At 37.7% G+C, this 144,179-nt stretch overlaps 1 protein-coding gene across 4 annotated transcripts; it reads right to left on the bottom strand.

The window, feature by feature from the left end:
* Window positions 1–3,628: 3,628 nt before the first annotated feature.
* NAA35 (N-alpha-acetyltransferase 35, NatC auxiliary subunit) lies at window positions 3,629–97,514 on the bottom strand. 4 transcript variants are annotated; one of them, XM_004440803.3, is made up of 23 exons: window positions 97,430–97,514; window positions 96,444–96,572; window positions 84,369–84,402; window positions 80,309–80,423; window positions 79,351–79,425; window positions 77,257–77,424; window positions 61,484–61,550; window positions 61,360–61,403; window positions 60,088–60,138; window positions 59,355–59,438; window positions 58,362–58,476; window positions 36,891–37,069; window positions 30,023–30,082; window positions 26,388–26,494; window positions 15,684–15,750; window positions 14,449–14,547; window positions 13,664–13,842; window positions 10,565–10,701; window positions 9,649–9,716; window positions 8,757–8,897; window positions 7,993–8,115; window positions 4,934–5,014; window positions 3,629–4,028 (listed from the first exon to the last, which is right to left on the bottom strand). In XM_004440803.3, the coding sequence occupies exons 2-23, from the start codon at window positions 96,565–96,567 to the stop codon at window positions 3,969–3,971; spliced, it is 2,178 nt and encodes a 725-aa protein (XP_004440860.1). In that variant the 5' UTR covers window positions 96,568–96,572; window positions 97,430–97,514; the 3' UTR covers window positions 3,629–3,968. The 4 variants fall into 4 exon arrangements, with proteins under 4 accessions (XP_004440860.1, XP_014651075.1, XP_087300444.1 ...); XM_014795589.2 differs by lacking the exon at window positions 97,430–97,514 and adding an exon at window positions 97,300–97,423; XM_087444318.1 differs by lacking the exon at window positions 97,430–97,514 and adding an exon at window positions 96,989–97,423.
* Window positions 97,515–144,179: the final 46,665 nt, after the last annotated feature.

The following is a 144,179-nucleotide window of genomic DNA, read 5'->3' on the forward strand; positions in this document are numbered from 1 at the left end:
CTGTGTCATTGACCAGAGAACAGTGACTCTGTTATGATCATATCAGCTCCTCCAAGAACAGGCCGGGGCAAATATGAACGTGGGCAAGTCACTTCTTCACAGCCAAGTTGACTGCATTACTTCACCCTGCTCGCTACCCCTCAGCTTGCTTTCCCGCTTCTGCCTCACCTCTGCAGGAAAGGGCCTTCACTCTTGTTGCCAGCAATCTTTATGTGCCAAATCCAATGGGCCCATTTTGGTCCTTATCTTACTGGCTTCTTAGCTGTATGTGGCCCTGCATTCTGTTAATTTTCCTGCTAAGTCTCCTTCACAGGCTTTGTCCAGTGCCCCGAGGCATAGCCAGAAAGGAACTTTCCTCCCTGGCATCCTTTGACCAATAATTAATGTCTTTCTTTCTTAGCTAGAAGAGTCAGTCTTGTGAACACAAAACAGTGAAACAGAAATTTGCCAAAGGGTGGCATGGCATGGTTTTTAGGCGCTCACTTCTCTCAGCCTGTCTCATCTCCTATCTGCTGCCTCCCCATTCCCTGGCTCACTCTTAGAACTTGGCTATCCCAACTCTGTTCCTAGGGACCTATCTCAGTCCCATCTACATGCTCCCTGAGCAACTGCAACCTCCAGACAAGGCTTGAATCTACATCTCTGCCGACACATCTCCACCCAAGAATGCACCTTTCAGCTCCAGACCAAACAACTACCTGCTGTCCTCACCAGGATGTCCCAAAAACATCTCAACGTCTAAAGCAATCTTTATCCCCAAACGTACTCTATTTTGCTTACATAAGCAAATGGCACCATATCCATCTAGTTGCCAAAGCCATAAAACCTATGAATAATCACCCTTGATTCCCACACAAACTCGCACTCATTTACCAAGTCTTGTACCTTGTACATCTTTTGATTCCATCCACCTTCTCCACTCCCTCCGCCACTACCTTAATTAAGACCACCATGTTCTCTCACCTAACCAGATTCCCTGCCTCCAGTCCTGCCCCCTTTTGAACCAGTCTTCTTGGGCAAGCATATCTGATTTGACCCGTCATTTCCCTGCATCAGACCTTTCAGTAGTATCCACCAATAAATATCAGACTCAAGTCCAAATTCATTAATTGGCTTCCCAGTTCTGGAGGCTTGGCCTTCCCTTATCGCCCAATCTTCTCTCTCCAATCCCTTGTCCTGCTCTACACTTTGGTCAGACTGCCACCATCTCACCTCCAGGCCTGTGTACATCCTGTTTCCCTGTCTAGGACCCCTTTACCAGCTAATACCTCTTTATTAGCCTTTGGGGCTCCAAGAGATGCTGACTTTCTCCATAAATCTTGGTGTGTGATGTGATTCTCCTATACGGCATACTCCATTTTCCTCAGTGCATTATAAATACCTGCTTGCTTTTCTGCATTAGTCATAAGGTTATAAACTCTACGAGGAGAGAGGTCTTATATCCCCCATCATCATTTTTTAGTACCTTGAATGATAAGAGTTCTAAAAAATGGTAAAGTTCTTAAAAAGGCAACTTTCTACTTTTCTGATTAGAAACCTGCAGTTAAAAAAAATATTAAAGCAACTTAAAACACACACAATTCTGTCATTAACATACACTAACAAATCTTTTACTTTTAGGTTGATAATGGGTTAACTTAGGAACACTCTTTGCTCTTAGGAAGACCTAGGCCCAAAAAACAGCCTAGATGCTCTATAATTAGGCAGAACCCTTGCTCAGTCACTTTCATTTACACTAGCTGACCCCATTAGACCTACCTGTTAAAAACACCACAGCATGGGCTGGCCCTGTGGCTTAGCGGTTAAGTGCGTGCGCTCCGCTGCTGGTGGCCCGGGTTCGGATCCTGGGCGCGCACGGATGCACCGCTTCTCCGGCCATGCTGAGGCCGCGTCCCACATACAGCAACTAGAAGGATGTGCAACTATGACATACAACTATCTACTGGGGCTTTGGGGGGGGGAGGGGAAGGAGGATTGGCAATAGATGTTAGCTCAGAGCCAGTCTTCCTTGGCAAAAAGAGGAGGATTAGCATGGATGTTAGCTCAGGGCTGATCTTTCTCACAAAAAAAAAAAAAAAAAAAAACACCAGAGCACCCTCTTAACTGACAGTGCACCATCAATGATCCATCTTCTTCTTCCAACTTGCCTCAGGCTCTCGGTTGGCCAAATCTTGCTGCTCTGTTATCCTCTTTGCTTTTTCTTTTGATTCTTTCTTTCTTCTATTGCCTATTTCCCATCATTTCTTTGCCTTTTTTGTTTAAAGCTTTCAGAAATTACTAGCCAGAAACAGTGTTTTCCTTCTCAATTAACCAAATAAATACCAAAAGGTATATTTTTATTTCTTCATAGCTTAAGTTTCTATTGTACAGACTACTATTTTTTTTTTTTTTTTAAAGACTTCTGGGTTCTGAAATTTCAGGATGCCTAATGGCTGTTTCTGGATGACACAGGTTACCACTCTTGGCAGAGAGAGCCAGTCTACTTCATTCGCTGAGAAGAGAGGAGTCAGGAAAGTTCTTACTCTAAAATCGGCTCTGCTATAGCAGGCAAGAGTCAGGTTAAGTGCTTTTAAATTTCAGAATTCAAGTCTCAGTACTACTTTTGCAAGAGAGGTGTCAAATCAGAGTTAAGATATTTGAAGCTCAGAACTCTTTTTACCACAGACCAAATATAAAACTGTTGCTAGTCTTGGGGTAAACCAAAAGCCAATTTAAGCCAGTCTCATTCTTCTCATGGTATTGCCCCCTACAGAGGACAAAAGGGAAGGCCTCTAGAGACTTGACAGCTGCCATGGCACCATGAGATAAAAGAGCAGAGCAGAGACAGGAAGAGGAATGAGCAGCAAAGGAAGGGAGGAGCCTCTGGCACTGGGTACTTGTACGTACAGGTGGACTTATGTCAATTTCCAAAGCCAGAGTACACTCGGAAAGACCCCGTTTGAAAACGTTTCACGGGTTACACTGAATCTGAAGTTGTAAACAAAAAGGAGTATGCCATGTTTAAACCTAGCCCTAAAAATTAACACACATTCTTACCTTTTGAATAATGTCACTAGCAAACATGATGTGTAATCTTTTAAAAGTGCCAAAAGTAACAAAGGATGTTTTATAAAACATCTACACTCTTAAAGGTATATAATTTAAGATATCATAACACATAAAATCACAATCCCCATGTAATTTAGTCTCCCTATATAGTTTAGAGGTCCCCCCAAAAATCTCTTTTAATTGTATTTTGCCAAAATCCCATACAAGTGGTTTTTTTTTTTTTTTTTTGGTGAGGAAGATTGGCCCTGAGCTAACATCTGTTGCCAATCTTCCTCTTTTTGCTTGAGGAAGATCACCACCGAGCTAACATCATCTGTCACCAATCTTCCTCTATTTTGGATGTGGGATGCCGCCACAGCATGGCTTGATGAGCAGTATGTAGGTCCACGCCCAGGATCCGAACCAGTGAACCCCAGGCTGCGAAGCAGAGCATGTGAACTTAACCACTACACCACCCGGCCAGTCCCCATACAAGTGTTTAATAAGGATAATTCGTGTCTGAACTACTCAAATGGTAAGAGTCAACACCTTCAGTTCTTAACATGTATCAAGAAAGTGCTATTGTTTTTCATCACCAGTATGCATTTTTTTGTCAAGAAATTTATTAACCTTTACAAACACTATTTTCACTCAATCATTCATAAAAAATGATTTATGATTAAATCTGTAATAAAACCATATAACGTTCATCAATGCATTCAATAAGACCAGTTTCACCCATGGAACATAATAAACCACTTTAAAACAGCAGTTTTCATTCACGTCATATAAGGCTGTCAAATTAAAAGTATTCCTTATAATGGGTTGTTATCCAAGAAATCCATTTCACTTCATGTTATGTGGTAAGACTGATGGATGGATCCTCTAAGAGTAGACTGAAAGTAGATTCTCCCCCTTTACGGTCACTTTTTCAGTCTCTCTCAAACAAGTTTCACAACAGGAAAATATCTGTGAGCAGAGAAATCAAATTCGGGAGGAATCTGTAAAAAAAAAACCAGAAAGTCAATTAATGTATCTAAAAATATTCAGATAGTGAACAAAAGCCTATTTTAATTTCAGTTTCTCGAGTTTTTGGAGATAAGGCAGCAAAAAAGCAATTGGTTTAATGACAAAAAAGTTTAAGTTAGGAACTAAGCTGGAGGGAAAACAAATGATCAGCTTATCTCTGAGTTCATGAAGGCCATTAGGAAAACATGCTGACTAGCTGTTTTCTATCTTCAGAGAATAGTTAACAAAGGAAAATGGACTTAAATTCAGGAGATTTGTTGGTTCCAGGATCACTGATAGTACCAAGCAATGAAATGAAAGGCACTGGTAAAGCAGAGCAGGAGATAAGGAAGATAGGTAACAGAAAAGCAATGGGAGTAAACAAAGAGAGGTATGTATAATGGGCAAATGCCACCAAAAATGCCTCATCAGTTGGCCTCTTACACAATGCAGAACTTCTGGACTGAATGTTGATATAGCACTGATGATATACCAACATTACCAAGGGAGCTTACAGAATCTTCCATCTCCTGAACCATTAAAAAAAAGTCTTTAGTCATTGAAGCATTCACTTTTCTAAAGGCAGATGCCTTTTTAAATACCTCTCCCATAAATTTGTACACATTTTCTTTTTTACCCGAAGTTATTCAATAATTTACACAGGGGGAGGGAGGAGAATGGAAGGGTAGACTTTAGAAATTTTAAGTCAACAAAATCTGTAAGTTTCAAGGGAAAATGGCAAGCTCTAGTTAATTCATTTTCTGCAACAGAACCTCTTTTAGGATGATTTTTATGAATGTTTTAACTTCTTTTGTAATAATATTTATGTATTTTATTGGGGAAAATAAGAAGTTTTATAACAATTTAAGACCATTTATTTTCCCCACAATATACTTACCTTAGATTCCTTTTTGTGTCCTCCTGCCAATAACTTCATAACCACAAAGTTGGGTTTGGCAACCTTTAAAATTCTATTGACCTAAACAATGAGAGCAACATTAAGCTATTAAAACATAAAATTCAGTCAAAACGTCTCTATATTATAGATACTAATAAGAACTTTGCATAAGTGTTGACATTTTATTAAATAAAGGCGATTTAAAAATAAAAACGTGAACAAACATCCTACTTCTTTTAGTAACAGAACTCTACTTCAGCCAACTCTGAAAACCTGAAGGGCTAACGTGTCGTGCCTTCATGAAGACAAAGGAGCACGAGGCTGCAGAGGCCTGTAAAAGCAGCACAGTAGCGAGTTCGGGGCATGGACTCTGGAGTTAGGCTGTCTGTTCTCAAGTTCCAGCTTTGCCACTCACTAGTGTGAAACTTCTGGAAGTTCTCTAACCTCTCTGTTCCTCGGTTTCTTCATCTGTAAAAATGGGGATAATAAGTTTACCTATCCCACAAAGATTTGTTGTGAGGATTAAACAAGTTAATCCTTGTTAACTTGGAGGTAGGTAGTAAGGCAGGTAGTAAGTGTCCTTTAAACGTGTGTTGTTATCTCTGACTACCACTTGTCTAAAAGGCTTCACTTGAACACATGAAGAACAATGGAATGGAATACTGCATTTCTTTTAAGAAGGAGTAATGGGCAACCTGCAAGTTCGCATTGCCTTCTTACTGACCTCTCTCTAGAAACGCACGTCCAAGTTCACGACCTGCTCCTCCTCAGCTCCAGATCACCCATCCACCTGCTTAGATGACAGCTCTATTTTGGCATCCAATAGGCACGTCCAAAACTGAGCTCTTGACCTCCCCACCTGCAGTGTTCCCCACATGACTCAATCCATTCAGGTGCTCAGGCCAAAAACCCAGAAGTCATCCTTGACTCCTCTTTTCTCTCACCCCACATCCAATCCATCAATCAATCCTGTTGGCTTGACCTTAAAACACATGGAGAGTGCAAGCACTTCTGCTCGCCTCCATCTCTCACCTGGTTACTGCTACGGCTACTAACTGGCCCCCGGCTTCCACCCTTGGCCCCAGCACAGTATGAAAACAGAACAGTGGCCAGAAAGATCCTGTAGAACCTAAATGAGATCTGGTCATTCCTCTACTCAAAACCCTCCAAGATGCTCACCCTCTTGTTCACACCATGCCAGCCCACCAGTCAGTCCTTGGCTGTTCTTCAAATACTCCACACACACCCCTGCCTTGGCGCCTTCACACATGTGGATCTTTCTCCATCCTGGGATGGCCACATGACTTGCTTCTTCACTTTTTTTTTTTTTTGTGAGGACGATCGGCCCTGAGCTAACATCCGCCAATCCTCCTCTTTTTGCTGAGGAAGACTGGCCCTGGGCTAACATCCATGCCCACCTTCCTCCACTTTATATGGGACGCCACCACAGCATGGCTTGACAAGCAGTGCGTCGGTGCGCGCCCAGGATACCAACTGGCGAACCCCAGGCCACCGCAGCGGAATGTGCGCACTTAACTGCTTGCGCCACCGGGCCAGCCCCCACTTCTTCACTCTCTTCCAGGATTTGCTCAAAGCCCACTTTATTTAAAAATGCCTAATCGCTTCCACCTGTCTACCTCCTGTAGCATTTGCTATCCCCATTCCTAGCTTGATTTTTCTTCATAGTACTTATGATCCTCTACTACCGTATTATTTATTTACTTACTTACTGTCTGCAATACATCACCCTCCCCCGCCCCCAGGAGGGCCCGGATTTTTTTTCCCCACTGCTAGAACCTACCACAGTGCTGGGGGCATAGTAGGCACTCAACAAATATTTGTTGAATAAATGAATGAAGTCCACTAAAAGAAATATGCCATTTATTACAGATATCTTCCTCTAATTTTTACACTTGTGTTCTTTTATTTTCATTTGTTACATGATTATAATGGTAAAAAGATAGTCTATCTCCTATTCCTGTTCCCCAAGGCACTCAGCTCCCCTCCCAAGAAGCAAACACTGTTGTTAATTCTTATATATCTTTCCAGAGACGTTTTAATACTCACCTCCTTTGATTGAAATGGCAGCAGACTATACACACCGTTTATCTAGCTTTTTAAACCTCTTATATCTTGAAGAACATTCCATTACAGTACATAAAGAACTTCCTTGTCCTTTTTAAGGCTTGATAGTATTCCATTGTATGTAGTATCGTAATTCAACAGTCCCCTGTTGATGGATACTAAAGTTTCTTCATTTTTTGCTATTAGAAATCCTGCTGCAATGAATACTCTTGTATATTCATCACTTTCCTCACTTCCACATGTGCACATGTAAGATAAATCCTAAGAGGCAGAGTTGCTGGGCCTAAGCATTTGTGATTTTTGACAAATTTTGCTCAACTACTCTTCCATGGAGGTTGTACCAAGAGATACTCCCCAAAAAGGTCTGTTACAGGTAACTCTCATTTACAAAATAAATGCATTTCAATATAATTAGGTATATAGCAAATTATGAAAATAACAAAAGCCTGAAACAATATTTTGCAAGTTCTAAGCTATGCAGAATGATATCTCAAAATAAAGTCTTCAAAAGACAATAGTCTTAAGTGGAATAAGGTGGTTTTTACTTCCTGCAGTAACTGACCAGTCTTTTTTTCAGATTTAAGATTTATATAATTATATTTTAATCTAGTAAACTATAGGTTAAAATAAAAAAATTTAAATGTTAACATTTCCAAACTGTGGCCCAAACTAGATCTTATTTCTGTTCTTCCTACTCACTTTATGGTTCTAAGTCTTAATTCCTCTTTGCATTGATTTCCGAATTTACACAAAGGAAGTATTTATGTCACCTCTTTCATCAAATAATTTTAAGTCTGACAAAGTTAAGTTAACAAAGCCATTTGAAATCTTTGGCAGAAACATGACAGGCTGCATTTATTAATATTATTTTCATTTCATTTTAGTTCATTTTTATAATGAAACTATTATCCAATAGTAAGATATGTACTTCCTGCCAAGTTTTTCCTCTAGAAATACTGTGACTGCGGTCTTACCTCATGGTCTGGGTTTGGGATATTTTCCAGTATCATTTTTGCCTGCTGAAAGTGCTTACTAGCTGCCACATACAGTTCAGGAGACTGAGGAGGAGGGCTGTATTTATTGAGGTCAGACATTTCCTAAAAAGGGTTCGGAAATACTATTATTCAAAACATGTTTAACATGAAAAAACTCTACCTTTTTTTTTTTTTTTTAAGATTTTTTATTTATTCATTCAGTTTTTTTCCCCCCAAAGCCCCAGTAGATAGTTGCATGTCATAGGTTCACATCCTTCTGGTTGCTGTACGTGGGACTCGGCCTCACGTTGGACGGAGAAGCGGTGCCTCGGGGCACCCCCGGGATCCGAACCCGGGCCGCCAGCATCAGAGCGCGCGCACTTAACCGCTAAGCCACGGAGCCGGCCCAAAACTCTACCTTTTTAATTAAAGAATTCTACACTGACTATCCATCCACATATAGACACTGAAGCAAACAATCAGCATTATGTCCCTATTTTTTCCTATGTAATATTCAATTCTCAACCTTCATATGCTACCTCATATTATTCTGATACTTAAATAACTGATAATGTGATGAATGCATCCCAAAAAAACCAAATAATTTTCACATTATTTAAAATTGCCATTTTATCACCTTGTCCCTCTGGTCCAGTGAGTTTGATTTGACTGTCTATTTTAACAAAATGGCTAGGTGCAAACAGCACATCTCTCAGAAGGTCTAAGACTAACTATTTTACAATGACTTTCAAGAGCAGGTTCACCTTGAACTGTAGATAGTGCACTGGCGGTGGTGTCATTACACTGTTGAATGGAGCAAATCTGTGCTCATATCGAACTTGTTCACTATCAAGCTCAAACTTGGGTTTTCGTACTTTGCCATCCATGTCAAATGCTACCATGGTCTACAGGAAAAAGAGAATGAGAAAAAAGATATGTCAATATGAAAAAGTGAACATCCTCATTAATATAGAATAGAAAGCAATTAGCTATCTACACATAGCTAATACAAAGCTCAGAAATTAGAAATAGGAAAACTGGCTTTAGTATCCATTTTTATGTTATATGCCATCATTTATACAAAAAAATTTCAAGTTCTAGTGTTTACCATATTACTATGGTAATTTGGTGAATTTAAATTTAATTTCCCAGGGAAATTATACTACATGCACATTATTCTTCCATGCCTCATGCTTTTACAATAGCCTTGAAACCTTCAAGTAAAAGCTTTTGAAGAAACAAGTAGCATATAATTTTTATAAGAAAAGTATAGGTACTGTTTTTCAAACAGAAGTCCATGTTCTGTTTTATGTATTTTAATGTAGGCTACCTAAAGTCATTTCTTGAATTGCCATGTACAACTTAAGAGTTAGTACTATATGGGCCGGCCCCGTGGCTTAGCAGTTAAGTGCGCATGCTCCGCTGCTGGCAGCCCGGGTTCGGATCTCGGGCGCGCACCGACACACTGCTTCTCTGGCCATGCTGAGGCCGTGTCCCACATACAGCAACTAGAAGGATGTGCAACTATGACGTACAGCTATCTACTGGGGCTTTGGGGGAAAAAATAAATAAATAAATAAAATTAAAAAAAAAAAAAAAAATATATATATAATGGTAATGCAGCTAAAAAATAGAACTTCATTTTCAACAACTTACTTTAAACATTCCAGCACACATGTTCTGATATGCCTGGCTCATTGTGATCTCTCGGCTCAATGGACGAACTGTAATTAGGAAGAAAATCACTCATACTCTTTTCCCCTCCTCTTGAATTATTGCAGGAGAAAATCCAATTTAAAAGAGTCTTTCACCTTGTTTACTAAATTAAAATTTCAAATAGTTTGTTCCTACAGGCTAAATTTTAAGGCCAAAATCTACAAATAATAAAATATAAATGAAAAGATAAACAATAATTATTTTCCAAAATAGCTAATACCATAAAATTTTAGTATTAAGTATTTTAACTTCTGAATTCGCCATACAGCGACAACTTCTTATATAGGAAACCCAAACAGTCATCTAATGACCCACCCAAACTTTTGAGATCCTACGGAAATACAAAGTAATATTTTATAACAATAGCATATCTGTACTTTTCCATAAGGGATTAATAGGGCAGTCCCTTGGAAACATTTCTTTCTCCTCATGGTCCTTGGGTGGTGTGCCAAGGTGCTCTGTGAGCATCCTTCTGTGCAGACTATAAGCACAACTCCAGATCTACTTCCCTCCTGAGCTGTCAGCCTTCAGTCAAAAGATCATCAAAGGTCTCCTGCTGTCTTGTTCCTTAACCTATCTTGCTCCATGTAGCTACTTCTTGTCCTAAGGTCCTCCGACACATGGAATAGCAAAGAAGAAAAAAAGAAAAGCAAGAAAAGGAACCAAAAAGGCTCATATCACTAATATTGAGATTCAGTTTCTACCTTATACTTTCTAAAGAGAAGATGGGGGATAATTAAAATATGACTAATTCATCCATTACAATGCACAGGTAGCTCTCCATCTACTTATTTGTAGAAATTAAGGTGCACTACAGTGTTATTTATTGCTTAAGTTTAAAAATAATCCACAACACCTTTCTTCTTTTTCTTTGTTTTTTTACTGCTACGGCCTTTCTGCTGTTCTTCCATTATCCTTTCCTCCGCCATTTGAGAGCCATCGGCACGACTTAATGTCGACATCAACCATGCATAAAGGAATTCAGAGAGATACCTTAAAGGAAACAAAATGCTGGTTAATGGTAGATGTCTAAATGAGATGGCCTGATCAACACATGTATTGGTACTAATAAAGACATATTTTTTATAATGTTTTAGAATTTTATTTTTTAAAATAAGATTATCTAATTAGATAGTTAATAGAGTAGATCTTACAAGAAATGAGCATTACAAATGATTAACTTTCCATTTCTTGTTGCCATACAATATTGAAAATTTTTTATTTCCTATACTGATACGCATTTTACAACTTTTCAAAAGATTTCTTGATAATTATATTTTTATATATATATATATGTGTAAATCAAATGAATGCCCCTTAAATTGTTTTTACTATATCAGGACACACTTCACCTAAAACCTCTTAAGTAAATATTTTATTTTCCTATTAATGGCAAAAGAAAGTAAATACATACAGAAAAAATTTTTAAAATATATGCATTATACAAAATGATTCTAAAAAATTAACAACATGCAGGCTTGTAAATACTTGTGTTTATTCAATAAATGAAATGTGAAACAGATTATTCCACTGGATACTAATTTTTCAGAATTTTAAACTAAACAACACTACATTCTCCTAAGAAAAGCAGTTCAAATCTAGGATATGAATATATATACTTTATGATATAATCCATAATAAATAAAATTAAGGACCACTAGTACAATAGGTGAAAATCAAAGATTTATAAGAAATTTTATTGTGATCAAGTTTGAGTGTATAATGCCTATTTCCAAAATTTTCCAAAAAGTTGTAAGGCAGGTTACAACATTAAAACACATAAAAAGAAGAACATTTTACAGCAAAACAAAACAAAAACTAATGAAAAGATACACCTGGAATGACTTAGGTACTATATTTTAAAGCTAAACTGAGCACTATGCTTCCTGGCAGCAAAGGCAAACTGGGAAATATATTTTTATTTGATTTAAAAAAGCATATAATTTCCTATAAAGAGAAAATAATTCCCGACAATGAATTTAAGAAAAATATTTATTATAGTATCCTTTTATGGAATACAAATGAATTTCTTTTCCCTATCACACTACAAAATCTGAGGGTCTGTAATCCAAACTCAATGAGAGGATTTCTATAGGGAACTAATGCTTCCTTCTTCCTTTTGACTATCTAACCCAAGGACAGATAAGTAAAGGGGATAGCTGGCAGGACTCAGGTCTTTCCTCTCAAATATCAGATATCTCAATGAGCTTTTAAGTGCTTTATCAAAATCAAAACACAATTATACCTAAGGAAAGTTAAGAGTGCTGATATTCTATACAAGTGGTTCTCAATTGTGATCCCTGGACCAGCAACAGTATCACCAGGGAACTGAGTTAGAAATGCAAACGACTAGGTCCTCCCCTAGAGCTACTAAACCAGGAATTCGAGGGACAGAGCCTAGCAAGTTGTATATTAATACGCTTTCCAAGTGATTATGATGTATGCTAAAGTTTAAGAATCATTGTTCTCTACTGTTGATTTTAAAAGGGTCCACATGCTTTAGGGATCATATTCATGAACAACAACAATTATCTTGTGAAAATGTAGGAGCCCAATCAGTAATTTTGAAACTAAAAAGCAGTTAAAACTAGCATGAAAGTAGATCACTAGGGTACTTATAAATGGAACTAAAATCTCTTTCATTAACAAGAAAAGAAATTACTCTGCTCAGGTATGCAGCAGTCTTTTCTAATTCTAATTTCTAAATTTCTAATGGATCATTTACCTGAATATCATTATTTGCCAATTCTTTGCGCCAAAAAGCATATAAAAATTGTATTTTGAGAAATCAAGAGCACAAAAGCTTCCAATTAGCGGCCTCACACCACAAAAGAAAGAACTTGAGCATGTTCCCCTATAAAATGCCTGGTTTGAGTAGGAATGTCTGTTATGATAATAACATAATATAATAATAAAATGTATCCCAAGTAGCTATAACAACACCGTTGCTAAGAGTGATTTGTTATCTATATAAATGTTGGAGAATATATCAAATAATATTATTCTCATATTATTATAGTTGATGCTCAAATACAATTTTCATAGCCAAGAGTTATCTGTTAAGTGCAGCCATGATAACAAAACCATGTCAACAGCGTGGAAGAGAATTACTTTCCTTCCTTCATAGCAGTGACTCTAGGGAATATACACTATCTTAATTACTAAGTTCAATTATTTAAATATGAGTTAAAAAAATGAAATATATTAAGATCTAATATAATATACAAAACTTAGTTGTTTGTGATGGGCAATAATGGTCATTACTACTTATATACCACCATGCTTTGCCAGACTAAGAAAAAGATTCAAGATAACTGAATTCATTAGCTCTAATTTTCTTAGTTTATTTTCTATCTGTGACAGCTTTTCCATGCCTAAAATATTCTCAAGCATCCCCTTAACTAGGTTTATCTCATCTCCAAGTGAAAGTGAAGAAGTACTCTGCTAAGGATCATCTCTTATCAACTCCTTCAAAACTCCTGAGACAAATCCTCAGGGCGATAGTTTACAACAGATAAGCTCCCAATGATAATCTTAGCCATGATTTCTTCTCAGAAGAAAGATCTGGTTCAAATTTTGAACCTTAATTCAGTTAAGTACATTCCACAGCTAGTGCCTAGTGTCACAGAATTCAGGGCAAAATGTGTGTTAATTTTTCTCCCTAGAAACAGATAAAAGCTCTTCAAGTAATCCATTTACTTTGGAGCCACTTTTATTGGTAATTTTTAAACAAATATTCAAATGGCTGGAAAAAATATATTTGTACAGTGTCATGTCACTTAAAGATGTTCAAGATGATCTCACTCTAATTTTCAATAGATATTTTTCAATTGTCCCACAACTAAAGTTAAAATACACTAAACGAAAAAGTACCCTGAAATCATACTCTACAGATGCTCTCTCAGATCCTATCTACCCCACCCGCCACCAATTTTCACTCAAATTGTTCTCTTACCAATATATGTAATAGTACTCGTGCATGCTGTAGAGTTCCAATTCAAAGCCACTTAGAAGATACTGTATCATAATGCGAAGGTTATGGTAAAGGACCCAGGTACCTAAACAGGCCAAATGTTGCCTTTGGGGTTCCTGTTTCAACAGCATAGTGTGAAGAGCTGCATCAACCTTCTCTGCCTATCACAATAAAATGTCATAACATTAACTTTCTTTATAAGGTAATGAGAATTATAAAAAAGTAAACAGCTAAAAACAGCATAAAAGCAGAAAATATAAATCTCATCACCTACAGAATTCATACTTTTACACGCATTTTTGGTTAGGTTTACATTCAAACTTCTCATTTCACAATGGATAACATTTACCTGAACACTCCCTAATCTAAAAAGACATCCATTTTGTAGGCTGAAAATACAAATAATCGACTTCAGGTCTTTAGTTATATTATCAATACTGCTGCTGCTCACAAATTACTTTAAGATTACTATATTTTTATTATAATGTGAACCTGCTATAAAACTATGGTTCTACATATATTTTATAATTTATCCTGGTTATCAAAGAAATAATTTAAGATATTCCTCAGGTTGGATTATTGCTCTGTTTCTTTTTATAAACCCTTTCTTTGGTATATGTAATTGTTACATTTTAAGTGAAAAGGCAATTCACCACACTGAAAAATGAAATAGTCAAAATACGGTTCCAAAGAACTGGTTTTACAAATCTGGTCAAGTTACACGAATTGCTTAATTTTATAAGGGAGGGCAACTTGTTGGCTCTTACCTCATCTTGCAAGGTAGCAAATTCTTCAAGAATATGACCAAGCTTGTCTCTCTGTCGAGCCCTGTTATGTCCATGGATCTGAATAAGACTACAGAATGGCTGCAATACACATACAATTTGTCAACCGTCAACATGAAATATCCTGATACTAAAGAAAATTAACATTCCAAGTTTTCAAAATCTGGTTTAAGGGGAAAAAAAACTGCTGTGTATATAAGAATCATGTCTACATATACTCTTTTACATAGGTATTTCTTTTCAAGAAACTCAACACTAGAATTTATCAATAGCTAGAGGAAAGTGGCTGATTATGAAACTGGTTTCCATATGGCAAAAACATCATCCTTCAATCTTTAGATATCTTCCCACAATTTCAAAAGGGCAGTTTCTTTTCTGCTTATTTCAAGCCAAAAGCCAATGTTTATGGCTGACATTTCTGTTCTGCTTTAAACATACCAGAATGCCTAATAATTATAAGGCTTGAGTAATGGCTAATACCTATAAACGCTGACTGAGGTTCTTCTATTCCTACTCTATTTATACAGTATTCTCATAGAAAATATGATAACATTTCACTAATCAGACAATAGACATGAATGGTAGGATGGTGTGATTTAAGAAGTATGAATTTTAAGATTCTTTAGGGATAATACTGTTTTACATTTCTATACTTTGACAGATATTATCTCATTTGATGAATAACTAGCCTGTAAGAGGTATAAGGGTGGTATTAACATTTCACTTTTTAAAGATTGGGAAGATTACAGAAAAGTAAAGTGACCTGCCCGGTAATGATAAAATGCTAGTGATAAAAATACTTGTGTTTTGAAAAAAGTTTGTGATCTCATCTAAATCAATAATTTTAATTTTACTACAATCCTGTTCATTAAGGTAGTACAAAGTTATTCCCTGGAGCTGTTACATGCATTCTTTGTTTATAAGGTCAAAAATAGGTCAAGTTTTCGTGTCCATTTACAAAACACGTGACAGCTGCTGTTTTCCCAGATGGGGCTCATAACTTATCCTGTTTATGTGGTCCCTGAAGGCTAGAGTAAGAGGGCATCAAAAGGTGCCTCAGTGTCTAACAACCTGCCAGGAGACTATAGGTTATGAAGCTCTCCACTTGAGTCTAAGATATGTTAGATGAAAAAATAGCAGAAATAAATGCTACTGAAGGAATTACACCCTGCAATTTTTAAAGTATCCATCGCAATGATCCAAACTGTAGTCCTTACCCGAACACAGTGAGTAACAAAGGAGTCAATACAGTCCTTAGCCTGGTGATTATTATACAGGCAGCATCTGTAAGAAAATATTCACGTTATTAAAATCAAACTATTTGGCCTAGAAAAAGAAGCAGTGATTACTGTAGGTGCTACCAACACACAGGGAAGGTGGAAAAAAAGAGAAAATGGAACCAAATACATTACTAAGTTGAAGACTGCTAGCATTAGATTAAGAAATATTTCACTATTACTATGTTTTCACACAATAAATGTGCAATATTTCCAATTCCTTTAGTTCTCTATGTGGCCCATCAGAGTTGGACCCATTAAGATCAAATTAACAAGAAGGAAAATTCCAAAGTTGCACTTTTTCCTTACCTTACTCCAATGTCATTTATTTTCCTATAACTGATACCCTCATGGACTGTGCTCATAATAGTAATTACAGAGATAATGCTATAGAGAATCCCAATTTTTTCAAGATGTATCTACCTTCCCAACCACTGGCCAAAATCATCACCGATACATCCCTCTGGCACCTCATTTTCTATCCTCACAAACTGGTTTCCCTGTGGTGTTCCTTATCTCAGTTAATAGCATTACATCTTGAGTAAAGCCTTCCTAAGCAATCTGGGAGGATCTGCTACCTACTTGTCCCTGGAGGAAATGCAAGGGCTGAATAGACGGGAAGATTTTTTTTTCCCCCTATCCTTGAGGTAGGAGGACAGTAGCCTTTGCACCTAAGGAGATGGGAAGAAGCCAAGACTTCCTCCTGGTGCACTGATAGGAGCTGACATCTTGCTACTCCTAAGTGTTTGCCATAACTGAGCAATATGACCAGAGCCTCAAAGATAAACAGAGCCATGATCATGCAACAGAAAATGACAGTGCACGCAGCAGCCAGGAGGAAAAAAAATGCAGAACACCTAGAACAAATGGTGGTGAAAAAGAAGTGCTGGAAGGTTCATTACAACTTTAACTCCAAAGTGAGAAAATTACTTGAGGTGACTAAAATAAAGCACTAAAAAAAACAAAAGACTTTCTGGATCTGAAAATTACAACTTCAAGTTTAAAAATTCAGTAGATGAAAAATGCTCACTAGCAGCCTTGAAGATCAACAGGAAGAACTTTCTTACAACACAGCAAAAATAACAAAAAGATAAATGCCGGTGCCGGCCCAGTGGCGGAAGCGGTTAAGTACACGCACTCCGCTGCGGCAGCCCAGGGTTCGCCCGTTCGGATCCTGGGCACGCACCGATGCGCTGCTTGGCAAGCCATGCTGTGGCGGCGTCCCATATAAAGTGGAGGAAGATGGGCACGGATGTTAGCTCAGGGCCAGTCTTCCTCAGCAAAAAAAAAAAAAAGAGGAGGATTGGCAGATGTTAGCACAGGGCTGATCTCACAAAAAAAAAAAAGATAAATGCCATGAGGAATATGGAGAAGAGAGCAAGAAAACATAGCATGTGAGGAGCTCAAAAAAAAAAAAAAAAAGATGAAAGTGAGGAAATTAATTAAAAATAATAATATAGGGAAAATGATCTGATTGGAAGACTTCAGGCTGTAATGACCAAGTTCCACATAGGACTAGGTGAAAATGACACATGAACATTCTGGTAAAACTCTCAAATTCCTAAAATAAAGAGAAACTCTACAATCCTTCAGGAGAAAGTGTCAAATCACTTACAAAGGAAAAAAAAAGAATCAGATCAGCATCAGATTTCTTATCTGTTAACACTGGAACTTTAAAAACAGTGGAATAGTATCTACAGGTTACCATGCAATGAACTTTGCTATACACACAGTCAATTCTCAGTATTCGTGATAGTTCTCTTCCATAAAGTTGCCATGGACACTGAAGAGAGAACACTGAAACTGCTGCTGAGGTAAAATACAGGGTTAGGTTCCTGCCAGCCTCTGGTCACACCATTTTCATCAACTGATCAATACATAACCTCATTTTATGGGTATTTCTGTTTACAGACACCATATATAATGTATACTGTTGATTCATTAGCATTCAACTCATGCCCAAGCAAAGCTTACCTAACACACATACTCTTTCTGTGCTAGGGAACACTTCTTATGCTAACACTAGACACTGCATCACTACACGCAGAGGCCATTTTAAACAAAATCACCAACAAAAACCACAAAAACGTGGCATCTAGAAAGAGTTGTTTAGTGTACAGGACTGAAAAACAAGAAGGCAGAGAGTTGCCTTGTTTGATCTCAGTGTTGGGCAACTCACATTTTTTGAGGCTTTGCACATGTCCATGAAGACGGCAAGAGAGGAGCAAGTGATTTAGGGTTACAAGTATATTTTAGCGAGTAGGCAAATTTGCAAATACAGAATCCACAAATAATGAGGATCCACTGCTGTTAAATCTAAATGGATAATAATAAGAGTGACAATGTGTAATCTAAGTGTTAAAGGAAGACTGTTAAATAGAAAAGGCAAAATGTAAATTAAGAGGATGTAGACACTATTTCACATACACCAGACTGTCAAAAATTAAAAAGTCTGATAATGCCAAAGCCTAGACTATGGATAAAGTGGAATCCTTATACACTGTTAGCTGGCATACAAATTGGTTCAAATTTTGGAAAGCAATTTGGCAAAACTATTAAAGTTGAAGAGCACATGCCCTATGATCAGCAATGAATTCTATTCCTAAGTACATAGCCTATGTGCACAAGGAGACATAATTCAAAGATGTTCACTACAGAACTGATTTGAACAGCAATAAATTAGAAACAATTTAAATGTCCAATTGTAGAAAAATGGCAAAATAAACTACAGTGTATTCAAAGGGTGGATTTTAATGAATAAAATAAGTTTGCATGGATCAACTTGGTCAATTTCAAAATCCTAACGGTTGAATGAAAACGTTGCAAAAGGATGTATACTGTGTGACAATATTTATGTGAAGTTTAAAAACATAAACTGATGGATTGTTTATAGACACACATATTTGGGTAAAGTATACAAGCATTCGTAAGAGTGATATACATAAACTACAATGTAGTGGTCACCTCTAGGACGATATTAAGAGAAAGGATGGGCGGGGGAGGAGGATGTGAAATTGCAGTCAGTAGTTCTTAAAATGTGGCCTAAATTCTCCTGGTGGTGGTGGGAGGGTGTTCTTGAGATGCTTTCAGGGAAGAACACAAGGCCAAAACTATTTTCATAATAATATTAAGATGTTATTTGCCTTTTGCACTCATTCTCTCACAAGTGTACAGTGGGCATTTCCAGAGGCTATGTGGCATGTAATATTACAACAGACTGAAAGCAGAAGCAGGTTAAAGTAATCCAGCTGTTGTCTATTAAGACAGACATGAAAGAGATTTGCAAAAATGTAAAACCATGCCACTTTGCTCACTAATTTTTCTTTAAAACATACAGTTATTTTCCATAAAAATGTTATGCTAACATGTAACGGGTTTACTGTTATTTTTTAAAGAACTAATAAATGTTTTTTTTTTCTTTTGGTGAGGAAGATTAGCCCTGAGCTAACATCCGATGCCAATCCTCCTCTTTTTGCTGAGGAAGATTGGCCCTGGGCTAACATCCATGCCCAACTTCCTCTACTTTATATGGGATGCCGCCACAGCATGGCTTCACAAGCACTGCGTCAATGCGTGCTGGGATCCAAACCTGCAAACCCCGGGCCGCCGAAGTGGAACACGGACTTAACCACTGCGCCACCGGGCCAGCCCCCTAAAAGTATTGTTTTAATTTCCAGAAATAGAAGGTAACAAGACATATGACCCATATAACAAAAGCTCTTTCGGTTCTTAATATCTTTTAAGAACATAAAGGGGTGCTAAGACAAAAAACCTTGACAACTGCTGCTTTAGGTATATCTCTAATAACTTAATTCATTATAATTAGTTGCTTCTTGATCCCTAAGCTCAGCCCTACTCTGGGACCTGTCAGTTGCTGCTGACTGCCAGGAAGCTCCAACCCCTGATTTTGCATGGCTCACTCTCTCAGTTCACTCACATGTGTCACCTCTTCCAAGAGTCCTTCCATAACTATCACACCTTATAAGAACCATTGATCCCTTTATCTTACTTTATCTTTCTATATAGTACGTATCATGACCTCACATTACGTATTTGTCTACTGTTTAGTCTCTCCCACTAGAAGAAAAGCTCCTTGTCAGCAGGTGTGTCCTTCTTTTCTCTAGAACTCAGAAAGGTGCCTGGCAATAGCAGGTACTAATTTATTATATTTATTAAGTAAGGGAATTAACAAAATTTATTAATTCATATTAATATATATTCAGTATTTATAAAATTTTATCAATTCCCTTATCAGTAAGGGAATTCATAAAAATGAAATTAATAAAAATGTTGCTTAAAATGGATAATTTCATAAAAATGAAATTAATAAAAATGTTGCTTAAAATGGATAATGGTACAGGTGTCTGTCAGTTTATACATCTGAATATACTTAAACATATTTAATCAAAAAATTTTTAAATAATTTTAATTGTGTCTATCTGCAGACAACATATTATATAGAGAAAACCCTAAAGATTCCACCAAAAAACTGTGAGAACTAATAAACAAATTCAGTAACGACATGATATTATATAGAGAAAACCCTAAAGATTCCACCAAAAAACTGTGAGAACTAATAAACAAATTCAGTAAAGTTGCAGGATACAAAATCAACAGACAAAAATCCGTTGTGTTTCTATATACTAACAATGAATTATCAGAAAGAGAAATTAAGAAAACAATCCTATTTACAACAGCATCAAAAAGAATAAAATACCTAGGAATAAATTTAACTGAGGTGAAGGATCTGTACACTGAAAACTATAAGACATTGATGAAACAAACTGAAGATGACAAAAATAAATGGAAAGATATTCCCCATGCTCATGGACTGGAAGAATTAATATGTTTAAAATGTCCATACTACCCAAAGCATCTACAGATTCAAGGCAACCCTTATCAAAATTCAAATAGCATTTTTCACAGAAATAGAAAAAACAATCCTAAAATTTATAGGGAACCACAAAAGACCTCGAATAGCCAAAGCAATCTTGAGAAAGAAGAACAAAGCTAGAGGTGTCACACTTCCTGATTTCAAACTATACTACAAAACTATAGTAATCAAAACAATATGGTATTGGCATAAAAACAGACACACATATCAATGGAACAGAAGAGAGAGCCCAGATATAAACTCATGCATATATGGTCATTTAATTTTCACCAAGGAAGCCAAAAAAATACAATGGGGAAAGGACAGTCTCTTCAAGAACGGTGCTGGAAAAACTGGACAGCCATATGTAAAAGAATGAAACTGGACTCGTATCTTACACCACACAAAAATCAATTCAAAATGGATTAAAGACTTGAATGTAAGACCTGAAACTGTATAACTCCTAGAAGAAAACACAGGGGGTGAGCTCCATGACACCAGCGTCGGCAATGATTTTTTGGACTTAACAACAAAAGCGAAGGCAACAAAAGTGAAAATAAGTAAGACTACATTAAACTAAAAAGCTTCTGCTCAGCAAAAGAAACCATCAATAAAATGAAAAGACAACCTATGGAATGGGAGAAAATATTTGCAAACCACATATCTGATAAGGGGTTAACCAGAGAAGAGCCAAGAAAATGCTGAACAAGGATGGCGCAGGAGGACATGTCTTAACAGATATGAAAACTTAAGACAGGGCCGGCCCCGTGGCTTAGCAGTTAAGTGCACGAGCTCCGCTGCTGGCGGCCCGGGTTCGGATCCCAGGTGTGCACCGACACACTGCTTCTCCGGCCATGCTGAGGCAGCGTCCCACATACAGCAACTAGAAGGAAGTGCAGCTATGACATACAACTATCTACTGGGGCTTTGGGGGAAAAAATAAATAAAATTAAAAAAAAAAAAAAAAAGCTTTAAACAAAACAAACAAAAAAAAAACTTAAGACAAAGCCATAACAATAGAAAAAAATACATATATTATCATTGGAACTGAAATCAATCCCAATACATAAGGAATTTTTAAGTAAAATGAAAATGGCCCTTTAATCCATTGGGAAATGAAGCTATAAGTGGTGATCACTCAACTAGCTATCTACCTAGAATGAAATCAAGCTGAATTTCTATCTTCATACCATTTACAGGAAAAGAAATCAGAAGGATTAAAATCTTAAACATACAGAATAAAACCATAAAAATCTTTGGAAGAAGATTTAGGTGACTAAAGGCACAACCTAGGGGCTGGAGAAAATTATTTACCTCAAACAAGAAAACTAAAAGTTATACAGGAAAAAAAAAAGAGCAAAAACTATTATATAGAAAGCAAAAATTTTAATGTGGCATAAGAAAGATTAAGGAAAAAATATCTGCAATGCCTATCACAGATAAAGGATTAATCTCTCACAATATACAAATTCTTTTTTTTTTAAATGTTATCTTATTTTATTTATTTTTTTCTTTCCTTCTTTTTTGTGAGGAAGATCAGCCCTGAGCTAACATCCACGCTAATTCTCTTCTTTTTTTGCTGAGGAAGATCGGCTCTGAGCTAACATCTATTGCCAATCCTCCTCCTTTTTGTTTTTTCCCCCAAAGCCCCAGTGGATAGTTGTTATGTCATAGTTGCACATCCTTCTAGTTGCTGTATGTGGGACGCGGCCTCAGCATGGCCAGAGAAGCGGTGCGTCGGTGCGCGCCCGGGATCCGAACCTGGGCCACCAGTAGCGGAGCACATGCACTTAACCTCTAAGCCACGCGGCCAGCCCTACAAATTCTTACAAAGTTTTCAAAAAAAAGTAAATCACTTAATAAAAGTCAATGGGCAAAGGATATAAATAAGCAATTCATAAAAAATTCTAAATGTCCAATAAATATTGTATTAAGTGCTCAAATTAAAATAACAATGAGCTATCACTCCCCATTCAACACACTGGAAAAAATTAAAAAGAATGATAACACCTACTGCTGGTCAGGGTGCAGGGAAAGCGTACTCTTGTATATTGTGAGTAGAAATATAAATTGTTACAATCTTTTAGAATGCAATCTGGTAATATCTATTAAAATTAAAACTAGACATGCCCCTCCATCTAGTAACCCCACTCTGTAGAATACACTCATATTATGAAATACAGTCATGTACCACATAATGACATTTCAGTCAATGACAGACCGCATATATGACAGTGGTCCCATAAGACTAGAACCATATAGCCTAGGCGTGTAGTAGGCTCTACCATCTAGGTTTGTTTAAGTACCATAGGGGAGGAAGAAATTTTCCTCTACCCTTCTATGTTCTTCTGGCTGGTCTAAGAATTAAATTGACATGAGACAGATTAACAGGGAAAAAACAAAGGTTTAATAACATGTATACATGGAAGAAACCTGAATGACTCACCAAAATGGCCAAAGCCCTCACCTTAAATACCATCCTCAGCTAAAGACAAAAGAAGTGCTGGGGGTAGAGAGAGTCAGGGACGTTAAAGGGAAGGAAGACAATTCACAGGTAGGTGAAAAGCAGCAAACTGTTTGGAAAATAAGTGTTTGGCCACACAGAAACAGAAGAACACAGAGGGGAGCCCAACAAACACGCTTTTCTAGGTTCCTCTTTACCACCTAGTTCATGCTATGCTAAGGAGATTGCTATTTCCTGAGATGGGTTTTCTTTATCTGAATTCTTTTAGGTAGTTAAGGGGGAGGTAACAAGAAAAACTTTATGAGTCTTCGTTTCTTAAAAAATAATCAGCCAAAAATAACTCTCATGTTAAAGAGACACATTTTGGGGTGGTAAATTTTGTTCCTCTTCAGTACACTCTATGATGTTTGCACAACAACAAGATCGCCTAACAACCCATTTCTCAGAATGTATCCCTGTCATTAAGTGACGCATGACTGTATTTGGCAGCCATTAAAAAGAACTAATTAGATCTACATCAGGTAATTTGAGACACAAAGTCATGATGCATCTCGGAATGGAAAAAGGATAAAGAATTTTTTAAATAAAAACAAATTTTTTAATTTAAAAGCAATCCACAAAAAATAATTAAACGTTCATAAAACAGCCTGTTTAATGTGATCCCATTTATATAAAGTCATATATCTTATCTTTATACACAAAGATATCTATGGTGATTGTCATCAAAATGTAGTTATCTCAAAGGTAAGATTTCAGAGGATTTTTACTATCTTTCACATTATTTCTGCATTGTTTAAATTTTCAAGTGTGACCATGTATTATTTATATAATCAGCTTCTGGGTTTTTTTTGTTTTTGTTTTTGTTTTTTGTGAGGAGGATCAGCCCTGAGCTAACATCCATTGCCAATCCTCTTTTTGCTGAGGAAGACTGGCCCTGGGCTAACATCAGTGCCCATCTTCCTCTACTTTATATGGGATGCTGCCACAGCATGGCTTGACAAGCTGTGCATCGGTGTGTGCCGGGAAACCAAACCTGCGAACCCCAGGCCGCTGAAGCGGAGTGCGCGCACTTAACCACTAAGCCACCAGGCCAGCCACTGGGTTTTTTTTTCTTTTTTAAAGCAACTTAGTTACGTTCTTTTCCCTTTCCTTCCCCTATTGAATCAGTTGTCACTTCCTATTAATTTTACCACTGAAATGTTTCCATTTTATATTCCCAGCATTTAATCCTTCCTCATCTCTCTCACCTGTACTACTGAATCAGCCTAGCTAAACACTTGCCTCCGTTATCACTACCAGTTGGCTTCCTATTAAAAAACACACACTCTACTATGCCAACTCCCTCCTCAAAACTTGAGCAGCTCCTCACTGACCATAAAATAAAGACCAAACTACCAAAGCATTCAAGAATCTCGAGTCTCATTCTCAAACTTTTTTTTTTGGTGAGGAAGATTGGCCCTGAGCTAACATCCATTGTCAATCTTCCTCTTTTTCTGCTTGAGGAAGACTGTCCCTGAGCTAACATCTGTGCCAGTCTTTCTCTATTTTGTATGTGGGATGCCACCACAGCATGGGTTGACGAGCAGTGTGTAGGTCCGTGCTTGGGATCCGAACCTGCAAACCCTGGACCGCCAAAGCAGAGCAAGCGAACTTAACCACTATGCCACCAGACCAGCCCCTATCTCTAACTATTTTAACCATCCTGCTCTCATTTGTTTATTCATTCATTTAACAAAGATTTATTGTGTGCCAGACACCATTCTAGCACCTACAATACATCAGTGAAAAAAGAGCCAAGACTGCCTGCCCCAACCTTGTGGAGTTTCTATCCTAATGTGGGAGAGGGGGGAGAAATAGGAAATAAATACAGTGAAGATTATATAGTATACATAGACATAAACATAATGAAGAAGTAAATTATACTATATGTAAGAAGATAATTGTTACGGGAGAGAGAAATGGCATGCTGGCTGGTAGGGGGTCAGTGGAGGTGGGGGGAAGGTTTACACTTTTTAAATAGACTGATCATGGTAGCCCTCATTGAGGTGACATTGAACAGACTTGAAGGTGGTGAGGGGGTCAGCCCTGGGGATTTTTGAGGAAAATGCCCTCCACCCCACCCCAGTGTAAAGGCCATAGGGTGAGAGAGAGCCTGTATGTTCCAGGAATAGCAAAGAGGCCACTGTGGCTGAACCAAGGTGAGAGGAGAGCAGTAAGAGATGAGGTCAGAGAGGCACCAGGATGGCAGTCTAGACCAGAGCATATGGGGCTTCGTAGGCTCAATTATAAGGACTTTGGCTTTTACCGTGAATGAAAAAGGAAATGCAACCAACACCGAGGATGCCTGGGAATTTACATCCTCCCGCGAGCAGTCCTTAACTGACAGATGCGTGGTTAAATTGTGAAGCTCCCTTGTCCCTGACTAGGACAACTCTGAGGTATAACCCACACTCACTCCAGAGCTCCCCGACAGGACCAAACCAGAGTAACTTTCCATGGAGCACACCTCTGCATGGCTTTCTCCTTTCCATGTCCCACCTGCCCACAACCCTGCTGGTTTTTCCTAGGAACACTTTCTAAATTACATTTACACGAATCTTTGTCTCAGGGTTTGCTTCTGGAGAACTCAATCTAAGAGAGGAAGCTACCACAGAGGTTTATGTGAGATCTGGCATGATTTATTCAACAAATTGAATGCTGAACCACTAACTGTTCTGAAAATATATAATTTCATACGCCCATGTCTTCACATGCTAGTATCTTTCCTAAGAAATAACGACTCCTTTCTTCCATCTCCATTGGAAAAGCTGTACTTATTTTCCAAAATGCAGACTCAAACGATGTTACTTTCTGCATAAAATCCTTTCCAGTCTCTTATGGCAGCATGTTTTCAGGGCAGTGACTCTACCAGAACAAATTGAAGGATCAATTGTCTGCATTTTCTATTTCTATTTAGACTCAGATCATTGAGAAGAGACTTTATCTTGTTTTTTATAATTATTTCCCAAAGTGTCTATCTAACACAGTGCTTTGGACATAGTAACGGTCAATACAACTTACTGAATTTCTGATAACTCCTTGTAACTTTTCATTCTCATACGGGACCTAATGTTAACCTCACAAAAACCTCAATTTAAATCTAAACAATATGTGGCAGAAGTCAACTAATTTTAATATGATTGAGTTTTTTGTTTTTTACATGGAGACTTGATTCCAACAGTTTTTATGCCTTGGCTATAAAGAAGGAGCACAGAGAATCTGGGCATTTAAGAAACACACACACTATAAAATGTCTTACGATACTTACTTTGGGGAGAGCACCGGAGGACTGACAAAAGACCGAAGTGCATCTTTCACCATGTCTTGCATGAGATGGGTTCCAAAGACCTTTTTGTTATCCACCAGGAAAGTGGTCTTAAAACAAATGTTATATATTAGTAATGTTATCACGATCTTGATCTACTGTACATATAGTTGTCATTACTGTGACGTAAGCATACTTCTTACAAATACCACAGAATACAAAAGAGATTAAAAAACTAAAAGTTGGAAAATTTTTATAAATCACTGCCTCCACAACAGGTACTATTTATTAACCCCTATTTAAGGTGTATTCTGATGCAGGAGAATAAAATACGTGTAGAAAAAAATCTCTCAAGTCAAGAGTAGTAATATGAAGTGACCAAATATGTCAAATGAGCTAATATATAATGAAAGCGCTTCACAAATTATGAAATATTAAATGGCTATAACTACTAAGCTAGTCAATAATCTTTACTTCTAATGAACACTTTAGAATACATACAATCTTTCTGAAATTTGAAAAAATTATATTTAAAAGAATACATTATTTAATAATAATTTACATTTAATTTTCTCCCCTTAACAACCTCAGTGTATTTTAATATTTACTATACTATACTTTACTTGATTCCTAACACATTTGGATTGTTTCCAGTTTTGGGTGAACATAAACCAAACAGCTATAAACATCTGCATACAAGTTTCCAAGAGGCCATCAGATTCTACTTCTCTTAGGTAAACATGCAGGAGCGGGATCTGTGTATTTATTTTTATAAGAATCTGCCAAATTGTTTTCTGAAGTGGCTGTAGCACTTCACGTTTCCTTCTATCAGTAATGCATCCTACCACCACTTGGTATTGTCAGTTTTTCTTTCTTTCTTAAAATATTCTGAAAGGTGGACAGTTACATTTCATTGTGGTTTTAATTTGCATTTCCCTAACACTAATGATGTTGAATATCATTCCATATTGAAGTGTTCAAATTTTTTGCCCATTTAAAAAACTGAGTTTTCTGTTTTGTTATATTTATAGAATTCTTTATATGTTCTAGATACAAGTCCTTTGTCAGACATGATTTGCAAATACTTTCTCCCACTCTGTTGTCTCCTTTCCTTTTCCTAACAGTGTCTTCCACAGAATTAATTTTAAATTTATCAATTTATCACTTTTTTATGGATTGTACTTTTGATGTCATACCTAAGAATTCTCTGCCTTCTCCAAAGTCACAAAGATTTTCTCCTATCCTTCCTTCTAAAAGTTGTATAGTCTCACATTTTATATTTAGGTCTATAATGCATTCTGAGTCATATGCATTGCATATGCCTCTCCAACTGTTCTTGCACCATTTGTTGAAAAGACTACCTTTTCTCCATTGATTTGCCTTTGTGCTTTGTCAAAAATTAATTGACCGTATTAAATATTGATCAGTTAATTGACCACATTAGTCAATTAATAAAGGACTATATAATACACTACTATATAATAAAGGGCTAATTAAAGAACAGAACTTTCTGGACTTTCCTCTTGGTTCCACTGATCCATGTGTCCATCATTTTGCCTAATACTACACCTGTCTTGAAGTCAGGTAGTGTGAGTTTCCCAATTCTGTTTGTTGTTTTTCAAAATTGCTTTTGCTGTTCTAATTCCTTCGTGTTTCCATATAAATTTTAGAATCAGCTTGTTGACATCTATAAAAATTCCTACTACGATTTTGAGTGAGACTGCTTTGAATCTGTAGATCTATTTTGGGGAGAAGTGACATCTTAAAAGTACCAATTCTTCCAATCCACGAACAAGGTATATTTCTTCATTTATTAGGTCTTCTTTGATTTCTTTCATCAGCACTTCATAGTTTTTCAGCACACAGGTCCTATAAACAGGTGTTAGGTTTATAGATTTCACATTTTGATACTATCGTAAATAGTACTGTTTTTAAAATTTTGATTTCCCATTGTTCGTTGCCAAGTATATAGAAATACAATTGCTTTTTGACCTCATATCCTATGATCTTGTTAAGCTCACCCATCAGGTCTAGGAACTTCTTTGTAGATCTCTTGGCACTCTACACAGAAAATCATGTTCTCTGTAAACAGACAATACTTCTTCCTTTCTCAACTGTATGCCTTTTCCTTCTTTTTCCTGCCTTTTTTCACTGGCTAAGATTTCTAGTACTATGTTGAATAAGAGTGGAGTAATGAGAGTGGACATCCTTGCTTTCTTCCCAATCTTAGGAAGAAAGGATTTAATCTTCATCTTTAAGTATGATGTTAGCTGTAGGTTTTTTGTACATGCCTTTTATCAGGTTAAGGAAGTTCTCTTCTATTCCTAGGTTTGCTGACAGTTTTCTTTTTTTTAATCATGAATGGTTGCTGAATTTTGTCAAATGCTTTTCCTGAATCTATTGAGACTTTAGATTGTATAATGAATTAAAATGACTGATTTTCAAATGTTGAACCAGCCTTGCATTCCTGGGATAAAACCCACTTGGTCATGATTTTTTTTTTTCTTTTAAATATATTGCTGGGTTCAATCTGAAAATACTTTAAGATTTTTGTACCTATGTTCACAAGGAATATTGGTCTATAGTTTCTACGCTTGTAATGTCTGTTTGTCTTTGGTACTGAGGTAATGCTGGCCTCATGTGACAAGTGTTCTTGCCTATTCTATTTTCTGGAAGAGACTGGAGAATTGGCCTGGAGTGTTCTTTGTTGGAAAGTTTTTAACTAGGAATTCAATTTCGTTAATAGACAGGATTTTTCAAGTTATCTACTTCTTCTTTAGTGAGTTTTGGTAGAGTCCTTCATGGACTTGGTCTATTTCATCTAAGTTTTTGAGTTTATGGACACAGAGCTATTTATAATATTCCCATATAATCCTTTTAATGTGTGTAGGGTCTGTAGTGAAATTCGCTCTTTCATTCCTGATACTATTCATCTGTATCTTCTCTCTTTCTTTTTCTATCTGGTTAGAAGTTCATTAACTTTATTGATATTTTCAAAGAACCAGCCTTTGGTTACACTGATTTTCTCTATTCTTTATCTGTTCCCTATTTTACTGATTTCTGCTTTTATCTTTATTTCCTTCCTTCTGCATGCTTTGAGTTTAATTTGCTCTTCTTTTTCTGCTTTTTTAAAGTAGAAGCTTAAATTACTAATTTCAGATCTTTTTTTTTCATTTGAACATTTAATGTTCATATGAATGTTTAATGAACATAAATTTCCCTCTAAGCACTGCTTTAATTGTATCCCACAGATTCTGATATGTTATATTTTCATTTTCATTCTAATTTAAGACTTCCTCTTTGATCCATGGGTTCTTCAGTGTGTGTTTATTTCCAAATATTTGGAGAATTTTCCAGATATCTTTCTGTTACTGATTACATTTAATTCTGAAATAGTCAAGAGCATATTTTCTATGATTTCAATTGTTTTAAAACTATTAAGGCTTGTTTTATGTCCCAGGATATGACCTTGATGAATGTCTAACATTCTAAGTCAATACTTCTATCAAAAAATATAACACTAACTGTGGAATATCCTTTAATAGCATCTACCTTTTGTTCCATCAATCAATAAAACAATGTCAACACACATATAATTTGATATTTAAAGAAGTATTCTGATACTAAGTAGAACTTACTTGTAACAGAGATCTTGAAAGAACACAAGGTGACTGTTCACTGAATTCACAGAAAAAATCCTGATACACAGAGAAAAAGTAATGTCATTAATACATTAAATAAAAGCTGAAGATGTTTGTATATAGAGTGTAATTTTTGCTAGACCTTCTGGAAATGATATACTACCAGAGTTAAAATATGAAAAATAGCTGAAGATCATTTCTACAGGAATTGTCTAACTGTATCAATGGGACAATGGATAATTTTAGAGCCTAATTTGTTTATAACGAACTGACCAATAATAGTATTGTGTAGATACCAATATTAAATTTGTACACCATGAAAATATATCAATAATAATTTATAACTAATGGCAGAGGTTTACTTCCCACTTCACAGAAATAAATATTAAGTAACCAGGCCAATTAAATTCATATTACTGACTATTACTGACTCTACACAAACATCAAAAGATACACTTAGAAAACTACATATGGATTTATACACAAATAGAAAAAAAAGATAAGAAAATACACTGAAATGTTAATATCTATAGATTATAGGACAGTTATTTATCATCATATTTTTCTGCATTTTCCAAATTTTATAGTTAACTAAAAATGTATGTATTTTAACATTTGGATTTGGGTTTGTAAATTATAGACAGACATCTGGGCTTGTGAACATCTATGCCGTTGCTGTAGGCTGGCAGTCAGAGAATAAAAGACATAGAACCCATAAGCTTCCTCTTATGGATGACTATCACTGTGGAAAATAATCCTAGACAATTACAGGCAGCACTTTTTCCCACTGAGCCCTCTACTGTAGCCTAAGGACTGATCCCCCCTGCCCCCCACCTTAGCACAGTATTCATCAATGACTTTGAGCTGGTATTCAAGATGAACCTTTCTGCCAACGAACTCCATTCAAGGAAGGCAATATTACTCCTAGGCTTGGAAAGTTACTGCTCTTTTTATTATGTAACATCCCTAAAATGAGAAGGGTGAAAGTGGGAGAGGGGAAGACAAAGGGAAGGAGAGTGGGAGTAAAATGAAGTGGTGGGAAAATCAAGGGGTGAGGGAGATAAAAAGGGGAGGAAAAACTTTTTCAAGGGCTATTAAAATATGCTCAATTAAGTATCATCTATTTATTTATTTATTTTTTTTACTTGAGGAAGATTCGCCCTGAGCTAACATCTGTGCCAACCTTCCTCTATTTTGTATGTGGGACGCTTCCACAGCATGGCTGACGAGTGGAGTAGGTGCAAACCTGGGCTGCCGAAGCAGAGTGCGCAGAACTTGAACCACTCGGCCACAAGACCAGCCCCAAGTCTCACGTATTTTTTAAAAAACGGTTTTCTTTACTCCTTGAGCTGTTATCCCTTCTGGTTATCATCTCATGACTCTTGACTCTTCTTCATCATTTTGAATAGCCATGTACCATGTTTTAAATTCTCTCCTCTCCTAAAGGAGACAAACCTTGTACTTTTCAGTTACATTTACTATCTTTATGATCACTCATTCTAGCTCCTTTATTGGCTCTTTTTTATCCCAAATTATAAGTATGGATAGCCTGTCTGCTTTTCTTTCTATACTTACTCCCCAGACTCGTGATTCTCAATTTAAATGCGTGTTCTGCCAAAATCTAACAAGTTTCTCTAGTCAATTCATTATCTTCTTTCACAATTAACTTTTACACCTTGCACACCCTCCTCAAAGCGAATACTCTCCAGAGAGACGTCCTCCCATTCCACATTACAAAGAAAATAAAAGTCATCTATCTAACAGGAAATCCCTCAACTTTAGCCTCTAATCCCCTAACTGGACCCACATCTGTACCAGACCCTTTCCTTGTTTACTTTAATAATGGAAGTCCTTCACTTGTCCTAAAGACTCCATTCCTTCCGGCTTTCTCAGGAACATTACACACTGTCAATTATCCATCCTTTGCTCTCCTATATATTACACGTTCTCCCTCTCTACTAGATTTGAACATTTACATTTACATTTAAACAGTCAAGTTTTTCCCATCTTTAAGAAGAAAAAACTGTCACATGATCCCACATTTCCCTCTCAACTGTGCCCTCTGAGCCAAACTTTCTAAAGGAGTTGGCTGGCACTACTGTCTCTACTTACTCAACTCCCACTGTTTTCAACACACACTGGCCTAGCTCTTTGCTCTAATCACCACTGTCCCCTGTCACTAAATCCAATGGACATTTGTATTGGACCTTATTCATCTCTTTCACTTGACCTCTCAGCAGCATCTGACATGACTTCCTTCTTGAAAAACCTTTTAAATTGACTTTCATGAGTTTCTTCCTCTTTGGCAACTTCTCAGTCTGTTCTGTAGATTCAAAGTTTAATTCTAGACTACCTTCTTTTCTTAATCTATATACTTTTTTCCTTATAATCTTATCCATATCACACTTCAATTACCAACTGTGCTGTAATAATCCCAAAATTCTAACTCTAGCACAGACCTCTAAACTCTACCAAAACCTATTCGATATCTCTACTTAAATATTTCAAACATACCCGAACAACTCTACCCTACTTCATTAAGACCCTCATTTGCCTCCAAAGGTCCCCTTTGAGAATTTCCCCATTTCAAGGAACAGCACCAAATTTGCATCTAGATTTGCAGGTCAGAAACCTGGAGACCTTCCTGAGAGCTATCTCATACCCCACATTTAATTTATTACCAATATCCAATCAATTTTAGCTCACACATAGCTCTAATTCTAACGACCTTACCTCACCATCTCCCTGACATCCTTTAAGTCCAAGTTACCATCCTTTCTCCCTTGGGCTACAGTAACGATTTCTTAATTTGTTTCCCTGTGGTTACTCTGTTCCCTTTCAATCTTTTCTCTACAATGCAGCCACATCTTTGCAAATTCTTAATCCATTTATGTCACCCCTCCACTCATACTAATCTTGCATAAAACTCTAATGGTTTTCCTTTGCTCTATGATAAAGGCCAAAATCCTTAACGTGACTTAAATGACCTTGTTGAACTGCCTATCTCTCTAGCCTTACCAAATCCCCCATCCCCATCATGGCAAGCTCCACTCTGTTCCTTTTCTTTTAGTATCTCAAATGTATTATGTTCTTTCCCATCACGTGGAGTAGCACAGCTTCCTTCAGCTGGAACTGCCCTCTACTGTCCCAATGAATGTCTACCTAACCTTCAGATCTAGGCTTTACCTTCATTTCCTTAAGAAAGCCTTCTTTGATCATCAAAGTTAATTCCTTCAATATATATGTTCCAGTTCCTTTCCTTCCTTCACTTACTTTGGTTTGTAATTCTACAATCATTTCTACGAGTATTTGAAAATTTTCTGTCTCACACTACATTGTAAGCCCCATGACAATATGGATAATACGCTTTTGCTCATCATATACTGGTCTAGCACAAAGAAAGTACTCAATGATGTTGGCTGAATGGATGAACATACGTATCCTCACCCTCACAGTTCATTTGTACTCCTTGTCTTATTGCTAATACACATCCCTAACAGAATATATTCTATTAAGTCCATTATTTACCTCATCTAAACTAGGTATCTTCCTAATTACTCCATAGCTGTCAAAAGTATCATCTTATGGGTTCCTAATCTACGACTTTCCCTTAACTAATTTCTCTACCTTCCTCCCTTACCACTATGGTTTCTTCTCTATATGCAAAATATCAAAAACTTTGAAAATGCAGAAAAACGCAAAGAATAAACTATCATCCAGCACTCCATTTTATTTGTTATCCCAATCTTTTTTAAAACTGAATTTGGCTCTGTCTCTGACAATCTTTTCTGTGTGCAACAATGTATAAATGGATATTTTTATTTTTTTTCCCCAAAGCCCCAGTAGATAGTTGTATGTCATAGTTACACATCCTTCTAGTTGCTGTGTGTGGGACGCGGCCTCAGCATGGCCGGAGAAGCAGTGCATCGGTGCGCGCCCAGGATCCAAACCCGGGCCGCCAGCAGCAGAGCGCGCACACTTAACCGCTAAGTCATGGGGCCAGCCCTAAATGCTAAGTCATGGGGCCAGCCCTAAATGGATATTTTTAAACCTAACGACATTCATAAACATTTCCCCATGTCAATATTTTTCTATAACATGCTCATTAATGGCTGTATGACAGATATTCTAATCATATCATAGAATGGATGTCACCACTGGGTATTTAAATAGTTTCTAGTTTTTTTTTTTTGTGAGGAAGACCAGCCCTGAGCTAACAACTGATGCCAATCCTCTTTTTGCTGAGGAAAACTGGCCCTGGGCTAACACCCGTGCCCATCTTCCTCTACTTTATATGGGACACCGCCACAGCACGGCTTGACAAGCAGTGTATCGGTGCATGCCCAGGATCCAAACCTGCGAACCCCAGGCCGCCGAAGCGGAGCACTTGCACTTAAGTGCTATGCCACCAGGCTGGCCCCAACAGTTTCTAGTTTTTTAGGATGACAAAGGAGGATGCAACAAACACCTTTTAGTGCCTCTTTGCACATCTGAGATTATTTTTTCTTACACTAAATCTCTAGAAGGGAAGTTGCCAGGTCAAAGCATACACAATTTTAAGACTTTTGAGAGAGACAGCCATTGGAGTACAGGAAAATGACTATTTCCCTTTATCAACATTAAATATCACTCTACTTTTCAATCTAGTTATTATAAATTGCATTTCTTTAATTACTAGTAAGGTTAAGTCTTTTTCATGTTTACTTCTTTTAAATGTGTGCTCGTGTCCTCTCCCAATTTTTCATTGGGATGCTTATGTTTATCTGATTGATATGTAAGCACTCTCTATAATCTGACACTTTGTCCTAATAGTAAGAGGTTTCTTAAGCAGATTCACCAGACTATTTGGTCTCTTATCCTCCCCCTAATTTTAATCTTTTCCTCTATTCTTGGACTCTGTCACACTACTCAACTATTACCACCTATTCCTCCATCCCAAGTCTTCCAGGGATCCAGACTCGTCTCCTACTTTGCCCTCTTCATGTCCAGTGCCAGCAGTCCAGGGCTGTGGCTGCCCCAGCACCCCTCTATTATGGTGTGTCATTATGCATTTACTCTCCTGACAAGGCAATCCATAATCTTCTGCCAGAATATCAAATTCCAACTGTTGCATTATACTTTCTTATTCCAATTTACAATGATCTTCTCCTTTTCTAAAATCCTATCAATCTGGTGAACATAAAACATATCAATGTAATAATTAAAGATCAGAAAAGCAGATGTAGCAGAAGAGTAAGAAAATCTCTATTCAAAATCCAGACATGCCAATAACCAATCATCTAATTTAGTTACGAGCCCTCTAAAACTTAGTTTGTTTAGCTGTACAATAAATTGCAAAATGAATTGGTTTTTGTCTATCATCTTTTCTACCTTTATAATTCTGTGACTCTTATGACAGAATAAGGCATACTGCTAAAAGAAAGCAAACACAAAAGGAGGTAATAAAGGCATAATTAGTGAAAGTTTCACTAAGGAATGAAGACTTAAGTTAGGCTTTAATGACAAAGAATTAGCAGAAAGGAAAATAAAGTTAGTACAAGAAAGAGCATTAAAAAAAGCGCAAATCTTTATTGACCATCAACTACATCCCAGAGGCTACTGTTAAATTCTAGGACTATAAACTAGATAATTTGTTACCTCAAGGAACGCAGGTAAAGAAGCAACCTGGAACTAGCAAGGAAGACTTCAGAGGAAATGACTTGGGGCTAGGAATTATGTACCTCAGCATACAGGGGGAACAACAATCAAATGTATATCTATGCATAGTCATGCAAAATAAATTAGTGTACGTATGTCTAAATAACAACAGTATTATTTTGCATATCTTCTATCTTCCTACTAATCTTATATGTCACTATAACCTCATCAATTAAGAAACATCCATCTCTGAATGTTTTAATATTCCCAACATAAACCTTGTTTTTCTATATTTTAACCCATAAAAAAGATTAATCCAAAATATGTTAGCTTAAAAATGTACATACTCTTTTACCCAGCAACTTCATTGTTTAGGACTTTATCTTAAGGGGGAAGGAAGTACAGGATATTAAGATTTACCTACAAAGATGTTCATCTTAGTATTGTTTGTAACGGTAAAACACTGAAAATGACCTAAACGTAATTCAATATTAATAGACTGGAAAAAACTGTGGTATATGCGTACAATAAAATACCACGTAGCCATTAAAATAATGTAGAAATATGTGTACAGTCATGCGCCACATAACGATGCTTTAGTCAACGATGGACCACATATACGAGAGTGGTCCTGTAAGATCAGTTCCATATAGCCTAGGTGTGTAGCAGGCTATACCATCTAGGTTTGTGTAAGTACACTCTATGATGTTCGCACAAAGACTAAATCTCCTAACAACACATTTCTCAGAATGTATCCCCATCATTAAGCAACGCATGACTGCATTTGTTGACATGAAAAAAAAGATGTTCATGATGTAGAAATTAATGATTAAAAAAAGCAGATTACCAAACACCATGATCCAATTTTTCTAAGAAAAAATATTTATACATATGCACATATATATGTATGCATATGTACACACACATACGCATTCATATAAAAGGTTCTGAAGACAGAATCCAGGGTTCAAACTCTTCATTTGTAAAACTTGGGTGAATTATCTAACCTCTCTAAACTTTAGTTTCTTAATCTCTAAGATGGATAGTATAAAATTCTTACGAGGATTAAACATAAAAAAGAAATATATATACACCACTTAATCCTCCAGCTATCACAGAAAATAAGTAAGCAGTATTATTTATGCTTGGGACAGTCAGTCTCTAAAAAGTGATAACTTATTCTGTTGTTAAATCAAAGTTATATTCCAGAATAGAGATTTGTACTTACCAGAATACAATGTAAATTTGTTAAATTGACCACCTCACAGACAGTTTTTATTCTATCTATTAATCTTGCAAAATAGTTGACCATTTCTTCCCTTTTAATTATTTTTGCATATCGAGGGAAGGTGGGTGGAAGTAGTCTCTGGTTAACAAGGGGCTCAAAACCCATCATAATCGGATGATCTAAAAAAAAAAAAAGATTTTCAATATTTCTCTGAATTTTAAACCTCAAATACTACTAAACATAAAGATAAAAAGGCCAGTTTCAAAAGCATCTCCCAACACAATTCTAATCACAATGTTCTCTAAATGTATTTTATAATTTACAATTAATGTATCTATACATACGCATTTTTTAAAAAGAGAGAAGCAGATTTAATAACCTAAAATTGTACTTCCTACCCACATGGTGGTAGCAGAGGTGATGAAGAGAGATTTCTACCTCAGAATTAACTCCAAGCCAAGAATGTGATAAACAGGGTTAATATATTTCCTAGGGGGAAAAAAGGCATTAACTACTGCATTAACTATGAGATTGTAAAGAAAGGTAAAAAGGGAACATAAATGTAGGTTTGTCTTCCCTTCAATTATTGAACCATAGAATCAATTCAAACTTAGCCACATAATAATGCAAAAACATCAAGAGGAGAACTGTGCCCACCCAACTCCCAGGAGTCCAGACCGCATTTGGAACTGAGACATAATAACAGAAATTCACAATGAAAATAACATTACAAGAAACCCAAAGGTGAGTCCTTCTTTCCCCTTCTCTGTCCCCTGGTGCTCTCACTTTTCACACTAGTGCAAAGTTCCAAACTAAGTCTTTCTCAACTTGAAATCTAAAATGAGGAAGTATATCGCTGAAGCAAGAAGTGACTAAGAATTTTGGATTCCAAGTTCTCTTGCTGGAGTCAAACAGGCTGCAAATCAAGAATAAATAAAAATAGTTTCAAATGTCACTGAAAGTTAAAATTAAAGCTGAGCAGACATCATTAAGAATTACAAGCAAGACTGATACTTAACCAAATTACAACAATGCTCCTGAGACATACTCCATAATTGTTCCTAAGCATCATGCAAATAAAGATGTTATGTTCCCCAGGGTTTTTGGCCGTCTTGTCTTCTCCATACTGAAGTTCTCCCTCTTCAAAGTTAACTTATTTTTATATAAATTCCAATTTAGCTGATGATGTCCAGACTAAAATCCTTAGCCCACAATCTTTCTTCTGAGTTTCAAACCTATGATTTCTAACTACATAACAGACATTTCTACCTTGGTGTCCCACACCATCTCAAAAAGTGCATGTCCCCAAACTACCTTTGTCTTGCCCCAAACACTGCTTCTCCTATGTTCCCTTTCTCAGTAAAATGACAAACTGTCCTTACTATTGCTTAAGCCAGAAACTTCGGTGTCTCTTCTCACCTCTTCATCTGCTTCATTTAATTAGTCTATAAGTCCTAAGTATTACACTTCCTAATCTCTACCCAATCTGTCCCTCCTCTTCACTCTTGCTGCCACTGTAATGCTTTACCTAGCTTTCCTGCACTGACTGCTCCCTCATTAAATTAGTCCTATATACTGCCACCTCAATTGTTTTACCTATATTTCAACCTGATCTCACTCCCCTAACCTCAAAATTTTGTTGACTATTACATACAGTACAAATTCTCTGGCAGGGCACCGGAAGGTGCTTTACAATTTCCTGCCACTCCTATAGAAAAAAATTTTGTACGCCAATGGCAAACTACGCATTGTCAGATTGATTCTATAGGAGTTATTTTACAAATTGATAAATTGTAGGTAACTAATATATATGCAAATTATGTCCAGTCTGGCAGAGATTCAACTGACGCCCCCCCAAACTCTATAGAAAAAGTTTTGTCTCTGCTTATAATTTATTTCAACATTCCATTACTCCATATAAATCTGTACATTTTAAAACTTTTCATGTCTGGCCATTTCACTGAACGAATTTAACAAAATCCTTAACACATATTATATCTGCATGAGAGTCATGGTTTTGCCTTTTTCTAACAATCATCTTTTAATGCTTTCTATTCCCTAAACACCATGAGCTATACAGTGACTTACAAATATCATGTTCTTTTATGCCTCTTTACTTATACACAAACTATTCTCTACCTGTAAAGCCCATCCCCCTTCCTGCCCTTGTTCTTAGCCTAGGAGACTTGATATAGCTTGAATTCCCTCTCATCCTCAGTCTTCCCCTAGTACTTTGTACATACCCTACTACACCGTGTGAGATGGCAGCATTTGTCCCTCTCTCTGACTTCTTTTGAAAGCAGGAACTGGCTTGTGTCCCAAACACTTAAATGCCAGGCTCATAACAGGCACTGGAAACATGTTTACTGAATGACAAGACATGTACGCTCAAAATAAAATGAAAGACTGCTACCACTATAATAAAATAGTTTTAATTTCTGATTTATCACACTTCATTTAGAACTGAAGTAAAGTAGTAGCAACAATGCTGTAAGAAACTTCTTTACCATACCAACATGAATACACTTTAATGATAAATGCACAGAACCCAGATACTTAAATAGTACATTACCCTTATTTTCCCTCAAAGCATTCTAAAATGCATCTAAAATTATTACCCAGGAATAGTCTTTTATTCTTAATTCACATACTTTTAGGCTTTAAACCACAAGTCAAAGATAAGAGCCACTCATGAAAATCTTTATTACCAGGGAAGGAAGTAAATGGTAATGAGAAATCAGTAACAAATACAATATATTCTGTATTACGTTCATTTTTATACAAACTAAAAGTACAACATAAAACAGTATCACCTTCTGAAAGTAATTCAGCTGTCCCGCACACTATAAGGTGTTTAGCAGCATCCCTGACCTTTACCCACTAGACGCCAGTAGCACCCCCAACTGTGAAGAACACAAATGGATCCAACACTGCCAAATGTCCTGGGAGGACCCAATTGGGAAACACTGGTCTAGACAATACAATAAGCAACTATAATTCACTGTAGATAAGCTCAGAAAGTAATAGGAGCATCTAATCAATGGAAAAATCAGACGAAAGACTCCCAAGAAGAAGTGAAGTCTAAGGAAAGACCTAAATGATGAGAAGTTAGTCAAAGCACAAAACATTAGGCAGAACAAAGTATTCCAAGCACATCAAAGGCCCAGAGGACAGAGAATATGGCTCCTTTTCTTTTTTCCTTAGGGAGTTGTAATTTTCCAAGTCATAACTTCCTGAGTCAAACTCAGGAAGTAAAAATAGATGCATATAAATAGAGTGGGGACCAAGTCCCTACGCATAAAGTTAGAAGTTGTCTGTATGCTTCTCTCCATTCTCCGCAAACATTTAAATTTTCCCCTTACATTTTTCTGAACATAGTCCTTGTTAATTGGTAAAGTGGTTCCTAGTAGCTATTTTTAAGTGGCAGCTGTTGTTGAATCTCATGCAAAAGGACTCTGCCACCACCCTATACAAAACATAATAACTTGCCTGAGTAGAAATGAGCTAAGAACTGAGCTATAATAAGAGATCAAAGCAGTTACTCAGGATGCAGAATAGAGTTGAGCAGGAGAGGGGCTAAAAGCCTGGCAGGGGTTTGTGTTTGGTTTCACGGCAACATCCACTATGAAATGCTAAAAGAAGCTTTACCACACCCAAACCCCTCCCAGAATAAACTGCTCTAACATTTGCCCACTATACTTCATGTATCTATCTCTACCACACAATTTATCTCAGACTGTCTTATATTAAAATAATCTAAATAGTCCTTACTAAACGACCTCAGAAAAGAACATAATTCACCTTTCTACCCAGCGTGTACTTTGGTCAATAAATTTTTCCTGAATTGAACTGGATACATATCAGACAAGATAACTTCTAAACTCTCTTCTAATTTTACAAGTCTGTAGATGTAGAAAAATTTTCTTGGTTTTCCAGTTAAAATACTTCATATATAAAATGCTTCTTAGTACAAGAAGGCCAAATAAGATCATTTTCCCTTGATACTAACACTTTTAAAAATAAAATATAGTTACTATTTTCAAAATATGATGGCGCATTGATTTAGAGTGTTTTAGTTACTAAAATTCTTGTTAGATAACTGGTCTACATTATTAATAGCAGAAAAGCATTATAAACAGCACAAGGTCTTTGGATAAAAGATTTATAGTAACAATGTGCTTTGATTTAATTTAGCAAAGTAAGTTATTCTAAAATTGATTAGATGCCAAAATTAGAGATCTGGAAATGTTTTAGTCGAGACAACACATCTCTTCCAAGTTACATAGACAATTTCCAGTTAGATTTATTGAAATAATGAGTTTTGGATGCCCTCAAGTTGGAAGGAATTCTGAAAAACAATGCTGAAGCTGCCAGGGTTTTGTTATGTTATTCTGCACTTCTTGGCTACTTGATTTCCTTTTTTTCCTTTCCTTCCATTTTCCTAAAATGTTGTAACACTATGCTATGTGACATAGCCAGACACAAAAGGACAAATATTGTATGATCCTACTTATATGAGGAACCTAGTATAGTCAAATTCATAGAAACATAAAGTAAAACAGTGGTTACCAGGGGCTAGAGGGAGGGGGAGTTTTTTTTTTTTTTTTTTTTAAAGATTTTATTTATTTATTTATTTTCCCCCCAAAGCCCCAGTAGATAGTTGTATGTCATAGCTGCACATCCTTCTAGGTGCTGTTATGTGGGACGCGGCCTCAGCACGGCCAGAGAAGCGGTGCGCCCGTGCGCGCCCGGGATCCGAACCCGGGCCGCCATCAGCAGAGCGCGAACACTTAACTGCTAAGCCACGGGGCCAGCCCGGGAGTTATTGTTTAATGAATACAGGGTTTTAGTTTGGGAAGATGAAAAGTTGTGTAGATGGATGGTGGTGATAGTTGCACGACAATGTGAATGTACTTGATGCCACTGAATTGTACACTTAAAAATGGTTAAAATGGCAAATTTTGTTATGTATATTTCACCGCAAAAAAAGTTATAAAAAGGCATTAAATCACACCTGTTAAACTCAAAAGGCATGGTCTCAATGAATATTCTATCCTAATCACAGGTCCAAATAACTTATGGTGTAATATATGCACATCTACATATTTTGAAGTTCTTTGGTGTACATTTTTGAATAGGTATACGTGCAAATGATAAAGGTTTCAAATAAAACAAAAGCGTATACAATGAAAGAAAGTCTTCTGCCCACTTGCGACCCCCAGTTAATCTCTTGAGAACTAACCTCTACAAGTTTCTCCCATGTGTGCATATTTACATGTATCCTTTTTTCACTTGATTCAGGTATAATTTAGATACAATACAAAGGAAATATTAAGCTTACAGTTCATTGTTTTGAAAAATATATACAACCATGTAACTACCACCACAATCAATGTATACAACATTTCCATTTCCCCAAAAGGTTCCCTGTGCCCCGTCTCAGCCAATCACCCCCATGCCCAGCAAAATGGAACGACTGTCTCTTTACAGTCATGCGTCGCTTAACGATGGGGATACATTCTGAGAAATGCATCGTTAGGCAATTCTGTTGCTGTGTAAACATCAGAGTGTACTTACACAGACTAGATGATATAGCCTACTACACACCTAGGTTATATGGTACTAATTTTATGGGACCACTGTTGGATATGTGGTCCATAGCTGACCAAAACGTTGTTATAGGGCACATGACTGTATATAGATTAGTCTTTCCTACTTTTATACAAAAAGTTTCATACAATTTGTACTCTTTTATATCTGACTGCTTTCAGCATAATGTTTCCAAGATTTTTTAATTACGTTGAATTTATCAGTATTTCATTTCTTTCTATTGCTAAAAAGTACTTCGTTCTATGGATATACCACAATTTGTCCATTGACACATATTCTCTTCTTAAACTAAAACATCAACATGTTATACATGCTGATCTGCTTTTCTGCATTGTTTAAGGTGAATTTTTTTCTTCTGAAGTAATCTCAAACTTACAGTAAAGTTGCAAGTGCAGTCAATACTGAATCACTCTCAAATACGTTGAGTGCTATTTCTACAAAGACATACTCTCTTATATATTAACAATACAAAAATCAGAATCAGGAAACTAACATTGACTGGTTAGTATTACCTAATTCTCAGAACTCACTCAAGTTTTACAAACTGTTCCAATAATGTTCTTCACATTCATGTCAGAATCACGAGTTGCATTTAATTTCATTGTCTCTTAATGTCCTTCATCTAGAATAGTACTTCACTCTTTCCTTGGCCTCCATACTTTGACAACTTTGAAGACTAACACGCCAGTAATTTTGTATACTGCCCTTCAATGCGCATTTGTTTTACTTCTTCATAATTAGATACAAATTATGAATCTCTGGATTGTGACAGAAGTGATATGTTATATTCTTTTCATTGCACCCTATCAGCAAAGTAGTGATTTGACTTACTACTGGTAATGTTAACTTTGATCACTTAGATTAAGTAGATCACTCACAGGCTTCTTCACTATAGTTACTACTTTGCCCTTTGCAGTTAATAAATATTTGGGGGACAGGGGAAAGACACCTAAACATGCTCATCATCACCAAACTCAATTCACTCATCCACTTATTTATATGAGTATGGAATCACTGCTTCCTCTTTTATTCAATAGGTTATAATCTATTAAAAACATTTACTTTGATGTTCAAGTTGTCCCCAACTTGGCCTGTATGAATGCCCCTTCCGGCTGTTTTCTTTATACAACTGACATGTTTCCATCGTTCTTTGAACATTTACTCTGGCATAATAAGATGCTCTAGGCTCATCTTGTTCTCTCCTGCCCTAGCCCTAGAATCACCCAGTTCTCCAAAATGTGCTAGTTCTTTTCATTTTTATATTTTTTCCACCTTCACTGAGATATAATTGACAATAAAATTCTAAGATACTTAAAGTATACAATGTGACAATTTGATATGTGTATACTGTGACAGGATTCCACCTAGTTAAGTAATTAACATATCTATCACCTCACATATTTACTTTTTATTTCCCCCCCTTTGGTGAGAACATTTAAGTTCTAGTCTAACAGCAAACTTCAATTATACAGTATACTGTTATCAACTATAGCCATCATGTTATATATTAAATTCTCAGAACTTATTCATCTTATAACTGAAGGTTTGTACCCTTTTACCAACCTCTCCCTATTTTCCCTAGTCCCCGGCAACCACTTTTCTACTGTTTTTATGAGTTCAACTTTTTTTTTATTCCACATATAAGTGATACCATACAGTGTTTCTCTTTCTCTGTCCAGCTTATTTCACTTAGCATAATGCCCTCCAGGTTCATCCATGTTGTCACAAATGACAAGATATCCTTCTTTTTTAAAGGCTGAATAATATTCCACTGTATATATATACATCACATTTACTTTATCCATTCATCTGTCGATGGACACTTAGATTGTTTCATACCTTGGCTATTGTAAATAATGCTGGAAAAAGTATGAAAATGGAAACCAAAAGGAAGCATGGGCAGGTACACTTGTATCATACAAAACAGACTTTAAGCCAAAGACTGTACAGGAGACAAAGAAAGTCATTATATAATGATAAAGGGGTCAATTCATCAAGAGGATATAACAATTACAAACATTTATACACCCAACATAGGAGCATCTAAATATATACAGTAGATATTAACAGATCTGAAGACAGCAATACAATAATAGCAGAGGACTTCAATACCCAACTTTCAACAATGGATAGATCATCCAGACAGAAAATCAGTAAGAAAACATTCTAATTAAACTATACATTAGACTAGATGGACCTAACAGACATATACAAAGTATTCCACCCAACAGCAGCATAATACACATTCTTCTTAAGCAGCTAGATCATATGATAGGAGAAAAACAAGTCATAGCAAATTGAAGAACACGGAAATCATACCAACTTTCTCTTCTGAGCACAATGGTATAATACCAGAAATCAACAAGATGAAAGCTGGAAAATCTACAAATATGTGAAAACTAAGTAACACACGACACACCTCTGACCAACCAATGGCTCAAAGAAAAAAAGCAAAAAATACCTCAAAATAAATGAAAATGGAAACACACCATACCAAAACCTATGGGATGCTGCAAAAGCAGTTCTAAGAAGGAAGTTTATAGTGATAAACGCATTTGTTATGAAATTAGAAAGATCTCAAATAAACAACCTAACTTTACACCTCAAGGAACTAGAAAAACAAATTAAGCCCTAAATTAGCAGGATGGAAATAATAAAAAATTGGAGTGGAAATAAATGAAAAGGAGACCAGAAAAATAATAGAAAAGAACACAACTAAGAGCTAGTTTTTCGAAAAGATAGTAATTATTGATAGGTATGGATTACCATTGCCATTTTGTTAACTGTTTTCTGCTTGTTTTGTAATTCCTTTGTTCCTTTATTCTTTCTCTTGCTCTTTTCCTTTGTTATTCGATGATTTTCTGTAGTGTTAAGCTTTGATGCCTTTCTTTTTATCTTCTGTATTATCTACTAACAGGCTTTTGCTTTGTGGTTAAGTTGAGACTTGCATAAAACACCTTATAACAGTGTATTTTAACCTGATAATCACTTAACTTCAAAAGCATACCAAAGCTCCCCCTCACCTACGTTTATGTTTTTGATGTCACAATTTGCATCTTTTTTCATTGTCTATCCATTAACAAATTATTGTAGTTATAGTTATTTTTAATACTTTTAACCTTCATACTAGAGTTGTAAGTGATTTACCCACCAGCATTGTAACATTAGAGTATTCTGAATTTAACCACATATTTACCTTTACCAGTGAGATTTATACTTTCATATGTTTTCCTGTTACTAATTAGTGGCCTTTCGTTTCAGCTGGAAGAACTCCCTTTAACATTTCTTGTGAGGTCGGTATAGTGGTGATGAACTCCTTCAGCTTTTGTCTGGAAACTCTTTTTCTCTCCTTCAATTCTGAAGGACAACTTTGCCTGGTAGAGTATTCTTGGTTGGCATTATTTTCTTTCAGCACTTTGAATACATGATCCCTCTCCCTTCTGGTCTGCAAGGTTTCTCCTGAAAAATCTGTTGATAGTCTTAGGGGGATTCTTTTGTACATAAGTTGCTCTTCTTTTGCTGCTTTTAAGATTCTCTCCTTGTCTTTAACTTTTGATAATTTAATTGTAACGTGTCTTGATGTGGGTCTCTGTGGGTTCATCTTTTCTGCAACTCTCTGGGCTTCCTGGATCTGGATGTCTGTTTCCTTCTCCAGGATAGGAAAATTTTCAGCCATTATTTCTTTGAATATGCTTTCTGCCCCTGTCTCTCTCTCTTCTCCTTCTGGGACCCCTATAATGCATAATGCATATCTGCTTGATGGTGTCCCAAAAATCCCATAAGCTATCTTCATACTTTTTCATTATTTTTCTTTTTGCCCGATTGGCTTAATTCCACCGCCCTGTCTTCAAGTTTGCTATCTTTTCTTCCACTTGATCTAAGTTTCCTGCTGAACTCCTCTACCAAATTTTTCAGTAGTTATTGTATTCTTCAGCTCTGTGACTTCTGTTTGGTATTTTTTTATGTTTTCTACCTCCTTGTTGAAATCCTACTTTGTTCACGCATTGCTTCCTGACCTCAGTGAATATTTTTATGACTATTATTTTGTACTCTCAATCAGGTAAATGACTTATCTCCATTTCATTAAGATCTGTGTCTGGATATTTACTTTGTTCTTTTGTTTGGAACATATTTCTCTGTTTCTTCCTTTTCCTTGACTCTCTGTGTTGGTTTCTGCATAGTAGATAAAATAGCCACATTTCCCAGTCTTGATAAAACAGTCTAGTGTAAGAGACGAACCTCATCAATCAACTCAGCCCAAGCTCTTAGTTGTCTCTCAAACTTCTGTGATTATCCAAGCCTCCCTCTCTGTTCTTAGTGGCTCCCAGTGGTTGAGGTTGTGCCAAGACCCGTCAGTGTCCCTAAGGGGAGGACTGCAGTCAGCACCTAGATGCAGGGTCATTAGAAGCTAGACCCTCAAGAAGCAGCTTGAGAAACTACGTGGTTAAGCCCCTTCCAGGGAGAAATCCAGAGACAAGTGTTTTTGCCTGATCCCTCTGTGCTGGGCCTGGGCGTACAGCCACAGGGGAAGGGTGCTCCCATACCCATTAACAACTGTTTCTTTGTTTGATACACTTCTGTGGTACTCATGAATGGATCCATTGGCTATTAGAGCTAAGTGACGCAGGGGCTCATCCCTTGAGCGGCAGCTGCAAAAGCTCGGGTGCTGGGTGTATGTATGTACAAGCCCCTTCCCAGGAGACACTGGCAAGTGGGTTTTATTATTGGAACAGGCTGGAAAGAAAAGGTGGGAGAGGTGCCTGCTAGCTTCCCCCGTCTCTGAAGATCTCAGTCAGCCCCTAGATGCCTGCTAAACTGGAGGTCTGGCACTCAGGGAGCAGCTTTTAAAGTATGCAGATAAACCTATCTCAAGGAACAACTGGGAGATGGGCAATTTTGCCTGCTCCCTCCAGTGCTGAGCCCTCAGGCAGCAGCTTTTAAAGTATACAAATAAACCTCTTTCAGAAATAGACTGGGAGATGGGAGATGGGTGATTCTGCCCGCTTCCTCTGCACTGAACCTTGTGCAAACAGCCGTGGCAAGTGCTCAAGCACCCATTAAGAACTGCTTCTTTGTTTGCTCTAGTCTTGTGGGTCTCTTGGACACAAGCCCCGCTGGCCTCCAGAGTTAGGTGTTTAAGACATCCCTCCAGAGGGTGTCTTAAAAATTGAGGCGCTAGACGTGGAGAACGAACGCTTCGCTCCTCATGTAGAAGCTGGGAGTTCGGGTTCTCTCTCCGTTGCATGGCGCTATGTCAGGGGTGAGGTTTATGGCAAGAGTGTGTCTCAGCCTTTCCTCTCCGTTTTGATGAGGGTATTTTCTCATTCACCAAGGTATAGCAGTTGATCAGCTAGTTTCTGGATCTCTTTCAGAGGGAGTGCTCCATATGTAGCTCCACATTCAGCATGTCCATCAGAGGAAGGGAGCTCAGGAGCCTCCTATGTCACCATCTTGGTCAACTCCTACCCCCAGTTACTTTTAGTGGACAATGGCCTTTAGGAAGCAAGATCTGGATGTTAGGTGTGCTCACTGTTATTGGGATATCACTGTTCCCAGGGTCTCTAGATGACAGAGCCAGAAAAAATATATATATGCGTATGGACATGTTTACACACACACACACAGTCATACATATACATACTTACACCTACATCTATTTCTATATCAATCTATATATATTAGAAACTATGAATTTATACCCATACCTTTAATTTCAATCCAAAACTAGAGAGTTCAATTTAGTTTTCTCTCTTTCTAGAAATTAGTGTAACATCTCCCCAAATCTAAGAAATGTGGCATGCCATAATTCTTAATACATTTATACATATGATCAATTCCCCCATATGTAAGCAATCTTTGTATTACTTTCTACTGCTCTTGTAACAAATTACCACAAATTGGGTGTTGTAAAACGAGAGACATTTATTCTCTCACAATTCTGGAGGCCAGAAGTTCAACATCAGTTTCAACAGGCTCAAATCAAGGTGTTGGCAGGGCAGCACTCTGCCCAAAGGCTTTAAGGGAAAAATCTGTTCCTTGCTTTTTCCAGGTTCTTGTGTTAGAATTCCTTGGCTTATAGCTGCATCATGCCAATCTTTACCTGTGTCTTCACATCACTTTCTTCTTTTCTGCGTGTCTATCTAATCTCTTTCTGCCTCTCTTTTAAGAAGGACATTTAGGATGGTATTTAGAGTCCAACCAGATAATGCAAGATCATCTCCTCATTGAAAGATCCTTACTTAATCACATCTGCAAAGACTTTCTTTCCAATTAAAGTAACATTTATAGGTTTTGAGAATTAGGAGCTTGATATATTTGGGGCTATCATTTAGGTGTGCTAGCAGTGACACCTCCCCTACACAGGATGTGCTCTCACCTTACTTGGGTTCTACCTCCAAGCCACCATGACCCCCACTCTGTCTGGGCTCCTATACCCCATGTCAGGCCACTCTTCCACAAACATGCCTCCTCAACCTGTCTAAGCTCTGAAACCCTATGCCAGGTCACCTTTCTGTACAGATGCCCTTCCTCAATCTGCTTAGGCTGCAAATCGCCACACAGTCCACCTTTCCATTAAGACTTCCTCCTCTTGATGCTTAGGCTCTGACATTCTGTGCTGGGCTGTCCTCCCGTAAAGATGCCCTCTTCACCCCACTTGTTATCTGACACCTGTCCCTGGGCACCTTTCCACAAGGACGACTTCTTCAATATGCTTAGGCTCTAAAATCCCGCACCAGGCGACCCTTAGATATAGATGCCCTCCTTACCTTGCATGGTCTCCAACAGCCCACAGCTGCCTCTATGAATCTGCCTCAGGTTCTAGTACCCCATGGCAGGCCACACTCACACGAGTATGCCCTCCTCACCCTGCCTAGGCTCCCACACACCTTTTGGGCTCTAAAACTCTACACTAGACGCCCTCCTATAGACATACTCTCTTCACCCTACTTAGGCTATTGACACACAGTGCCAGGTTGCTTCCACATGGTCACCCTCCTGATCCTGCTTAGGCTCAGGTACTCCAAGCTCAGCTGCCCTCCTGGGCAGATACCCTTCTCACCTCGCTTGGGAAGTAGTGAATCTAGCAGACTGCCCATTCGTGATGATGCCCTCCTCAAGCCACTTAGCTCCAAAATCTTGTTCCAAGCCCACCGCTTCGCAGATGCCCTCCTCACTCCACTACCATTATACACAGAGGCATCCTCACCCTACACAGGCTTTGATAAAGGTCCTGAGGACTGCCCTGGAACGATGATGTCCTTCCTATCCACATGGTTGCAACACCTTGTGTCAGGCAATCCCTATCCCCTACATGGACACTGTCCTAAACCTGGGTCAGGCTCCAACACCCTGCTCCAGTACAAATGCCCATCTTGCTCAGGCCCACTTCATGGCTTTAGGACTGAATTTTTCCAAGAGAAGAAAGAACGAAGAGCAAGGACCAGATCTTAGTTTTGTTCCCACTTAATACGAAAAATATGCTTCCCTTTGTAATGCTTTTATCTTTCACTAGTTATTAATTTCCTTACCGATGAAAAAACAATGATAATATTAGAGTCCTCCCTCCACCTCCCTTTACCCACCAAATTTGAATTATCGTATCTCCATCATGAGTTAACTTTATATGCTGAAATATACCTTTATCTCTGTAATAGATTTATTGACTCTAACCAGTATCTCTGGACCCCTGCAATATAAAATAAATTAGTCTTCTCTTCCTTTATGTCTTGACTTTTATTATATGATTACTTTATACTGTCAAGGTTCACAACATCTATGTCACATTATATTTAGTAAAATCAACTTTCACTGCTTTTTTTAACTGTAGTTCTATAAAGAAATGGATTCAATGCTCACTGCCTATCTTTTCTGTCATAGCTTTTCCATTTTTGTCTCAGTGAGCTAAATTTCATTCTTGATTCCAATCTTTTCCCTCCAGGAAAAAGTCAGAGGAAAATATTTCCTATGTCCTTGCAAGTTTAAAAAATACTTGTCTGAGTGTCACTTAAGAATAGTTGAGATGGCTACAAAACATATTTCTTTAACTGAGGACTTTTAGACACTGTTCCAGTACTTTCTGTCTTGAATGCTGATGTGAAGAACTCTGAAGCCAGGCCGCACACATCATTGTTGCTTCATATCTAAAGTATTTTACTAGGACACTTCTACTAAATATCAATGATTCTTTATCAATTTTCCCAGGACACATTATAGCCTTCCAATTAAATCTGTAAATTTAACTGTATCTGCTTCTTTCCAGGAATGGTTAACTTTTTCTCCTGTTCCATTATATGGTTCTCCTCTTAAGAGACATCAATTACGAGTATAATGAGTCTTCTTGGGCTATTATTTACTAATACTTCAAACATTTTTTGTTCACTTTCCTTCTGCTTGCAATGCTTAACATACATTTTACTATTTTCAATGAGGTCTTCACTTTCAGGATTTTTCTCCTTTCCTAACTCTGCCTGCTCACTTGTACTCTCTTTCTCTTATTCATTATTTCTTCCTTTAGTCCTAATATTTCTGCTTTGTACTCTTGTTTTATAGAGATCATTTTATTCTTTAATAAATTCTTTGAAATCCTGCAGAAATATGTTTCTGGTTTGTGTTTTTCATCTACCTTTTGTTTTTCTTGTTTTTTGCTCATTAACTTCCTGGAATATTTGTGTATAAATACTGTATAGTTTCTTTTTTGATTATTACATCATTCAATGAGTGCTTCCTGAGCCAGTTATTTGGGTGAGGTGTTAGAATAGTACTCTAGACTAACAGGAAGCCTCACTGACTTGCAGTTAAGCCCCATATGATGTGCATGTGGTGTGTGAGTATGCAAGAGAAGTTACCTTTCTACCTCCTTTACTGACACAGATTACAAGTTGCTATACTGCTAACATCTAGAGCACCTCCTCTCTTACAGGAGTAACAAAGATAGCACACTGACATGGTTTCTGGTAAAGCCCCACCTCCTTTGCATCTCTAGTATATTGATTAGATAGGTTCCCACAGCCAGCTTGCGTATCCCACTCTTAGTTATTACTCCAAAAGAATCCCTGTTTTGTCCTTCAGGTTGTTCCAACTACTTTGAGAACGTTGTGCTTTGCTGATCTACTTATGTTTACACCAAGAAAATCTTGGAATCCATTCTCAAGGTTCTCCTTCATTTGGGTCCTACTGTTACTATGTTTGACAGCCCTTCTATTTTGATTTGGGTTATAGGGTTTCCTATTTTTTAAGAAGTTGGGAGGATTCTGTTTCTCAAATTCCTTATAATTTTCAGTTGGTTGTAGAGAGGCGAAACAGCAGAGACATCTTTACTGTACCATCTAAAACCTCGAAGTCCTCTAGATTACACACACACAGAGATGCATGCGTATTTTTTCTTAAAGAGAAAAATGTTTTAATTAAACGAGTAAACATATGAAGTTCCTGGCACTAGCACGTCATGGCCTAGGCCTCTCTAATGGGTTGTGATCTTCTTAAAATGAAGTCACCTCCGAGCGCTCTTGTACACTGCCAAGCTGGCAAATGAAGCCAGCTGGGTTGAGGCAGCACAGTTTCTGTTTCAGCACCAAGTTCAGCCCTCAAGAGGTTAAAGGTATCATATTACTAGATGGTATTATCATCTAGTTCTATATTCTAAATTATATTTTAATTTATTTTTAATTCACACTAATTTTTAGTCTCTTTGACTCCATCATAAATGCATGCTGCTCAAAATAAAAGAGCTGAACAAGGTTTTTATTAAAACCACATCCTCTGTCCACCCTCTACCCTCAATTCCATTATTTCTCTCTTCCCAGAGGCAATCTCTTCCATTTCTTCTTAGCTATTTATTTTTTGGTATTTAACCTCCATATCGCCAAATAACAAGCTTATCATGCCACCTCATATTTTTTCAGTTTCACACAGTTATCTCTGACTTAATCCTCCATCTTCAAAAAGAGGAAGTCAGAGATATGTGTAAAACTGATAAAATATGAAGTAGCACTCTAAGTATGTATAAATTATATGCATACATATACTTCTGTCCTCTCACCTCCAATATAGTTAGATCATAATTTGGGTTATGATCAACATTCAGCATTTGCACCATTATGATTAAGTAAAAGATATTCACATCCGGGCCATGAATGATTTTGCAAACATGGAAATAACTTTTATTTTCATATATATTCTGAAGTTAATCACTGCTTTTTTTATTTGCTTTTTTCCTATGTACCTAACAATTAAACCTCAAATCCTTTGCCAATTCTCTAAACCTCTTCTTACTACAATAAACACAACAGCTATTGTACCAATTTCATTGGTGACAACAAGTCTTGAATCCATTTGGAGATATCTCCCCTAGAGCTTTGTGACTGTCTCCAATCTAGACTTGTCCTCCATGTACAGTGCTCAGCTAGTATCTGGTGATCTCGCTGTACCCTCACCCTGGGGATTTCCTTCATTATCTTCTTACGCTGAATTCTCATATTCCCTAAACTCCGTGTTTTTCTTTTTCTTGATTTACTCCCTCATTTTAATAAAGCACATATTTCAAGTAGTATCTTGAAAAACGTTTGGGAGATTAATTTTGTGAGATCCTAAATACTTGCAATTATCTTTCCTCCCAATTAAATTATAGTTTGGGAATCAGATTCCAGATTAGAAACCATTTTCCCCCAAAATTCTAAAACATTGTTCAACTGATTTTCTTTTAATCATGACTCTATTGAAATATAACTAACATACCATATAATTAATCTATTTAAAGTGTATAATTTAATAGTTGTTTAATATAGTCATAGAGTTGTAAAACCATCACCACAATAAAATATACAACATTTTTATCACCCAAGAAGAAACTGCATATCCATTCACAGTCACTCTTCTTCTTCCTACCTTCCTCCAGCACTAGGCAACGGCTAATCTACTTTCTGTCTATATGGATTTACCTATTCTGGACATTTTATATACATAAAAATCATACAATATATGGTCTTTTGTGATTGGCTTCTTCTACTTAGTATAATGTTTTCAAAGTCCATCCATTGGTCCATAAGTAGCAGGCATCAGTACTTCATGTCTTTTAACTGTCAAATACTATTCCTTTGCATAGATATACATTTTATTTATCCATTCATCTGCTGATGGACATTTGGGTTGTTTCCACTTTTTAGCTATTATGAATAATGCTGTGATGAGCCTTAGCATATAACTTTTTGTGTGGACATATGTTTCCATTCCTTTGGGTATATTCCTAGGATTGGAGCTGCTGCCTTATAAAACTCTGTTTAACCTTTTGAGACACTACAAGATTATTTTCCAAAGCAGCTGCATCATTTTACATTCCCACCAGCAGCGTACGCAAGTTCCAGTTTCTCCACATCCTCGCCAACACTTGTTATTATCTGTCTTTTGATTACAGCCATCTAATAGGTGGGAAACGGTATCTTTTCATTTTGATTTGCATTTCCCTGATGGTTAATGATGAAAAACATCTTTTCATGTGCTTACTGGCCATTTGTATATCTTATTTACAAAAATGTCTATTCAGATCCCCTCCCCATTTTTTGATTTTTCTTTTTATAGAGTTGTAAGATTTATGTCTATGTTTTCAGTTTTATATTTTTAGTTCTTACATTAGGTCATTGATCCATTTTGAGTTGATTTTTGTATATGATGTGAGGTAGAGGGGAAGGGCTGTCCAACTTTATTCTTTTGCATGTGGTTATCCTGTTGTCTCAGTGTCATTTGTTGAAAACACTTTTCTTTACCCATTGAATTATCTCAGCACTCTTGTCACATACCAGTTGACCATAAACATGAGGGTTCATTTTTGGATTCTTAACTCTATTCCACTGATCTATGTCTATCTTTATGCTCGTACCAAACTGTCTCGATTACTGTAGCTTTGTACTAAGTTTTGAAATCAGAGAGTGTGGCTCCTTCAAGTGTGGCTCTTGTTCTTTGGTCCACTGATTTCTGTCTTCCACTACCGGTGTTGCAAAGCCTGATGACATTCTGTCTTGATTCTGTGTATGTAACTTGTCTTTGTCTTTTTCAAATCTCTGAGGATCTTCTATTTTTCCCTACTATTCTGAAATTTCATGATGATATGCCTTGATAGAAGTCTATTTTCACCCTAGTTGTGCTCAGCAGCTCTTTATTGGCCCTTTCAATCTGGGTATTTGTATCATTTGATATGGGGAAATTTTCTTAAATGATTTTTTGTTTTTGCTTCTATTTTCTGATCTCTGTTTCTGGAACAACTTTTATTAGTTTATCCTTCATTTATCTTATTTATTATTTATCATTATTAGAAGTAGACCTTCTGGTCTGATCCTATATTATTCTTATCTTCTTTCTCTTTATTATCCATCTTTTCATTTTTCACTCTACTTTCTCTAAGATCTCCTTAAGTTTGTGTTCTACACTTTCTATTTTTATCATTTCTGCTCTTATATTTTGAATCTCAAAGAATATATTCTCTTTTTTTCTTTTGTATAACATCTTATTCCTGTTTTACATATGCATTGATTTTTCTCATTTTAACATATTTGGTTTCCTTGCCTGTTTTTTTCTTTTTTTTCAGGCTAGAGACTTCCACTCTTGACTATATATTCAGATTTGAAACTGGAGGACAAAAAACCCCATTAACAGCTCTGTGAATACAGGTTAGGCTTTTCCAAACCAAGCTTTTTTATCAGGGGAGCTGCTGTCATCAGTATATTTAAATTTCGCTGTTGTTTTTCTCCACCTCTTGAGCTTGTCCGATCTCCCCAAGAAGAATCTTCCAAACTCTTAAGCGGAGTACAAGAACCAGGCTGTACTGTTTTAGAAACTGAGGGGGATGGGAGGGAGCTAAGGGAGGAGGAGGGGAATAGGTCACAATAATAAATATTTAAATTTTCACTTAACTTCCCCAAAATGCACACCATTCAACTGTGCCTGGTATCCCCTCAGTCCAGAACCTCTCTGTTCCCCTATTCCAGAGAATAAACTTTAAGTTTTCTAAGGCTCAGGAAGGTAATCCAGGAGAAAAGGGGGAAAAAAAATCTCTGCTTCTAAACAGATTTTCAACCAGTTTTCATGTTATCAGCATAATTCTCTTCCTCATTTTCAGAGGTACGTGGTATACTAAAAATGGAGCCCCTTTAGGGGATCCACAGCACAACTGGTTTGTCTCTTGACTTTCCCTATCAGTGGCTAAGAATTCCATCATCTGGGGACAGAAGGTCAATGTCTTTCTGTTTTCCTGCTTCTAAAATTTTGTTGCTATTGTCTCCTTTCCTTGTCCTTTTCCTCTTTATCAATTATGCCTATTAAAAAAAAAAACCTCTTCATTGTTTCATTGGGGTTTCAGAAGGTAAATGCATGTGTTCAGTCTACCAATTTGAATCAGACATCTTTTAATTTATTTTAAAATGATGACAAGTCTTCTTGAAATTGAGTGTCAGATTTGAAAATACATTTCAAAAGTATCTACCAATTTCAGGCAAAGTTACTTTAGGTAAATTTTTCATTTCCATTAGCAACTGTCAAAGATGTTTGCATCCTAAAGAGTAAAACCAAACCCAATCCACAGCTAACTAGGAAAGAACACAGGTGAGAGAGAAATTTTGACAACTGGAACCAGGAAAGTTTCATTGGAGGAGATGATCTGAACATCATTTTGAAGGAAGAGTTATAATTCCAGACATGTAAAAAGAAGTGTAGAATTCAAGAGCAATAAGGCAGCATAAGCAAAGACAAAGAACAACATTTGCTTCACTGGATCCTCTTCTTCCCTTGTTTCTTCAACAAAGATCTAACCCAAGGTCCTGAACCCAGCAAACCTGAGTAATCACATCCATTCCTTCTATTTCAATTAGCACTTACATGAAATGACTCCAAAACCCTTTTCCATCCATTTTCCAGGGCAAAATACTTACTTTCCTAGTGGAGTGCTCCACGTCACATCAAAAAATCCCATTAATTATATCTAAGCTGCTCCCCCTTAACCACTTCCTCTCCCCAAACCACTCTGCCTTTTGCATCTTCAAGACATTACATCCATTAAGTAAACCCACCAGCAAGTAATCCTTGGATCAAGTTTGATTCTTCCTAATTTCTCCCTTTACATCACTGTTTCCAGTCCTACTGATTATATGCCTTTTCAACGAGAAGCTAAAATGAATGCTTAGCAATTTTGAGCTTTACACAGTGCTTCTGTCACTAGCTGGAGTTGTAATAATATTAAGAAGGCAAAATAAGTAATCTGAGATGAAAACTAATCTACATTACTGCTTTATCATCATTCTTCTTAGACTAGACATCATTGACAAGGCATTCATTTGTTACAGAACTGTTTAGCTTTATGCTTAACGTATAATTACAAAGTTAAATTAAGCCAGCTTAAAGGTATTAAACAGAAAACTAAGCGCAAAGTGAGTACTCCCTAAATTTAAAACTTCCTTTGCTTAGTCGGAAGATTCTATTTTTTAAAAAGTTTATTCAAGCCAATTTTACACAAACCATCTTCCTGAAGCTTACTCATGAGCAGACTATAAAACCAGAGAAATAGTGGGGAATATACGCACAAGCAATTTTTTTTTAGCACTGACTGGTCTGAAATATAGGGAAGCCACAAACCACACGGGCAACTAATGATCCTACGGCAATTATTATCCTCAGTGTTATAGACCATAACAACCCACAATAGTCAGGATATGGCAAAAAGGAGCATCAGAATCCAGTCATCTGGAAGACTCTTGTTTTGCATCAATACCTTGCTGATACATAACCCAACAAACAAACTACTTTGCAGTAATATATTATACAGTGGTTTCATAAAAGTATTCTTGCACTGGATTTCAAAGTATTGAAGAGTTGTAGATATGTTATACCTCTCTATAAACATGTACCAGATAGCCTCCTATGCATTAACAACCTTTTTTTTCTTATGTCCCATTGTCACAGAATGCCACCTAGTCAGTCATCTCATATATATATATATATATATATATATATATATTCCCTCAAATTACCCTTTGGACTGTTCCACTACCTAACGTTTGAGTAAGAAAAAAAATTCATGAGAAGGAGAATACCACAACTGTCGTCCCTAAAAGGAAGGGAGGGGTGAAAAAGGAAAGGAGTGTGAATCAGTAAAAACTGGCCTCCTGGTCACAGGACCAACAACTGGGAAAAACTAATTTAAATATAAATATCATCTCATTTTAATAAGTTTTAAAGATAATCAAAATTGCTACACATTATGTAAAATGTTAACTCAGACACAACTTTTACAACAAAGGTACCCTGTTCTTTTTATTTAAGGCATATTTCATAAATAAAATCTACTGAGTGTAAACAATGTACATGCACTGTAAGAGATATACAAAGAAGATAGTCTCCAGCCTAAACATACTCAAAATCTCATGGAAAGACAAATATGTAAACAACTACAATATGATGTATTGAACAAATGTTATAACAGAGGCATATACACGTGCACTGAGGCCACAGAGGGAATACCTAGGCCTGCCTGGCGGAGTCAGGGAAAACTGCGTACTGGAGGTAATGCTCTCTCAAAGGAGTAAAGGGGAGAGGTGATTAAAAACAAACGTACTGTTGACATCACAGCATGATTACCAGACAGGGTAAATATGCAGAGCCCACACAATAAAATACAGGAGATGGCCAAGTTCTATAGAATTGTTTTCGGTCTAGAATAAATTTAAAAAGAAGGGAGTATAAACACTCTATGTAAGTCTATGGAGCAAAACATTCCAAGGTCCAGATAGACTAACTTAAACGAAATTTTAGAACAAACCAGAAACCATACACTCTGAATGGGAAACAAGGAAAAAGAGCGGGAGCAAAACAGACAATTACCTCCTTTTGTAGTATCATTCTGGGCCTGGATGCCATGATGCAATGAATTATGAATGGCAGAAAGAAGATCTGCTGCTTGAACCATCAATTTTTGAGCTTCTGCAACAGCACTGGTCTAGCAAATAAATCACCAAAAACATTCTTACATATTCTTTCACTGAAAGATATACATTAAATAGGAAAATCCTATAAACAATAATGAAATTAAATGCTTGTTGTAACAACATTGGTTTTCACAAACTATTCACTTAATACAGGATGCCCAGATCCTGTTAGGATAGAAATTATTTTTTTACCCATATCTATATCTTGTAGGAGTCATTAAAAAACAATAGAAAACATTTCTGGTTTATGCTGTTAATCTTATGTTAAAAAAAAACAGAGATGCAGTCAACTGGAAAATGGGAAATTTCAACTTTTCCACTATGTCATTCATCAAGATGAAATTTTAAAAAAAAGGAAAAAAACAGAATTAGAGAAATTAGATCAATATTATAAAGGCTGGATCTCTACTCACCACTTATTAACTATTCACAAATTAGTCTGTAATTTACTCAAATTAATGCAAATAAACACAAAAGAAAAATATTCACCTTGTAGTGCTTGCTTTTGGTTCTAAACAAATCCAACAGTTAATTATTTAATTGAATGAAAGAAGCCGTCTACCTAAAATTCTCATTTTTACTTTCTCCTTTTCAATTCACAAAATATGACTACCCACAAGCAACTTCAGCTTCTATTATTTTATCCACTAATAAGTAATATAAAGTATTATTTTTATATCAACGACATGGATACGTTATGGAGCACAATGTAAAATTCACGTGACTTTTTGAGAAAATCATCAGGGATACTCTGATGTAAATACACCACATGTTGAGTGCTGTATATGTGCAATCAGGGGCATTTCAATGGAGAAGTCTCAGAACTGTTTCAATAAAGCATTCCATCCAAAACAAAAACATTAGAATAGATTACAGCAAAGGCCCTTACCTCTTTCTTAGTAAAGGCTATAAGCACTGTCAGTAACACTCGAGTAAATTTCACTCTGCTGAATACTGCTAAACATTGTTGGTGCTAAAAAATAAGAAAGGACTAGAAGTTAAAACATGCAAAGTCTGTCAAAGGAATTTCATTTTAAAATACAGTATTTTAAGTCCTAGATCTCAATGTTAACAACTTACTACATTACAAACACCTTCACTTATAGTCTTTCAAATGTCTGAAAATGAGCTGCAGAAAATATAACAAAGCTGATTCTACTGAAATAGAAATATAAAGTTTCTATATCAACAAGACTGATTTTTCCCTAAATCAAAAGTTACACTATTATCTCAAAATCTAACTTAATTAGTATTTTTAAAAGGATTGATAAAAAGGTGCTTTAAGCAGAGTCAGAAAATTTAGGATCTCCACAAAGGTTTGGTAACTTTGGATACCGCGCAAGTTCTTGAGTTTTGCCAAGCTTTGATGTATCATCTGTAAAAAGTCATTTTTTTCTTCCTACCTCATAGGAATACTGAAGAGCTTTGAAATCATGTATTTGAAAGAGCTCTATTGTCATTCTATCAAAATAAATACAAGGGAAATAAAATCCCTTGCAATGTCCAATTTTTAAAGAAATACCTTAAAAAGGGCTTCCATAAATTATAACGCAGTTCATAAAACTATAACATTAAGAGGTAGACTTCTCTGATATTATCTACCAGAAAATAAGTTCAATTACTTCTAGTTCAACTTCTGGATCTCTTTCTTCTCCTTGTCGACTTCGAGTACTCTAAAATTTTAAAAAAGGTGAATTAAAACAAATACAAATCTGTAGAAGCATTAAATTATAAATATACAAGGTAAAGCACTAAATAAATTTATTGAGTATATGTAAGAATCTATTTCTAAGAAAAATATTTGGGAGAAAAAAAGTCATATTTAGTATTTATTTTCCTGCTATTAATAACATATACAGAAAGTTCATTTTGATATAAATTACAAAGATCACACAAAAGAATAAGGTATTAAAAACAGCAAAGCAAAACAATAAATTAACATAAGTAAAAGCATATGGCACATGGTACTTCTTTCTTTTAAAAGGATCTATTAATTGAAATTCCTGATGCTTTCAAAACAAACCTTGTTAGAAAAAAATAGCAACCTTTACAAAAACACATCACAAAGTCACATGATAAATACTGATCTGTTCTACAATAAAATGCAAAACATCCACAAGAGTAATAAATAGTCGACTATTTTGACAAATCCAGGGCAGTACCACAGGAAGATCTGGTTGAAAACCTGGGCTCTAGCCTGGGAGCTGCCACTTACTAGTGGCTACTCTTAAATAAGACTCAGACTAACAGGTTACTTAATTCCTTTGAGCTGTATTTTCCTCATCTAAAAGTGGGGCATTGTGTGCATTTAACTGCCTAATTCACTGAATAATTGTAAATATCAAATAAGACAATAATGTAAAATTGCTTTGGCAACCATGCTGTATTATACAAGTGTAAAAAAATATTAGAAATATAACTTTTTTCCTTTTTTAATCTCTATAAGAACCAAATCATCAGGGTCATCTAGCTGAAGGATGTCATTCACAGAAGGCTTTCCCCAGATTTGGGATACCACCATCTACTGAGCCCTTCTACTGTGTTGCAGACACTGTACTAGCTACTAAAGATACAAAGGTGAAGTAGATAGTCCTTACCTTTGAAAAACTTAAAACTAGAATATTATGCTATTCTTAAAATAGTATGCTAAAATTCTAAAACATTCACAAAAAACTGAAAAATTAAGAGGGTTAAATTTTCAATACTTGAAAGTGACATTAATTCATCAGAAACTTCTCTAGCAGTCTTCAAAATTCATTACAAAAAAGGCACAGCATATATAAAAGAAGTTGGTGGTCCTACCTACAGTAGCTATTTGTAATTAGCTAAAGTTAACTTGACATTTAGAAGAAAATAAAAATCCTATACCAAAGAAAAGATAAAAAAACATATACCTTTACTCTTCTTTGCATGTCATCCTCCACATCTTTTAGCATGCCTAGAAAGAGAGCCAATCAGTTTAAAAAGGAAACAAATCCAAACATTAAACTTCTGAATTATCTTTATAAATAGTTTTACCTGTAACTCGAAGATCTGTCACACTGTTAGCCATTTTAAATCCGTAAGTCATTGACTGAAAATCTTCCTATACAAAAAAGGAATAATTAGGCCCTTGAATAGTAGCAGAATCTTTAGTTATATTTCTCTTACAAAATCAATATTTGCTAATAAGAAAACAGTAACGGAATGTCATCCTGGTTGTCTAAAAATTGATATCACACATCCAAGCTTTCCTTATAGGTGTACCCTTTAAAACACCATAGTCTAATGCTGTCTCTGTCCTTAATTTCAATTGCTTGTTCTTAGGCAATTTAAATATACTTGCATTTAGTATGTTCATTTGAAAAATAAAGCTAATGCTTACGATAATATCACAAAGTAATAATTCCCACTTACAAAGTATTCTCACAGTAACAGGCGAATAGTAAATATATACTAATTATTACTGTTTGATGGTAAGACTCTTTAAAAATTAAATGCCTGTTTACACACTATTAGGCTACAAAGGTTAAGCCTTCTCAAATAGAATTACTCAAAGTGACAGCAAAATCACATTCCTGCTTCAGCCCATTGTAAAGAAAAAAATGATTCCTACATGGGATTTCCAACCCCAAAATCATTTAAAACACTGCTGAGACATTAACAAATTAAGTGGTTTGCTGGACTCACTTTGAAGACTATGAATTTAATATCATCTGGCTGATTCAATTAAGAAGTCAGAAGCTCTATTAAAGGAATATTTCTGCCATATTATAATTCTTATAAAAATGTATATAGAAGCCTAATATAATGGAATAATAGGGATTTATAGCAGTGGCTGGAACTATAGAAAAATTTCTGGATTCTTAACGAAAATTTCAGTGAGCATGCAATTCATGTCAGGTACTATACCTTACAAACAGTGTCCCTGCTCTCAAAGAATTCAGTGGTATTTGACTCATAGGACAGGGTCTTTTAAAAATCTCAGACTGTGTTACAGAGCTGTAAGGTTATCCTCTAGGTGAAGTTTATACTCTATCTCTACTTGGACATCAAACAAGATTCTAAAAATTTACATGGCTAAAAAGGAACTCTCCTAGCATTTACCACATTGCTAAAAGGCACCTCCATCTATCCAGTTACTCAGGCTGAAAACCTGTACATCAAGTCCTCTCATTTTCCCACACCTCATTATCAAATCCATCAGAAAACCCTGTAGGCTCTATCTTCAGTTTCTAATCTAACCCCATCTCACTCCTTTCACAGCTGTCTCTAGTTCAAGTCACCACCATCTCTCACTTCTTTTTTTTTTTTTTTAATTTTTTACTTATTTATTTTTCCCCCCAAAGCCCCAGTAGATAGTTGTATGTCATAGTTGCACAGCCTTCTAGTTGCTGTATGTGGGACGTGGCCTCAGCACGGCCGGAGAAGCGGTGCGTCGGTGCGCGCCCGGGATCCGAACCCGGGCCGCCAGCAGCGGAGCGCGTGCACTTAACCGCTAAGCCATGGGGCCGGCCCCATCTCTCACTTCTATAACCACCTCCAAACAAGTCCGCCCTCCTTCCACACTTGTCCCTGCTATAATTTACTCACCATCAGAAGCCAAAGGGATTGTTTTAAAATAAGTCATTTCACATGACTTCCTACTCAAAACCTTTCAATAGTTTCCTTCCTCACAGTAAAACCCAGATCCCACCACGGCCTCTAAGGCCTTGTACCATTGGCCCTGTCTCCCTCTCCAACCTCACTTCTCACCTACCGTTCTTCTCCATTCACTGCACTGGCAGTCACACAGGCCTTCTTGTGTCCTTCAAACACATCAAAAACATTCTCTTCTCAGGACCTTCGTACCTGCTGACCCCCTCCCTAAAATGACTGTCTACAAAAGAGTCTACAAAGCTTCATCCCTACTATACTCCAGCTTCTGTTCCAGTATCCATTCCTCATATAGAAGTTTTCCCTGTGCATTCCCTCTAAAATAGCACCCTCCCCCCCCTTTCTATCTCCTTCCTCTGCTTTACTTTTCTTCATAGAACTTATCACCACCTGACATTATATATGTATTTGTTTACTTACACACTATTTGTCCCAAGAACACATAATCAATGAGATCAAAGCTTTGTTTTATTCACTGCTTTATCTCCCGGACTTAGCACAGTGCTTGGCACAGAATACTGCTCAAAAAATATTTGCTGAATGAATGATGACTTACTGTAGGGCAGGGGCTGCCTACAAGATACCTTGGGGAGTGGTGGGGACTGTGGCAAACTGGAGAACATATACTTCATCTAAAAGAAGTCAGCACTACTTACCCTATTGCAGCCATGAATGAATGCAGGGCTAGTGTGGGAAGGTCTCCTAATTTTTCAGAACAAAAACCTAATGTAATGTAAACTCTTCTGATTTTTAAATGTTACCAATTCTTTAGAAATTAAGTAGTCCAAAATTGTGAAGACAAAACAAAACAAAAAAACACCTCTAAGCCCTACCTGTGAAATGCTAGTTTGCAAAAAGGACTCTAAGGAAAAGTACTTATCTGGGAGAATACCACAGGTATGTGTAATAAATACAAGCCTTAGTAACAAGAACGTAATCTAAGTCATTGGAGGAGTGAAGCAGAGGAGTTACGCAAATAGATGCTGCCGTTAAAAGATCACTCTTGAAACTTTGTGGACTTAAAGAGGACAAAAATCAAAGTGAAACCAGGGAGGCCAGATAGTAGACACTATTCAATAGTCCAAGTAGGAGCTGACTGAGACGACAACTGGAAGTGATGAGAAGTTGCTGAAATCAGGACATACTTAAAAGATAAAGCCAACACGATATGCTGACAAACTGAATATGGAGTATGAGGTAAACTGTACAAAGATCATCTTTAGGTTTTCGCTCTGAGCAACTGGTAAATGATCATATCATTTACTGAGATGGGGCAGACTTTGGGAAGAGCAGGTTTAAGGGCAGAAATGAAGTGCAATTTTGGTTATAATAAGTTTGCAATTTCTTTGATCATCGAAGTAAAGATTTCAGGAAGGCACCTGCTTAAGTCCAGAAGTCAGGGGAGGAATCAGGACTAGATATATAAATTTGGGCTTCATCACCATACAGTTGGTATCAAAAGCCACAAAATTAGAACAAACCAAGCTAGAGAAGGTACAGAAAAAAGAGGCAACCCAGGAATACTCCAGCATCTAGAAGACCAAGGAAATGGACTAACCAGTGGGGGAAAAAAAGAGAAATCCAAGAGACTGCCATATCAGGGAGATGAGAAGAAAGTGTTTCCAAGAATGGTCAACTGGATCTAATGATGCTGCAGGTTGGAGAGGAAGGGAGTGAGAACACTGGATTTAGCATGGTAGATACCATTAAGGACCTTGTTAAGACCAGTTTCTGTGTACCGGTAAAGAAGAATGTTCAATTGTAGTGAATGAGAAGAGACTGAAAGAGAAAGTAAAATAAGCAATTATTAACAGCTCATTCCAGGAGTTTTTGGTATAGGGTAGCAGAGAAATGAGATTGTAGATATAAGGAGGCTTGGGATCAAGGGAATTGTTGATGTTTGTCTTAAATTGAGGGAAACAAAGCATGTTTATATGCCAATAAGGATAATCTAGTAGTGAAGGAGACACTAGTAATGCAATATACAAAGAACGGGTTAATACTTGCAGTAGGCAAGAAGGGCAGAATCCAGAACACAAGCAGAGGGGCTGAGCTTAGATTACCACAGGGATACTTTCATTTTAACAGGACAGAAGGGAGAGTATCTGGAACCATAAGAAGCTAGCACTTGTGATAGTGAGATGTGTTATTTCTATTTACATTTGACTGGATCTAATATTTCATTAGGGTAGAAAGCAAGTTGACAGTGAGGAGGGTTGGCACTGGAGGTTTGAGAAGCAAAAGATGTGGAAAAGTCACCTTAGAGACTAGAAAAGCAACTTCACTACAAAAATGCTGTAGGTTAGGATTGCCTCTAGCGTTAAGTGCCCATCTGAGATTTGCAATCCTAAAATTAGTGAGAAAAGGCACACAGATGTGGGTTTTCTCTAGCAGCTGCCTGCTGCTTGAGTGCAAGCAGTGAGTAGGCAGATGTTTGGGGTTTTGCTAGATAAGTGACACACTATGATGAAATGAGATGGACAAAGGAGTTACGGGTGTTTGAAAAAGAATGATTTCAGCACTGCCATGGAAATGAGGACATGAAGAAAGTTAGAAAAATAAAGCAGCAGCATCCATGAACTGGAGGTCTCTGTGGCACTGAAGGATAGTGTTGAGTACGGGAATCTGAGTAAACAAGCCAGAAAGTAACTGATGGCAATTGGTAGTATGCTTGAAATCAAGATTTTCGAGGTGAGTAGATTAGTAGGGAAAAAATATGCTTCATGTATTCATTCATTCATTCCTAAACCATTTTCTGAGCACCCTATGGTGGCTGGTATGGGCTAGATATTAGGGATAAAATGGTAAAACACAATCATTACCATTATAGAACCTATTATCCAGTGGGAGAATTAAGACGTCTTGACAGGTAAAGCCCATGCTCTTTATTGTACTTTACAACGTCTCTACAATACTGCCAAGACATGACTGCAAAAAGTTATCAGGGATATTCAGGGTTCTATAAAACATAACATTTAAAACAATGCAGCCCTGTAAGGAAATTTTGAATAGTAAAATATTTACAATCATAACTGTAACAGAATACCCAATACCAGTATTGAATGTGATTCCACCAAAGCAGTAATCTTGATTGTACTAATATTACTGACGTAATATTCTAATAAAGTAAAAAATTTTTTAACCTCTTCTAAAACTTAACAATTGAGATATACCAGTTACAATTTATTATTGCTTTAAAAATTCATTCCACAGATAAAAACACTTTGCATAAAGATTTCATGGGCCCCTAAAATGATCTGATTCATACAAACAATATTTGAATACCTACTACACACCAGATACCGGTTAACACAGGATACAAGTAAGGGTAAAACATGCAGACAGACAATTCAGATTAAGACCTGAAATAATTTAAATGTCCATTAGTAAGTGGCTTGTAACTGACAATATATACAATGGAATACTACCACTACGAATAGCTAACATTATTAAGTGCTTCCTATGTGCCAGGCACTGTTCTAAAGATTCTACTTGTATTAACTGTTAACCCTCACAATGATGCTCTGAAGGGTGTACCATTAGAAACCACATTTTATAAATGAGGAATCTGAGGCATAAAAAGGTTACATTCCCAAATGCCACAAAGCTAGCGACAGAGTCAGAACACAAACTTACATGGTTTCACTCCCTGGAGGCTGTACTTTTTTATTTTGAAAAAATTTCAGATTAAAAAAATAGTAAAGAGTATTATAAACTAGTTCAGCCGCTAAGGAAACAGTATGGTGGTTCCTCAAAAAATTAAAAACAGAACTACCGTACAATCCAGCAATCCCATTTCTGGATATATATATACACAAAGGAGATGAAAGCAGGTACCAAAGAGACATATGTACCCCCATGTTTACTGCAGCATTATTCACAATAGCCAAGATATGGAAAGAACCTAAGTGTCCATCAATGGATGAATGGATAAACATGTGGTTTATTTATACAATGGACTACTCTTCAGCTGTGAGAGAAAAGGAAATTTGCCATTTGCAACTACATGGATGGACCTTGAGGATACTATGCTAAATGAGATAAGTGAGACAGAGAAAGAAAAATATTGTATTATCTCTCTTATATGTGGAATCTAAAAAAAAACAAAATCATAAAAGCACAGAGTAAAATGGTGGTTACCAGGGGCTAGAGCATCGGGGAATGGAGAGATGTTGTTTAAGGGTACATACTCGAAACTAACAGATAAATAAGTCCTAGAGACCTAATACTCAGTACAGTGATCAGAGGAAACAAAACTGTATTATAAGCATTAAATTTGCTAAGAGACTAGATTTTAATTGTCCCCAATACTAGAAGAAATGATACTTATGTGATGTGATAGAGGTGTTAGCGAATGCTACAATGGCAATCACAATGCAATATATTATGAAATTTATCAAATTGATGTTGTACACAAACTTACAAAATGTATGTCAAATATAACTTAATATTAAAAAAGATTAAGTTAAAGAGAGCTCATGAACAGAGTTACTCTAAAGGTTTTGAATTTTATCATACAGGCAGTAGAAATATTGGACTTCTGGTTAAACGTGGTATTTCCACTACACCTCCTGCAATCATACTAAAATGGTAGTAAAGGAATTAAAAGTTTGAACCCCAAAGGACAAAGAGAATGTACGACAAAAGACAAGATACATAAGGCAATTTTTAGAAGACACAAAATAAACAGACAAAAGGTAACTGACTTATATGAGTGAAAAAGCTAAACTGGGGGCCAGCCCAGTGGCGTGGCAGTTAAGTTCACACACTCCACTTTGGCGGTCCGGGGTTTCACAGGTTCGGATCCCAGGCGCGAACCAACGCACCGCATGTCAGGCCATGCTGTGACGGCATCCCATATAAAGTAGAGGAAGATGAGCATGGATGTTAGCCCAGGGCCAATCTTCCTCACCAAAAAGAGGAGGATTGGCAACGGATGTTAGCTCAGGGATAATCTTCCTCACACACACAAAAAAACCTAAACCGAGGCCAATGAAAAGCAAGGAAGAAGAAAACATCTGGGAATTAGAGGTATCAGATATTTTTGAAGGCTGAGGTGTGGGGCTATACGAAGAAGCTGGATGTCTAAGTCACGAGCTCTTAATTTCCCTCCCATCCTCACCCTGCACAGCATAGTGATATCCCTGTCATTACAGGTACGAGTACCAGCATCTGCCACCATGACTGGCACATGCTAATTGAACAAATAAATAGACAGTACAGGTCAAAAATAGGCAAACTTTTTCTTAAAGGGCCAGATAATATATATTCTATGCTTTGCAGGCCAAGTGGCAAAATGGAGAGTATCAAATAGGTACTCATATGACCATTTAAATGTAACCATTTAAAACATAAAATACAATCTTAGCTCAAGGGCCCTAAAAAACACAGGCAGCAGGCTGCACTGGCCTGCAGGCTGTAGTCTGCCAACCTTTGGCTCAGAGAATTTCCTGAGGGTTTAGATGTGGGGTATGAGAGAAAGAGAAGAGTCAAGGATGACGCCAAGGTTTTTGTTCTGCACAACTAGAAGAATGGAGTTCCATTTGCTGAGACTGAGAAGACTACAGAAGGAAGAAGTTGGAGGCAAGGGGAAAATCAGCAGCTCCACTTTGGAAACGTTAAGTCTGAGACAGACATCCAGTAGAGAATGTAAAATAGGCGGTAGCATATATGAGTATGAGATTTAGGGAACAGTCTAGGCTGAGGACACAAATCTGGGCTTCATGAACAGAGACAGAATTTAAGAACATGAAACTGCACAAGACCATCAAGAGAGTGAGTATAGACAGAGAAGAGTGTGAAGACTGAGCCTGAGCCACACCAATGTTTAGAGCTGTGCTGTCTAATATGGCCACCAGTGAGCCACATAACTACTGACTACTTAAGATGTGGCTAGTTCAAACTGAGATGTGCTGTAAGTGTAAAATACATACCAGATTTAGAATATTTAGTACAAAAAAAGAACATAAAATATCTCAATATTTTTTAAACTGATTACAAATGAAATATTATTTTAGATTATTAGGCTAAATAAAATGTTATTAAAATTAATTTCACCCATGGCTACTAGAACATTTTAAATTATGTGGCTTGCGTTATATTTCTATCAGACAGTGCTGGTTTAGAGAATGAGATGACAAACAAAAGCAACCAATAAGGTAGGAAACCAGGGAAGAAAGGCATCTTAAAAGCCAAAAAAATAATTTGTTTCAAGGATGGAGTGATCAACTATGTCAAAATGTGCTGACAGGCCAAGTTTAAGACCAAACATTAACCCCTGGGTCTAGCAACACTGAGGTCTCTGATGACCATGATGCTGCTGTTTTGGTAGAACACAAGTTCAGGCCTGAATGGAGTGGATTCAACAGAGAAAAGAAGAGAGAACCAGAGACAGTAGATATGGACACCTCTCAAGGATTCTGGCTGAAAAAAAGAATTGGGATATGGGGCAGAAGGCGCAGGACAATGTTATGCCAAGAAATGGCATTTTTAAGATGGAGGAAGATAAAGCATGTCTGTATGCTGAAGGGAATATCTAGTAGAGGGGCAAATTCATTACACAGGAGACAGAGGGGAGAACTGCTAGAGCATTATCTTTGAATATAAAACAGAGTATAGGATCTAATGCACAAGCAGAAGGGATCACTCTTAGATAGGAGGACAGAAGGTTCATCTACATAACAGAAGGGCAGCAGAATACAGGGCACATATGCAGGTACGTGGGACTATTGCTTCTATCTGTTCAGTGCAATAGGAAGGTAGGTCATTTGCTCCAAGTAAGGATGGTGAAAGTGTTGGCAGTCTGAGAAGAGTCAGAGTGAATGAACTAGGGAGACATAATGATTGCTAGAGAGCACTGAGGGCCCACTTGAAGAACTGAAATAGAACCAATCTATCTGGATGTGTTTTTCTCCAGTCAAACTGAGATGTGCAGGTTTAAGGGCAGGGTAGGCAAAGGGATGGATTTAATTACAATTGAGGTACAACAAGGCAAGAGAGGAAGGAAGCTAAAAGTATATGCAACGGAGTGACTGGGATGAAAGAAGATGGTATTTAAATTAGGAAAAGAGGGTCAAGAGGGAAATGACAGCGAAAAAGTGACACAATGAACAAACTGAAGTCCAAGTAGGGTGAAGGAACTTACAGGAGTCAGTACACAAGCAACGTAGAAGCAGAGGTGATGGTCTGAGAATAGGATGCTTCCAGTTGAGATCATTAAGGGATTGCAATGACCATTAAAAAGAGAAATCCTAAAAGCTTACAAAGAGAAAACATGAGTCACATAAAAAAGATTAAGATAGTGGGGCCGGCCCAGTGGCATAATGGTTAAGTTCACGCACTCCGCTTCAGTGGCCCAGGTTCAGGGATTTGGATCCCGGGTGCGGACCTACACACTGTTCACCAAGCCAGGCTGTAGCGGCATCCCACATACAAAAAAAAAGCAGAGGATTGGCACAGATGTTAGCTCAGGGCCAATCTTCCTCACCAAAAAAAAAAAAAAAAAAAAAAAACAAGATGGCAACACTGGAATTACGAATCAGTGGAACAATCCTTCCAAAATTTGGAGGAAAATTATTTTACAACCTAGAAATCTATTACACCCAAACTATCACTATCAATCAAGTGTGAGGGCAGAGCAGATATTTTCAGACATGCAAGGTCTCAAAATAATTTCCTTCTTTTCCCCCCATGGAACTAGAGATGCTGCACCAAGCAAAGCAGTAAACTAAGAACAACAATCGCCATGAGATCCAAGTAATTACAGACCTAACAAAAAAGAGGAGGAAACGGAATTCCCAGGAATGGTGAAGAGAAACTTGGAATGACAGCTGTGTAGTGCGCCTAGAAGGCAACTGATCCAGCCTGAAGCTAGAGAACAAAAGAGTTTAAGAGGAGCATTTCAAACAATATATAAACAAGACAGGTTACCTACTGTGTTTAACAACCAGAGGGGAAGAATTAAGGAGAAGTACACAGAAAACTAAGCAAACCAAAAGAGGCAGTTATCACCACCAAGAAAAACAGAAATTTGCCAGAGAAAGGAAATGTAAGCATACACTACTTTAGCTCATCTGTCAATATTTATACCATCACAATAGTATCAACAACGAATAACGATTTAACCAAAAATTGAATTACTATTTGGGGTAAGGGAGGGGGTAATGCATGAAGGCTAAATATATGTAAAAATGTGCTGATATACCGTAGTTAAAAATTGTTAAATCCTTAAACCCAAAAATTAGAATATAAGCCTATTATCCAGAAATATGGAAATAAATAGTAGTAAAAAGCTAAAAGAATTGAATATTATTATGAAATGAATAAAAAAAGAGCTGAGAACTACAATTTTTCATCATAAGTCTTATGGGCTATCTGACTACTATGTACAAGTATTATTTTATTAAAACACACATCCCAGGGAAAATTTTAAAATAGCAAAACTGATTACCTATTTTTAAGATCACTAGTGGTCAAGAGGAGAATGGACTAGAGGGAAAGACTAGGCCAGAAAGAAGAGTTGAGAAACTCTCACAGGAGCCTAAAACTAAAGCTGACAAAGGCAAGAACTAAAGTAGAAACAATCAGAGAGAAGAAAAAACAGTGCCCAAATTCAAGACATCTACAAGGCAAAAATAAAAGAATCTGGATGGGGTGTGGGGGCTGGTGTTAGAAAAAGAAGTAGTAATCAAAGATAACACTGAAGATATCATTTTGCAAGATAGAGAACGCAAGAGGAAAAAGTGGTTTGATGGAGGAATTGTGGTTCCCATTTTGCACAAATGAGCCAGGAATTATTAAAGAAAGACCTTCAGGCAGCTGAACAGGTCTCCAGCTCAGGAGTAAAAACAAAGCAGAGACCTATCTGAGAACAAAACAAACCAGTTCGGAACTTCAGAAGCATCCACTTCAAACGAAATGATTTAGTATAGGTCATTCTTATTTATTCATTACCAGGTCTCTTAAGGACTTCCACTAGGTGATCAATGTTTTTTCTAATTATAGAACTGAGACAAACTTATCTGAAAAATCAGAAAAGTTTAGGGAAACAGGAAAAATATAATCTTTCCAGCCCAGGAGGTAACTTTTGTTTACATTTCTTTCCAGTTTTCTTTATCTTTACTGGGTTGGTTACACTATGTGCTGCTTTTTTTTAACCCTTTAAAGTATGCATTTTCCCATGATATTAAACACTCTGTCATCACTACATACTCAGTTTATTTAAAATATGTGTAATAAATTACCCATAATTTATTTCAACCATAACCCTGATGGTGGCATTTTGGTTGATGCCAACTTTCACTATTAAAAACTCTGATTAATGTATTTGGGCATAAAGTATCTACATTTTTATTCATTTCCTTAAGGTTGAGTTCTAGAGGTGAACTAACTAGTTTAAATGGTATCAGACTCTTGATATATATATTGCTAAATTGTTTTCCCAAACAGCTATACTAATGCACACTCTCACTAGTAAAAACCGAAGGGCCAACTTATTGCATCCTTACCAATGCTGAATATCCTCATTTTAAAAATTTTGTAGGGGCCGGCCCCATGGCATAGTGGTTAAGTGCGCTCGCTCTGCTGCTGGTGGCCCAGGTTTGGATCCCAGGCGCACACCAAGGCACCATTTGTCAGGCCATGCTGTGGCGGCATCCCATATAAAGTGGAAGAAGATGGGCACGGATGTTAGCCCAGGGCCAGTCTTCCTCAGCAAAAAGAGGAGGATTGGCATGGATGTTAGCTCAAGGCTGATCTTCCTCACAAAAAAAAAAAAAACTTAAAAGAATTTTGTAGATGAAAAGTAAACTAATTATTATTTTAATTGTATTTCTTGGATTACATTGAGGCAAAATTTTTAAAATGTTATGGTACATTTGACAACCTTCCTGATAAGTTGTTTATTTTATTGCCCAGTTATTCACTTGGGCTTTGGTGTTACGCTTTATTTGAATGAGATCTTTTCTTTTTTATTGAGGTATAATTGATATACAATATTATACAGTTTCAGATGTATAATAGAATGATTCAATATTTGTATATATCACAAAATGATCACCTCAGTAAGTCTAGTTAACATCTGTCACCATACACAGTTACAGAATTTTTTCTTATGATGAGAACTTCTAAGATTTACCCTCTTAGCAACTTTCAAATACACAGTACAGTATTATTAACGTCATTATGCTGTACATTACATCCCCATGACTTATTTTATAACTGCAAGTTTGTACCTTTTAACTCCCTTCACCCATTTCACCCAACCCCATTCCCCAACTCTGGTAACCACCAATCTGTTCTTCCTACGAGCTTGGTTTTTTTTGTTTTGTTTTTAGATTCCACATACAAATAAGATCATATGCTATCTGTCTTGCTGTCTGATGTATTTCACTTAGTATAATGCCTTCAAGGTCCAATCACCTTACCACATATGGCAAGATTTCATTTTTTTCTTTTTTTTTTTTTGTGAGGAAGACCAGCCCTGAGCTAACATCTGATGCCAATCCTCCTCTTTTTTTTGCTGAGGAAGACTGGCCTTGGGCCAACATCTGTGCCCATCTTCCTCTACTTTATATGGGATGCCGCCACAGCATGGCTTAACAAGCAGTGCGCCAGTGTGCGCCCGGGATCCGAACCTGCTAACCCCGGGCCGCCGCAGCAGAGCGTGTGCACTTAACTGCTTGCGCCACTGGGCTGGCCCCAATTTCATTCTTTTTTTTTATGGCTGAATAATATTCCCTTCTCTCTCTCTCCCTCTCTCCCTCTCTCTGTGTGTGTATATATATACACACACACACACACGCACACATTTTCTTTATCCTGTATGCGATCTTAATACACAAAACTTGATTATCTTATCTATATTTTTTCTATCAGTTTTTTTCTATTAGTCCTTTCCTTTAGGATTTCTCCTATTTGTTAATAAATCCTTCATCCAGAGAACATGTAGACTTTCCATTATAATTACTTCTATTATAAAAAAATTTTAGTTTCTTTAAAAACAACCTAATACAGGCACATAATAAAAATTCCAACAGTACAAACAAGTAGATAGCCTGATCCTCAATACCCAAGTTATCTTATCTTCTTGTGTATGAAGATTTAACTACCTATTTCCCTTCTTTAAAAAAGAAAACAAAAACGGTAGCAAGCTATACATGCTTTTCTACACCTGACTTATTTTATTTTACTTTGAAGATCTAATTTTATTCATACACATAAAGCTACCTCCTTCTTTGTAAAGGCTGCACAATACTCAACTGTATGAATGTAGCATCACTTTACAAGTCTCCTATTGACGGACATTAAGGTAGTTTCCAGATGTTAGTTACTATAAACAATACTACAATTAACGTCTTTGTACACAGGTCTTTGTGTACAAGCACAAATATATTTGTAGGATAAATTCCTAAGACTGAAACTGCTGAGATAAAGATGTGCATTTTAAATTATGATAGATATTACCAAATTGCTCTTTTAAAAAGTTGTATGAATTTACAATCCCATAAAAAACATGAGTCTTGCTTATAGTGGACTCCTGGGTTCTGACTAATAAATGTGGAGGGACTGCTACAGTTAGAAAATCATCGTTTTGCAGCCATCACAGTAAAGATTAGTCCAAGCAAGCAACATCAACAGATGCTAAATCTAGAGGGAAAGATTTTAATGACCAGGATATGTGTATGATTTTTAAAGAGTTTCCCTACAGATTGCTTATTATATGCAGAGGAAAAAGTGGTAGCCATATAGTAATCAGAAAACATCTTGACAGACTGACCAAAATAGCATCACCATTGAGGGGCAGATACAGGAACACTGTATGCCTCAGATGTGATACCATAAGAAGGACACAACACCACTTATGTCATATTCCAGCCAGGAATGCATAATCTAAATCTAATCACGAGGAAAGAGCAAACAAACCCTAGGTGAGAAACAATCTATTAAAAAAGGCAAAGCAGAAGAGGACTGTGTTCTCGAAAAATACCAACATCATTGAGACAAAAAAAGGCTGAGAAACTGTTGTAGATTAAAGGATACTAAAGAGATATGCAACTAAATGCAGGACACGATCCTAGACTGGATCCCAAACTGTAGGGGGAAAAAATGCTAAGAAGGCCATTACTGGGTCAACTGACGGCAATGGAATATGGACAGTGGACTGCTATTAGAGATTTACTGAAGTTGATAATGGTGCTACAGTTGCACATGAGTGCCCCTTTTCTTGGGAGATGCACACTGAGGTGACAGTGGGGAGAATGCCATAAAATATACAACTTACTCTCCAATGGTTCAGGAAAAAAGATACATACATACATATCTATGTATATACATACATGAGAGAAAAAGTGAAAAAGCAAATGGCACCCAGCAGTTGAATGCGGGTGAGGGATATATGGTGGTCTTTGTGCTGTTACTGTAACTGCTGTTAATTTGAAATTATTTCCAAATAAAAAGTTTTTAAAAAGATTAAAAAGAGGGAAACAGAGACTGTTCATATCATACACACATACACAGCATGTGAGTGCCTGTTTCCCACCCTCATCAACACAGTATGTTATAAAAAATTTCTAATCTTTGCCAATAATGGGTAAAAAATTGTATCTCACAGTTTTAATCTGCATTTCTCTTAAATGAAGTTAACCACTTTTTCTTAAGTTTAAAGGCCATTTTATTTTCTATAAACTATCTTCTGATTTTTTAATAACTTTTTTACACTTAGAATAGTTCATCTGTCTGCAATTTACTTTGATATTGTTATAGACTAAATGTCTGTGTCCCCCCAAAATTCATATGCTAAGTCCTAACACCTAATGTGATGGTATTTGGAGGCAGGGCCTTTGGGAGATGATTAAGTCATGAGGGCAGACCCTTATGAATGGGCTTAGTCCCCTTACAGAAGAGACCCCAGAGAGCTCCCTCATCCCTTCTGCCATGTGAGGACATAGTGCAAAGATGGTTGTCAATGAACCAGAAAGCAGCCCTCACCAGACACTGAAGCTGCCAATACCTTGATCTTGGACTTCTTAGCCCCTAGAAGTGTGAAAAATAAATTTCTGTTGTTTATAAACCACCCAGTCTATGGCATTCTGTTATAGCAGCCCAAAGAACTAAGGCAGATACACAATGACAATAAAGTAATTTTCAAGGATGCCAACCAAATTGTTCCAGTACTATTTGTTAAATGAATCCTTTCTTTGCTCCACTAATTTCTGATATCCTTTTGAGTATACTTTGAAAATGTTAAGTATATAAAATAATTTGTATTTCTCTTCTTGCTTAACAACTCAAACTAATATTTTTAAAAATTCCACCCAAAGAGATAAGATGACACCCATATCAATTCAACTATATAGCTAAATAACCAATGAGTATATAATAAGTAGACAGTATTTCATGAACAACTCACATACATTCGATTACAGACAATCATATTAGGTATAGATTTAATTATTCTCACATATATAATATAAATTTAGAAAAGTTTTACAAACTATACACTGAACCATTGTTGGAGCCCAAGATATTTATTTTGGATCAGCAACAGTGTTAAAAAAAAAAAATTAACAGTTTCAACAAAAAGAAGAATTAAACAAAAATAATTACTTATCAATAACTTCATATGCTATCACATTTATCCTTAAAATTATCAGCATTTGAAACCTTATTTTTGATGATAAGGAGAAAAAAAATCTTTCTATTTCTAAAATTCACAACACTTCCTCGGGTGAAGTACTTAGTACTAACTGGAGGAAAATGTTTAAACCCTAAAATATTCTTCATACTTTTGTTTTCCTTAGCTCTCTCTTATCCAAAGTCTGAAAATAAAGCACTTCTGTGTAATAATTCATAAGATACTTGAGGGCAGAGCCTATCTCTTCTATTTTCTTTATGAATCCCCACAATATCCAGAACAAACTACTCTGCACATAATGGATACTCAATGAAAGGTACTAACAGAAAGAACATATACTAAGATGAAAGCTCTTGCTTGAAGAGAACTGGATTATTTTCACCAATGAATTTGTAAACAGCAATAATACCACTTTTAAAAATTGTTTTTAACTATACATGTTGACAAAAATAATCATTTCAATACATCACAGTGAATAAGGTGGTCAATGAGCTTCAGGAATTCTTATATTACAAAATCTTACCTCTTCAAAAACAGCAGCTTTATTTACTTTTTCCCTTGCAATGTCACAGATTTTCAAGATTCCCAGAGCAAAAGCTTTCATGGCAGGATCTTCTATAAAGTCTGGATTATGAATGTAAAGGCACGTAAATACTGTCTGTGCCAAGGAATGGCCTTCTAACCATGTTATCTATAAAGAAATAAAAGAATGTATATGTTTAAGGTGATACCCAGAGTCTGCAAAGTCTAAATTGATCCAACAGTCAAAGGCCAGAGTGTCACAGACTGAAATAAATGTAAGATTAATCACAAGATTTAAAAGATTATTAAAGGGAAGGTCAGAGAAGACAACAGAGTTAGAATTCACTTTCACTGACTAAAGTCTTCCAAGAATCATATACCATAAACATGATTTATTTATGGTATGATAAGATACAGCTGAAAGATACAGATATGGGAAGCATTCTTATATATAATTAAGTTTGCAATATAATTGGAGACTAATGAAAAATTACAGTGTCTCCTTACACAGCATCCAAAAGCAATCAATTCCACACATAGTCAATAAAAATCCATAAACTAGGGAATTCACAATTTTAGAACTAACTAGGTCCTAGCCACTCATTCAACTCTTTTTCATCCTCACTACTACCAACCCAGTCAAGAGCATCATATCTCACCTAGATTACTACAAGAAACTATGCAATGGTTTTCCTGCCTTCCCCATCTCTAACTTAATACCCCCAACCAGAGGGTTCTTTCTAAAACACAAAAATAATCATTGAACACTATTTTACTGAGTGGCTACCATGGGCCAGGTACCATGTGCTAGAAGTCGTAAATACCAACAGCAGTCAAAATTAAGTAACTATTATATCAAGTGCTATGCTAGGTATTTTCAAATATCTTATCTCATTTTTTCCTAATACTTTGAGGAAGGTGGTATTTTTCTCCTTGTACACATAAAGAAACAGTCAGAAAGTGTAAATAATTTTGCCCAAGTTTATATAGTTATGTTTTACACTAAGTCTAAGAATTCTGCAACAGATCAAGACACAAGCTACTGCATTATGAAATCAGAAATGCACATGAAAACTACTATAATTAAGGTGCATTTTCTGTATTACTAGTGTATAGAAGAGAGACTTTCCAGACACCTGCCTATATCAAAGGCCAAACTCTTAGATACAGTCCCAAGAGTCTCAAAGAATGGGTCCTCAACTTTGCAAAAATCCTCCCTCTTGCCTCCATTTATCCTATTCCACTAGAACTGGAAACTGCTAAAGGGTAATAAAGATATCTTCGAGGGAAAGAGACAGCTTCGGAGGAAGGATTAGGATTAGAATTCTGGCTATGCCCCTTCCTAGCAATGTAACCCTAGGCAAATAAGATAAAATGAAACCAGGTATCTAATAGAGCTGATGTAAGAACTAAGTGAAAAATATACATTTAAAACACCTAATAGAAGTACCTCACACCCTGACAATCTATATTTACTACATGAACAAATGAATAAATTTTACATATTTCTAAAGACGATGATTTAACAAGTATAAAAATAAAGGGACGGTCAGAAAGTAGGCCCCCCCAAAAAAGAAAAAAGGCAGTACAAATGAGAATTTTTCCCACAATTAAACAACACTATATAGGGAAGACAACCTATCCAGCATATATAAATCACTAAATAATTTTCTTCATAGAAGATGGCCAGTTTACTACAATTTATCATAGATGAGGAAAAAAATCTCTCCAAAGCCAATTCAAAATTCTCTTTGTCTCAACTACATGCTTATTTAAGGAACCTTCAAATTACAGATTTGTTTCCCTGGGAACCTTGAGAACAAAAAGAGTACTTTGGGTAATGGCTATATTATTATCTTCACTGGAAAGAAAATATCCTTTCACCCAGCAAATGAGAACCTAAAATCACCCAGATGAGAAGATAAAATGCTGTTTCCTATAGCATAACTTGGCCTGCTAATCTTATGTACATAGCTTACTAGGCTATAGTACTACATATATTTCATATTCAACATGGGTATGTATACTTGTAAATTTAAAGATTCAGGTAAGCTATAGTTTTTTAATTAACCAACAGTGTTATTTTAACTCTTACCAAACAGCAAAAACATGTATCCATTATCCCTATCAATTCAGGCAAGGTGAGGTCTTTAATTTTAATGGTGCCATCCTAAAAAGGAGAGGAAATATGACATATAAGCAAAAGTTTTTTTTAAATTTATGGTTACTATGTACAGTAGCATTTTGTCTTTCAAAAATTAAATATTTAAGAATAGCAATTCTAAGGAAACTCTATATCTCATCATCTGATAAAACTAAGATGCCAAATTATCTCTGTATTCTTAAAAATAATATATCTTAAACAGGTCTTCAATAAGAAAAATCAAAGCCTCTTTAATTCAAAACAGAATAAAGGCCTTTATAAAGAAATGAAAAGTCAAACCAACAAGTATTTTAAAAGCATAGTTCAAATTAGTTCTAAGCATTAATAAATATGAATCATTTTAATGAATCAAAACTACTTACAAAGAAAAAATTACACATTTTTAAACACTTAGGTTGGTTACCCATACTACTTGTAAATTTTTTTTACAATATCTATTTACTTAACAAATCTTTCTTCATAAAATACGTAAAATTAAACTCTGTGGCAACTATGAACGAATTTCTAAATCAATTCTCATTGAATAAATTTCAAATTCACTACCGTAAGCATTTTACTTAATATATTAATACATAAAAATTTAATCCCTAAGCCAATTACCCTGGTATTCGAATATATACTCAAAAGCTTTCAAAAATTAATAAAAAAAAAATACACGCATGCAAATTTAGAACAAGCTTTCAATGAAGACCTTAAACAATTTCCAGATTTCAATAGAGATAGATAATTAAAGGTTACAACTAATTTTTGTTATATACTTGAGATGCTTTTTCCTAAGAAAATTACACTTTAATATACTAAGTTTGATTTTCATTATTAATCAGAAATGTTTTAACTTAACGCAATAACAAACAATAAAAGAAAACACAAAAAGCACAACGGCAACTACCTTGATAGCTTGTTCAAAATTGAGAACTTTTCGATTAACTTGGTTTCCAATCATGCCAGCATCCATCTTTGGATCCATCATTTCAATGGCAGACATGGCTTCAAAAAGACCAAATCTGCAAATAAAAAAATTTGACCCCACAAATGGTTTTTGAACTAATAAGCGTGCCCAGAGTCCCACATTGGTATAAAAATTATTACAGTACTTTAAATAACTACAGTATTCTATGTATTTAGTCTTCCCAACTTGCTAACACTTCTATTTCAATTAAATAATCTTTCTTTAACATAAAAATTCTTCCATGTACTTGTCACTGAAATTAATTTACATGCACTGTGGGGGAGAAAGGAATTAAAACAAAAGATATTCTTTGTGCTTCCTTGAAAAACATTACACATTAGAAATTTTGAGGAAAAAGGTCAACTGATCTATAATGGATTTCACTTTGCCTTTTCCAAATAATTTTTCCTAACTATTTAACATTTAGAAATTCATGTTTGGAATAATCCTTATCAAATGCAACTTTTAGATTTTTTCATTTTCTTTGTATCTTGAAAGTTCAATAACCTGGCACATTACGGTCTACAGTGCTCAAAGTTTTGGCAATTACATAATGAAAAATAATCCAGAAATCCTGACATCCGTGTCTGGTACTTATGGCTTATTAGCCATAAAAGCAGATAGCTATGATGCACTGTAGACTGATTAGTAAGTATATCATTAACTAAGATACGCCCTCAAGAACTGGGAGAGGAAGAAGAAAAACCAAAAAGAAAGTTTGATGGGCCATCAACCTACTGACTTTTTATTTTGCTTAGTCTAAGCCATTAGATTACCAGAAAGACAAAGGCATATACCTTGTTACACTAAATCATTTCTCTCAGAAAAGCAGCAGCAAGACATCAAAACCAGCTTTAAGGAGACAAACTCTTCCCTGTAATCCCTCAAATCTCTTAATGCTTCAATTCAAGATATTCCGACAATACGACCATATGACAATATTATTGAACACAACTCTCATACATAAATTTGATGCAATGCTAATCAAAACCCAAATGGGGGGCTGGCCTGGTGGCGTAGTGGTTAAGTTTACACGCTCTGCTTCAGTGGCCCAGGGTTCCTGGGTTCGGCTCCCAGGTGCAGATCTGCACACCGCTCATCAAGCCATGCTGTGACGGAGTCCCACATATAAAATAGAGGAAGATGGACACTGATGTTAGCTCAGGGCCAATCTTCCTCAGCAAAAGGAAATAAAAACCCAAATGGGATTTTTCAAAGAGTTTGTCAAGCCAAAAGAGAAAATATGCAAAGATGGAAGAGAATTTTTTCAATAAAAATAGATTCACCAAATATCAAAGATACTATAAAGTTATAATAATTAAAAGCATTTTAAAATATACAGATCAATAGAAGATAGTCCAAACCCACATTTCTGTAGGAATTTTGTACAATAAAAGTGAAATTTCAAATTATAGTCATGTGCCACATTACAATGTTTCAATCAACGATGGACCTCATATACAATGGAGGTCCCGTAAGATTAGTACCACATAGCCTAGAAGTGTAGTAGGCTAGACCACCCAGGTTAGTATAAGTAAAGTCTATGATGTTTGCACAACAACATCGCCTAACGATGCACTTTTCAGAACATACCCCCGTCGTTAAGTGATGCATGACTGTAGTGGAAAAACACTGGATTAGTCAATAAATACTACTGAGACAATCGGCTAACCATCCAGATGAAGTAAAATCTTTGACTCACACAATCTAAAAAGATAAACCCAAGGCAGATTTAAGTTCTAAACCTAAAACAAGCAAACAAACAAAACACTCTTCAATAATTTACAAAGCTATAAAGGAAAAAGTTGATAAATGCAACTGTGTAAATATTTTAAATTTAATACAATAATAAACTAGTCAGTTAAAACACTCAATTATCTGGGGGGAAATGTTTTTAACGTAGATAATTTTCAAAAAGTTAATATCCAGAAAAGGCAAATAATTCAAAAAAAAATAGGCAAAGGACATGAACAGACAATTCAAAGAAGAGAAAATATAAACTACTAGTAAAAAAGCAAAAAGCTACTCAAATTCAAATGTAATCAGGTAATGCAAAACAACACGAGCAAGGTGTTTTTTTTTGGCCATAAGAAAAATTTTAGAAAAAATATTTAGTGTACTTTTACACACTGCTAGTGGGAGTATAAACTGACACACACTTTTTTTTGAGGGAAATTTGGCTGAATCCATTAAAATCCAGTCATTTGATTTCTAGGCTTCTATCCTAAAAATTATTTGCACGTGTATATGTACAAAGAGGCTTATATAACTAAATGTCTTCCATTTTCCCATGGTACCAAAAAATGTTGCAATCTAAATGCCTCTCAATAGGGATACCATAGAATAAATTATGGTACAGCCATTTTATAAAATACAAAGCAACAGTTAAAATGAACAAGGCAGAGCTATACATACTAACACAGAAAGATCTCCAAGATATACTGAATGAGATTTGCAGAGTAACATATACTGTATATTCCCATTTATAATTAACTATTTTTACAGATTTTATTCATGTATGTAAATGTATTTTTTATAGGTCCAGAAGTACATGCAACAATCTGATAACTTATAACAGTGATTATCTCTGGGCAAAGAGTAGCGATTATATGGAGAGGATGGTGTCATGGGAAGTTTTTGCTTCATCTCTGATGTGTGAATTTGTTAAAAACAAAGTTTCCATGTATTACTTACATGAGAAAAACTAAAAAGAAGTTTTTAATAACACAATTAAAACTTTGGACTAATGAGGTATTTGCCTAATTAGTAAAACTACTACAGAAACTATAGTAGTATTAAGTTAGCTATTTCATTCATTCAACAAATACTTTGCACCTGCTACCTTGCACCTACTACACTGTTCAGGGCACGTGAGATACATGAGTGAGCAAAATAAACCTGCCTGCCTTATGGAGCTTACATCTAGTGGAAGGAAACAGACAATAAACAATCAAGACAAGTAAATTACATAGTATGTTTGAAGACTGTACATGCTAGGGAGAAAAGAAAAGACAGCTAACAGAGATATGGATTGGAAGGATACAACTTGAACAGACGGTCAGGGTAGACTGCTGGCAAGTATGTTCCCTGGTGGAGCCTAAAACTTTGGGGAAATGAAGGGGGCTAGGTCCCTCTAGCTGTTCCTCTCTCAAATCTAGTTCCATAGGCAGGAGCCACATTCTTTCCTGCATTAGCTTGTGATTTGGTTTCATTATATCCTTCCTGTCATCAAAATGATGACCTAGAGTGGTTCTCAAAGTGTGGTCCCTGGATCAGCAGCATCAACCTCACCTAGGAACTTGTTAGAAATGCAACTCCTGCAGTCCCACACCAGACTTACTGAATAAGGAATTGCAACTCCTGCAGTCCCACACCAGACTTACTGAATAAGGAATTCTGGGGGTAGGGCCCAGCTATGTGTGTTTTAAAAAGCCCTTCAGATGATTCTGATGCACACGAGAGTCTGAGAAGAACTAAATTTCAGGGTCTACCCCTCCTCCCCAAATGTCCAATCTTGTCCACTTACTAATTTAAAATTTCACATTTCTAACTTTGAAAATTCAGCCTGGCCAAAGAAGTATGAGAACTGAGGCTATCTATGGAAGTACAGATATAATCAAGCATTTCCCTTTATTTTAACCTTTCCAGGGATTCTCAATCTACTTTCATCTAGCCATTTAGTCACCTATCTCTGGTCATCAACCAGCCTATCATATACGACATACAACTGATACCTTTTCTTCAAGATTCCACATCCTGTGCATCTATCCTCAAGGAAAGGACCATAAGCCACAGTTTCCCCAGGTACAACCATTTCATATCACAACTAGGGTCAGCTGCCCTAATACAGCTCACCAACGTTAAAAATATATTTGTAATTAGTTTTACTTTTACAGCTTTGAAATGTAAAATTACTCAGACTTCAAGGAATACTACTGCACATGAGAAGAAACAGATGAGAATATTACACTATGTTATTTCAAAGGACACAAATACTTACAGCTTATCATGAAGCAATTCTCCCAACTTTAATTCTAAAAGAAACAAAGAGAAAAATCCTTTCAATAATACCATATTTGTACTTAACTTTTAAGAAAAATGAAACATTAGTACCTGAAAAATGTGCTTGCATGACTTTAAAATTCATTTTCTAAGAAATGGTTTTATTATTTCTACTCAGTTACTAATAGAATGCCTTCTACTCAGTAAACATTTAAACACTAACTATAAGTTAAACTTCTGAGAATTAAAAAGTGATCCATCATGGGCCACAATATTCCAGTCAGAATTACCAACTTCATTTAAAAAAAAAATCACCAGTAAATTTCCCCAAGTAAACTTTTTCATAGAACCAATTGCTCTTTCTCAAGTTGCTTTTATTTTTTTTAATATATGTTTATTTATTTTATTTTATTTTTTTTGTGAGCAAGATCAGCCCTGAGCTAACATCCATGCTAATCCTCCTCTTTTTGCCAAGGAAGACCGTCTCTGAGCTAACATCTATTGCCAATGCTCCTCCTTTTCTTTTTCCCCCACAAAGCCCCAGTAGATAGTTGTACGTCATAGTTGCACATCCTTCTAGTTGCTGTATGTGGGACGTGGCCTCAGCATGGCCGGAGAAGCGGTGCGTCGGTGTGCGCCCAGGGTTTGGAACCCGGGCCACCAGTAGCAGAGTGCACACACTTAACCGCTAAGCCAAGGGGCCAGCCCTCAGGTTGCTTTTAAATCACTTGGTATCATAATCTAATCTCTTTTTGTCCCAGGAACAGTGTCAAAACTATTTTTTAAAATTACATTTAAATAATGTAGAAAACACTTGAGTAAACAGCTAATCAAAAAAGTGTTCAGCCCCTATAAAGCAGTTCCCAACTCTGGCTGCATATTAGTACCAACTGAGGAGCTTTTGAAAATCCCAATGTCCAAGCAGCACCCCAAACCACTTAAATCCTAGGGATGTGAGCTATGCAGCGGCTGTAAAGTACTTCTGATTCAACGTGCAGGTAGGGCAGGAACCACTACTGTAACATTTGAGTAGCTTAAATATTGATGGTCAAATCCTGTGGCAGGTGTAAAGAAGCAGTTTTCAGAACTTTACCCATCTTGCTAGCTACTCAAAGTTAAATAACGTTTTTAACAGTTCCATGCACCAAAACAGGTAAATCAATGAGAAGCATGTATCAAAATACTACAATAAAGCATAATAGAACACACAGCAATTCTCAAAGATGACCTGGGAACCCAGGAATCTGTGATGTTAAAATTACTTTCATAATAATACTAAAATGTTCTTGGTCTTTTTCACTGTTGTTAATACTTCCACTGATGATGCAAAAGCAATGGTGTGAAGAGGAGGAAAAAAGCAATTGTGGGCAAAACTGCTGTCGCTTCAGCACAAACCAGGACAGTGGCTCCAAGCTAAATAGTGTATTCTTCACCTCCATGCACTTGCACTTAAAAAAGACAAAATATTTTTAAAATTTCAATTAAGCAGCCTTTGATGAAGCAGTAAAAATTATTAATCTCAGGGCCAGGACCAGGATACAGCAAGCGAGCCACCTACGGCGCGAAATTTAAGGAGGCACTCATGTTCAGTACCTTCCTCGCTTCACTCTGGTGCCAGTCCTGACTAATCTTATTAAATCTCAACCTTTGAGTACATGTTTTTTTAATATTCTATTTGACAAAATGGGAAGTATACATAAATACTTCCACTGCATACCAGAGGTCGTCTCGAGGAAAAGCACTTGCACAGTTATCACGGAACACCATTTTTACTTGAAAGAACAATTGACAAACTAAAGTTATTCAGACCTGGGGCCGGCCCCGTGGCTTAGCGGTTAAGCGTGCGTGCTCGGCTGCTGGAGGCCCGGGTTCGGATCCCGGGTGCGCACCGACGCACTGCTTCTCGGGCCATGCTGAGGCCTCGTCCCACATACAGCAACTAGAAGGCTGTGCAACTACGACATACAACTATCTACTGGGGCTTTGGGGGAAAAAAATAAATAAATAAAAATTAAAAAAAAAAAAAGTTATTCAGACCTGAGAATATGGCATTTTCTCAAAAATGAACTGAGTTTGTCACTTCAAGAAAAACAAGTGACAATGTTGCTAATGATAAAATTTGTACATTTTGGGTCGGCTCTGTGGCTTAGCGGTTAAGTGCGCGCGCTCTGATGCTGGCGGCCCGGGTTCGGATCCCGGGAGCGCCCGGAGGCACCACTTCTCCGTCCAACGCGAGGCCGAGTCCCGCGTACAGCAACTAGAAGGATGTGAACCTATGACATACAACTATCTACTGGGGCTTTGGGGGGAAAAAGCTGAATAAATAAAATCTTTAAAAAAAAAAAAAAAAAAAAAAATTTGTACATTTAAGCAAAAACTAGACGTCTGGAAAACATGTATCTGTCACTGTGAGTGTGACAGTTTCCCAATACTTAAAAAGACTTTTGTGACAATACTAGTGGTGATGTTAACAAATGTGCTTTTTATTATTGTATTAAGCAAGTGTTTCAACATTCGGAAGGATCTGCTCAACTCGCTAAACCAATATTTTGCAAATGGCAATGCATATTACAAAATTAGGCATGAATAAAAGATCCATTCCGATTTCAAGAAAGAACAATGTATTTTAATGTAACAGAACATGAAAAGTCGATTGACATGGCTTCAGGTTCCACATTGCAACTAATCCTTAAGAAACTACCAACTGTCAAGTTTCGGTACAGTATCCAAGAAGAATATCCACAATTATCTGAAAAAGTTCCTCCATTTTTCAACTATGTATTTGGTGAGGCCAGATTTACTTCATATACTTCAACCAAAACAACATGCGGCAACAGATTGAATACAGAAGCAGATATGGAATTCAGGTGCCCTATATTATGCTGACATTAAAGAGATTTTCACAAGTATAAAACAACTCCACTCTTTTAAGCTATTTTTTGTTTTGGAAAATACATTTATTTTTTTATTAAAAAAATGTTATGTTAACATGCAATGGGTTTATTATCATTTTCAAATGAATTAAGTATTTTTTTAAATTTCTCAACTTTAAATTCTAATACAGTAAACATCAATACATCTATAATACACATAAATAATAATTTTTAAGACTGTGACTTTTAAGAGAATAATGGGGTCCTGAGATCAAAAAGTTTCAGAACTGGAGCCAGCCCCGTGGCCAAGTGGTTCAAGTTCCGCGCACTCCACTTCAGTGGCCCAGGTTCACAGGTTCGGATCCTGGGCGCGGACCTACTCCACTCACGGACCATGCTATGGAGGCATCCCACATACAAACTAAAGGAAAACTGGCACAGATGTTAGCTCAGAGCCAATCTTCCTCATCAAAAAAAAAAAAAAAAAGTTTGAGAACTGCTGTAATAATCTATCATATACTTAGGGTAGATATGGATACCAAATAGTTTCACCAAACTTAAAAATGAACACTCCACTGACCTAGAAGCAAGTCAATCACTCTAGGCCTTGGTTTCCTCACCTGTACAAGGAAAGGTTGGACTAGATGACTCGTAAGGCCCCTTAGAACTCCAATAATCAGATCACTCACTAGTAAACTACAGGCAATAAACCTTAAAATTTACTCACTGAGCATAATATAAGCACTCTCACTGCATGATCAATAACTGGACATAGAATCATGATCTTGTGTATGTGAGTAATTTAGGTCTTATCCAACTGGGCAGCAGTTCCCAAAATATTTAGTGAGAAGGATAATGTTTTACATTTCTCATTAGCAGTGAGAGCAATGACATCACTACACATCATGTAGTCTCTGGAAAATTCCACTGTAAACTAATAAGAGAATGAGAATCAAAAAGGCTAGTTAACGTCTTAATATTACCACGAAAATAGTTTTGACCTCATATAACCTGTGAGATCATCTTAGGAATCCCAAGGATTATCACACCAAACCACTGAACTAAGTTAACACAATGATTTAAAAAAAGTTACTTCTAGGGGCCAGCCCCATGGCCTAGTGGTTAAATTCGGCACACTCTGCTTCGGCAGCCCAGGTTCGGTTCCTGGGCACCGGCCTACATCACTCATCAACAGCCACACTGTGGTGGCAATACACATACAAAATAGGGGAAGATTGGCACAGATGTTAGCTCAAGGTGAATCTTCCTCAGCAAAAAAACAATGTTACTTCTACTTTAAGTTAAAGCCTTAAGTAGGTGCAATAGTATATAGCTTAAACTACTCAGAGCAAAGGGTAAAAATCGATAGGAGGAAGAGTCGATGAGTCAGTATTTCTGTGATGATCTTGACAATAAAACATCTTTTAATTTTATTCTCACTCTCATATAAGTCATGAATAGACCTGCTGTGAGAAAAAATTTAACTTAATTTTGCAGGTTACAGAATTTCATGACATCTTACTGAGGACAGCCTTCTTTTTGCCTTGGAAATGAACAATGAATCATAACTTGTGGCTGGAGTTCGGACATGTAGCAGTGCTAAGCACCTGAAGGATATGAACATTCTCCTAAAGAAATGTAATCCAACCGGACAGAGAAAAATATGCAACTATGTGACAATGCAAATACACTTTACCATCTTAAAAATGAGAAGATCGTTTGTAAACTGGGCTTATAGATCTTTGAATAGATTTCTACACATAACATTATAAATGATGGTTAGGTTCCCTGCTAGGGTCCCTATAAAAGCCCTACTGAATCTATGATTTACAGCCAAAATCCAGTATCATTGTAATAGTGATACTTAAACACATCCATTAAAGTTTACTCTTGGGTAAAGGTGGCCAATCTAATACATGCAACTACTTTTAATTCCCTCCTGAAATCTCATTAAAACTAGAGAATTTTTTTTTTTAAAGAAAAGTATAAACCCCAAAGAAAAGGAAAAACTGGTGCAGAAATAACACAACAAAATACGGAAAACCTGGAAACAAAAGGACAAGTAGTTTCTTAGCAAACCCAAGAAAACTGAATCGTAAAGCCAGCAATAGAGAAAGCCAAAAACCAACTCGATTTATCACTTACCTCTGAAAGTGAGGATAAAGCTAAGCTAAAACATGGAGGACTGAGCAGTCAGTCAGCCCAGAGCCCTGCCCTAAATTACAGAGCAGTGTAACTGTCCCTCCCTCAACCAAGATAATACTGAAGACTTTCTTTGAAGAGGGCAAAACAAAAAGTCTCCAGGGAAATAAGGTTATTTGAAGGCCAGGGTACAGTACTGGAAAGTGGTGGCACCTAAGGGAACATGTGAAACACGCCCCCCACCCCCGACCTCTTCCCTACTTAACTGTTAAATCACAGGCAGTCAAGTCAAATCTTCAATCTCAAGGAAGGAGGTTAGACAAATTTTCTCTACAGAGTATGACCTTGCCAAGAGCAAAGAGTTAAATAACTGACATCAGAGGTTCTCCAACACAAAAGCCAAGTAAAATCACCTGACAGTGAGTCCCACTCAAAAATTCAGAGCTTCCAATTGGCTTTTTGCTCCCCAACCCTTAGAGGGCAACAAAGGATTCTTAGCTATCTGAAGTAATTCCCCAATATGAAAGATAGAAACCAAAGGAAACAAACTAAAAAAGGCAAGTTGAAGGGAAGACACTATCTAGGGAAACAAAAATTCAAAAGAACTATTATTATCCTTAGATAAGACAAGACATTTTATTTTAAAAAAAAGGAACATTCAGAGAAAAAAAATTTTTTAATTAAAAACATTACAGCAGAAAAGAAAAATTCAGTAGAAGCTCAGGAAGATAAAGTTGAGAGTCTTAGCCCATTTGGGCTGCTATAACAAAAATACCATAAACTGGGTGGACTATAAACAACAAACTTATTTCTCACAGTTCTGGAGGCTAGTAAGTCCAACATCAAGGCACTAGCAGATCAGGTGAGGGCCCACTTCCTAGAGGCCCATCTTTTTGCTGTAACCTCACACGGCGGAAGGGACTACAGAGCTCTGTGGGGTCTCTTTTTTTTTTTTCTTTTTTTTTAATAATTTTATTTATTTTTCCCCCAAAGCCCCAGTAGATAGTTGTATGTCATAGTTGCACATCCTTCTAGTTGCTGTATGTGGGACGCAGCCTCAGCATGGCTGGAGAAGCAGTGCGTCGGTGCACACCGGGATCCGACCCTGGGCGGCCAGCAGTGGAGCGCATGCACTTAACCTCTAAGCCACGGGGCCGGCCCTGGGGTCTCTCTTATAAGAGCGCATTCATGTAGGCTCTACTCTCATGACCTAAGCATCTCCCAAAGGCACCACCTCTTACCATCACATTGGGCATTAGGTTTCAATATATAATTTGGGGGGACACAAACATTCAGTCCATAGCATTGAGGAAACAGACAAAGAAAAGGAAAACAGGCAAGAAAGGACATGAAAAAAGACACTAGAGGATCAGTCTAGCAGGTTCAATATCCAAAAAACAGATACTCCATAGGAGAATACAGAAAAAACAAAGAGGAAACAGACTAACTCAAGAAAGTTTCCCAGAAGTGAAGGATCAGACAAAGTGAAAGGGCTCCAGAGTCATCAACAAGGCAAATCACGGTTAAAGTTCTGGACACAAGACAAACAAAAGATCCTAAAAAGCTACATATGAAAGCTCAGGAATCAGAATGTCATCAAACTTCTTAATAGCAGTATCAGAACAACAGATCACTAGGAAATGCCCTCAAAATTCTCAAAGGTATCCAGACATATTATCAATAAAGTGGGAGGGTAGAATAAAGACACTTTCAGACATCCAGAGCCTCAAAAGATTGATTTCCTATGTACTTTATTCAGGAGGATAATCAAGATGTCCAATCAAAACAAGATGAAAAAGAAAGAATCCCCAGGCTGATGATAAAGGAAAATCTCAGGATCACACTAGGTACAAAAGGCAAGAAGTCCAGACTGGAGCAAAGTAAGAGGCTCAAGAAGAAATTTCTTTACAGAGCGAAAACAGAACGTCTGATGTGTCCGAATGTCTTACGTCGATTTAGACAACTGGTGAAGAGTCTAAGGTAGAATTAAAGATAAGTACAGTTGTGTACTGCATAGCAACATCTCGGTCAACAACAGACCACATATACAACAGTGGTCCCATAAGATTAGTACCATATAGCCTAGCTGTGCAGTAGGCTGTACCATCTAGGTTTGTGTAAAAACACTCTAAGATGTTCACACAGCGACAAAATCACCTATCGACACACTTCTCAGAATGTACTCCCGTCGTTAAGAGATACACGACTGTATACAGATTTTGGGTAAAAATTTTTTGTGTAAAACAGAAGAACTGTGCAGGAAGGGAAAAGTAATAACAGTTTTACTGTCTGGCTCAGCTGTGAATAATATCTGCATATCCATAGTGTAGATATAACTATATGGGAGGGAAGTCCATAGGTAACATCAAAATTGGGAGTGGAGGGAATCGATAAGTAGCAACAAAAGTATGCTACCTAGAATCATGAATACCAAAATAACCAGCTAAAAGGGGGAAAGTGATGACTTCTGAGGACACGTTTTCGATTGACCAAAGCTCCTAACATAAAGCAGGATACACAATACAAGCTTAAGGGGGAAATCTGATAAGACACATTCAACAATGCAGAAGAGCCCTGAAAGTGCATCAAAGGTCCCATTCCCTTCCCACTGCTTGCTCTATGTTAATACTAGTTGTTAGAGGTGTTAAGAAATTCAATATCCTTTCCTGAAGAATCCAGGGTCCAGAAAGGTTAAATGATAGCTGAACATTCTTGAAAGTAATACAAATGGAGTGAACTAAGCAGCACTCCTGACATTTTGGGCAGAATAATTTCTTTGTGTGTGGGGGCTATCCTGTGCATCTAATGGTTAGCAGCATCCTTGATACGTATCCACTAGACAGCAGTAGCACCACCACCCCTCACTGTGACAACCAAACAAGTCTCAAGACATTGGTAAATGTCCCTTGAGGGGCAAAATCACCCCTGGTGGAGAACCATTGATTAAACGGATCCACAATTACCAGTATTGCCCACCCCATCCGTGCCCCAGTGCTGAAAATATTCTTGATAGTGTGAAAGAAGGAAAATATAATTTTCATTTCCAAAACCAAAAGCACTTAAAAAATATTTTACAGGTTGCCCAGATCTCTCACCAGGACAATTTCTGTCAACCTTTTTCCTCTTAGAATAAAGTGCTAATTAGAACAAACAGCAAATTCCTAGAACGACGACTCTCAAACTGGGGTTCATGGATTCAGGGGAGATCATGAAAGTTTTATTAAGAATCTATATGCCTTCGGGCCAGCCCTGTGGCTTGGCGGTTAAGTGCGTGCGCTCCGCTGCTGGCGGCCCGGGTTCAGATTCCGGGCACACACCGATGCACTGCTTTTCCGGCCATGCTGAGGCCGAGTCCCACATACAGCAACTAGAAGGATGTGCAGCTATGACATACAACTATCTACTGGGGCTTTGGGGGAAAAAAATAAATAAATAAAATTAAAAAAAAAAAAAAAAGAATCTATATGTCTTCTATAGTAATTGTTAAATGCTATGTAATCAGTTTAAGGATAATCTTTTAAAAAGATTACAGGGCTGGCCCTGTGACCTAGTGGTTAAATTCGGCACGCTCCACTTCAGCAGCCCGGATTCAGTTACCGGGTGCAGACCAATACCACTCATCAGTGGCGATGCTGTGGTGGCGACCCACATACAAAATACAGGAAGACTGGCACAGATATTAGCTCAGGGCAAATCTTCCTCAAGCAAAAAGACAACGACTGGCAACAGATGTTAGCTCAAGGCAAATCTTCCTCAGCAAAAAAAAAAAGATTACAGAAACATATTCCAGACCAACTGGATGATAACATTATAATCAAATATTGCCACAATTTCAGTGCCCAAACTCATGTTCATAATTATGCTCGTTCCAGGCAATCACCTAAAATGACAGCATTTAATGTAATGTAGTGGTTCTCTAATTTCTGAAGTCCAAGATCCAGACATTCTCTAGTTTTTAAACACAAGGCCTCAGAATATTCATTTATTTTTAAAGCAAATATATACTGAGAACTACAAATGTTCTGGGTAATATAACATACAACAGAAACAAAGAGAAACAAGAAGCTTAAGTATCCCAGATTTTAAAAGAGAGAAGAGAAAGCAATAAAAGGAGTTTCCCAAAAGTACTGGGCAAGAGCTGAAGAAACTGGATGGATAAGGGGGCCTTAAGCAAGGTACCTGTGATAAAGACTGACCAAGAAATAAGCTAAACCAACAAACAGAGAAGAAAATGGGATGGGGGAGGGGCCCATATCCTCCTAGACTAGAGCTTAAAAAGAATAGAAGCAATGATAGCCAACCTTCTATTACCTCTGGGCTATAGACACTTGATGAGGTCATCATCCTAGGAGAGATTACTGGCTATCCACTGTGTGGAAGAAGGGAATCCAGTAGATAGAAGAAGGAGCAATGTATATTTTATGATCATTTATGTTTAAGTGAAATTCCTAAGTTGTGGGTTTGTCATTCAGAACGCACCTAAATATACACAACCAAATGGAATAAGATCAGAGATTTTTCACAGGTAGCAAAGTGAGATGGTTTAAATTAGCCAAAGTTTCCTAGAGAAGCAACATTCAGAAGTCTTATTTAGAACAATGATATATTACCTACCAGGCAAAATAACAGTGATGGTACCACTGCTCTAGAAAATAATTTGGAAAAGAAAAAAAACACAAGAGCCTCAATGCTGGTTCTAGGAAATGTGCACCATCTGCCTAATAGGAAATAAAAGAAATGACAAAAGTTAGAATTCGATCCAGAGGACTCTGAAGAGCCACTAAAAAAGTAGAAATGTACATGAAGAACACTGTCATCAGTATGCAGACTGATTTAAAGTACCAAAAAAAAAAATCACCCAAGTCTAGCCAAATGCCATCACACAACAGTGTGTGAGGAGAAACCACTGCAATAAAGAAAAGGATGTAATAATATCTGTTTTAAATTTAGTTTTCAGAAAGTTGCTAGGACAAAAGTGTCAACTATAACTAAGGTTACAAACCTGATTATTTCAAGAGGGGAAAACAAATTATTAATACCACAAGCTCAAGAGCTGCCAACAGCCTTTAGTCCTAAATCTATACATAAAGGAAGATTAATTCTATATCAACCTTTTAATTTCAAGCAGTATACCTTACATTTGTGCCATCTGAGACAGTGCAAGAGCTAATTACGGAAGAGTTAGTAGGATAGTTTGATATTGGCAACAAAATGAATGCCACCCCCTCTCAATCCACACTGAAGCAGAGATTAAACCATATCTCCTATTCAAGGTTCTTTTCACGAAGTAGCAGAATTACTCATTGTTCCTCAAACATAAAACTCTCACTAAACTATGGCTCTAAAGGTTCATCTTGTCTAGAATAATTCCCTCACATTCACTTATAGAAATTCAACTAGTCCTTTAAGGCCTAACTCTAGCCATATATACATCATAAAACCTCTCCCTTTTAGGTTCATAATGACAACCCTCTAATATAGACGACTTAAATAAGCGCAAGATGTTAGGTATGATCCACTTAACAGTCTAAGATCTCTGAGTACAAAAACTACATTGTAACTTACACTTCTTGCTCTTTCCCTTAGATAAACATATATTGGCAGTCACCCAACTTCGAGTCTAATGTTCTTTCCATTATCTCACTCAGGCATCCTTTAACTGGACGTTTTCAAAACAGTGAAAGGATAGGCACATGATTTATCATTTTGCTTATACTCAGCTGGCTTCCTTTCTACCTGCAGCTGCACCAAGTCTTTACTCCTCTCCTTAAGAGTTATATTCCAAACATTCCAACCTCACCATCATCGAAGTCCTAACCTTCTTGTTCACTAAGAAAATAAAAGGCATCAAGGTGTAAATCCCTCCATCATCCCTCCCCATCCACTTAGAAATATACCAACAAAAAAAGGAAAGAAATAATCTGTATCTTCACCACCCTAACCTCAGTTCCTCCTGTCTCAGTATGTCCTTATTCTTTTTCCCCAAGTTAATTTCTCTATCATGTTCTTGGTCCCATGGTCTCTTAAGTTCAAGCTCTCACTCTTATCATTTGTTCCTTTCTCTTATCTTCAATCTCTCCCTAAGGCTCTTTCTCCTCAAACAACAAACACGCTCATTTCTCCAACCATTTGCCTGAACTCACTGTGTGCCAGGCACTGTTCTGTGTGCTAGGGTTACAGACAAGATCTCCGCACTCACTGAGCTTACATTCCAGTGGGTGAGACTGACAATAAACGAGAATTGAAAATGATGGCTTCTGACAGTGGATAAGTGCTACAAAGAAAATAAAACAGGGTGATTCAACCGAGGTGGAGTCGGATAGAAGAGAATAAGGGGGTCAATCTGCTTAAATGGGTTGTTTTGAGAAGTCCTCATTGGAGAGGTAACATTTAAGCCCTCAGGAAAGAGTCAGCTCTGTGAAGACCTGGGGGCAAAGCACTTTTAAGAGAGAGAAAGCGAAATATGCAAAAGCCCTGAGGGGAACCAGCTGGGTGTGTTTAATGAGACAAGCAGGACCTTGTGACTAACATAGTGAGCCTAGGGGGGCAGTGGTACAGGAACCAAGTCTAAGTGGTAGGCAAGCGCCAGATCATATAGGCCATGAGGAAGGAGTTTGGCTTTTATTCTACATGCAACAGGAAGCCACTGGAAGATCTTAAGCAGGGAATGACGTGATCTGATCATTTTCAGACCTCAACTATACAATACTACTACCTTCTTCATGACAAAAGAATTCATATTTCTGACATGTGGAATTATTTCGAATAGTTCAAAATTATCGCTATGTACTCTCTAACCTCTTCCTTGAAGTTAGAAAATTTTAATAGAAGAAACTGCCTCAACATCTGTATTTAATGCTGTATCAAATATATACTGGCTTTAAATGAAAGTTAAAATTAGAGGGTAGAGAATAAGTAAATGTGGTTTAACAAACTTGATAAACCACAGTTACCTGTTGATTTCTTTTCATTTACTGAGATAGTTTAGAAATCATAATCGAGATTTTATTTTACCCTTTCCCAGATTCTGAACTTCTAATCCAAAAATTCAAACTCACCTCGACAAGCTTCTTCAAAATCTTGGGTTATGTCCACCCAGCTTGTACTGTTTTTCTCCATTTTTTCTGGTATACTGAGCTCCCATCCCGAATCATCATCTTCTACAGAAGCTTTCATAACCATTATGCCTATAAAATTAACACTGGTGTAAAACAGAGGATGTAGCTTTCGGGGCAAGAGTATCTGCTAACCATGCGTGTGGGTTTAGCATTAGATGCAAGTCTTAACCAAAGTGTTTAAGCAGAGCTCTTCTGAGTCTGCGGAGGGTACTGGAAAAAATTACCTTAATACAATTAAATCTCACATTAATTAACACTACTGCTGCTCTTTACTAAGAACCACCACCTATCACTGCTCATAGAGTTTCCCTTCTCACGACTTAACCAGAAAATCCACAAACCATCCCACCACTGGCCCAAACCGAACCAACTCCAGAGCTTCCAACTTTCAACACCGGCCACAAACGACCAAGCCACTCTCTAGGGTCCCCTCTCGCAGCCCAGGACCCCTTGCGGCAACGACTCAAGTCAAGGTGGTCCCTCACCTGCCAGGAGCTCGCTGGGCCAACCTGTCCCGGGCCGGACAGGACCCCCGCACAGCCTCGCCGGTGGGGGGCACGGCGTGCAGGAGCGCACCGCGGGGTCCCACCGCCAGGCCCGGGGCGCACCTGAGGCGGGGAGCGGCCCCACGTCCGCCCCACCCGGTCAGCTCGGCCCGGCCCCACAGGGCGCGTCCGCAAGGACAGGACTGTCGCCGCGCGGGAGGGCGGGCGGGCACGCCGGTGCCAGGTCGTCGCCTCGGTAACACCGGGCAGGGCTGGGGCCTCGGCGGGGACGGGGAGCCCGCAGCTCCTACCTGAAGCGCGGCGGGAGGGCCGGGGCCGCAGGGTGACCTGGCGTCCCCAGGTCCGCCACACGCGCGGGAGGCGGCGCCCTCGGACACCAAAGGGAAGGAGTCTCAGTGGCTCCGCACAGGCGGCTCCTACCTACTTCTCCCGTGGCCACCCCCGCCGACACGCACAGTGCCCACCGCGGAAATAACGACGCCGCCTCAGCCGCCGCCGCCCCCTCCCCTCGCAGCCCAGCCCGACTGGCCGCGTGCGCGCATGCGTACGCCCGCTGCGCGCGACCCCGCCCCCTCCCCCTCGCTCCAGGGGACTCTGCGCTCCCCGGCCACACCCCCTCCCTCGCCACCGCCGCCGTTCGGCCGATGGCGGCCGTCTTCTCTCCTCGCGGGATTAGAGCCAATCGCGAGACCGGAAGCTACCTCCCTCTCGCAGCCTCAGGCCCAGTCCCGGCAAGGGGCGGAGCCTAGGGCCGCGGAGCCCGCCCGGTCCCGCGCGGCTCCCGGGGAAATGCTTAGACAGGTGACGCGAAGGCGGAAGGAAGCCGCGGACGTAAGCGTAGACCCTCGCTGTGGCGCCGTGAGTGAAGAACCTGGCTGCGAGCGCTCCGGCGAGCTCGTGCTGCCTAACTGACGCCGGATATATGTTTCCTAGACAGCGCCTGGGCGTTTCGCGAGGGAAAATAGAAACAAAATATCTGCCGAGTCAAGCCAGCCATTTTCTTTCAGACTCGGACATGTTTTAGATTGTTCTTAAAACTTATTAATAAAATGATCAGTTTTAAAGTGGGTTTATGTAAGTGGACTGGCATGGGTAAGAAATGCATCTCTACCACTACATACTTATTTAAATGGCCAAAATTTACAAAACGATACCAAATGTCGAAGAGGGTGTGGAGCAACAGGACTTCTCATAGGTTGCTGGTGGGAATGCAAAATGGTACAAAAGAAAACGTTTTTCTTATAAAGTTAATCATATACTTATCATATGATCCAGCAATTCCATTGCTAGGTATTTACTTAGGAATGAAAATATGTATCCATACGGAAGCGTGTACATTAATTTTCATAGCTTTATTTTTAATCGTCAAAAACTGGACACAACCCAGACGTTCATCACCTGGTGACTGGATGAACCACTTGTGGTGTATCCATACGATGTAATGAATAGTAATTATCAACAAACGGATGAACTATTTGACATACAAAAATATGAATCTCAAGAAACAATATGTTGAGCAAAGGAAATCAGAGGCAAAAGAGTATGATTGCATTTATACGAAACTCTAAAAATAGACTATAGTGACAGAAAACAGAGCAGTGACTGCCCCTGGGTCAAGGAAGCATTAACCGGCATAGGGCTAGGTGATTTGAGGTGATGGAAATGTTCTGTATCTTGATTATGGTGGTGGTTATATGGGTGGATACATTTGTAAAAATTCATTGAAATATATACTTACAATGTGTGCATTTTATTGTCTGCAAATCAAATCTCAATAAAGTTGATTTTTAAAAAATAAAAAATACATCTTCATGTCTTTTACAGAATAATATGTTTCCTATTTACCAGGAGCTTGTAATAGGGAAGGAGCTTTGCCTCTTTTGATCAAAGCTGTATCCTCCAGCATTTAGGGCAGTAGTTGGCATATAGTAGGTACTCACTAAATCCATCAAGGATGAAAATGTAGAAAAGAATTACAGTAAAACAGAAATTTATATTGTTTCTCCAAAACCATTTGATGATCTTTGCAGAGGCTCTAAGAAGTCTAGAAGAAGGTGAATTGACTGCATCTGAGTTATTCAGCATTATGTGTAGATTGTGACAAAAACTGATACAGCAAACGTGCAGACACACACACACACAAAACACCAATTTTTGAAATAAGAATGCTTCAGAACTCAAAAAAATCACCAGAACAAGGCAACCAAGTGAAACAGGATTTTCTTAATTTCTTTACTAAAATTGTAGTTTGTTTGAAATTCAAATTTATTTTCATAAGTTCTAATTACCTCTCTGCTTTAAATTAAAAACAATTTTCCCTGAAATAGAGAAGTTTAACTTATGATGTCATCCCATAATCTTCATAGTGTTGAAAAGTGATGGACATTTTAGACATTGGATAGACTACATGATGAATAAATGAATGCAAAGGAAATAGCTGACAAATTTGAGTTGGTCTCCCTAAACAAGCCTATAGACACAGAGTAGATGGGCGTTTTTGGAGAGCCGGAAACTAATTCCAATGAGTTTAAATCTTGACTCATACAATTCTAAGTATTCCATGCCTAAACACTTGTGTTGAGAGGAAATTTAGCTTGATGTCATCATATTGTACTCACGCCAGGAACCAGTGTAACATGGGTTTGATCAAAGCAGAGCTGCCAGTCAAAGTGAATTTTACGTTTGACTGTATTGAGTTTTACCACTACATAAAAGAAATTAAGGATGTCCTAAAGGCTGCGGGCAGTTCAGAGAAATGCTTTCAGAAAAGGAAATAGAAAGAGTGAAAATATCCTACTGTATCATGTGACAGAAAGAAACATGATGTTATCTATTTATTTTGTGTGTGTGAGGAAGATTGACCCTGAGCTAACATCTGCCAATCCTCCTCTTTTTGCTGAGGAAGACTGGCCCTGAGCTAACATCCGTGCCCATCTTGCTCCACTTTATATGGGACACCGCCACAGCATGGCTTGACAAGCGGTGCATTGGTGCGCACCCGGGATCCAAACCAGCGAACCCCGGGCCGCCACAGCGGAGCGTGCACACTTAACTGCTTACGCCACTGGGCCGGCCCCACATGATGTTATTTTTTATTAAGTATAGGTAATATCAGTTGAGTTAGTCCTATTGTATTTAGGTTCTCCTTTTTGAAATTCTTGCATTTATATATCTTAAGAGCATAGTAATCCAATAAAGAATTATAAAATAGTTAAAATAGGGGCCAACCCCGTGGCCTAGTGGTTAAGTTCATCTGTTCTCTGCTTCAGAGGCCCAGGTTCGGTTCCCAGGCGCAGACCTACACCACTCACTGGCAGCCGTGCTGTGGCAGCAACCCACATACAAAATAGAGGAAGACTGGCACAGATGTTAGCTCAGGGTGAATCTTCCTCTGCAAAAAAAAGAAAAAAGAAAAGTTAAAATGAACTTCTGTATTAGCGGATAATGTATAAGCATCTTCTGTATGTTTATAATGTATCAACATCATAAATATATTTTTTTATTTTTCCCACACATTTTTAATAAGTTGTTCCTACTATCTATTACTGCTAATTGCCTTTGCTAACTAGTCCTATTGTTTTGTTTAAATAACAGCATTTAAGTAACAGAACGTTAAATACAGAATATATAATTTCAAAGAAACATATTTTCATAATTTTATGTTAAAGTACCAACACATACATATATTTATTATACATCTTTTTTTTCTAATATGGTTGTGTCCTGAATTGACTCTCTAAAAACATAGTCACCCATGGGCCCGCCCCGTGGCTTAGCACTTAAGTGTGCGCGCTCCGATGCTGGCCGCCCGGGTTTGGATCCCAGGTGCGCACCAATGCACCACTTGTCCCGCCATGCTGAGGCCGCGTCCCACATACAGCAACTAGAAGGATGTGCAGCTATGACATACAACTATCTACTGGGGCTTTGGGAGAAAAAAATAAAATAAATAAAATTAAAAAAAAAAAAAAAAACATAGTCACCCTACTTCAATGAGTGAATGTACCCTAATTTACTCAACTGGTTCTCTGTTGATGAACATTTAGGTTGTTTTCAGAGATTTACCATTATAAATAACGCTATCATGCATAGCTGTGTGCATATGCTTTTCCGTAGTTTTGCCAGTGTATCTTTGGGCTAAATTCCTATAAGCAGAATTTGGGGTCTAACTGTACATGCGTATATAATTTTACTATTGCCAAATTCCCATCTATCAAGTTTGTTCCTTTTTTTATTTCCACCAGCAACGTATGAGCATGCTTACTTTCCCATAGACTTATCAATACAGTATGTGGTCAAACTTTTGGAACTTTGCCAAACTGCTAAGTGAGAAAAATGGTATCTCAGTGTAGTTTTAATTTGCATTCTCTTATCAAGACCAAGGTAGAAAATCTTTTCATCTTTTTAAGGGCAATTTGCATCTTTTCTCTGTGATCTGTCTGCTGTTATCTCCAGCCTATTTTTCTATAGGATTACTGGTTTTCTTTTCTACTTTTAAGAAACTCTATATATTAAGTCTTTGTGATTTAAGTTGCAATTTTTTAAGCCAGTGTGTCATTTGTCTTTTTACTTTGTTTCAACCAAAAACAACTAGTTTTTGTATTTGCTATGTGAAAGAATTTTTTGGTCAAACTTATCAACAAAGATATCATTTAGAACCATGGGTATTATTGAGATCCCATAAGGAGATGGTGTCAAGAGGGAAGTGCGCTCAAAATTGAGTCCTGAGAAACCCCAACATTTAGAGATCAGATAGAGGGAGAGGACTCAGTGAAGGACTCTGAGACTCAAGACTGAAGCAGGAGAAAAACCAGGAGAGTGGTTCACTGAATTAGAGCAATGTTAACTCCCAATCACTCCTTAATAACAACACTCGAACATAACATGACTTACAACACTGTTTTCTTTGTAAAAAGTCTTTTCAAAATTCCTTTTTACAAATGATTTTCAAGCAGTTTCCAGGGATCTATCAAATGAATTTTTTACTAAAATAACATTAACTACATAGATAGATTTCTTACATTCCATTAAGGAGTTGTCTAATGCGTAGATATTGAAAGTCAAACATCTATCAAAAGGGAAGTGACTGTAGCAGACATATCAACCAATTCAGATAAAATACGAAATTAATAAATTGGAAAAGAAATTGAAAGGGCAGAGAAATACTGAAAAAAACTTATGAATTAGATAAACTTTAGACCCTAATTTAAATACAATGTAAATAATTTGAAACTACTGAGCATATTTGAACACTGACTAGATATTTGAAATTAAGAAATGATTGGTAATACAATGGTATTGTAGTAATTTTTTTAAAAAACAACAATCTTCATTTTTTAAAGAGATTCATACTGAAATATTTGTAAGGGAAAAGATACAATGCCTAGTATTTGCTTCAAAGTCATCTGGCGGGGTTAGGGGTAAGTGCATAGAAGTAGATAATTGTGTAAGATGGTGATGGATATAAGAGCCCATTATACTATTCTCTCTACTTTTGTATGTGTTTAAGTTTTTCACAATAAAAGTTTTCTTTAAGAAAGAAATTAATAGCCAAATGTCTGTCCCTAATGGCTTAATTTGATTAAAGGAAAAAATGATCTTTACTCTGCCGTATTACCATAATCCCAGCAATATGAGTAACATGAAACATTGCAACAAGGATGCTGCTACAAAATAAAACATGTTGGTGTGGAAACTGCAAAGTAAATTGGGAATTTAAAATTGTCTTCCTTTAATGTCCTAAACAGTAACTGTTCAGTGACCTAAATTCTTTTTAAGTGTGTATTAAAATTTTACTACAATAACCACTAGGTATATTTCTTGTTATAAAACCAATATAAACAATTACTCATGCATGTAAGCCAAAATATAAAAATCACCCATAATCTCAGGCTGAAAGACGACCTTTGTTCATATTGTTCGTTCATTTTTCCATGCATGTATATGCTTTTACTTTGTTTTATTTCTTAAAAGTGGGTTCTCACTGTACATACTGTTTTGTATTTTATTTTTTAACTTCAAAATGGATTATGAATATCTTTCACATTAATAAAAATTATTGTAGGGGCTGGCCAGGTGGCACAGTGGTTAAGTTTGCACACTCCGCTTTGGCAGCCCAAGGTTTGCAGGTTTGGATCCTGGGTGCGGACTTACACACCGCTCATCAAGCCATGCTGTGGTGGTGTCCCACATACAAAATAGAGGAAGATGGCACAGATGTTAGCTCAGTGACAATCTTCCTCAAGCAAAAAGAGGAAGATTGGCAACAGATGCTAGCTCCGGACCAATCTTCCTCAAAAAAAAAAAAAAAATTATTGTAGAACATTCAGACACACAAGTATTTTTCCACTTAGGATTCTTTTAAATCTCACTCATATTTCTGGTTATTTCTCCTTTGTGATTTCTGATGTTGTCAATTTTTTTCTTCCTTATCAGGCTTGTAAGAAGTTTATTTAAGTTTTTTCCGTTTGTGTTTTTTTCCCAAAAACCGGTTTTTCATTTTTTTGTCCTTTTTGTATGTTTTCTAATTAGTTAATTTCTTATTTTATCCTTATTAATGCCTTCTCAGGGTCTTTTGGTAGTCCTTTCCTTATTTCATAAGATGAGTAGTTGGTTTCTTTAATTTTCATTGATTGTATTTAATAATGAGGACATTGAGATGATCCAAGTTTCCTCCTATGGGTTTTGTTTATAACATATTCCTGTTTCCATTGATTTCTTGATTTCATCTCTTTTGGATACTTCCTTGATCCAAGGTTATTTCAGAGTTTTTAAAATGTTGGGTCATCAATTTGTTATGTATTTTTAACTTTATTGGCTAATAATCAGATAAGATCCTAAAGCACTGAAATTTCATGATGATGTACTAAGTATGAGTCTATTTTCTTTATTTTCACCTATTTTTGCTGGGCATAAAGTGGACCCTTTGAATGTGAAACTACACATCTTTGAGTTCTAGGGAATTTCCTTGAATTGTATTTTACTATATCCTCTCCTTTTTCCTCTGTCCTCAACTTCTAGAAATAATACTATTCAGATGTCAGATTTCTTGAACTGGTCCTTTAATTAAAAAAAACATTTTCTTTATTTAAACTTTGTTTTTTGCTTTATTTACTGAGAGAGTTTTCAGCTTTATCTCCCAAACTTTCTATCAAATTTCCATTTTTACTATCACATTTTTTAATTTCCAAGAGGCCTTTTTTGTTCCCTGAATGTTTCTTACTGTAATAGAATACTGTTTGTTTTCCATATATACATCATCTTCTCATACCTCTGATAACATTAATGATAGTTTTCTCTTTTCCCTGCATACTTTATTTCCTGCAAACGTATTGCCTACGTTTCTTTTCTAATTATTTCAGTCTGTATCTTTCGTACTAGAGACTTCTTCAGTCTGGTAATTCTGGCTAGAAGTTCATATTGAAGCATCAGATTTCAAAGAGCAGATCTGCTCTGTGCTCCCTGTAGGGGCTTGTCAAATGTCGCCTTCACAATTGGGAGACCTAGCTGAGCCATCCAGCTGGTGAATCTCTCACATCGTTATCTTTGGGTCTTGTGTCTTGGGCTGGTCTGATTTCTTCGAGAAGGTGCTTCTGATCTAGGGCCTTCGTGTATGGCTATGCAAACTGGGCGCTGCACAACTCCAGGGGTGTCATTCACATAAACCGTGTGTATGAAAGGCTCCCCCAGAGCTGTGCAACTTAGCAGCTTGGCTCCAAAAATCTGCCAGCTGAACAGCCATTTGGAGTGTAAGAAGAAGGCTGGGAGGTGGGGGAGGGAGAATCTCAACATCCATTATAACATTTTCACTTAATCCCCCTTTTCCATAAGGTATTCCCCTCTCTCACCTGGTCCAGCATCCCTTCTCCACCCCCGCTAGCCCCTCCTCACCAGAGATTCTCTCCCTTGCCCTTTCCAATCTTCTGCAGGGATTAAGAAGAGGCAGTCACAGCCATATGGAACTGGGGAGGAGATGTCAGGTCCTGGTGCTTCTGAAACACATTTCCCTGTTGCTGCACCCTAACCTGCACCTCTGGAGGTAGCTAGTTCTCTCAGTTCCTGGGTCTTCTGGGTATTTCTGTGGTGCAAATGGGTGGTTTCTCGGCTTCCCTCACCACAGGCCCATGATCCAACTTTCTTGGGTCTGCTAAGTCAGTGCCGCCGTCCACATGCTTCTTATCTTCAGAGATAGTTTGTTTCTTCTTCACCTGTTCCTTTTCTCCTTCAAGCGTGTGCCTTTTCACTTTCATTTTGTGGACATTAATGCCTTTGTCTAGTCCTCCATATGTAACAGGAAGTCTGGCGAAGGGATCTTGAGCAAGTCTCCCTAACATGCTCAATACCAGGGTCCTCATTCATAAAACAATGAGTTTACATGGCCTACAGGGTTGTGAGAATCAGAGAGTTTAGTGGATTGTAAAATCATGTAATGTAGTTCTTTATTTATTTTTGTGTGTGTGTGTGAGGAAGATCAGCCCTGAGCTAACATCCGTGCTAATCCTCGTCTTTTTGCTGAGGAAGACCGGCTCTCAGCTAACATCTATTGCCCATCCTCCTCCTTTTTTTTTCCCCAAAGCCCCAGTAGATAGTTGTGTGTCATAGCTGCACATCCTTCTAGTTGCTGTATGTGGGACGCGGCCTCAGCATGGCCAGAGAAGCCATGCCTTGGTGCATGACCGGGATCTGAACCGGGGCCGCCAGTAGCAGAGCGCGTGCACTTAACCGCTAAGCCATGGGGCGGCCCATGTAGTTCTTTTCCTTCAATTTTTTGATATTTTGGTTATTTAGTACCACTTGACTACACTGTCTAGAAGGCTATTTAGTATGAAAGTGAAGTTCCAGTATTCACTTTTGTAACACTCAGATTTGTGGCTGCTTATCCCATTTTTAAACGTCTTTCAGGAAAAGAATCTTGATTTTATTCTCCCATCTCTTCAAAAGTCCATTTCAGTGACTTGACTTTATGAAACTATTAAGGTACTTATGCTTCAGCTTCTGTACTTTACAAGTACTCAGTGTAGATGAAAAAATCATTTTAGTTGCCTAAACAGCAGCCTTTCAGATGCTTGATGATTTCTTTAAGGCTCTCATGATTGTCAGCCCTGAAATAAGACGTAAAGCCATTTTTATTCTAAACTAAATTGAACCAAAAATATAGATGCTTGCATGAGACATGATCTTATAAATTTCTCTCTTTATCCTTTAGACACGACTTTTTAGAAGCTATGAATGGTCAGGTTTACCTCTTAGAAAATAAATATGAAATGCTACTTTAACCTGCATAGTCCCTAAATATCTGAAGTCCTTTGGGAACTCTGTCAAAGTTAAATAAAAGTTCAGGCGACTCAAACAAATGCAAAAAATCATGAAGAGAATTTTGTTATTAATGGAATGGTATATTTCTGTGCCAGTTATTTTTAAATGCTTGAGTACAAACCAACGAGATTTATGTTCATTGGCGGTATTAAGTGGGAATATATAACATGAAGTTAAGACTAAGAATATGATTCATTCAAAACTGGAACACAGTAGCTAAAGAAGAATGCAGAATGAGGTCTATTCTAACACTCTTTCTCACAAAATGATCACCAAAATAATTTGAAAATAATCCAGATAAAATATACTGGCAAGTATGTAGGGAAAAAAAGATCAACTGTTACAAACTATGATTAACAACTTTTCCAGTACTGCTCTAGCCTTTTTCTCCTTAGGGACATTCAAGAACTAGGATTGCTGCAGATACACCAATATATGAAATTTAGAGTTAACATGATAATATAATGTCAGCACGTGAGTGTTGGGATATCTAGAGATATACTAAAGAATTTGAAGACGCGTCATTAACTTCCAGGTTCTACAAGAATCTAAGCTATGAGACCCGTCCTTCTACACATACGTATTACAATGAAACAGAGACAATTAAAAAATGTCTGCAAGGTATCTGCAGCACTAGTCTTCTTTCATTATTTGCTTCTCCTTTCTGGAAATTAGACTGGGCAAGATACGAAATGCCTATTTCTTAGGATTTTTGTATAGAACTTTCATTTCTGCACATCCTTGTTGTTCTGCTAATGGTAGACTGCACTCATTTTGTGGAATCTTTCTCCACAATATAGACCTCTAAGAACTATATAATTCCTTGAATCTTCACATTGGTGGTGTTGGCCTCTCTTTATTCCATATGAAAAAATTATACAGAAGAAAAATCACCTCTTTTATCAAGTCCATCGCTGCATTCCAAACTCTATTTTTCAGTTCTGAAACATTTTTTTACTGATTACTGATATAACTCGACAAATATTTACTAAGCGTCTTTTTTGTACGAGGTATGCTTCCATACAGGGGCAATATCTCAGTGTACAAGACAAACAAGATCCCTCCTCTCACAGAAATTACAACATAGTAAGATAAATTATTCTGGTGTTTTATTATAAAATAAATTCAAGTAAATTGGAGGTAATTCAGAAGAAAGAAAAGCAGGCAAAACTAATTCCACCCAAACACAATTATTGTTAGCATTTTAGGTTAGTCTCTTTGTTTCTAGTTATTTTTTTCCCTTGGCCAGAATTTTTGTTGTTGTTTTCCTTTGTTGGGTGTGTGCGTGTGAGGGGGCACTGTTTAACATACTAGATCCTACATTTTCTACTTATAAACATGTGCCCATGTAACTGCTTGATGGCCCGTAATATTCAGATGGTCACTGTTTCCTAGACTAGTGTTTGCATAAGATCCCAAACACAAGTTTACATATTCCATCCCTAGGAGTAGCTAGTCTCCGCTGGGGTTTGTGAGAAATGTTCCTTATACCTCCAAATCCTCTTTTAACTTCAGGCTTGCTGACCAGAGGTCACTGGATCTATAATGGATCTATACAGAGAGGAGACCTGTCTTTACGCTGCTATCCAATGCTATGACACATTTTCCCACAGAAGCAACATCATGAATGATGCTTCAAATCCAGGCCAGTCCAAATCATGAAGGGCTTCTTTGGCCTGTGATGTACTTAAGGTACTCTTGGCACTAATCTTCTTCAAAAATTCAATGGGCTTTGGGTCCCAGAATCGTAAACTGAACACTTGTTATCACATTAGTACTAGGTGAAAATATGTTCGGCATTACAAATAACTGCCATACAAATGAATTTTTGCAATATGACTTTTTATTTATAAAGTGTTGACTGATACAGCAATGCTATTTTTCCTTGTTAAAGGGAACAACTGTCAATGGATAGACTTAACTGTGTTCACCTATTTATTTTATGCAGATACAAGACAGCTGGGTTGCCTTTACTTGGAAAACAAAATCTCTGGCTTCAGTGATGTTATTTGAAATACTTCAGATAATAGGACCTAGAATTTAGGCCTCAAATCCCAAATACACTATATATGTGCAGAGAATAATCTAGATGTCTGAGGGTATACCAAAATAAAGGTGTGGTCCTTAATTAGCTTCTGATTTCAAGGGCGAGAGTCATATGTTAACAAGTAACTACAACTTGAGCCAGAATGAAGTCAAGTGCCACAACAGTGTTAGAAGCTTCGAGGAAAGTAAAAAGACAACCCGAAGAATGGAAGAAAATTTTTGTAAGTCATATATCTGTGTGGGAGATCAAAATTTGGCCACCCTGAAATATATCTCTTTACCTTGATTGTTTTCTCTGAAGGACATTTGACCTCCCCCACTAACTGCCTAAAGAATTTGACATGGTGGCTCCTTCCTGGAACAGATCTTCTATCATGATGGCTATAAAGATAATGTAGGATAGAGGTTACAATAGCAAAGGCACCAAGCCTCTTTTATCAAAAAACTCTGTCTCTCCCTGACCACATTATCTATAGATGACCCCAAAAAGAATTGTCCTCCTGCCCTCTGAAGTCCCAGGCCACTACCCACCCCCAACACGCTCCTCGCCTTTAGCTGCAATACTTAAGCAAGCAGCTTAGACAGAGGGACGAGTTGCTCATTTCTGAGTTTCTCCCATGTATACATGTTATTAAACTTGGTATTATTTTCTCCTGCTAACCTGTCTTGTTGATTATTTGGCCAGCCAGAAGAACCTTAAGGAAAAGGGCAGAGGGAGATTCTCCCTCTTCCCCCGACAGTTTTGGCGTAGTCGCCAGGAGCCACACTGGCTGGCAAGTTGCCTTCTCTGGCTGGAAGACCTGCCTTCTCCCTGGACTACTGCAGATGATGAGATACGGGAGCGCCTGACGAAAGCCGGCAAAAGGTAAGACTTCTTACCACGTCAGCCTCCCGGAATCTCTATCTGCGGAGTCCGGCGGAAGGAAGTGGTGAGAATTTTTTCTCTTTCTAAATTTAGATTGGCAGGAGAAAATATTTGGGAAACTAGTTTCTTGTGCTTTTAGTGACTCTTGGTTTAAATTTGGTAGAGTACTCTTGGTTTTGATCTTGATCCCTTTTCCTCCCAGAGTAATCTCTGTCTTGCTCTGTGTCCTGAGAACTTGGCTTTGTGACCAGTGAGAATATTCTCCTTGGTCTCCACCATACGGAAGGTGCATTTACCGGGGTGCCCCTTGGTGGCCAGTCAAGTAGACTGGGGTTCCGAACTGTCTCTTTGTCCGGCTGTGCCAAGCTCTCAGGGGAGTTTGTCATAAAGGGCCCAGTCCATAAGGGCTTTTGTCGTCTTAACCTTCGTTGCTTATTAGTGCTGGAAAAATCCCATTCCCGTATCGCCCGCCCGGTGTCACAGATTAGCGGGTCTGTGACTGGAGGCGTCCCACACTATTGTGGGAGACTGGAGACACCGTTTTCACTACACCATCCTTACTGCCTGTGCATCGAAGGTCTTTACTTTCTCTGAATATCTTTGGGAGTGAATTCTGTGGATCATGGGGGCTACATCATCTACGCCCTCACTAGGGACGCCTCTTGCATCCATGGTAGATTTATTCTAAGCGTGGAAAGTTACCTCCGGGTCTTTCCTTAAAAAGGCTTATTGGTTCGAGTCACTATTGGAATAAATATACAAATGAAGATCCTACTCGTCAATGGCCAGACGACAGATCCATTGAATTGGAAAAACTTCTAAATTGGGGGAAAAAAAATTGTTTTGAGAGCTCTCACATAATTGTTTAATTGGTACCTAAGAAAAGGCCAGAAAAAAGGAACGGAAAAATTTGACTAACCTTAAGACCTTGATTCAGGTTACAATTGAATTGAGAACATGTAAAAGTGTAAGTGTTGATAAGATTATAAAGGTTGGAATGTTTGAGCTAATTTTATATAAAGAGGTTACATGAACTTTGCCTGAGTATGTTTTAAAATGTCTGACTGGGGGGCCGGCCCCGTGGCTTAGCGGTTAAGTGCGCGCGCTCCACTGCTGGCGGCCCGGGTTCAGATCCCAGGCGCGCACCGACACACCGCTTCTCTGGCCATGCTGAGGCCGCGTCCCACATACAGCAACTAGAAAGATGTGCAGCTATGACATACAACTGTCTACTGGGGCTTTGGGGGAAAAAATAAATAAATAAATAAAATTATTTAAAAAAATAAATAAAAATAAAATGTCTGACTGGGAATGCTTCTCTTGTCCAAAATTAGAAGACCAAGACCTATTGATAAAAATCTTAATGATAACTATGTTTAAAGGTATAAGAAGTGATGAAAATTGCATAAAATTTTGTAGGAAAAAACTGATGTTATTTCTATTACAGAACTGGTTAACAAAAATAGTAATTTAAATGATGGCTAATTTTATCTAATGTCTTATGAAGTGTTGTAGGCAATCTAAATAATTATTGGGAATAAGTAACTAAATAGTTGTGAAAAAGATAAATGTTGGATGAACTTTAAACAATAATTATGTGTTATGGTGGTTACAGCTTCCAAACTCTTTTTGGTGACTTAAAACTTTAGAGTTTTGCTAAATTTTATGATAAAAATTCTCTGAGTATCATCATTTCCAAATAAGATATTAGACATTGATTGCTAAATGTACATTTGTCTACTTTTGGCTTTTCATTACAGGAAAACTAAAAGATGTTTTGGGTCTATTGGTAAACATGTGTTTTATTAAAAGATTGTACTATAAAGTAACATATTTCTAGAAGTTATGAAGTGTTCATAAATTTTCCAAGCCACAAGATACTAATGTAAAAGAAAGTTTATAATTGTTTAGTTTTTACTTACAAATTAAGGTTTCTAAGGGTTAAAATTTCTAATTAAATATATGTGATTGAAGCTACTAAAAAAAAATTAAGAAAAATGTCTGTGTACAAGGAAAGTAAGATGTATAAAGGTACAAAGAATGGAAATGTTTTGTTTGGTTGATTAAGAAAGATAAATTTGTCCTCAAGTACTAGGAGGGAAAAGAAAGACATGGGAGAAATTCTGAATGTAAAAAGAAAGTTATAGAAGGTTTGTGGAAGAGGAATTCTGGAAAAGGAGTTTTTGCATGGTCAAGTTGGCTAAGATTGAAATGAATTTAATTAAGTAAAAGAGTTTTAATAGCAGAAGTAAGCTGGTACAAAATTATAATTTGGTCTTATTTCTCTTAAAAGGATAATTTTCTTGAACTTGATAAAGAGGTTATAAAAGATTTTTCTTTACCTTTGGGTAAGTTTACCTAAAAGACAGAAAAAAAAAAAAAACTGTTAAAATAATTTCCTGTGTTCAAAAGACTGAGGTCTCTCTATTAAGGCTTTTTAGACTGTTAATGCTCTGTTTGCTTTGACTGTTTATATTTTTGACAAGCTCCACCAAAATTCATATCTTAAAATAAGTCTTTTTTTCTTTGAGAATTTTCAAAGGGCCCTGAAACTTCTCAAAGAAATTTGCTCTCTTCCTATAAGGAGGAAGACACTAAACTCATTAGGCTTATTCAGTATGTTAAATTACATGGAAAGCATTGTCAGACAAGTGATGATAAGTCTGCTTAGGTGCTATTATGTGGGCAAATGTTATTGATATAGGTGTTTTAAAATTGTATAACATTACTGAAATGCTGATCTGTCCTGATTATCAGTCATAATTCTGGTTATTATTATTTTAAAATGTTGTACATCACAAAATTAACCAAATTTCTCTGTCAGTTGCCATTTTGAGGTCTTGTTGTTTACAGACTTATTTCTTTGCTCTAATGCTTTTGCAAAATGTTTCAACTTCAGAAAAATTCATGGAAAGGACTCTGACATTTACACTGGAGTACAGGTTTCTGACAAACTTTCTGATCATAAAACTGAACTGGGTAAAAAATTATAGAAATCTGATGGAGAGACTGATAACTTCATGAAGCTGCTAACAAAAAGATTGGGATCAAGAATGGATTACACAGGACTGAACCAACTGATAAGGAAGATTATAATTTTTATGATTTTTCGTTTGAAGTATTGCTGAATTTTTAATGTTCTGTTTTTTCAGATTTAAGGAAAACTTTTTCTCTTTTCTCCTGCGCTAGCTATGACTTATAGCAATTTGGTAAATGATACTTTTGTAAGTAAAATTGAAATATTTATCTTTTTCTCTCTACCTGATCCCTCGAATTTAGAAACTCTTAGTGAGTATTGTTGTTTTCATGGCAATATAGTTATTTGCATAAGTTCAATAAGAATCTGTTCTCCTTATAACAGGACACAATTGGAAACACTGGTTCTATTACCAAGGTTGTGACTGGAACATCATATTTGCAATATAACCATACAGCTTTTGAGGAATGAAGATTGGACTTTATGGAATAAAACCACGTGGAAATATTGGCCTGGTACCTTTATGTTCCAAGCAGCACTTACCAGGATAAGTAAAGAATGTCACTTATCTGGCAGGTACAAGGAACCTCGAAATATTTTGGGGAAACCTCGGAAGAGAGGAATTCACCCAAATCTTTAGGTATTGCAGGCAAAGTCTGATGACAAAATCCTTGGCTTGGCTTTCCTGGCCTTGAGAGGCCTTTAAAGTTCAATCTGAGATTCCTTATAAAAAGTTCCAGCAAAGCAGATTTAAAAGAGCCTATGTGATCAACTGCTATTCTTGCTGTACTTATGTAAATAATTGGGCCAACTCTATTGGAACTAGACTTATTTTGCAAACTAGTTTTAATTTGGCTATCTTAATGAAAATGAGGGTGATTTTAGAGAGAAAAATTATATTTCAGTAAAAACTATTTCAGTATAAATTTGCGGATATTAGATCCTAGTTTTGTTGTCTTTTGAGGTTTTTGTTTTATATCTCTTGACTGGACTGGATCCTGATTTCTTCTAGTCTCCTGAAATATCTGGCTACAGACGTCCAAACTAACGTTTTTGATTTTTTCCATCATTTTCATTTGAAATCACTGGAAACTAAACCTGCCCTTTTTCCTGAAGCCTTACAAACTGAAGCTGATGGACTTGATATAAACTTAAGAGATGACCTGACAACACTATCAGAGACATTTAAACTACAAAAGATGCTTTGACGCTGACATCTAAAACCTTAACTGGCTGTCCTCTTATCTCAGAAACACGTTTTCAATTTGCTCCAACCATTAACCTTGTTTTTCTTTTGTTTCCATAGAAATGCTTCTTATTAAATACTTGATTGCTTGCTTCCACAATATAGGCGTAACCTTGAGAGCCCACCTGCATCACCATCTTCCAAAAGGAACTTAAGTGAACTGATCTAGTCTCAAGACTAAGACATGTGTTCAGTGAGATGAAACAATCTACCAACTCAGCTTCTGGACTATGAAACTTCTTTAAGTTTCAAAAGGACTGTGAAACTTTTAGTTTCAAAGGCGGGACTGTGGGAGATCAAAATTTGGCCACCCTGAAATATATCTCTTTACCTTGATTGTTTTCTCTGAAGGACATTTGACCTCCCCCACTAACTGCCTAAAGAATTTGACATGATGGCTCCTTCCTGGAACAGATCTTCTATCATGATGGCTATAAAGATAATGTAGGATAGAGATTACAATAGCAAAGGCACCAAGCCTCTTTTATCAAAAAACTCTGTCTCTCCCTGACCACATTATCTATAGATGACCCCAAAAAGAATTGTCCTCCTGCCCTCTGAAGTCCCAGGCCACTACCCACCCCCAACACGCTCCTCGCCTTTAGCTGCAATACTTAAGCAAGCAGCTTAGACAGAGGGACGAGTTGCTCATTTCTGAGTTTCTCCCATGTATACATGTTATAAAACTTGGTATTATTTTCTCCTGCTAACCTGTCTTGTTGATTATTTGGCCAGCCAGAAGAACCTTAAGGGAAAGGGCAGAGGGAGATTCTCCCTCTTCCCCCTACATCTGAAACAGGACTTATATAGAGAGTATATAAAGAATAATTACAACTCAATAAGACAACTCAATTTAAAAATGGGCAAAGGATCTGAATAGACAGTTCTTCAGATAAAATACGCAAATGGCCAACAAGCACATGAAAAGATACTCAACATCATTAGCCATCAGGAAAATGCAAATCAAAACCACAATGAGATACCACTTCATACCAATAAAAGAGATTGATAATAACAAGTGTTGGCAAGGTTATGGAGAAACTGGAACTCTCATACATTGCTGATGGGAATGTAAAATGGTACAGCCGCTTTGGAAACAGTCTAGCATTTCTTCAAAAGGCTAAATATAAAGTGATCATATGATTCAGCTATGCCATTCCTAGGAATATACCTAAGAGAAATGAAAGCTTATGTCCACACAAAAATGTGTACATGAATATTTATAGCAGCATTATTCATAATAGCCAAAAAGGGGAAACAACCCAAATGTCCATCAGTTGATGAATGGATAAATAAAAAATGATATATCTATACCACAGAATATTACTTGGCAACAAAAAGAAAGGAAGTACTGATAACATGCTGCAACATGAATGGACTTGAAAACATTAGGCTAAGAAGCCAGTCACAAAAGACCACATGTTGTATAATTCTATTTAAATGAAATGTCCAGAATAGGCACATCTATAGAGACAGAAAGTAGATTAGTGGTTGCCTAGGGCTAGGGGAGATAGAGGTTTAGGGGATGATGGCTAAGGGGTACAGGTTCTCTTTTTGAGGTAATGAAAATGTTCTAAAATTGATGGTTCCTCTGAATATTCTAAAAGCTATTGAATTGTACACTTTAAATGAGTGAATTTTATGGTATGTGAGTTATCTCTCAATGCAGCTGTTTTTTAAAAGGAATTTGGGGTAGTTGGGAGTGGGAATGGGGAGTGACTGCAAATGGTCATGAGATGCTTTTCCAAGGTGGTGAAAATGTTCTAAAATTGGATTATGGTGATGATTTCACAACTCCAAGTTTACTAAAAATCATCAAAGTATACTCTTACAGTGAAATTTATGGTATATCAACTACATATTAATACAAATTTTGTTTTTTTCTTTTAAGCAAACTCTCAGAGGACTTGAGATTCCAGCTCAGAGAGGCAAGAAATAGTCTAGGTCAGAAATCAAATTCCTGGCATAGTTGTTCTCCCTGAAGGAGAAGTCATGCTCCCTGAATGCTCCCTGTAAGACAGCATTATTTTGTGGTCAGCCTGGTACCACTGGAGAGATTTGTGGCCAGCCACAAGGCCCAGAGGCAGAGCTGCTACAAGTAGTATCTCACAAATTCCAGCTAATTAGCTATGTGCTGATTTTCAACCAGTTAGGTGGCAAAGAATGGGCAACTTGTGAAGATAAGCATTTCTTCATGACTCCCCCCGAACCCCTAGAACACAGAACTCTTGTAGAGTGGGCTTCCCAGCAGAGCATAATCATCCATCATGACTTCTTACATTGGAGTAGTTCTTGGGACAGTAGTTATCTGAGCCCCTAGATTGGTTCCTGGCAGATGAAATAGCCTAATACCCCCTAGAGAATTCATAGGTTAAATACGCAGGGAGGAGAGTGTTCATCTATACAACTCCTGGAGAAGTCAGAGAGCAGTTTTTAGACAGTTAGGGAGAAAACAGTGAAGTAGAGTTGCCCCTAGCTGGTGCCTTTGCTCCTTCTCATGCCTGGCAGGTCAGAACATATCCATATGGCTAGCCACCAATGCAGGCAGATCTGTACCATGACCCAGAGACAGGCATGTCTGACCTGGGACAGTGGTGAGAGAGCCTCATCCGATTACCTGGTTTCTCTGCCAGTCAGGTACATCAGGATTCTTATAAGGCCACTGAGCAGGTGAAAACAGGTATCTACTTTCTGGTCAAACTTGTTACACTGGTCACTATAGCTTAGCTACCTACTTTGGTATTCACAACAACTAACTCCCGAGGGGTCCCGCCAAACCTTTCAAGTAGCGCCTGGATACAATGCTGAATATATCAGCCTAGGTCTTAGGATAGAGCTACCATCCACGGGAACGAAGCTAACATGGCCCACTACATGGTACCTCATCCAAGATTAGTACTATACCTGGCAAGAGAAAACAAAAAAACGTCGACACGAAATTAAGTCAAAGAGTTGTATACTAGGACAGCCCATTAGGTTATAAATTCATGTGAGTTGAAGCTCTCAGGCGGTCCAGAGGCAAGTCCTTAAGACAAGAGGATCTCCACGGAAATCAGGAGAGCTGGAAATGTAGGTTTGGAATCATCTGCAGGGTAAGTGGTAGAGATGACATGGTCAATAGGGCTACATGAAGCTGGGCTTGAGTTCTTGCTCTGCCACTTCCTAGCTAAATATCTAAATGGTAAAGTTGCTTTTCCTGGCTAAACCTCAAGTTCATCATTTGTAAAACCATCTACTTTTTAGATTGATCAAATATGAAATGAATTCATTCTTTCTATGCCCCTGAAGCCACAGGTATAAGTGAAATAGTTTTCCCCACTCCCAGGAAAGGCTTCAGAATAAGCAGGAAAGAATAGAAAGATCTAATGATACAAAAAGATGGCAAACACTTATGCAAGGACAGATTTCATATTTACTGATAATCAAGAACCAAGGACAATGAAATTATAGGTTATCAAGATAGGGAAGGCAATTTCTGTTTGAATAGAATATGTGTCATTTACATGACAACTTCTCAAGAAAGAAAAAGTCTGAAAAAACTGTAGCAATTGAAGAATAGTTTTATGAATGTAGTATTTCAATGAGGATTTTGAACATGTATATTTTAAGAAATTTTATTTAACTTACTTTAAATTGAGGTTTAGGTTACTAACCTGCCAATAACCCATTAATTCTGAAAATTGTCATATTTTACTTTATCTATTACATGACTCCCAGTAGGCATCCAGAGTTCAGTGCAAAGTGAGAGGAGTGATTTCCCTGGTCACAGAGGAACACAGGATTTTACAATATTGATAGGCAGGCCAGGAGTAGAGGTGACTCTGAATTTGGATCCACCATCACCCAACTTCTAATTCTGGATTCACCATTTAGCTCTATGAACTTCACCAAGTGACAACATCCCCAAACTTCAATTTTACCGTCTTGGAAGTGATCATAATACTACCTATCTTTTAGGTTTGGGTTAATAATTAAGTGAGGCATCATCAAGATGTCTGTAAACTTTAACTTACAAAATGACATAGCTTTCTGTCATAAAGAAGAATCAGTTATTAAACATTTATTGCTTTTCTGAACCCAACGTGTCAGGTAGGTATGTACAGCACTACCAAAGGAATAATGGGACTCACAACTGTAACTTAGATAATATTTAGGTTCCAGAAATTTTAGGATGGTTTGGACTCAGAGGTCCAATCTTGGCTTCACTTGAATCACCTAGGAGGCTTTAAACATCGATATCTGAGCCTTCCTTCAGGGATTCTGTTTTACTTGGTCTGCAGTACGGTTAGGGTAATGAGAGTTCTAGGAACCCTCCAGGTGATTCTAACGTGCAGCCAAGCTTGAGACCACTACTCTAGAGACCGCCGGCAAAAACACAACCAGGAGGAACCAAACCATTGAACTGTACTGTAAATTTAGCTGATCTAGTCTAGGTCTACCCCAAAGTGAGGATTAAGCTGGATGAGCACTAATATACTGAAGGCAAGGCTCAGTTTTTGCTCCAAGTCCAGTTCTTTCTCAGGAATCACTGGGCTCAAAGCACCTTCTTCTGGCTGGTCTCCTCATCAGGTGCCCCCAGAAAAATCTTCTATGGCCAGGCCATGCTATGGTTGGGACCATCTGTGGTTGTACTAGTCAGCGTTCTCCAGAGAAACAACCAATAGGATGTAGGTGTAGGGGTGTGTGTGTGCGTATACATGTATACTAATTATAAGGAAATGGCTCATGCCGTTGTGGAGGCTAACAGTCCCAACATCTGCAATTGGCAAGCTAGAGACCCGGGAGAGCCAATGGTGTAGTTCCAGCAGGCTTGAAATTCAGGAAAAGGCAATATTTCGTTAGAGTCTGAGGCAGGAAAAAAAACTGATATTCCAGCTAGAAGGCAGGCAGGCAGGCAGGAGGACTTTCCCCTTGCTCAGAGGGTCAGCCTTTGTGATCTATTCAGGCCTTCAACTGAGTGAATGAGACTCACGCACATTGGGGAGGGCAATGTGCTTTACTCAGTCTACCAATTCAAATGTTAATCTTATCCAGAAACACCCTCACAAACACACACACAATATTTGACCAAATGTCTGGGCACCCTGTGGCCAAGTCAAGTCACATAAAATTAACCATCATGGTGGTGTTTGATCTTAAGAAGCCCCATCTGTTGCTTCTGCAGGAAGCACAAAAGGGCACCCAGGAGCGGGGATAAGGATACTCTGGGACAGCTGTCTGGTTGTCTGCAGCATAGCTTCTTGGTAATGGAGAAGGAATGAGAAATTCACAAATTGCTATGTTATTGATTTCCAAATTATGTGTTTCTAAGTCATTTAATAGTAATGGCTTCAAGAGCTGCTACAACCAATTCTCGGTTTCCCTCCCAAGCACTTGAGTCATTTAAAGGGGGGGAAAAAACAACAAGTAATAGCCAGGACATGAATGGAGCTCTCCCTCTGGCCTAAAGAACGTTCACTCAACATTTTTACTTCAATATTACTGAGTTACCATAGTCAAATATTCTATTTACTGAAAACATTAGGGCTATTTGAGACTCTTCACTACCAGTCCACATCATTCCTAGATAATTCTTCTTTTTTCTACTTTGCTTGGGTTCTTACAGTTTTGCACTAGTTTTTTCCTCTCCCTACATCATCCATCTGTGTCATTGGAACTTATCACTTTGACTCTAAATGCTAAGCTCTAATTGTCAAATAGAACCTTCTCTCTGCATTCTCACTTTTCTCAAACTCCTACCATCTGGAAATGATACCAACCCTTTTAGAAGCTCAGTTCTTTTCAAAGTAAGCCAAAGTCAGCTGAAGTCTGATTACTTTCTAAAGTAGGAACCAGAATAGGTTTGTGGAGGGCAGGGGTAGAAGCTGTCAGGAAAAAACACCCATGTTTCATAATAATACACACACCCAGAAGAAAAGCAATAGCCCTAAATATCGATAAGTTTAAGCATTTCTCCTCTAGGAGGCTATCTCCAGCTCTCCAGCCCAAGCTCCTGCCTCTGTTATCTATTACCTTGTGTAGTCAGTGGTTCTCAAAGTGTGCTCCCTAGATAAGGAGCCTCAGCCTCACCTGCAAACCCGTTAGAAACACAAGTCCTCAGGCCCCACCCCAGACCTACTCAGTGAAACACTCTGGGGGTGGGCTCAGCAATCTGTGTTTTAACAAGCCTTCCCAGTGAGGCTGATGCCAATCTCTGCGAAGCTTCCTGCTGATAGAGCATACTCTTCTTCCGTGGAGCTATACTGACACACATCCACTCAACCTAATGTTGCCTTCTCTTCCAACTCATTAGGTGGGAGAACTAGTTTCATATCCCCACCTGTGGGCTGTCTCAGTGTCTCACACAAACAAACAAAACATCAGCTGACTCCTACTTGGAGTTCTGAACAGCACACAAGTGAAAAGAAGGAAAGGATGAAGAAGGTCAGGGCAGGAGGAGAATGAGCAAGTCAAAGTTGTGAGGTGAACTAGTACCTCTTTTATTCTAATAAGGAAACATAACTATGGCTTTTGGCAGATTAAATTATGAACATTTGTTTTTAAGTGAGTTTTCCACATTAGTCTACTAGACTGGGAGCCACTGAAGCAGAGCTTTTCAAATCTGAAAGTCTATCAGAATTACCTGGGGGGGGGCTTGTTAACAAGAACAGTTCCGCCCTTCTCCCCCAGATCCTAATTCAGCAGGTCTAGGGTGAGGCCCATGAATTTGCATTTCTAACAAGCTCCCAGATAATGCTATGCTACTGGTCTTCAGATCACATTTTAGCATTGCACTAAAGGGCAGGATCTATGCCTCAAGCAGTTATACATTTAATAAGTGTCCAATATGTTCAAGGCCCTACATTAGCTACTTAGAGAAGAAGGAACACAGTCTGTTTTCAACAGGTTTATAGTCTTGTAGGAGCAAAAAGATACCTAAAGAATTTTTTTTTGTCTTTTGTCAACCTGAAATTTATTAAAGAGAAAATTCTCATCATAACATGAATATGATAATAATAGTACCCATTTCTTAGCATGACTGAGAAGATTAAGATCATACAAGGAAGGCATGGAATATAAAGAATTTATTTGGAACAATGGCTGGTACATAGTACTTGCCTAAATCTTGGCCCTTAGAGGTGGTTGTATGGGAAAGGGGAAGTGAGAGCTCGCCAATGGTGGGATTCTAAAGAATCCGTCAAGCAAAGAGAGCCAGGAGTCACTCACCTGAGGCTGCGGGTGCACTCATCAATGTCCACAACAGGCAGTGGATGAGGAAACCAAAACACCGTTTCAGAGAGGAGTATAGTTTCCCCAAACTAAGAAGTGGAAGGCACGTCTTGGAAATTCAGAGACAAAACTTAGCAGACAAAAGGAAACAGAAATAATTGAAAGAAAGCAAAATACGTTCTCTGGGAAACTCCCAGAAACCCCACTGACCGCAGCCTACTCTCATGCATCAACTGCAACATAGAATGGAGTTGGATTGCCTGCTTTTAAAAGGCATGAACAAGATGAACTGGATAAATCCATGATCAAGAATGGAAGCTGGTGGAAATTACGTTTAATCACCAAAAATAACTCTGTTTTCCCTGTCAAAGCCTTTGTTTCTACAGAAGCAGTGGTTCTCAGACTTGATTGCACAGTGGAATCAACTAGAGAGCTCGAAAAACTACTGATGCTTAGATTTCACCTCCAGAGACTCTGATTTAATTGGTCAAGGTGTAGCCAGGGCACAGGGATATTTAAAGTCTTCTCTAGTGATTCTAATGTCCAGCCAACACTGAGAACTACTGTTAAAGTCTTCATGACTCTTCCATGCTCAGTTGCTATGAAGCAAAAAAAAATTCAAAGACTTCCCCACGATGTAAGAATTTCTAAATAAGTGTCAAAAATAATTAAGGCTATAAAAGATCAAAAGAGAGCTTATTAGGACAGTTTCTTTGGAGAGAGTTGTTCTGTAACTCCTATTCCCAGAATGGAGGTATAGGGGATGCCTTCATGTTTACCTTAGTTAAGAAAGAGGGGCTTCCGGAGGATTGCTTAGAGAGTTTTATATACATCTGACATAGCCAGGGAGACACAGTGGCCTGGTATCTGATCACTGGAAAAGTTTAAAGGCAGAGAGAGACTTACTAACTGTTCCAATGTTGAGAGACAAGATTTGGAATGGGCATGCACTTCCAGTTTGTCAGGACAAAGGATGCCTAAGCAGACTGCTCAGGAGATACAAATTTGCATGGTCCTGGAGGCTCATTCTCTCCACCCTTGCAGTAGCTTAGCAAAGAACTGGCCTACCAGGTCTGAGTTCACTCAAAGGGAAACAGGCTAAAACAGACAGCTGATCTTACAAGGTTTCATCTTTCTATTTTATCTTTTTGTTCATATCTTTAATCTTTTTGTCTTCTAAAAGTAAGAGAAATTTCATGAGAATGCCTACTTTTTCAAGTAGAAGCAAGGAAAGTACCTTCCCACTGAATAAATTTAAAGAAAGAGTGGACGTCAAGAAAGAAAGTGATGTCAGCAAAATGGTACGCTAGGAGATCCCAGACCTCATACATCACTCCCCCCCAAAAAAATTTTAAGAACCATGCATGGATGAAAATAGCTCTGGGAAAGCTCCAGATTACAATTAAGAAGCTTCAGCAACCCAGTTGAACACACAAACCAAGGATAGCCACACAGAAAAGGTAGGAATCATTTTACCTGCCTCATCCTCCTACCCCCAGGCTAGAGCAGCTCAGTGCCAAGAGGAATCCCCTACACTGTGAGTTCCTCCAAGGAAGAAAAAGAGAGCAAGAGGACTGCAGGAGGCTTTACCACCAAGGACTCCAGCAGCCCTCACTGCTGCCTTGGATCCCCACAACATTTACTACTGAGGACCTCCACAGTGTTAGCCAATGGAGTCCCTAGCTGCTGGACCCACAGGAGCCCATGCCAATGCACCCCCCTGAAGTGGCCCCATTGTGGCCTCTCCACAGCCCTGTTGCCACCACATGCAAACCCACTCACTCCAGATTTGGAGCCGCCACACACCCACCAGACCCATTGGCACCATGAACCCACTGGAGCTCAGAATGTGTCCCCAGAATGGGCATCATCACATGCCCCGAGATGTGGCACGAGACGCAGTGCCACCACATGCACCACCCAGCTGGCATCCTTGTGCCCACCCATAGGTGAAGGTATTTCCCTACTGACAGCAGTCTATAAAGTCTGGAAGAGGTGACTCCTTCTTCAAATGTGCAGACAGAAACACAAGGCTATAAGGAACACAAAAAATCAGGGAAACATGACACACCCAAAGGATGACAACAAATTTTCAGTAATTGATCCCAAAGAAATGGAGATCTATGAATTACCTGACAAAGAATTTAAAAATAATTGTTTTAAAGAAGTTCAGTGAGCTACAAGAGAACACAGATAGACAACTCAACAAAATCAGGAAAACCACACATGAACAAAACAAGAAGTTCAACAAAGAGATCAAAATCATTAAAAAAAAAGAAGAAGAACCAAACAGAAATTCTGGAGCTGAAGAATACAATGAATGAAAAGAAAAATGCAATAAATAGCTTTAACTATAGACTCCATCAAGCAGAAAAAGAAAATAGCAAACTTGAAGACAAGCCATTTGAAATTCTCTGGTTTGAAGAGAAAAAGGAAAAAGAATGAAAAAGAGTAAAGAGAGCCCACAGGATTTATGGGACACCATCAAACAAATCAATATATACATTATGGGAGTCCTGGAAGAAGAGAAGGTGGGGAAAGGGACAGAGAGCTTATTTAAAGAAATAATGACTGAAAACTGCCCAAAACTGTGGAAGGAAATTGACATCTGCATCCAAGAAGCCCAAATAGACTGACTATAAAGGGATCTACAGGGAGCAAATATTGACAGATCTGAAAGGAGAAATTTAAAGCAATACAATGATAGCAGGAGACAATACCTCACTTTCAATAATGGACAGAACATCCAGATAGAAAATCAGTAAAGAAACATCTGACTTGAAAAACACTATACACAAAACGAACCTAGCAGACAGGAACAAAATTTTCCACCCAACAGCAGAAGAACATACATTCTTCTCACAGAACGTTCTTCAGGATACATCACATGTTAGGTCACAAAATAATTCTTAACAAATTTAAGAAGATCAAAATCATCCGACTATCTTTTCTGACCACAGTGGAATGAAACTAGAAACCAATAATAGTAAGAAACTGAAAAATTCATGAATATGTGGAAACTAAATAACATATTCTTGAATAACCATTGTGTCAAAGAGGAAATCAAAAAGGAATTTAAAAAATATCTAGAGGCAAACAAAAAGAAAACACAACATACCAAAACTTACGGGATGCAGGAAAAACAGTATTAAGATGGAAATTTATAGCAATAAATGGCTACACTGAAAAAAAGGGAAAGGTCTATAATAAGCAACCGTATTTACATCTCAAGGAACTAAAAAAAGAACAAAGTCCAAAGTTAACAGAAATAAAAGAATAATAATAATTAGAGCAGAAATAAATAAAAGAGAGAATAGAAAACAATAGAAAAAATAAACAAAACTAAAAGTTGATTTTTTGAAAAGATGAACAAAACCAACAAACCCTTGGCTAGACTAAGAAAAAAAGAAAGAGGACTCAAACAAATAAAATCAGAAGTGAAAGAGAAGACATTATAACTCATGCTTAATAAATACAAAGGATTATAAGGGACTACCATGAACAATTATACGCCAACAAATTGGATAACCTGGAAGAAATGGATAAATTCCTAGAAACATACAACCTACCAAAACTGAATCAAGAAGAAATAGAAAGCCCAGACACACCAAAAATAAATAAAGATATTGAATCAGTAACCAAAAACCTCCCAACAAAGAAAAGCCCAGAACCAGATGGCTCTGTGGGTGAATTCTACCAAAGATTCAAAGAAGAATTAATACTAGTCTTCTTTAAACTCTTCCAAAAATATAGAAGGGGGAACACTTCCAAACTCATGTTATAAGGGCAGAATCACCCTGATACCAAAGCCAGATGAAGATACCACAAGAAAAGAAAACTACACAGCAATATCCCTGATGAACATAGAAGCAAAAATCCTCAATAAAATACTAGCAAACTGAATTCACAGCACATTAAAAGGATTATACACCATGACCGAGTGGGATTTATCCCTGGGATGCAAAGATGGTTCAACATATGCTAATTAACCAATGTAACATGCCACATTAACAGAATGAAAGATAAAAACCACACGATCATCTCAATAGATGTGGAAAATGCATTTGACAAAATTCAACAGCCATTCATGGTAAATAACACTCAACAGAGGCCGGCCCAGTGGCATAGCGGTTAAATTCTCAAGCTCTGCTTCGGCAGCCCGGATTCGCCAGTTCAGATCCTGGGCGCTGACCTACTCACCACTCATCAAGCCATGCTGAGGCAGTGTCCCATATAGAAGAGCTACAACTCTACAACTATGATATACAACTATGTACTGGGGCTTTGGGGAGAAAAAGGAAAAAAGAGGAAGATTGGCAACAGATGTTAGCATAGGGCCAATCTTCCTCAAAAAAAAAAAAAAACCCACACTCAACAAAATAGGTATAGAACAAACTTACCTTGACTCAATAAAGGCCATACATGAAAAGCCCACAGCTAACATCATAATCAACGGGGAAAAACTGAAAGCTTTTCCTCTAAGATCTGGTACAAGGCAAGAATGCCCACTCACCACTTCTATTCAACATAGCACAGTCATGTGCTGTATAACAACGTTTTGGTCAATGATAGATCTCATATGTGAGTGGTCCCACAGATTAGTACCATATAGCCCATGTGTGTAGTAGGCTATACCATCTAGGTTTGTGTAAGTACACTCTATGTTGTTCGCACAATGACAAAATTGCTTTTGCTTCACAAAATAACGCATGTCTCAGAACGTATCCCCACCACTAAGCGACATATGGCTGTATTGGAAGCCTAGATAAAGCAATTAGACAGAAAAAAGAAATAAAATCCACCAAAATCAGAAAGGAGGAAGTAAAATTATCTCTGCTTGCAGATGACATGATCATATATGTAGAAAGTTCTAAAGACTCAACAAAAAACTTAGAACTAATAAGCAAATTCAGGAAAATTGCAGGAAACAAAAACAACATATAAAAATCAGTGAGGTTTCTAAATACATTGAACTATCCGAAAAGGAAATTAAGAAAGCATTCCTATTTCCAATAGCAACAAAAAAATAAAATACATAGGAAACAACTTAACCAAAGAGGTGAAAGATTTGTACACTGAAAATAATAAATCACTAATGAAAGAAATTAAAGAAGACACAGATAAATGGAAAGACATCCCATGCTCATGGATTGGAAGAATTAATATTGTTAAAATGTCCATACTATCCAAAGCCATCTATAGATTCAATGCAATCTTCGTCAAAATCCCAATGGCATTCTTTACTGAAATAGAAAAAGCAATCCTACAATTCATATGAACCACAAAAGACCCTGAATAGCCAATGCAATCTTGAGCAAGAAAAACAAAGCTGGAGGCATCACACTCCCTGATTTCAAAATATATTACAAAGCTACACTGATCAAAACAGTATGATACTGACATAAAAACAGACATATAGACCAATGGAACAGAATACAGAGCCCAGAAATAAATCCTTATATTTGTAGTCAGCTGATCTTCTGCAAGGCTGCCAAGAACACACAATGAGGAAAAGATAGTTTCTTCAACAAATGGTATTGAGAAAACTGGATATCCACATGCAGAAGAATGAAATTGGACCCTTATCTCACGCCATATAGAAAAATCAACTCAAAATAGATTAAAATCTTAAACATAAGACTTGAAACTATAAAATACTAGAAGAAAACACAAGGAAAAAACTTCTTAACATTGGTCTGGGCAATGATTTTTTTGAAAATGACACCAAAAGCAATAGCAACCAAAAGCTAAAATAGGCAAGTGGAATTGCATCAAACTAAAAAGCTTCTACACAGTAAAGGAAACAATAAACAGAGTGAAAAGGCAGCCTACCGAATGAGAGAAAATATTTGCAAATCATATATCTGATAAGGGGTTAATATCCAAAAAAATATAAGGAACTCATACAACTCAATAGCAAACTCCAAACAACCAACCAGACAAAAAACAAATAACTCACTTTTAACCTGGGTAAAGAGGGGCCAGCACGGTGGCATAGCAGTTAAGTTTGCGTGCTCTGCTTCGGCAGCCTGGAGTTCGTGGGTTCGGATCCCGGGCATGCACTGATGCACTGCTTGTCAAGCCACGTTGTGGTGGCGTCCCATATAAAGTAGAGGAAGATGGGCACGCATGTTAGCTTAGGGCCAATCTTCCTCAGCAAAAAAAGAGAAGGATTGGCATCTGATGTTAGCTCAGGGCTGATCTTCCTCACAAAAAAAAGAAAAAAAAGAACCTGAATAGACATTTCTCCAAAGAAGACATACAAAGCGCCAACAGGTATATGTAAAGGTGCTCAACATCACTAATCACGCAATTCAAAACCACAATGAGATATCACCTCACACCTGTTAGAATGGCTTTTATCAAAAAAACAACAGATGATAAGTGTTGACAAGAATGTGGAGAAAAGGGAACCCTTGTGCACTGTTGGTGGGAATGTGAATTGATACAGCCACTATGGGAAATAGTATGGAAGTTTCTCAAAAAATTAGAAATAGAACTACCATACAATCGAGCAATCCCACTTCTGGATATATATCCAAAGAAAGTGAAATCAAGATATTGAAGAGATATCTGTGCTCCCGTGTTCATTGCAGCATTATTCACAATAGCCAAGATATGGAAACAACCTAAGTGTCTATCAACGGATGAATGGATAGAGAAGGTATGAGATATATGTATATGTACATATATACACGTGTATCTATCTATCTATCTATATATATATATACTATATAGACTAGTATTCGGCCATGAGATAGAAGGAAATCCTGCCATTTGCAACAACATGGATGGACCTTGAGGACATTATGCTAAGTGAAAAAAGCCAGACAAAGACAAATACTGTACGATATCACTTACGTGTGGAATCTAAAAAAGCTGAATTCATAAAAACAGAGAGTAGAATGGTAGTTACCAGGGGTTAGAAGGTCGGGGAAATGGGTAAGATGTTAGTCAAACGGTACAAACTTCCAGTTATAAGATCAATATGTTCTGAGGATTTAATGTACAGCATGGTGATTATAGTTAACAATATCATATTGTATATTTGCAATTTACTAAGAGGGTAGAAAGAAAAAAGAAAATGGTAACTATGTGAGATGATGGATATGTTCATTAGCTTGATTGTGGTGATAGTTTCACAATGTATGCATATACCAAAACATCAAGTTGTAAACCTTTTAAAGAAAAAACAAAATAGACGCCACAGTTTGAATATATCCCTAACCAAACGATAATAGTCACATAACCAAAATGTAACATTGTCCTGATTTCCCTGAAATGCTGACTCTGACCTTAAACACAACTTAAACTTTCTTCATGTCAGTGTGACCTTACAGTTTCCTAGCTAACCAGATACAAACAAGTAGGCTCGTGCAATGAAAAGGAATGTCAGTTTCTTGTTACAAATCACAATAGAAAACAATATACTTCCTCGTTCATGCTTTCTAAGCCGAGTTCAGTAACAATGAAGAGCTGAGCTGAGCTTTTTACCATCTTCAGTGTGGAAGTCTCCCTGTTCTCAGTTTGTTTCTCACTCAATAAGATATCCACTTCAAGCAAAACTCTCTGAATTTTCTTTTGACAGTCTTAAATATATACAATTTTTATTTGTCAATTATACCGCAATAAGCTGAAAAAAAGAAGAGAGAAAGGTAGGAAAGTGTTTTCTGATTACGTTCCTTGAATCAAGTCCAGCTGGTTCAACATACTGGTTGTCCTACTTTACACTCAAAGATTGGAAAAACTAAGAACACCAGATAACACCAAATATTGGTGAGAATGTAGGAAAATGGAAACCTCGTACTTTGCCGGGAGAATCATTCAGTTGAAACCATTCTGGAGAGTAATGAAAGAGTACTTATTGAATAGGATATGTGTACTATATCCCCTATCACAGAACACCCCTATACTGAGTGTACCCAGAGAGTACACACACAGGTCACAAAGGGCACATTTACAAGGATGTTCATTGTGGCATTGTTTGGCATAATGAACAATTGTAGGGAATGGATAAATAAGATCTAGCTTCCAACCTTTGTATAGAAGGCACTCAGGAAGTACATCGAGTTAAAGGGATGTTGAATCAGACAACATACAGTATCTATGTCATTTTAGTCTCGTTTAAACTGGAATTCTTAGGATCACGCTAGAACACCTAAGAAACCTTCTTAGAGAACACCTGACTTCTGGAGTCCATGTCAGATCTTACTAGACACTGGCAGGTTCCCATGTGTTTCTCCAAATAGTAAACATCTATACTGTGACTTTTTTTTTTTTAACACCAACAATGTAATAAGTGACTTGGTTCTACTTTCTATATAGGTTCTGCATTCTCTGCTTACTTTTTTATAGTTGTGCTGTCTATATTTTCAGAGCATATTGCTACTATATATTATACTGTCTTCCTTATAAGTATCATTTTGTTTTCGTTCTACAGATAACGCATACTTAAAACTCATCATAGATTTTATATCAGGGTGTCTCTCTTCTTTTTGTTTGTCTGCAGTGCTTCATCTCCTAGGTTTCTCAGGAAGGGGTCATTGGAATGATATTCTCCAATTTGTCACATGTTCATCAAAATTTGTCAGTGACCTTAATTGTTTTTTATTTTAACTGAGGTGAAATTCACATAACATAAAATAAACCATTGTAAGGTAAACAGTTCAGTGACATTTAGTATGTTCATAATGTTGTTCAGCCACCACCTCTACCTACTTCCAAAGCATTTTCATTACCCCAAAGGGAAACCCTGTGTCCATTAAGCAGCCACTCGCCATTCCCCTTTCCCCCAGTCCTACCGTGGATAGTTCATGTAAAGGGAGTCCCACAGGATGTGATTTTCTGTGCCTGGCTTCTTTCACTTAGCATAATGTTTTTGAGCTTCACCCACACTGCAGCATACAGCAGTACTTCGTTCCTTCTTATGCCTGAAAACTATTCTATTGAATGGATATACTACATTCTGATGATCCATTCATCTGTTGATGGATCTGTTGCTCATTTTTTTAAGGTGAAATGAGGTGTTGTGTAATCCTCAGAGGGAGGGATGAGCCAGGACAGATTTTCTAGCTTCTCAGCTCTAGAGTTCCCTCTTCTAATGTTGTTGTGAAGTGATCACAAACATGACCTCAAATTTTCTGAGATCTGCCTTCTTTGCTTCCCTCCCCAGCTTTTATTTGGACCTTCTTACATTTGCCCCATATTAGTTTCCCATTACTGCTGTAACAAATTAACAAATTTAGTGGCTTAAAACAACAGAAATTTATTCTCTTACAGATGGGAGACCAGAAATCCAAAATGAGTCTTATGGGGCTAAAAATCAGGGTGTTAGCAGGGCCACACGACCTCTGAAGGCTCCAGAAGAGAATCTGTTCCCTTGCCTTTTCCAGCGTCTAGAGCTGCATTCCTTGGCTCATGACCCCTTCATCTTCAAAGCCAGAGGTATACCATCTTCTTTTTGACTCTGCTTCCCTTACATGGCCCTCTTCTCACATAGTCAAATCTCCCTCTACCTTCTTCTTATAAGGACACTTGTGATTGCATTTAGGGACCACTGGATAATCCAGGATAATGCCCCATATCTGCAAAGTTCATTTGGGCATATAAGGTAACATCCAGATTCCTTTCCAGGTATTAGGACCTGAATATCTTTGGGGACCATTATTTGGCCCATCATACACCCCTACTACTCTCTCCTGCTCGACTTGGATTCTATTCTTGACTGATTCTTTTCAAACCTGGCTTTCATCCCTTCAAAATAGCTTCATTTTGCCAATTTCAAGAGTTAAAGGGCCTAGCCTGCTCTAGCAATGGTGACCTTACTACATAACATTCCCCTTGCACTCGCCCACAAATTGAATCCTGAAGAATCTCTCCCAGTTACTGACACCTTTCTCAGACCAGCCCATTTCACTTTCCAGCGAGTACCTGTTGGTTATTTGGGGGTTTTCCTGTTCTCAGAGCCATCAGAAACCTGGTTGCCTTACTTCTGCTTCCCCCTACACAGATGTGGATACAACATGGTTCTGTTACCTGTCGGTAGACTGTACCCACCCACCCACATTTTGGATACCTTGTCACCTAGTTCTGTTGTTGTAGATATTTTTGTTTTGTTCTCCTAGTTTTTCTGCCTATTTTTAGGGGAGCATTTGGGAAGATTAAAAAATTACACTATCACTGTCATCGCCCCAGAATCCCTCGATTCAGTGTTATTTTTTTAATGAAAATTTGTTCCAGAGTATCTCCAAGTAGAATATCTATGATATGCCACAGCAACTGTCCACCGCCATCACCATGATCAAAGGCATCGCCTCCAAAGACACGATCTTTTTTCTTTGATTTGCTGCAAAATTCCCCCTGATGCTGAATTCTTTCAACAACCCAAACTCAGTAAGTTGGAGGGAAAATTCCTTTCTTAAAATATAAGACAAGTATACTGAGATGTTGACTGCAACATTGTTTGCAACAATGAAAAATTTGAAAAAATCTGTGAGCAGAATCCACCCGTGGATTCTTTCTCCTCTTTGAAGATTTTATTTATTTATTTATTTTCCCCCCAAAGCCCCAGTAGATAGTTGTATGTCATAGCTGCACATCCCTCCAGTTGCAGTATGTGGGACGCGGCCTCAGCATGGCTGGAGAAGCGGTGCGTTGGCGTGCGCCCAGGATCCGAACCCGGGCCGCCAGCAGCGGAGCGTGCGCACCCAACCGCTAAGCCACGGGGCAGCCCTCTCCTCTTTAAAAGACCTTTGAGACTTTTTGCTTTCTGTAAAATTAAACATCTGCAATAGTAGCAGTCCCAATTCCCAGGTCTTATTTGAGGTGCATTTCTTTCTCACCAAGTATTTTAAAAACTTCTTAATATCCATTTCCCCTGGGGGTTCCAGTACTGAGTTTGGTGATATAGTGTCCATTCTCTCTAAAAAGTGAGCATTTCCAGGTTTAAGGCATAGTTATCTATTCCTTCTGCCTATTATTATGAAGCTGTAAGACCAAGAAATCTCTTACGTAAGGTTTCTCCCTTATACTTGAGATAGTTAGCTAGGTAGACATGAGCAGGGGATCATAGCTGGAGACCTGGCTGTATCAGTGGAGTGTCTTACTGGCATCCAGACATGAGCGGGGAATCACAGCTAGAGACCTTGCTGCATCAGCGAAGCACCTTGCTGGCATAGCACTGGAGTCTGAGACCTCAACCACGATGATAAAATTAACAAGTGCACAAAACAAAGGCTTCTGCTATACACCTCTAGAGGACATTGACTTTTCTTTAATTTACATACAAATTGCGTAGGCATAGCCTCCACCTTCCACGGAGGATGACTGCCATGACAGTTCTAGAGATTCCCCTAGAAGGTCAAGAACCCTCCCGATGTGTGGGTGGAGGAAAGACCATTATTGGCAGATAACCAGATTATGCTAATTCCCTTCTAAACAGCACAAATAAAAATGATACTAACCCAAGATACGGGGCAGAAGCATTCTCTGGCACTGCCTGCTCCTCACTTGGGGTGTATCTGACCTTTCCTCTAATAAATCTTTGCTTGCTTGCTGTTGCCGTTGTATCGGTGTCTGAATTCCTCTCTTTAGCTGACCAAGAACCTGGGCGATTGGACTGTTCAGTCTGGTTACATACTTAGGACGACCTCATGATTTATCACCCAAATCAGAACATGTTTGAGAACAAAAGGGGCTCTTAATAATTATCGTAGGACAATAGGTAAAAATTAGGGCTGTCTGAGACATGGTCAGCTCATATGTAATTAACCAATCCAGAACCAACCAGAGACTGTCTGGTGGCTGGACCACTCTGGAGCCTACTGACAAGCGACGTGAATTCGGCGTTAACCCTCCATGCTTGGTTCTGAAAGCAAGATGGATTAGGGACAGCTGATTTACTCTGAGGACATAAAGAGAGAGTACAGCAAATACTTTGTAATTTTAAAGCAGCAAATATTGTTATACCTTCAATGAATAGTTTCTCTACAAAATGCAAATTACCAAATTTCAAAAATAAAAATCAGAATACACCCATAAGCAATATATCAACACCAGTTTTTTAAAAGGCAGTGATAGTGAAAAAAAATTTTTTTTTTTTTGTGAGGAAGATCAGCCCTGAGCTAACATCCATGCCAATCCTCCTCTTTTTGCTGAGCAAGACTGGCCCTGGGCTAACATCTGTGCCCATCTTCCTCCACTTTATATGGAATGCCGCCTCAGCATGGCCTGACAAGCGGTACATCTGTGCGAGGTCGGGATCCGAACCCCAGACACCAGCAGCGGAGCGCGAGCACTTAACTGCTACGCCAGGGGCCGGCCCCGGAAAAAGATTCTTTTAAAAAGCTGTCCCCGGGCCGGCCCTGTGGCTTGGTGGTTGAGTGCGCGCGCTGCGATGCTGGTGGCCCGGGTTCGGATCCCGGGTGCGCATCGAGGCACCACTTCTCCGTTCATCCTGAGGCCGAGTCCCGCATACAGCAACTAGAAGGATGTGCACCTACGACATACAGCTATCCACTGGAGCTTTGGGGGGAAAAAATAAAATAAATAAAATCTTTAAAAAAAAAAAATAAAAAAAAAATAAAAAGCTGTCCCCCACTCCCTGACATAAAAGCGCCAGGCACAGATTTTTAAAATTAAATAAAAAGTTCAGCTTGCTTTAAGTATTTTTATTTAAAAACTTGACATTGATTCATTATAATTTATATTTTGCCCTTTAATTTTCTTAAATGAGGAATAATCTGCATTGAGTTAAATACACAAATCTTAAACTGACAATTCCATGCATTTTGACAAACCTCACATGCAACCCACCTCCAAATAAAGACAGGGAACATTTCCATCACCCCGTGGAGTCCCTTTGTGCTCCTCCCAGTCAATTCCTACTTACCCCCAGAGGGAGTAGGTTCTGATTTCCATCGCAATAGAATACATTTACCTCTGTTAGAACTTTATATAAAAGGAATCATATAGTGCGTATTTTTTGTGTTTGGCTTCTTTCATTCGGCAAGATGTTTTTGAGATTCATCCATGTTGCTGCAGTAGTTCAATCCTTTCTTATTGCTGAGCAGTATCGCGTTGTATGATGATACCATGATTTCTCTATCCTTTCTCCTGTTGGTGAACATTTGGGTTGTTTCCAGTTTTTGGCTATTGTGAATAAGGCTGCTGCAAACATTACTGTATGTGTTTGTCTGTGGACACCCGTTTTCATTTCTCTTCAGTAAATACTTAAGAATGGGATCGGTGTGTTTATGAAAATATAGTCTAATAATAGTTTTGGTGCATTTTTGAAAATCCAGTATGTTCATCTTTAGCTTTTGGAATTTATTTCCTGTTATTTTTGCTGAGGAAGATTGGCCCTGAGCTAACATCTGTTGCTAATCTTTCTTTTTTTTTTGCTTGAGGAAGATTAGCCCTGAGCTAACATCCATGCCAGGCCTCCTCTATTTTTCGTATGTGCCTTGCCGCCACACCTGACCAGTGGTGTAGGTCCCCACTGGGGAGCAAACTAGCTGAACTCCGGCCGTCAAAGGGGAGTGCGCTGAACCTTTTAACTACTCAGCCACAGGGCCAGCCTGATCTTTATCTTTTAATTGGAGTATTTAGCTTTTACGTTCCATGTAATTATTGTGGTTGGATTTAAGTCTACCATTGCTATTTGTTTTCTATTTGTCCCATGTATTCTTTATTCCTCTGGCTGTTTTTTTTTTTCCTGCCTTCTTTTGGGTTAATCAAGTTTGATTCCATTTTATCGCCTCCATTTCCTTTACATAATTCTTTGACTTACTTCTATAATTGTTGTTCTAGAGATTATAATATGAATTTTTAACTTATGTCTACCTTCAAATAATATCAAACTGCTTCACAAACAATGTAAGAACCTTACAATAGTACAATTCAATTTACCTCCCTCCCACCTGTTACCATTACATTGTCATACATTATAAACCCTACAATACATTGTATGTTATAGGCCCCACAATATATTGATACATTATTTTTGCTTTAAAAATTAATAATCTTTTCTAGAAATTAACAAACGTGCGATATAGTTAAATAGATAATTTGAAGGTTTTTAAGATGTTTATATACATATTTACTCTTTCTGATACTCCTCATTCCTTCCCACAGATTTGAGCTTCCATCTGGTATCATTTCCCTTCAACCCTAAGGAACTTCCTCTAGTATTTCTTACAGTACTGGCTGTAAGAAGAATAAAGAATAAAGAATAATAAATTCTTTATGTTTTTATTTGTAAAAGTATCTATTTTACCTTAAGTTTTGAAGGATATTTCACTGATATGGAATTTCAGGTTCACAGATTTCCTTTCTTTCAGGGCCGGCCCCGTGGCTTGGTGGTTAAGTGCTCGCGCTCTGATGCTGGTGGCCCAGGTTCGGATCCCGGGCACGCACCGAGGCACCACTTCTCTGTCCATCCTGAGGCCGAGTCCCACATACAGCAACTAGAAGGATGTGCAGCTATGACATACAACTATCTACTGGGGCTTTGGGGGGAAAAAATAAATAAATAAAATTAAAAAAAAAAAAAAAGATTTCCTTTCAGCATTTTAAAGGTGTTATTGTTCCCTTGTCTTCTTGCTTCCATTCCTTCTGATGAGAAGTCAGCCAAAATTCTGGTCATTAGCCCCCTGTTTAAGATTTTGGATCTGTGAATTGCTTTTATTTCCCCATCAAGTTTGGAAAATTTTTGGCTATTATCTCTCCAAATATGTCCTCTGCCCCATTTTTCCTCTTCTCTTCTTCCTGGACTCCAATTACATGTATATTGGATGATTAGATTATGACCCAGAGGTCTCAGAGGCTTTGCTCAGTTTTTTCACTTTTCTCATTACGTTTCAGTAATTTGTGTTCAAATTAACTAATCTTTCTTCCACTCTGTCAAGTCTACTAAGCCCAACTAATGAAAGCTTTGTTTCTTTTTTTTTTTTTAATTTTATTTATTTTTTTCCCCCAAAGCCCCAGTAGATAGTTGTATGTCATAGCTGCACGTCCTTCTAGTTGCTGTATGTGGGACGTGGCCTCAGCATGGCCGGAGAAGCAGTGCGTCGGTGCGCGCCCAGGATCTGAACCCAGGCCGCCAGCAGCGGAGCGCACTCACTTAACTGCTAAGCCACGGGGCCGGCCCTTTTTTTTTTTTTTTAATTTTATTTATTTATTTTGAAAGCTTTGTTTCTAATATTGTATTTTTTAGTCCTTAGCATGTCCATTTGCATCTCTTTTAAAGTTTCCGTTTCTGAGATGAAATTTCCTATCTACGTGTTATCCACCTTTTCCACCCAATTATTTAACATAAATACTAGTGTTATTTTAAAGTCCTTGTCTGCTAATTCTAACATCGTGTCCATCTGTGAGCCTGCTTCTATTGATTGTCACATTTTCCTGCTTCTTTATGTGTCTCATAATTACAGTAGCTCTATCAAACTAATACACTGCCTGTCTGTTTCTCAGTTGATTCAGAACTCTGGAGGGGGAAAAGTATGCTATTTATTAAGTGCTCTAAAATTCTCCAATTATGTGGCAAGTAGTAGTGTCCAATAAATGTTCGTAGAATGAGACCTTTAGCATCTTCCTAGGGCCGGCCCCATGGTTCAGCTGTTAAGTGCGTGCACTCCGCTACTGGTGGCCTGGGTTCGGATCCTGGGCGCGCACCGACTCACCGCTTCTGTGGCCATGCTGAGGCCGCATCCCACGTACAGCAACTAGAAGGATGTGCAACTATGACACACAACTATCTACTGGGGCTTCGGGGGGAAAAAAAAAGGAGGAGGATTGGCAATAGATGTTAGCTCAGAGCTGGTCTTCCTCAGCAAAAAGAGGAGGATTAGCATGGATGTTAGCCCAGGGCTAATCTTCCTCACAGAAAAAAAAAAAAATCTTCCTAATAAATCTAAAAAAGCAAATTGCTTTTCTGATATTTGTTCTGAATTTGTTTGTTTAACAGCATAATATCCTTCGAGGAGATTAGATTGCGGCATTAACATTATGTGTAGTTACTTCTGTGGTTGCCTGTGATGGCCTTGGTAGAACAGTTTATGCCACATTGATAAGGGTAAACACAGATCACAAATCATTGCATGGGAAGATGGATGGCTGTGCTTAATCTAACTTTGATGACCTTCACATTTCCACATGAGGTAGCCTAACCTACAGGTTAAAACCACAGGTCTGAAATCATACTTCCTTGGTTTGAATCTTGTCTCCAGAACTGAGTGACCAGGGCAAATTACCTAATGCTTTGGTGTCTTAATTTATTTATTGAAAAGTGAGATGATGTTGGGGTTTTGGTGAGGATTTAATGAGATAAGACATGTAAAGCACTTAGGACACCAAACAGCACATGATAAGTAATAAATCTTAGCTGTTGGGCTTTTGAGGGGTTCAATAAATAGCACCTCTCTTTCCTGCATGGATTCTGAATTATTTCAGAAATAAAACAGTAGAGCCAGAAGATGAAAAACCAAAATAACACCTGTGTTATTGATAAAGTTAGGTTGGAGATTTAGCTTATGTGATAGTGACAGGGTCCTGAACTCCTTACTCTGATGGTTTTCAGAATGTGGTCCTTGGACCAGTATCACTGGCTTCACCCGGGAACTTGTTACAGATGCAAATTCTTGGGTTCCACTCCAGATCTACTGAATCAGGAACTCTGGGAGTAGGACCCAGCAATCTGTGTTTTCACAAGCCTTACAAGTTTGAGAGCCTTCTCTACCCCAGCCCGGGAGCCAGGGAAAACCCATTCTAGAGAAAGATTGTCAGATCAGAAGCCTTTACACCTGGTCTAGATGGAGGAGAGAGAGAAGCGGAAGAAGCAACATTTAACTAGATCATGGTCATGAATGCTCCAAAACTGATGAAAGACATCAAGAATAGAAGGTCACGACTAGAGACAGTCCTTTGAGGAATTTTGCTATAAAAGGAGTAAAGAAGGGGGCCAGCCCAGTGGCATAGTTGTTATGTTCGCGTGCTTCGCTTTGGCACCCCAGGGTTCGCAGGTTCAGATCTCCGGCATGGACCTATGTACTGCTTATCAAGCCATGCTGTGGCAGGCGTCCTACATATAAAAGCAGAGGAAGATGGGCACAGATGTTAGCCCAGGGCCAACTTCCTCAGCAAAAGAAGGAGGATTGGCAATGGATGTTAGCCCAGGGTAATCTTCCTCACACACACACACAAAAAATTTTAAAAAAAAGTAAAGAAATGGAATGGTTGATTGAGGGGCATGTGGAGTCAGTATGAAGGTTATGAATGGGATTGGCTAGGTAAAGTCTTCATTGATTCATCTATCTATCACCTAAAGATGACTCCTGGGGAGGGCTGGCCCCGTGGTATAGCAGTTAAGTGTGCGCGCTCCACTGCTGACAGCCCGGGTTCGGATCCCGGGCATGTATCGGCGCACCACTTGTCAGGCCATGCTGTGGTGGCGTCCCACATAAAGTGGAGGAGCATTGGCAATGGATGTCAGCTCAGGGCCAGTCTTCCTCAGCAAAAAGAGGAGGATTGGCATGGATGTTAGCTCAGGGCTGATCTTCCTCACACACACAAAAAAGATGACTCCTGGGAAAATAATTCCCATAATTTAGAATTTTTGTGTGTAGTTTTGGCAATAGCTTCATCAAAGCAAGTATATATTTGAGTTTAGAACTGAAAAAAGTTCAATAAACTAAAGTTTGTAGAAGACTAGACATTTTACATACATTTATTTAAGATTCACAGGTTTATAAACTAGGTGTTTTATCTCCATTTTATAGATTAAGTAATAGGCCCCAAAGTGAGAGTAGGAATTTTAAACCAGGCATTCTGACTTCTCATGCAGTTATTTTTACATATACCAGATTCCCTCCTATAAAATATAGAGAGTTTAAAAGGGTCTCAAATCAAGATCTGATGTCTAAAGAACCTGTATGCACTTTGGCAGAAGAAATATTGGGGTGATGAGTCGGAGCCCGGCTCTTCTTACCTCGACTCCTAGAGGGGAAAACCAAGAAGTCTGCACGTGGAGAGAAACCTCTCAAAAACTGACTTGACAGGAGGTGAACCAGTTTAGTGAAAATTACGTTAGAGAAGGGCTATCATGGGATCTTAGCATTTCATTTTGGACGTACTACTATGCCTCCTTTGAAGAAATCTTATTCAGAGATTTAATACTATTTAGTTGCTTGTATAGGCAAAGGTCTATTTCCTCCTTGATCACTTCCTGGGGCCTCTGAAAAGATATCTCAGCTGCAAGACACTGGGGAAGAAGACAAAAAGAAACTGACAAATTATCACCCTCCTGGTGTTCCCAGCCCTATCATTCTACTACTTTTCAAAGGTTGGATGGGTGGGTGTGGCTGATGGGAACAAACCTTCAGGACAAGTGGAGGGAGCAGATTTTCAGGTTGGGCATGTTTTGAAGCTGGAGAGAATTAACTCCACTCCTAGCTGAAAATGGCATGATGCCCCACCCAGCTTGTAGCTGGTGGGGATAGGAAAGAAACTATGAATCACTCTGTTCTTGCCTGTGTCTCAAGGCTGGACCAAGTTCTTGTGGTGATGCCCACAGTTCAGCTACTCAGCCAAGGCTGGGGAGAGGGGTAGCCTCAAGGTAAATAATGTTAAGGGCACTGGTTTTGAGTCTGACACTTAGTAGCTGTATAGCCTTGGGCAAGTTACTTGTTGAAAGAAGAAATGGTTATTTCATTCCCCAGTCCACTGTCTGCCACGCCCCCTCGACAAATAAGCTTGCAATGAAGAGGCACTTTGGCTTGTATTCTGGCAGTACCAATCCCATGGCACAAGATGGAACCAAGGAACATGCCAGGTGAGATGGATTCAGCAGTTTGCAAGTGAATATGGAGGTACAAAGTGGACCGACGGACAAGAGTTTGTAGTAATTCTGAAGTCCTTGTGCAGCAGTTCCATAAAAAGTTACTACACGGGTGTGTTTGAAACATTGAAAATGGCCAATGCAGAGAGTTCTCCTGGACACTGGAAGATGGTGGAGAATAGAATTTTGGCCTGTAGAAAAACAGGATTCCTCTATTTAATGTCTTGGACTTTAAATCTTTATCTGATACCTCGAAAACAATTAAAGAAAATGCAAAGGCTTGTCTGGAATAGCAAGAGAGAAATCCATGGTGGTAACCATGCCAATCATTTTGGTTCGTGTTTCCTATGATCTTGATGTGACTCATGCAAGTTAAAGCAAATTTAAAATAATTTACAGCAAGCAGTGAAATTTTTGAAGCTCTTTCCCCAAAGACAAAGATCTTTGCCCTTTGTATCCAAAATACAGGATGACCTTGACCAACTGATCAAAATTAACCTCACCAATAATGGGACAAACCAACATTACATGCTTCCTGATATGATGTACCAAGAAGAATATAACATCATTTCTCTGATATTCTTGCCAAAAATGCATAACTTGAATTTAACAACAAGAAAACATCAGACAAGCCCAAACTGAGGAACATTCTACCAAAAATAGCTGGCTTGTACTTTTCAAAGATATCAAAATCCTGAAACACAAGGAAAAACTGAGGAACTGTTCCAGATTAAGGGAGACACAGCAACTGAGTGTGATCCTAGACTGGATCTGGTGGTGGGGGTTGGGGGAGGATTGCTACAAAAGACATAATTAGGACAACGGTCAAAAGTTGAATACGGACTTTGGATCAAATAATATTATTGCATCAATTTTAATGTTCTTGACTCTGATTATTTTATTATAATTATATAAGAGACTATCCTTGTTCATAAGAAATAAACACTGAAATATTTAGGAATAAAGAAGCATGATGTCTGCAATTCATTCTCAAGTGATTCAGAGGAAAAAATGTGTGTGTGTGTGTGTGTGTGTGTGTAATAGAGAGAGAAAATTACAAAGCAAATAGGTCAAAATGTAAGCAGCTGGTGAATCTGATTAAAGGATTACAGGTGTTCTTTGTAATAGTCTTGGAACTTTTCTGCAACTTTGAAATTACATCAAAATAAAAAGTTACCAAGAAAATGAATACACCACTCTTCCCCACCTCCCACAAATAATTTCAGAATGAAGTCACAAATTGAACTTGAGGTTGAAGATTTCAAAGAGGAGAAAAACCTTGGCCATTTCACAGTAAAAAACAGGAAAGATTTCATTAAAGCTACAGATAGTTTAGAACCATTGAAATGACATCAAAGCTTAATTTTTAAAAAATGTGTCGTGAAGGTTGAACTGGTCATTGCAGGCTTAACTCAAGAGACATCTGTCCTCCTTCGTTTAGGACGAAAAGAGACCTCACACTATGCCCCCTGTGTCTGGGCTTCCTGCTTCTCATTTGTAGAAGCTGGGTAAAAAATGAGATGCAAAAAAAATCTACAAAACTATCTAAACCACATACTGTGAAACTAAAATGGCAAGAAAAAGAGATACATAACAAAAGATAGAATAAGAGATGTAAAAAATAAAACATGAAAAAAGACAGGCATAATTTTAATTTTAAAATCAAAGAAAAGTAAAAGGAAGAGTAAAATAAACTGGTTATATAACAAAAATAAGATAGAGCAATAAAAGACAGTTAATGTAAAAAGCAACGTCATTGAAAATCTATAAACTAAAGGAACGCACAATAATTAAACCACATACGTCCAGCTAAGAGCACGTGCAAAAAAGAAGAAAACGGAGAGCCATACAGTGCCCAAGGCATGGCGTATGGGGCCTGGGGTCAACAGGTCTGTGCTCCTTTGGAGCAGCCAGCAGTTCCACTGGCCTTCCATTCCATGTTCTTTCAGAGCACGGGATATGAAGGGAGAGCCTAGGATTTAGAGCTTCAGGGCATAGAGAAGCAGCCATTCAGCCAGACAGCTCCTTCAAGGGGTTCCGATCGCGACAGTTAACCATGTTCTCCATCTTGATGCGTTCAACGGTATCTGAGATTTCTCTCTGGCTTGCAGAATGCCTGCATGTTCTACAGAGCAGTAGGCCTCGTCAGGGCTGGCTCAGGCCCGTTGTACTGTCGGTGTACTGATATACCATCTATTTGTAAAGAATATCTTAAACTAGAGGCAAGATAGTGGAATGAAAGGAGTCAAGATTAGGAGTTAAGAGCACGGGCTCTGGAGTCTGAAACTGTGGATTCTGATCCTGGCTCTGCCGTTGACTTGCTCTGCAGGTGTTTCTACATCTAAAAAGTGTGGGGAATAACAACAGTACTTGCCTTGTTAGGGCAGTTTTAAGGATTAAATGAGTTAAAGGAAGCGCGTAGCTAGTGTTATATAAGTGTTTGTTAAACTAGAAGAAAACAAAAGATAGCAAGGAAATGAACAATACCTGAAGGCGTAGAATTTCTCATCGCCCAAATAAAATCTATGAAATAGAAACGATTGCATTAAAAACAGGAAGATGACACTTTCCTGAAGTCAATGCACAACTTTCTCTTCTTGGTCTGACGTGGGGCCAGCCCCTGAGACCAGTGGGAAACCGCTGGGAGACGGGAAGGAGAGGTGGAGTCAGCAGCTGCACTGAGATTTATTAGAATGCAACACAGCTTAGTGAAAGGCAGCGTTAGCACAGTAGCTCCTCCCACTTCTGCTGGGGTTAGGGAAGAGGTGATAGGGGAAGAACGTAAATGTGAATCATTAGCAGACATTTAACGTGTCTCCTTTCACCCACCCCTTGACTACCTATGTGACAGATATATTCGTTATTTTCTTTCTTTCCTTCTTTTTTTTTGTGAGGAAGATTAGCCCTGAGCCAACATCCCTTGCCAATCCTCCTCCTCTGCTGAGGAAGACTGGCCCTGGGCTAACATTCAGCCGATCTTCCTCCACTTTATATGTGGGACCCCACCACAGCATGGCTTGATAAGCGGTGCACATGTCCACAACCGGATCCGAAACTTCCAACCCTGGGCCGCTGAAGAGGAGCGAGAACCCAACCACTACGCCACCAGGTGGCCCCTATTAGTTATTTTCTAATTGTTGAGAGAAAACAGGCTGCAGGTCCAAGTGAGAATCTGATCCTGGTGTGGGCTCTTTGTAAGAAGCATGGGTAATCAGGGATACACAGGTAATCCAGTAATCAGGGAAAACTAGTACTGGAAAAAGGTCTCTAAAGTGAAATAAGTTCTAATGGGGAAAAAAATTTCATAGAAACAGTGAAAAAAAAGATTTCAAAGGAAATTATCCTGAAATATAAAACTAAAAAATATAAAAACTTTATCTTATGTAGAACAAAATTTAGATTATAATTTTCACTAAGAATAATAGAATGAATAAAGAATAATTCAAGTACTGATTTTTACAGGATAGTAGGAGATGCCATCCTTCATAATTGACATTCACAGCACAAGTATTTTTGCAAAAATACTTAAGGATGTCCTCAGATTTCTCAAGAGGCCTTTCTTAATCCTTTGATGGTTAACTCATTCTCTTTTGAAGCTCCTCTCATGTCTTAATCATCCTCATTAACTTTTTTCCCTCATTTATTAACTGTCCTAGATTTGCCAGATCATGTAGCATCTCCTCTCATTTGTATGAATTTTGCTTCCCTTTACAACCTTGTAACCGCAGGAGTTAAATAATGAGTTTTCAGGATAATTTTTGGTCTCAACTTCCGAGGAAGTGTAAATACTATTGTGTTCAATATGAACCATTTCATACTTTTTGAACCATTATAGACATTTACAAAATCGTACTATTTCTTGAAATGGCTTTAAAGTTTTGTTTTGAAATAATATTAGAGAAAGGTTTAGGGGCAGGAATGTGCCCTGGTACACATGTTTTTGTGAACATTTACCAAATGGCCTATTTTGAATGACAGCACATTGTACTTCTGTTTTAACTATATCTACAATTTCACAGTTATAGTGAAAACAAATGGAAATATTTAAGGAAGATGTGTCTGAGGCCTGTGAAACATCAGTGACTGTCCACTTTTTGAGCTGTTAAATAACTTGTACCCCAACTTAAAAATCAAACAAAAGAAAGCAGCCAAAGATACTCAACGATACTCATTTTCACAAAGGACATTTGATGAGGCTATAGTTACTGAAACTGACTAGTAAAACTGGAAATAGAAGTTAGCAATTCCCACTTCTTCCTTTAGGCCCCAATGACCCCCAATCCAGACATTAGATTACAGCATCTTGGGGCAGGTGCTAAACTTGTCCCTTATTTTGCATGACAAATTAACATCTACAATTATAAGTATTTTATTACAGAAGTGACAGTTTTTGAATGAAACAGTTTTGGAGCGCCAATAGGCCATAAGGAATACAGCATTGTGCTGGTGTTGCAGTATTCCTTTGTATATATCATTCACATTAGAGTGAATGAAGAGTTTTGTGCACCTGGCTGCCTCTCTTGTGTCATTTCTGTCTCAGCTCAAAGATCATCTCCTGAAAGGCCTTCTCCAACCAGCCCATATTGCCTTCCTGCGTCACTCTCTACTGTATCATCCTGTCCCATTGCCTACCACTATTTGCAATTTGTTCATTCATTTGCTTAGTTATTTCCTGCCTCT

Source organism: Ceratotherium simum, chromosome 20, assembly GCF_057802395.1.
Source record: "Ceratotherium simum simum isolate JZ-2026a chromosome 20, ASM5780239v1, whole genome shotgun sequence".
NCBI lineage: Eukaryota > Metazoa > Chordata > Mammalia > Perissodactyla > Rhinocerotidae > Ceratotherium > Ceratotherium simum.

Bases quoted from the DNA above. Each gene is read 5' to 3' on its own strand.
- NAA35 (XM_004440803.3), bottom strand. From the start codon at position 96,567: ATGGTTATGAAAGCTTCTGTAGAAGATGATGATTCGGGATGGGAGCTC. The intron at 84,403-96,443 runs GTGAGTTTGAAT...TGTTTCTTTTAG, and splicing joins TTTTGAAGAAGCTTGTCGAG to AATTAAAGTTGGGAGAATTG. The intron at 58,477-59,354 runs GTAAGGGCCTTT...TTTATTTGCTAG, and splicing joins TAGCCTTTACTAAGAAAGAG to ACCAGTGCTGTTGCAGAAGC.